This window comes from Orcinus orca, chromosome 9 (assembly GCF_937001465.1).
Source record: "Orcinus orca chromosome 9, mOrcOrc1.1, whole genome shotgun sequence".
Taxonomy (NCBI): domain Eukaryota; kingdom Metazoa; phylum Chordata; class Mammalia; order Artiodactyla; family Delphinidae; genus Orcinus; species Orcinus orca.
In genome coordinates this window covers 73391-195286 of record NC_064567.1, presented here as the reverse complement: position 1 = coordinate 195286, position 121896 = coordinate 73391, and the positions used below count along the sequence as shown (strand labels likewise).

The following is a 121896-nucleotide window of genomic DNA, read 5'->3' as shown; positions in this document are numbered from 1 at the left end:
TGATTTCTGGGGCGAGTTCTCCCCGCTGAGCAGGTTTCAGGCCGCGGCATCCTGCCCCGACCACTGGGGTGGGAGGAGAGGAGCGCGGCGGGTGACTCAGCCGTCAACACTGGAAACAGCGTTCACGCAGCACCGCTGTTAACCTAAGTGCGTTGCCCTTGATGATCTGGCTCCTTTGTCTGCAAGCTGGAGCCGCGTCCCAGTCTTTCATGCACTTACTCTTGAAGGCGAACGTCAGATTTGTTTTGTCCAGCCTGCAGGAGTGGCGCCCCTCTGGCCTTTTGTTTGGAATTACGCCGTTAGATTTATTAGGTTCTGGTTGATGTCTTTTAAAATATAGAGCCTGCCGAACTGGGAATGTTCCACCTCTTTTTAAATGATGCTCAGTTAAAGTGCATCTTTTTTACCAGCTTGTCCAGGGCCAGAGAGACCAAGGCAGATGGGGCGCCTGTAGATGAACTGAGACGACGCCCCAGAACCCCATGGACGCAGAAGCAGAGGCGGTGATCAAGCCCGGCCCCCAGGGCAAGTCCTCAGGGTTTTGTTCCCCCCCGCTCCAGCCAGGCCGCCCCTACTCTGGCCCTTCAAAGCCTTCAGGTGCCTCATCTACTCACCACTGTGTGCAGACAGGCAGTGCCGGGTGTGCTGTGACTTTGACAGATTTATAAGGAACTGGCTTAAGAGTCCCCCGGATCTTTATTCCCTGGAAAGATCTAATAGGGCCAGTGTCTAGGAATTCTGTGACTGAGTTAAGGTTTTCTACTTCCAAGCAGAGAGAAAGCTAGCAGGTCAACGTCTAGGGATCCTTTGGACGTTGCCCTTCACTGGAAATAGAAGGAGCAGGAGACCCTTGGCCCGTTTGTTTCTCTGTGTCCCAAAGTATCTGCCTCCTGGGTTTACAAGTCCTGATGACAAGGGCAGAGAGGGGTGACTTCTAACTTGGGCCAGATCCCTACACACTTCTGTAGGCGGCATGCGGCCTTGGCCACCGCCAGCAAATCAACAGGGAGCAAGTTAATAGGGGCCTGCTTTCTGCAGTGACGCCTCAGTTCGGAGGGTGCAGAGGTGACCAAGACATCACTTGTCCCAGGAGACTTAGAGTCCAGCGGAAAACGGGACTAGAGTGTTCATGACGGCGAGAGCCCCCGAAGGGGGTGAAGGCCCTGGAAGGTGCTGGTGGGCACAGTGTGAGCCGAGCTGCACTTCAGGAAGGTCACCCTGCGGCTGGTTTGGGGAAGAATATGGGGGGAGAAGGTTCACGGAGAGACCAGCTAAGAAGCTGCTGGTTAACACCCACAAAATGAGGCTGTAAACGAGGGGATGGGGTAGGGTAGGTGGTGGCTGGAGCCGACGAGACGCCCTGATGACCTGGCTGTGAGGACGGGGTGATTCCAGGGCTTCTGCGTGAAAGTGTAAGGGGACAAACCGATTTGGGAGGAAGACACTAATCTGTTCTTCTCATGAAGTAGAAGCTTAGGTCACTGATTTTCCTAATTTTCTTTTTTTTCTGTCTGTATTTCAAGTTATAAAATTTCCGCCAAGGATTGCTTTAGTTCAGTCCTACAAATTTTGATACATTGTATTTTTGTTATCATTCAGTTCAAAATATTTTATAATTTCCCTTGTGATTTCTTCTCAGATCTATTTAGACATGTGTTGTTTAACTTTTCATACTGGATATTTTCTAGTTAACTTTTATTATCAACTTCTAGCTTAATTTCGTACAGAGAACCTGCTCTGTATGGTTTTATTTCTGTGAAGTTTGTCTAGACTTTCATGTGGTCTATTTGGTGAGCATTCCATGTGCACTAGAAAAATACACAATCTGCAGTTGTTGGCTGACGTGTTCTATATATGTTCCATATGTATATGTTCTGTATATATGTTCTACATATGTAGATATGTTCTATGTGTGTTCTTTACATGTGTTCTCTATGTGTTTTGTGTGTTATATATGTTCTCTCTATGTATATGTTCTATATATGTTGATTAGGCCAAGTTGGGTGATATTTTTGGTTAATGTTTTGTTCACACTTTCTGTATCAATGACTTTTTGGCAGGCTTGTTCTATCAGTCACAGAGAAGTGTGTTTAAATCTCCAGTTATGGTGATAGATGCGTCTATTTCTTCTGTTAGTTCTGTCCATTGCCTCATGTGTCTGAAGCTCTGTCCCCAGGTGCTGGCACACTTAGGACTATTATGTCTTCCTGATGAATCGACCCTTCATCACCGTGAAGGGGAAGAAGATGTGGGTGTACAGGGGATGATGTCGGATGTGCAAGTGGAAATTTGAGTTTGGATCTCAGGAAGAGACACCGAGCCATAAGGGAAGACACACCCGTCTCTGCTTTATAAGTGACCCCACCTGTGCGAGATGAGCTGGCCGTTTCCTTTCCCCAGTTTGTTTGATCGAAACATGGCTGTTGTAAACTTTATCCCTAAATACCCTTGCTAGGTGAGTAACTGGACCATGCAATTTGTGTCGCACTATTAATGGTTTGCTTGATCGAGTTAATTACTGCAGGGGTGCACGGTCGTGGGAACTGCAGCTGACCATCCCTGAGGGCTACCTCTGATGGCCTCTCAGATTATGCAGCTGTTTCCTTCCCAGGATTCTGGCCTCTTTGAAGAGCACCCAGCGGTGAGGCTTCCCACCTGTGCCTTCCATCTCAGTCTCCTCGCTGTGGTCCAGTCGCAACATCTAATCACTCTGGAATGACTGAATGTTTCTGTTGTTTCTCTTTGACATTGATATCATAAATAACATCGTGATGACTATTCTTGCACATAAATCGTGTGCACAACTGAATACTTAAATTGGAAAAATTCCTAGAAATGGAATTACTGGGCCAAATGAAATGAACATTTTAAAGTTAGAATATCTTTAAGGTTTATAGAGTAAATATGGAATAATAACATGCTATATGATATGAGTTGTATTATGATAATACTATGGTATAATAAAGCCACTAAATATAAAGTTTGTAATGTCACACCACATAATACAGCTGTAACCTCTGAACAGTGCCATTTTTATAGGCAATTACGGCATCCACCTTTTTATTTTACTTATGGGGAGTGTAACCTTTTCCTCATCCTTTCTGTCTTTTATAATTTTGACCATTGATTATCTGTTTCTGTTAGTCGGTTTTCTAAGTGTTGATACTTTTCTTACTTAGAAGCTCCTTGTGGGGAGATGGAGTTTCTGCCACAAGAAGAAGTCGGGACTGGCTGACACTTATTTAGCTCTTACTGGCATCAGGCTGGTTCTAGGGCATCTGCAGTGGACACAGTCTGTCCCCACAGAGGTCATGAGGCTGGGAGTGGGCTCGGGGCCCAGCCTGCCAGTCCCCCACACCCAGGCTGCAGCTCGGAGGGAGCCTCATCAGCACACAAGCACAGCGGTCCTCGTCCCGTGTGGGAGGAGCCAGAGCGCGCCCCTCACGTGCCTGTCAGGAAGTGCTCCCTACGTTGGCCCCTTGCTGGTCAGCTGGAGGGAGGTGGGCCTGGGGGAGGTCCCCGGATGACGGAGGGAGTGGGCTTGGGCACCCGTCCTATCCCGGCTCCTCTGAGAGCCAAGGGGCAGAACGGGGCTGCCGGGGGGCAAATGCCGTCCCCGCCATGATGGCCTGGACCCCTGCACCATCCGGAGGGGGCGTAGAGGGGGCCGAGGCTTGGGTGAGTCCCAGCCCATCGGGAACTTTGCTCAGATGACGTCACAGTCAAACGCCACTGGGACACCTTTCACTCTTCTGGTATATTTTGCAAACAAGCGTCCTTTCAACTTGCTCTTAAACATTATTTAGAAAACATTCTCGGAGATGCTTCCCCAGCCCCGGGTGGGCAGACGGAGACATGAGGTCACCTGCCCTCCCGCTCCTGGGGGGCGCCTGCCGCAGGGTCACCCTGCGCTTCCGAGGGATAAAGGTGCCCCCTGACCCGGGACTGAGCAGGTGCCGTGGGGAACGTCCTCCTTTCCTGGTCACCCTCTTGACGGCCCACCACGGTGCCTTCAGGATCAGTGGGGGGGCACGTGACACCTCCCAGCAGCCCTCTCGCTGACCCAGGTTCAGTTACCAGGCAGCCTCGAGTGTCGCCGGCAGGACAGGCCGGGCTTAGTCTAGCCCTCGCTGGTCTGGTGGGCAAGTTGCCCACTGGTCTCCACGGGGGCCTCATCAGTGTGGGGACAGGGCCGGGGGGCGTAAGCAGGGATGGGAGGGCCCTGGAAGCAGGCGGGGCAGGTGGAGGCGCTGGGGCATTTAGGGGAACCTGCCCCGCGTCCTCTCCTCCCCCGCTCCTGTTCTGCAGGGAAGATGGCTGAAGCCCAGGTTATTCAAGAAATTTGCCCGAAGCCACAGAGGAGGGTGACATCCTGCGTCCTGAGCCCTGGCATTTCTGGAGCAGCTGGGACATTGTAGAGGCAGGTTGGCAGAGGCCACTCACATCATCTGATTTCAGGTCTGCCCGAAGGTGACCCCGCACAGACTCTGAAGAAGCTCAAGGGCCCCTCACTTGTCTTTCTCATTCCCTGCTGAGTTTTCACCCTGGGCGGGGCCTGGGGACCAGAGCAAGGGGCTGGGCACACCGGGGGGCTGGTGCTTTATGGATATCCCACCTGACACAGAGCCTAGGCAGCTTGCAGTGACCGGCATGCCGCGGCCCGCGGGCTGCTGAGGGCGGGGCTGCCCTGGGCCAGCTCGGCCCGTTTACCCCGTGGCCTCAGCCAAAGACGCTCCCTCCTGGGCTGTGGCCTCCCTCTGCCGTTGCAAGGCTGTCGTCAGGCCGGCGAGGCTGGGAGCCAAGGTCCGGGGGCGGCATGGGGCCACGTGGGGTGGGGGTCGGTGGCATCACCGACAGTCTGCTTTGACCCCTGCTCCAAGCGCTGCAAGGGCACGGGCCAGCAGGTGAATGCCAGGAGAGGTGGCCCCAGGATGCGCTTTCCAACTGCCCGGCTGGTGGTCACAGAGTGGACACCCAGTCATGGTTCTTGAGCACGAGCCTGGCTCCGGCCTCACAGATTTTCTCAGCAGTGGCCAGTTGGGCACAGGGTGTGGGGCTGCTGAGCCCTCACAGCCTTGCGTTCGGGCCACAGCTGTCCCCACCCGCCACCTCTCCTGTGGGCTTGAAGCCCCTCACTGCCTCTGCCCTGCACTCTGACCCTTCTTTCCCCTCCTGAGCTCTCGGCGTTGTTGTCCGCAAAGCCCTGCATGGTCTCACGGCCAGATGGACGGCCAGATGGACAAATGGAGGGATGGAGAAGGAGACACAATGCAGACCTGCTGCGGTCGAGGACCGTGAGCCACAGCGACGTCCACGGAGGTAATTTAAGTAACTTGGGTCCCTCTCTACTTTCTTTCTTTTTTTTTTTTTTTTGCTGTATGTGGGCCTCTCACTGTTGTGGCCTCTCCCGTTGTGGAGCACAGGCTCCGGACATGCAGGTTCAGTGGCCATGGCTCATGGGCCCAGTCGCTCCGCGGCATGTGGGATCTTCCCGGACCGGGGCACGAACCCGCATCCCCTGCATCGGCAGGTGGACTCTCAGCCACTGCGCCACCAGGGAAGCCCCCTCTCTACCTTCTGTACCAGTGGGCGCCTGGTGCCTTCGGTAACTCCCGAGCTCCCTTTCCCTGCACCCCTGTTCTGCGCACGGACGTGCTATCTGCAGCGCTGCTCTGTTAAGTTGCCCATCGCCCCCCCAAGAGTAAACACTCTCCGCCCCCCTCCTCTTCCTTCAGCTTCTCCATCCCCCAGCCTTAAGCCTGTCTGACAAGGAGGGACTCTCTTCGGTTGTGGGTGGGGAGGGAAGACAGCCAAAACCCTTTCCAAAGGCCCCGGGGAGGCGGCCGGGGCTGCTTCCGGAAACACCTAGTCCAGCATTCATGAGTGTTTCATGCGCGCACAGAGACTGGGACTAAACTTACAGAGCTGGGGCTCCTACAGAGCCCAGAACAGATGGTACGTGGGTTTTCACAGCAGGCTGAGAGGTCTGGGAGAACACATGTGCCCATGCATGTGAAAGTCTGCAGTGATGAGTCACCTTATGACGGGTTTTAGTATATTGTGTGCCTTTAAATCTGAATGAATTGTAATTATTTTTGTGATGACTTGAAAATCACAAATTTTGCATATTCTAGATTCATGATTATAATGATTAAAACCAGGAAAGCTTGTGTTTTTCAGGTGTATTGAGTTCACTTGCTGCTTCTTATACTTTGCTATCTATAGCATTCAGCATATAAGGATTTGTAAAGTCCTAAATCTCCAAAAGAGAAATTGGTGCTACTTGGCCTCATTATTTTGTAATTATATTCCAATAGTTTATTTCCCCCTGTTGGTCCTTCAGTGTCAGGGGTTGAATATAATGAATATAAGTAGCTTTAACCAAGATCCCAGTGACAGCTCTGGGGTCATTGTTGGCGCTGAGGCCTGCTATCCAGGGCTCAGTCCGGGACGCCCCTGGGCAGGGGGAGGTGGGACTGCTGTCACGAGTGGGGGCCCCCACCGCCTGTGCCTGCTCCACTTTCCTCATTAAACCTTTAGAGAAGATAATGGAAGTGACAGGCCCTTTTCTCTCCATCTTGCAAAGAACACTCTTCAGTATAAACGATGCCCTAAATCCTTTGTGACGTCCCCAAGCTAAGCAGGTCCCCAACCTCTTACAGGGCCCGGTGGTCGGCGATGCAAACAGGTGACGATGACACACCGCCCACGACCTCTGCGGAGTCCTGTCCCCATTTCCACGAATAAGGAAGTTAATCTGTAAACTTTCAGCAGGACCTGCATCCAGGTGGGGCAGCTGACTGGAGAAGCAGGGGCCTGGCTACCTGACGTCTACGTCCGTGGGTCAGGCTGAGGCTCAGAACTAAAGAGAAAGCTCTCTGTAAAGAAGAGACGCTCGCTGTCTCCAAGACTAAAGACAGCAGATTGGGGCGAAGAGAGATGGGAACCCCAGTGATGCTGGTGTCTACCGCAGCTTGGTGAGAGCGGCGCTGAGGCCACCTCTTCCAGGGCCGTACCCGCCCAGAGCCAAAAGCGCAGGCCCGGAACCCATTCCCACTTCCGGGACGTTGTTCTGTGGCGATGCTCCAGCACATGCAGAAGCGCTCAAACATTCATCAACGGGGGTGTGGAATAAACCAAGCGCGTCCGTGCCATGGAACATCACGCAGCTGTTACAAGTAAAGCACATCTGTGTGCAGACAGGCAAGACCCACACAGCCCGTCTTAACTAAAAAAGCAGAAACTTCTACACAATATGACCTACTTTCCACGAAGAAAAAGAAGAAAGCGCGGGAGGGAGGGAGGGAGAGGTTTGCGTAGACGTAGAGGAAACTATTGGGAACAAGACGATTCACTCTGGATGTTTACTTCTAAAGCAGTAAGAGCCAGATGGAGGGCGAAATTCAGAGCTTTTTCACCTTCTGGGTAATATCTGCCTATAATATCTGAGGTTTGGTAACTCCTCTGTATAATTTCTCTAACCTGAAAACCTGATAAAAAGCACCATTGAAAAAACACCATTCTTGCTAAGAAAGGAAGGTGCTTGTTGCCCGTCCCGACATCACCTATTCACTTCCCTTCCTTGCGAATGCAACGTATTCCTACCTTAAGCAAATTCTCATGAAGCTCTTTCCACCAGTGGACAGCTGACAATGTACCATCACCTGGCACCTGGGGCTCTCAGAAACTCACAGGAGGCTGGTCCGTCTGCTCATTTCTAAGTCAGCTTTTGGAGAACTTGACCTTTAGCAGTGTGCGGTATTCCTCTTGGCATGAAGCAGTTTGGTTGAACATGGAGCTTACTAGAAATAGATTTTATCTGTCTGTAGCACAAATGCAGTTAGGGGTTAGCTCCCAGAAGGCACACACACATACGTGCACATATGCAGGCACGCATGTGCTCAGCCCTGGCCCTAGTTAGCAGGTTCTCAGGTTCTGTGGAGCTGTGGGGTGGGTGTGTTGGGAGCCGCAGGTGCCCCCCCCACCCTTGCAGGGCTGCCGGGCGCCCCGCGCATCACCCCCACCGCTGACCGGATGCTGCAAGGAGCACGTCCAGGCAGGCGGCGTAAGTGCCCTGGGGAAGGTGGCTGCTTGCAAAAGCCGCAAGCTGCCACGTGCCCCGCTTCCCACCCCGCACGCCATCCAGGCTCCGCTTTAGACACGGGAAGATCTCCTCCGAATGTCCTCAGTTTGAGATCCTGGGGCCTCAGCATTTGCTGGCCAGGGCCACCCAGCGAACAGACACGAAATGGGCTTTACTCAAGCGTCACACATGGCGGCTTGAGGACATTCCACACGCGTTTACAACATTTTATTTGGTCACCCCCTCCTCTGCTAACAGTGATATTCACTCTCCCCTCTGCTGTCAGTCAGGCCAGGCCTCCCCGTTCCAGGCCCGCGGCCTTGGCTCCCGGCAGCTGACGGACGTCCAGGTGCACATCTGACTCCCACGCTCCACCAACGGCCCCGGGCACCCTGGGAGCTGGCTCTTCAGTTGGTCGTGCAGATCTGGTCGCAGCAAATCGTCTGAGCTGGGGAGCCGGGTTGCCGGGGGCTCCGGGTGGACGCTGCCACTCTTTGACCAGGCTCCTCTCACAGGGGGCTTGGGTGCACACCCCAGAGGGACGCTGCAGGGCGACGGCCTCGCGGCGCCCCCCACCCCCGCCCCCGGACGTCCAGCCACCACCCCCGCCCAGCCTGGCCCTGCCTGCCAGGCCCCGCCCCCTGGAGCCAGTCATCCCGCTGGCTGGCACTTGCGCTCAGGTCTGTGATGCCTCAGAACGAAGACTCTGTGGCCTCATTGTTAAAGGGGACCAGTATCATAAAGGGGTTGGAGAACCGAGTGCAGCGGCACAGAAAGAAGAGCCTGGATGGCGGTGTGAGCATGACTGTGACAGGCGGGGCCCACCTGGGCTTGCGGGAGGGTTCCACGGAAGCCCTCAGCGGGCGCCTGTGTGTCCTGCACACAAGGGGCTGCCCTGTGGGACCTGGGGGCTGAGGCCGGCGATGTAGGTCATGCAGAGGAAGGGTGACCACGTCACTCAGGGCCAGCATCCCAGCCCAGGCCTGTGCCCCCTGAGAACAGGCACTGAGATCAGAAAATCCCCCTTTTTCTTCCACAGTCGCTGGACCCAAGTCCTGGGCTACTGCCACCTTGATCTTTCCTGGTCTCTTTGAAAATGGGTCTGTCTGCACGGCCAAACAACATAAAGCACAAAACTACCGAAATGCTGGAGTGTAACAATCGTTAGGTTTAAACCCCGGGCGGTTACAAGGTAAGCCGGTTCCACGGGGGGGGATACGCCAAGCCCGCTCCAGTGGGTCCGAGCCGATTCACCCCAGGCACCCCTGGCTGGGGGCTCGGGCTGCGGTGTGGAGGCACCTCTAGATGACCGAGGTCTCTGTCTGCAGGAAGGACAGGGCGCGGGAGCCGCGGGGGTCCTGCAGGGTGCCCTCCGAGCCGTTCCTCGAGCCGGACAAGCTGTGCACCCTGCAGTCCCGGCCGGAGGGCCGGCTGGGGCACAGAGTCGGCCGCCACATCCTCCCCAGCTCGCTCTGCACCTGGGGCGGGGGCGAGAGCAGGCGGGGCTCAGGCGGTGGGCAAGCTGGAACCGAGACCCCAGCTTCCCCCTAGGGTGAATGCCCGTGGATGAACGCTTCCCCTTCGGCCCTTTTCTGGGTGTGGAGGGTGTGATATCCATGGGCGCGGGGCGGGGACAGACGGGCCTGGGAATGAAGAAGCGGAGAAGGATGCGGGACCAGACGAGGGACCAAGAGAAAGGAGGTCAGACTACGGAGCCCAAGGCTTCAATCCAGAGGCAGCGGCCGCTACACCGAGAGCCCGAGAGGGCTAATTCGCCTTTTCAGAAAAGACCTCCTGTGGAAGCCGGGACCCCAGCGCTTTGCCCTACAGTCCTGGTTCTGCTCCCTGGCTCCCGGGGGGCGGGGGTGTCAGGGGGGTCCGGAAAGAACGAGGGGAGGGAGGTGCAGGAGTCGCTCAGACGACACGGGACAGGGAGGCACGGAGCACGCAGCAGACGCCGGCTCGGCCGGGGGAGCGGAGAGGGCTGGACACAGCCGGGGTGGGGCCCGGACGGGGGACCTGGGACGCCCCGGCGCAGGGGGCGGGGCCGGCTGGGAGCCAGGCGTCCCCTGCCCGCCTCCCCGCCGCCCGCGGTCCAGAGCCGGGGTTCTGGGCGCGGAGGGGTCTCCAGGCTGACCCTCCCCTATCTGAGGACTCTGCGCGGAGGTGCTGCTTAGGGATGGGAAACGTTTACAGAGCAGAGCCGGCGCTTTTCCTCGGCCTGGAGTTTCCTGCTGCTCCCGCCGCCGATGCTCGCTGGCGCTCCCGCTTGGCAGCCCCGAAAGAAGCGAGGAAAGCGATGGAGGGAGGGGACCCTGAGGACCGCGCGGGGCGACAAGGAAGACGCGCGAGGCGCCGAGCGAGCCGCTGGAGACGCAGCCGCGGCCCAGGTGAGGCGAGGTTATATGCGGGGCGCGGCAGAGGCAAAGCGGCGGGCGGCCGCCGGGGGTGTGGGCTGGCTGGGGGGCGGGGCTGTCCGGGGGGCGCGGCCGCCTGGGGGCGGGGCTGTCCGCGGCGGGGCTGTCCGGGCGCTCGCCTGCGGACAGGCTCTGGGACGCTGCGGGTCGGCGGGGGCGGTCGAGGTGTGCGGGAAGACGGAGCCGAGCGCCGCGGGCGCCGGGCAACGGCACTGACCCCACAGCAGGGCGGGCCCTCCCCAGGGGTTTCAGGGGCGTTTCAGGGACTCCCTCACAAGCCGAGAACCTGTGCTTCCCGAGGAGGTCAAAGGACTTACTTCACTGTTCAGAAAGCAGTAGAGGACCGCCACCACCAGGCCCTGCGAGCAAGCGAGAAGGGCGGTGGGTCAGAGCTCACTCACACCCTCCCCTCCCCGGGACGCCCAGCCCCTTGCCACGCACCTGGAAGGATCCGATGCACAGTTCGAAGAGTATCTGGTACTTGGAGGAGATGCCGACGGGAAACACGGCGAACAGCATGTAGTGGGCTCCAAAGAGAGGGATGAGCAGCAGGGTGGACTTGGTGAGCCTCCTGCACCACAGGGCGCCCGAGCTGCCGCGGCGGCCCGACGGCCGCCTGCTGGCCAGCCCGGGCCCAGCTTTGACCCCACGCCACCCCGTAGGGACTGAGTGTGCAAACGCGATGATGGCCACCACTTTGCCTCGTAAAGCAGCAAAGCTCTTCCAAGAAATCCTGACGAGTTTGCCAAGGATGACATTGCTCTGAGCGGGTCGGACGGCCCCGTGTGCCACTGGCTTTAATAGCCGAGACCATCCCCAGCCTTTGGAGGATGGGGGCAAGTTTTACTTTCAGATCAAAAGCAGGGGTGGCACCCTGAGCACAAGCGTGACAGAAAGTGTTCCCGCAGACGGCTGTTTATGGGTCCTGGCAGGCGACCCTGCTCTGGATCGCACAGAGTCCGAGGAATCAGGGAACCGGGACCAGATCTAATTTCTCTGCCTATCAAAGAGCTCTTACCCTCCCTAATCAAAGAGCAGATTTTCTTCTCACTGCATTTGTGTTGAAAATAAAATACCTGACCTCAATCCTCCCCCACCCCCCGCCTTCGAAGCCCCTCCCGCTCCCCGAGCAGGTACAGGACACATTCTTTAAGTCAGGGCTTCTCAGCCCTACCTGCACCAGAACCACCTGGAGGTCGTGTTAAAACGCAGACCTGAGAATTCTATCAGGTGCCCAGAGATGCCGAGGCTGCTGTCGGGACCCCACTTTGAGGACCACTTCTATAAGCCACTTCTGACATGAGAATCATCTGGGGGCTTTTCAACCTCTTCAAGTCCAGGCTGCCCCTCATCCAGTTAAATCAGGTCTCTGCAGGTGGCCCAGCACCTTCCCAGGTGACTCAACCTGGCCACATTTGGTGTAGCAAGCCCAGCACGTTCTAAGGGTCAGGAGCTTTGGGACCACCGCGGGGCTGGTCAGGAGTGCAGGGGCCTGGGCCCCCAGGTGGTACGTGTGCATGTCCAGGCCCCTGGGTGACCCCAGAACCAGCAGCCGCTCCAACAACCCGCCTCATCCTGGCAACTCTGAGCGGTGGGAACCGAGGCGGGAGGCACCTCCGTGCTCCTCCGCGTCTCCTCTGCTTGGTGGACCCCAGCCCACACTCGGAAAAAAGTCACCCTTTGCTTTACATATTTTTGAGGCACTGTGGCACTTACAACAAGATTTCCTCTGTACTGGGCAATCTGCACAAACTCTGAATCCCAGCCGCTCTGCACCAGATGTGAGCACGCCCTGGGCCTTGGTGGGCAGGGAAGGCCTCACTGACCACCCAGCTGTCACCATGTGCAGTTTTGAACCTTTGACTTTGCAACACCCACGGTGCACTTGCTGCCTTCACTACCTCGGGTCTCTGCCAGCCCAGTGAGTGAAGGCTGGGATTCTGCAGGGAGCTGCCCTTTATTTAAATGTTAGAGAGAACCTGCCTGGATTCTCACTATTGATCCATCTGGAATTTGCTGTTGTGCTAGTTTCTAGAAAAGGGATTTAGAAGCTGGACCCCTGGGGCCCTGTGCCTGGACATCTGCCACTACTGTTATGAGACAGATACACAGAAAAGATGTGCTCTGCCTTTTTGTTATCCTGGAAAAAGAACAGATTCTATCATGCCCACTTTATTTTGTTTCCAAAGTAAAAGCATCCATCTCTAAGATCCGCTTAGGAACGCTCCCAAAGAGCCCAGAGGAAAGGTCAGCGTGGCCCTGAACAAGACGTGCAGAAACTGGAAGTTCAGTTGGAAGGGCAGCCTGAGCTGCAGGCATGGGGCGAGTCCAGGAACCAGCCCGGCTTCTCACCTGAGCAGTAAAGATGCTACTTGGAAGGTTCGGCTGAAACCACTTTATCCTTTGTGGTCTGACGTGGAATCCTATCTCTAGGCCTGACCTCTGATGTGGGCTGGGCAGAGACTGTCACACCTCAGGGCACAGTTATATGTATATGTTTACCAAACTCTATCGCAACACTTTGCTGGTGCCAGCCACTAAATGTCTTTTGAATATTAACTCTATCAGTCCTTATAACCTTGTGACAAGTATTATTATTATTTCCACTTCACAGGTGAGGAAACCGAGGCAGAGCAGTGCAGTTACCTCCCCCAGGCCTCCAGCTGGTACATAACCCAGCACTGGGCTGCTGACCACAGGGGATGCCACCTGTCTCCCCAGGTCCACCCTGCTGTCTAAAGGAGGGGAGGGAAGGAGACAGCTGAGGGGGGGCCCACCCTGCAGGGGCAGTCAGGTAACCCACCCAGGGTCACGCAGCTTCTGCAGCTGCAATTCCAACCCCAATCTGCCTGTATCCAAGGCTCCTATCAGCTGGACCAACCATTCCACACTAAACTGGCTTTATTTTATACTCGAGTTGTGGGCTTTATCTTTTCTTTATAAATTCTTGATAGAAATTCATATGACCGTCAAGTTCCTTTACGGAGTTCTCAGACCCTTATTAATCAGCTGGATGATGGGGAGTGATTTACTTAACTTCTCTTCCCCACGAGGGAGATGATGACAGCCATGTTCATGTTGTCATCCAGGCAACAAACATCACTTGAGTTATTATTAAGTACAGGGCGCAACATGAGGTGTCCCCTGGACCCTGTGGTCTGATGGGCAAGAAAGAACTAAATATAAAATACAAACAACGTGTGGCCAAGGAGAGAAAAGTCAGATTACAAAACAGGAGAGCGGGCAGAACACTTCAATAAGCTGCTCTCTAGAGGACATCCACGCTGGAATGAAGGAGAGGAACACGGCTTGAAAAATTGCCATGGCAACGCTGGCCTTTGGACAAGACAGTCCATCTCCGGGGGTCCCTGTAAAGTGGCCAAGAGCACACTCCTGCGACTAAAGGAGAAAAGCTGGGGTCATCTGCAGGGTCTCGCACCCCAGTTTTGCTGCTCTCCACACATATACTCAGTTTCCAGGCTGCCTGAGGTTGGTGAGGGTGGCTCAGAGCTGGAGCTAAACAAATACTCACTTGTACTGTGACTGGTCATTGCCGCCGACATCTGGGGATGTCAACTTCTGCAGTAAAATTCGTATAATACTAACAAAAAGGATGAAATTGACCTGCACGAAAAAGAGACGACACGTTTGTGTGTGAAGTCCCCCTGCAAGGGAGGTGGTGTGGCCGGGATGTGTGTGCCTCTGCTGTTTCAGAAGCACCAGGGCCCTGGCCCCTAGTTCTGCTCTTCCCTGCCCCACCCCCTGAGTCAGAGCCAGACAGTGTCTCTCTGCTGCATCACATACGTTCCGACCCCAGGGCACGGCAGCTGAGTTGAGAAAATTAATTTTGAGACGTGAAATCCGCAGGTGGAAATCCAGTTCTGCTCTAAGGCTGCACACCTGGGGGACCTGACTCTGACCCCCACCCCACCCCGAGGTTCCCCTGGAGGACTGTCTCTTTCTCGCCCTCCGCTTCACTGAGAATTCGTCCTGAAGGTGGGCCAAGCCCACCATGCAAGAGCTCAGCCTCAGGGTACTTGTCTCAGAAGACCTAGTAGAACGGGCCCTTTATAGTTACTACCAGACAGTGGGCTCGCTCTCTGCCCAAGTGTGCAACCCGGCAGGCAACTCACGTTTCAATACAGAAATGACTTACTATAATAGAAATTAAAATTGGTGTTCGTATAACCCACCAGGGAACACTGTGGTCATTGGTATCCCAGCAACTGTTGAAAAGAGAGAAGGAAAATCACGTTACCACCAATTCCATCTACAAACCAAGCACAGGAGGATAAGCACGCTGCAGACTCACCCTTTCCCCGGGGGCTTGAACACTTTCCCCGGGGGCTTGCGAAACAAAGCGCCCCGACCGTGAGCCCTCTCACTCACGCGGCTCCTTAGGGGGACCCTCCTGACTGCCACGCGCTCTCTCCAGCAGGAAGCTGGGGTGGGCGGCTTGTAAAATGCCTCCAGCTCACTCCGTCACCCACACCCCTTCCCAGCAGGGGCAGAGACCCACCCTTGTCCTGGGTCCTAGCTGGTTGACAGCAGGATGTGGAGTCCTTGGAACCCAGCGTACGCTGCCTAGACCCACGGCCCTGGCTGCCCCTGCAGGTGCCTGTGGCGTGTGAGTGAGCCAGGCTGAGGCCAGGAGAACCGCCCAAAGTTCCAGGGACAGAAGCACACCAAATCAACTGGGACTATGTGAGCCCCCAGCTTTGGGTGGTTTGTTACTGGCGGTGGACAACTGGTAGACCCTGGGTCCTGCATGAGGCACAGTGCCGGTGGTGGGAGCTCTTGGTGCTTGGGTCTGGGCCACGGTCTGGCTCACTGTGCACACGAAGCAGAAGTGCTCTGGGCCCTGGTCCAACCGTGCTGCCTCGGAGAGCTGCGCCCCAGCTGGCCTCTCAACCCGGCCTCCTCGCTGGGCTGGCTGCTCCGTCTCTGCCTGGTTGACCCCAACCTCAGCTCCGCTGCCAGGCCCAGCTCAGCCCCACCTGTCCCTGGGCTCTTCTCCAAGCACTCCAACCCGTGTTCCTCCCCGTGCAGTTCAACGTCCTCCCCATCCGTGTCCAAAGGCTGCCTTTGACCAGATACGAAGCTTCTCTCTGGTTTCCCAAGACCAGTGATGCCAGGACCTCAGTGCTGCTTGACCTCTCTTTACAGGCATGGCACTCACCCCGTGTCTTCTAGTGAAAGCCTGGCCGCAGTCCACGCACCTGTGCAGACGGTGGGGATGCCTGCAGAAAGACACCTGGTGACCACAACCCCATGCTGGTTACTTGCACCAGCCCAGCAGGGGCACACGTGGGAGCTTTCATTAGCCTGATGGTCAGGGACAAGGGCCTTCCGATGAAAAGATCAAGTGGAAGCTCTTCATAAATACATACAGGCTTATGCTCATGCCTTACTAAGCAGTGAAGATAACTGAGTATGTGTCTGAAGGCTTCACAGTCCTGAAACACATCTCTGTGTTTCTGGGTGTCGGTGTCAACGTGCTGGGGAGGCTGTGTTCAGACTTGGCAAAGACCTGCAGGGGAGTCCCTCGCTGTGAAGGTGGGGGTCCCGCAGCTGACGCACAGCCCTGCTGATGGGCACGTTAGTGGGACCTCGTGATGGATGGCCTCCCTGCTTCTCCTCCTCCCAGGCCCCTTCCTTCTGACTTGCCCACCATCAGGGTTTGCCCCAGCAATGAGAGTCAGAGCAGTTTTAAATCAGGTCCTGGCTCCCAGAAATACTAAGCTGTTGGCTCTAGAAAAGCTCTTCCTACAGGGGCGGCACAGCATTTTTCTGAGCTGAAAGCACCTGCATTTATAGGTCAGAGAGGACAGCAATCAGGAACCTGGGGGGTTTGGGGGTGGCAGTGGGCTGTCGGGGGGAGTCCTTACCCCATCCAATCAGGAGATAGGCCACAAAGCGCCGGCTGGGGGAGAAGATGGCCACCAGGAGGGTGTGGAGGTACAGCCCCTCCACCAGGAGCCAGTAGAAGTTGGCCATGATGCAGTACTGGAAGAAGACCAGGCTCAGCTTGCAGCCCACCTGGATGCCACAGACAGAGTGAGAGAGCACACTGCGTTTGGATGAGGACTTTCGGGGCGGGCAGCCGGCTCCAGGTCCCAACGCGAGCCCGTGCTGCACGAGGCACGTGGCCACCCAACACAGAGGTGCCGCCTGGAGGTGTGTGCCTGTTCAGGTGAGGCCCTGGAACTCGCTGGAGGGTAGCATGGGGCCCAGGCAGATGCACACAGTGTCCCTGAGGGTGACATGTAACTTTGAGAGTGACCATGTGGGGCCTGGCACGCTTGGCTGACCTCCCTCTCCTTCCTCCTGACCCCCCTCCTCCCTGCATCCCCCTCTCCTCCTGCATCACCCTCTCCTCCCTGCATCCTCCTCTCTTCCCTGAATCCTCATCCACCCTGCATCCCCCTCTCCTCCTGCATCCCCCTCTCCTCCCTGCATCCTCCTCTCTTCCCTGCATCCCCCTCCTCCCTGCATCCCCGTCTCCTCCCTGCATCCTCATCCACCCTGCATCCCCCTCTCCTCCCTGCATCCTCCTCTCTTCCCTGCACCCCCCCTCCTCCCTGCAGCCCCATCTCCTCCCTACATCCCCGTCTCCTCCCTGCATCCTCATCCACCCTGCATCCCCCTCTCCTCCTGCATCCCCTCTCCTCCCTGCATCCCCGTCTCCTCCCTGCATCCTCCTCTCCCCCCTGCATCCTCATCCACCCTGCCTTCTCCTCTCCTCCCTGCATCCCCTCTCCACCCTGCATCCCCCTCCTCCCTGCATCCTCCTCTCCTCCTGCATCCCCCTCTCCTCCTGCATCCTCCTCTCCTCCCTGCATCCCCCTCTCCTCCCTGCATCCCCCCTCCTCCCTGCATCCTCCTCTCCTCCCTGCATCCCCCTCTCCTCCTGCATCCTCCTCTCCTCCCTGCATCCCCCTCCTCCCTGCATCCCCCTCTCCTCCTGCATCCTCCTCTCCTCCCTGCATCCCCCTCTCCTCCCTGCATCCCCTCTCCTCCCTGCATCCCCTCTCCTCCCTGCATCCTCCTCTCCTCCCTGCATTCCCCTCTCCTCCTGCATCCTCCTCTCCTCCTGCATCCTCCTCTCCTCCCTGCATCCCCCTCCTCCCTGCATCCCCCTCTCCTCCTGCATCCCCCTCTCCTCCCTGCATCCCCCTCTCCTCGCTGCATCCTTACCCTCCACTCACTTCCACTTTTTCTCCTCTGTTCTTCCTCACTGTGCACTCTTAACAAGAGATGGAAAAATAAAGGAATAAACAAGAGAAACCCACCAAATAAATTATTTCCCCAGGAGTTTTGAAAGGGAAAAATTATGTATTACATAAAGTAAATGCATTTTTAATCTCTCAGACCTTCATATAAGTAAACATATCAGGTATTTCCACGTCATGAGCAAACATGAAATTGAGGCTTTCAATCACTAAGCTTATATAAGTGAGCTGAAAACAAGAACAGTACTTTCACTTCTATCCTTCTTCTGTATCTTTGCAGCCGCCTCCCCTAATATGTGTATGTGGCTGATGGGTGGATGTACTTCCATATATGTGGACACACTCATACACGTGTATGGGGTGGACAGAGTTGCAGGCAATGCACGGCAGCCTCTCAGCTGGCTCCCCGGGGTCATGAGGCGCTTGGACTCACAGCGGCTCCATCCTCTCCAGGACGCTCCAGCCCCTGACCTCGCACCAGGTCTCTCTTGCCTAAGTGGAGTGTGGTTCCGTCTCTTTCTAAGGCGGTTACGGTTTACTGATGCTGAGGGCGGGGAGGGGGTCTGCATGTGGAGGCGGCCCACTGGACATTGGGGCTGGGCCGCCGTAAGTGGAAAGACGCACGTGACAACACTGCTGTGGAGACAGGAGAAGCGACCCAAGACCTCGTTGGGACAGTGACAGAGGCGCGTGCTGGGTGTCAAGGAGGGAAGAGCTCCACACCCACGGGTGGAGGGAACCTGTGGTGAGCCCTGCTGGCCGGCGCAGAGGGCACGTCCTGCACACGCAGCATCCGTAGCACCCGTGGCATCTCTGCCTTTGGAAAGCTGTCTAGCACTATCTGTCGCAATGTAAACACATGTGCCCTTTGGTCCCTCCAGTCTCTCTCCAGACCCACCTGACCGAGGTGAGAGCACTGGTGCACGAAGATACACGTACACTGACGCTTGTGGGGACAGAAGATACAAAAACAGGGTGTCGTGCAGATTACGTCACACCTGCACAGTAGATTCAAAGCAGACCCTGAGACACCGCTAGACTCAGAGGATTTCCAGGATATCCTGTTGGAGGATTTTCTCTAGACTGGAGCACGGTTTCCACAGGTTTAGATCAAACCCAGACCAACAAGTGCAGAGAACGAGGCACCCACACATGTGCGGGCTGGCCTAGGTGGGGACGGAGGCAGGGGTTCTGTCTCCTGGTCCACGTTTTGATCCAATAAAGACACTGGCTTCTTTGAGGCCCAACTCCTTGAAAAGGACGAGAAAACAGCACCTACCACGAGAGTTGTCAAAGGCAAAATCAGGTGTCACACCTGGAGATACGTGTCCTCTCAGGCTCTACGGGGCCAGACGGCATTTCCCTAGAGTGCTGGGAAGACTTACAGCATCTGCAGGTGCTGGCTAAGAGCAAGTCAACAGGATATTTTGTTTAAACATGTGAAGATGGCAGCTGCAGGGCTGGGGATATGGGCCTTGGTGCCTCTGTGGGTCTCATGCCTGGAGCCCTCAGTGCACAGTGAGTGGCAGAGGCGATGGCGTGGTGATGTCCACGTGTGCAGTTTCACTCGTCCTGTGTCCACAGCTGCTCCACACTTGAGGACATGGGCTCCCCCAGCACCATGCAAAGCCCCTTCCTTTGGAGCCGTCTTTCCAGGGACGGAGCCAAACTCGTGATGGGACAGAGTCTGAAGGGTGTGTGTGTGCCTGGGTCTGTGCGCCTGTGTCTGTGTGAGCGTACGCATGCCTGTGCGTTTCTGCGTGCCTGTGCACCTCTGTGTGCATGTGTTCTGCGTGTGTGTGCACTTGTGCACCTGTGTGTGTTGACGGGCTCTTCTCACTTCCCCTTCTCCTGCCCCCTCTGCCATTCTGGCCCGGGCTGTGGGCCTACATGGCAGCTCAGTGGGCCCAGGACCCTCTGCAATGTGCAGACCCCCAGCCCAGCCTTCAGCCCTTGTTTCTGGCTCTCCGCCTCCCCCCGACCCACCCGGGACAGCAAGCAGCTGGTCAGCATTCAGCTTTGGGCCGGGTGCATCCCTGTTCAGATGCGTCAGCCTCACTGCAGAGCCCAGGGCCTCCGAGCTTACCCCTAGGCAGGTGGGACTCAGGGCAGGGACACCCAGGTCCCCGTTGGTGCCCGTCCCCCAGCCAGATCCTCCGTCTATACAGCAGGAGAAAGTTGAGAGCACCGCTCCAGGTCAAGGGCCTGCTGTCTGTGGGTCCGTCAGGGTCACTACGTCCTTTAATGAAGAGCTAAGTACGGAGGGCTGCTTCGAGCAGAGCTTTGAGACACAGAGACAGGACCGAAGGCTCCTCAGCGGGAGGACAGCCAGGCACCCCTGCTCCAGGCCTGCGGGTGCACCCCCAGCTGTGCAGCGGAGGCTCGATCTAGGGACGAGAGCCCAGGGGCCGCACTTCCACCTGCGGCTGGGACTTGCCAGGTGGAGGATCTTGTTGCTAATTTCTGTATTATATTCAGTCCACATGCCTCCTGGTCAAGATTATCCCAGGAATATATTGATATTTATTGCACCTGCAGACCTAAGAAGCAGCTGAAGTTCTTCCGTGTGATAAAGGCTTTACTATGTTAAAACGACATTGACTCAAATCTGCTCAGTCCAGAGCAACGGTGCCAGCACATGAATCCATCCGCTTGGGAGGCGGGTGGAGAACAGCATTCCGGCTAGTGTGGAAGAGCTGTGACCAGGACTAGGGTGCCGTGTAGAACCCAGGTGGAGGGTGCGACTGGGTGTCGGAAGACTGGGTAGAAGGACTTGATCTCAGAGGAGCTCAATATAAACGCACTAAACTCAACTATGCCTTAAAGGCCCCCTAATGTCCACCACAAGCCAAGCCTGCACTGCAGAAACTAACAGTTAAGGTGATTCATCCTCTTGCAAAAAGCTGGGCCCGCGGGTCACGGGCGCGCACTGCGCTCCCAGCAGGTGCTGCGGAGACGCACTCACCGCGCAGGTGATTTCCACCCAGCAGTCAGGGGAAGCATCTACTGCTCAGAATCCCGGACATGTGCGGAGAAAACGGCGTCGTGCGTGCCCACCCGTGCCTGGAACATCCGGCTCGAGCTGCCGCTGGTGCTTCGGGGCAGCGGCCTCTTGGGAGGCCGGCTCTGCCTGGGGTCAGCACTCTGGCCGTGACCTCCCACCGGGCAGTGCCCACGTGCCCACCTTGTGTCTCTGGCCACCGTGGGCCTGCTCCGAGCTCAGGCCCGCTCCTGCGCCCTGACGGGGACCACCGGCTCTGGGACTTCTTCCCGATGCCAAGTGGGGATGGAGTAAAGGGATGGGCGGTGGGGAGGGAGGTCGGTGGGGCTGGAGTTCACACAGGCACCTGCCCCCCATGAGAGGACCCCGCCCACAGGGACAGCCTTACCCAGGAGGACGGCTGGTCGGGGCAGTGCAGAGTCCCTGAGCTGGAGTACAGAACGTCGTCCTTGACCAACACCGAGATGGCCCGCAGGATGAAGGAGAGGAACAGGTTCAGGTGGATGTAGTTCCTGGTGCAATGCAGCTTCCTGCGGAGGGGGGAGGCGGTGGTGGGAGGGGAGAGGGGAGTAGAATGGCGGGGAGAGGGTGATGGGGGAGAGGGGGAGGCATGGATGGGGACAGAAGGGAATTGGAGGGGAATTGGAGGGGGATGGGAAGGGGGAGGAAATAGATAATCAAACACTGATTTGGGGCACACTTTCATAGCTGCCTGTGTGGCTTTAATCTTAAGGCTTCTTTTTTATGGAAGTTAATCATTTATTTAACTATTCCTTATTGTATATTTAAGATGTTTACAGCTTTGCATTATGATAAATATTTTTGTGCATAAACCTTTCCCCTTATTTCTGACTTAGCGCCTTAGATCAGAGTCCTAGAAACAGGAGTTCAGCATAAAAGTATAAAGCAAAGCCGTGCTCAGTCGAGCCTGCAGTGGCATGCCCCCACTTCACAGATGTGCAGACCACCCATCTTTGCAGCAAATTTCCGGCAAGACCCACATCAAAGGACCTGTCTCTGAACTTAACTTTATGTGATATTTTGCTTCTCTAAAAAATGCTCAGAACATTTTGTTTATAGTTATTTTACAACACTTAAATTCTGCTTTGGAGAAGACTTAATTGGATACTTGCTTTAACTCTGACTTTTAATTGTCTGGAGTCTTTAAGAAACAAGCTGTCCCACACAGATGCACTTCCAACATTGTTAAACATTAACTCTTTAGGGTTAAGTAAAGTTTACAATTTTTGAAGAACATTAAAAAATGTATACTAAAATAGACTTCCACCTGTGGCTACGAAGGGAAGCTTATCTGACTTCCCTCCCACTAGGGGGTCAATGTGATTTAAAAAATTATCTACTTGGAGAGCAGCGGAAGCAGCTAGGACTCGAAGGACAGGGTGCTGGTGAGGAGGGAGGCACTGAGGCTCTTTGGGCACCCACCTCCTCTTGTCTCCTGGGCTGTTGGTTAACCTATGTCTCAGGGCACAGCAGCCAATTAGAGAACAGGGGCCCAGAGCTTATAACATCGTCACTGGACGGAATGGACAACAAAGGAAGTTAAGGGCTTTCAAGTTAACAGACTCCAGGAGCAATGATTCTGGAGAAAAGGAAAACACAGAGAGCCCAAAATTCAGCACGCAGTTACCTACTGAGGTTTTCCTTTCCTTTTTCCATTTCCTAAGGTGTTCATGTGTTGGATGAGTAGAAAGATTCCCAGGGCTTCATCTGAAACCCCTAAAAGGCTATGACGTAGGAATAATGACAAAACAGCCTTCACAGAGCCTGAAATACAGCCTCAAGTCAACTCAATCCCTGCCTGGCTCAGGCTGGTCTGCCCATGTTGCTAGAAAAATTAAATCCTCTCTGTAGTAAGAGATCATCTAAAGTCTCTACAAGTTAATTATATGTAATTTCAATAAATTAATAAGTATGCTATAAACAGTACCAAGTGATCAAATACAGTTAAAAAGGAAAAAACAAAAATAAACAGAGAACAGAAGGAGATCCAGACGCTGGCATTTTAAGACATGGACTGTAAAATTACTCTGATTAATACAGCCAAGAAAATTGGTGAAGATATGGAGAACCTTATTAGAGGATGGAATTAATTGTAAAAATCAAATGGAAAATTGAAAACTTAAAAAATAACCCTGAAATTAAGAATTAAATAGCGAATTAATTAAATTAAATTAATTAAAAAATTAAATAAGAATTAAATGGGTCTAACATTAGAGTAGACACTGTAAATCAGAGTATTATAAGTTGGAAAATAGATCAGTAGAATATGTCTAGACGAAAATAGAGAGAAACAAAATAATGTAAAATATAAAGAAATAGGAAATATATGGGAAATGATGAAAATGTTAAACATACTTGAAAATGGAGCTTCAGAAGGAGAGGAGAGAGGATAAAGTAGAAGCAATATTTGAAGAGATACTAGCCAAGAATTTTTGAAATTGATAAATAACAGATTAAAGAAATTCCACTAACTCCAAGAAGGAGGATTACAAAGAAAACCACACTAAAGCCCATGATAGTATAACTGCTAAAAATCAAAGACAAAGAAAAAAGTCTTCAAAGCACCCAGAGAAAGACTCATCCTTCAGTGGAATAATGGTGAGACTGGCAGCTGACTTTTTCAAAAGAACTAATGATGCACATCTTTAATGTGAGGAAAGAAAACAACTGCCCACAAAAAATGCAATACTATCAAGAACACCCTCAGACATGAAGGCAGGGCTTCCCTGGTGGTGCAGTGGTCGGGAGTCCGCCTGCCGACGCAGGGGACGCGGGTTCGTGCCCTGGTCTGGGAAGATCCCACATGCCGCGGAGCGGCTGGGCCCGTGAGCCATGGCCGCTGAGCCTGCGCGTCTGGAGCCTGTGCTCCGCGACGGGAGAGGCCACAGCAGTGAGAGGCCCATGTACCGCAAAAAAAAAAAATAAAATAAAAAAAAAGGCAAAATTAAGATGATCTCAGGCAATCAAAAATCATGGGAATTCACTCCTGGGAGGCCTGTGCTGAAGGAAACACTAAAAGGAGATCTTCAGGCAGGAGGAAAATGATCCTGGATGGAAACATGAAAATTGAAGGAGGAATGAAGAGCACCAGGACAGACAGACAGGCAACTGTAAATAAACACTGACTTCCAGACAACAACCGTAATCATGCCTTGTGGTACTTATAAAATGCTGTGAAGTCTTGAGTTGACTGGGAAGCAGTAAAAATAGTAACTGGAGGTTAACACCTATGAGACAAGGATGCATGTTGTTAATATGGGGTGAAAACCAGAAGAATAATAGAATATATAACTAACAATCTGAAAGGGGAAAATTGGAATAATAAAAATACTTGACAGTTTAAAAAGAAACACGAAGTGAGTGCAGGAGCAATGAAGCAGCTGAGACAATTGAAAGCAAAGAGATAGAAGATGGATTGAAACTCCAAGTTGTCAGCAACTAGTCTAAATGTGAGTGTAAAATACTGTATGTAAAAATAAAAATAGACTGGAAATAAAAAGCAAATCTCAATTAAATGGAGCTTGTAAAAAAAATAAATGGAGCTTGTAAAACACTCAAATTAAATATAAAACAGGGAAGTTCAAAGTAAAAGCACAGAAAATATATCTTGCAAATATCAAATAAAAGAAAGCTACTATAACTACATTAATATAAGAGTAGATTTTTTTAAAATCAAGGGACATTACTAAACATGGACAGTTTAATAGGAAAATAAAACATTAAATGGGTATGCCCCTAATAACATAACCTTAAAATATATAAAGCAAACAGTGAAAGAAATAAAAGAAGAAATAGACAAGTCCACAATTATAGTTGGAAATTTAAATACATGTCTGTCAGTAACTGATAGAACAAGTAGTTAAAACAAACAGTAAAATTTAGAATATTTAAATAACATGATCGTCAAAATTATGTAAATGACATATGTAGCATACAAACCAATAACTGTGGAAATTATATTGTCTTCAAATGAAAATGAAACTTTTACTAAAATAGACCACATTCTGAGTCATAAATCAAGTCTCAACAAATTGTAGAGGATTTAATTCATGTGGTTTGCTCTCTGATTACCATGAATTAAGCCAGATTACCATGAATTAAGCCACAATCCAACTTGTTACTAATTTTCTATTCAGCTTAGAAATTAATCTATAGTTTCCTGTAGCCTATGAGTTAAAAAATAATTTAAAAAAAGAGTTTAGAAAAATTAGAACTCAATGATAATGGAAAACACATATTTAAATGTAAAAGATGGAACTAAAGCAGGCCTGAGAGGGAAATGCGTAGGTATAAATAAACGCATTTTAAACAAAGGAAGGCTGAACATACACCTAACTTAAGAAGCTAGAAAAAGCTACCACATAGAAGCCAGAGAACGCAGAAGGAAGGAAACAGTAAAGATAAGCGCACAAGTCAGCAAATTAATGAATCAGCATACAGGGGAGAAAATTAAAGTCCAAAGTTGGTTCTTGGAAAACACTGATAAAACTGATAAAGCTTTATACAGTAAGATTCATCAAGATACAAAGAAGGAAAATAAAAATGACCAATACCAGGAACGAGAAAGGAGATATAAGTATAGCTTTTACATACGTGAAAAATATAATAAGAGATATAGAAATGTAGGTGAAATGAATAGATTCCTTGAAAAATACAACTTATAACTAACATAGGAGAAATAGAGAATCTGAATTGTCATATGTCTGTTTTAAAAACTTGAACCTTAAAAGAAAACCTTCCCACATGACAACTCTCCACCCAGATGGCTTCACTGGTGAATTCCACAAACGCTAAGGAAGAAATAGCACCTTATCTAACCCACGCCATTCCACAGGATAGGAAAGGGGGGCACTTTATTATTCACCTATGGACCAGCACAACTGTCATATCAAAGCCTATCTTACGAGAAAGGAAAATTATATCAAATTCATGACTGTAGACACAAAAATCCTCAACAAGACACTCGTAAACTAAACTCAGTTATATAGTAAAAGGATAATATATCACAACCAACTAGGGTTAATTTTAGGAACGAAAGGTAGATTTAATATCAGAAAATCTACCTATGTATTTTTTCACATTAAATGAACAAATGATAAAAACCATCCGCTCATCTCAATATACGCAGAAAAATCATCATAAATTCAGCATCCATTTGTGATTAAAAACTCAGAAAACTGGGAATTGAAAGGAATGCTCTTAATCTGGTAAAGAGTATCTTCAAAGTATCTGCAGCAAACGTCACGCTTACAAGTGAAATATTGAGAGCTTTCACTCTGAGCTCAAAAATAAGAAAAGGTGGTCCTCTATCATCACTTCTATTCATACTGTGCTTCACAAAAACTTGAGTTGCATATAAGAAGAACCCAGATGAGTTTACAGAATAATTATAAAATTCATAAATAAGTTTGGCAAGTCTGCTGAAGCAAGATCAATGTATCAATGTCAATTCCTTTTCTAAACGTTATGTGCACACAAATATATACAACAGCATAAACAAATACCTCAGCATGACTATCAAAAGACATCCATGGTGTTTACTCAGAGAACCACAGAATATTATTGAAAGAAATTAAGAAGGCCCAAACCAATGGAAGCATCTACTGTAATCACTGGTTGGATGATTAAAAACTGTAAAGATGTCCAGTCTATCAAGCTGATCTACAGATTCAATGCAATCCAAAATGAAATCCCAGGAGAGTTTTTTTAATGGCTACTGACAAGCTGATTAAAACAATTCACATGTAAGTGCAGATGACCAACCTCTTCCTAGTGAGAAAGAAGAGCTGACAGATTTACACTGCTGGAAGTCAGGGCTTAGTATAAAGGCACAGCAATGACAGCAATGTAAAAACGGCACGTGATAGATAAAGAGGGAAATAGGACAGAGCAGGGCATCCGGTCCCTTGATACACAGTCACAAAGATGCCTTTGCAACGCACTGGCACAGGTGGGCTTTCCAGGTAATGGTCCTGGAGAAACTGAATACAGAGAAAGCGAATGAACCTTAACCCCTACCTCACACCATACACAAGAATAAATCACCAGTGGATCATAAACCTGTACATGAGAAGTTAAAATAATAAAAATTTCTAGATGATAACAAAGAAGAACATGCCAGAGATATTTTAAACAGGCTCAGGAAGCTCTGACTATAAAGACAGATGGTCAATAGGCTTCATTAAAATGAAGAACTTTCGCTGATCAAAAGACTCATTAGGGGGGTGTAAAGTCGAACCACAGTGCTAGAGATAAAATCTGTGATACCCATATCTGACGAAAGGCTGCTCTCACAGGACTCCTAAAAATTAACTTAAAAAAAGACAGACAGCTGCATAGAAAAATGAGCAAACACTTGAAATGGTCCTGCAGGAAAAAAAGTTTCCAAACACATTATATCATTATTCACCAGGGAAATGCACATTAAAAACACAATTCTATATTACTATAGACAATGGGGGGGGGTGGAGTGGAAGGAGTCTCCGCAAGGCAGGTGGGCACGTGCAGTACCTGGAGAGACTACACCTGTGCATGGCCTACGACAGGAGAGACATATGAACGTAAAGTAAACATGAATATAAATATAAGTGTGCACACACACACGCACATCTGAAGAACTGTGTACGCGCGTGCAGGAGAGAACTCACAAGAATGTCCACAGCAGCCCTGCTTGTGGTCGCCCCAAACCGAGAGGCACCCACGTCTCCGTGGACACTGAACAAAGAAATGAGTTGTGTTATCTTCACACAGCAATAAAAAAGAACAGGATAACTGCACGCAACAATTCGGAAGAACCTCCCTGCAAAACGCTGAACTGGGGAGACTGGGGCGTTCCTTCTGTAAGATCCTAAAATAGGCAAAAGCAGTGCGTGGTGTCAGAACTCTGAATAGCGGTCACCTTCTGGGAAGTGGGTGGTGACGGACACACAGCGGCCTGGAGATCGGCTCCTGGTGCTAACCGTGCTGGACGGCGACCTGGGCGCTGTGCTCCCTGGGGACAAGCATCACGCTGCATGTGGAGCCCTGCCCACGTCCCTGCATGCACACTTCACTCAGAAAAGTCTATTTCTGTGTATTCAGCGTGACCCCAGACCTCGGTAATGACGACATTAAATACGACACAGGAGCAGTTCTGAAGCTCAGTGACCCTGCGCTGTGGTCCGACGGCTGCAGGCTCGACGCTGCCTCGGCCTCGTGTGCTCCTCGTGCTGGGAGCTCTCATCTCTCCAAACCCTTTTCTTTCTTTTCTTCTTTTCTCCACTCCTCTTCCCTTTCCCTCTCCCCATGTCTCTCCACTGAGCGGGGCTGGGGTTTGTTGCTGTCCCCCAGGTGAGCACAGCCCCCCCAGGTCAGCAAGCTGTCCAAACGAGTCACGTTGCCGGGTCTCTCAGCGATGCTTCACCACACATTTAAAGTTTCACTTCCAGGTACTGATCTAACGGATGACGGATGTAACTGAAAGTGTGTCTCCAGATGAGCCAGGCTGGAATCCGCCCCCTGATGGTGGCATGAATGGACTCCCGAAGGCGAACGGGGTGAAGGTGGTGGTGGATCGGGGCCCTGCGCTCACCCGCTCAGCAGCCTGGGACACATGGCACCTCCGAGGCCTCCTCCTCTAACTGGTAAAGCTGGGACGTGAGAGCACTTACCTGGTGGAGGTGTCGTAAGGACCCAATTAACAAGCCCCTATGAAATGCATGGCACAGTGTGTTAGCAATTACTGCTGCTATTCCTGGGCCTGTGAGGACCGGGGCTGCCTCGTCAGTGCCTGGACCACAGGCCACACTCGAGGATGCCAGCAACAGTGACCGCCCATGACTCCCACACAGAACCAGGCCCCGCGTTTGATACCCAAGTCTGCATGCCCTTTGGGAAAGAAAGAGATGAAGAAATGAGATGTTCCATTTCTCCACTGTAAAGTAAGAACCTAAGTGTCCATGACAAATGAATGGATAAAGGTGTGGCACATATATACAATGGAATATTACTCAACCATAAAAAGAAACGAAATTGAGTTGTTTGTAGTGAGGTGGATGGACCTAGAGTCTGTCATACAGAGTGAAGTAAGTCAGAAAAAGACAAATACCGTATGCTGACACACATATATGGAATCTAAAAAAAAAAAAAAAGCTTCTGATGAAACTAGGGGCAGGACAGGAATAAAGACACAGACCTAGAGAATGGACTTGAGGATGCGGGGAGGGGTAAGGGTAAGCTGGGATGAAGTGAGAGAGTGGCATGGACATATATACACTACCAAATGTAAAATAGATAGCTAGTGGGAAGCAGCTGCATAGCACAGGAAGACCAGCTTGGTGATTTGTGACCACCTAGATGGGTGTAGAGAGGGTGGGAGGGAGACGCAAGAGGGAGGAGATATGGGGATATATGTATACGTATAGCTGATTCACTTTGTTTTACAGCAGAAACTAACACAACATTGTAAAGCAATTATACTCCAATTAAGATGTTAAAAAAAAAAGAACATGGTTGCTTGATGCTTTCGTAGCTTATGGACTATATTTTGGAGAATAAATGTTCGATGACTGCAAAGAATTCCGTTTCCTGGGTGTAATCACCATGACAATGGAGCGTGTTATTTTTATAACATGGATTTTAGAATTAACTCAGTCTCTCAGCTCTCCAGGGAGGTGGCATCAGCAGATGGAAGTGGGAAGGGTGCCTGAGTTGAAGGCAGAGCCTGGGACTGTACTCCATCCCTGGGCTCTGGGCACTTTTTCCTGGGATCATTGCACACTGAACCAGCAGAATGACAGCCAATGCAGACACATCCTTTTTCTAACTAAGAAGTGTCACCTGCAGCTGAAGAATGATGTCCATGTAAAGAAGACTGTGATATGCATAAAAGCATTGGAGACTCTCTTAATGGATCATGACCGTATTTGCAATAATTCCAGAATGCTATTGCTGGCTAGTTGTTAAATACATCATGAAGTGCAAACCTGAGGGAAATTGCTGTCAAGAATATGGATTGCTCAACATGGGAGCTCTTTAAAAACAAACTGAAAATTTTCTAATTCAAGTTACCCTGTGCTGGCTTACCTCCCTAAATGTTTCCTTTCTTTTTTATATTTAACAATTTCAAGATTTAAAAATGTACAATAAAATGCAGAAGATAGCAGAACAAATATTAATATAATACCAGTGTTTTTTTAAGAACTTTTTTTATCATATAAAATATTATAGGTCTTCCCCACACTTTTCAAAGTGCAGTTCTGGGTTAAAGGCATTGCCTCATTCTTTCTGAGAATTATCAACTACCTCACACAGCCGAGATGCCTGAAACTAGAGGAGCACCACTTAACGTCTGCTGAGATCTCCGCTACCTGCTCCATCACCTCCACTCACTCAGTTTTCTTCCAAGTATGGACCTCCTAATGTTCTAAAAACACTCCATTTGTTATATCACTGATTTTATATGAAGACCGGCTAACATTTGAACTATACTTTAGCAAAGGGAAATAAGATATGTGGTGTGTGGGAGGAAAATAAAAGCGGAGTTGGTGTTGCCAAGAGAACCTCCAGATGGAGCCAGACGCCGCGAGGAAGTGAGGCCACCACGTCTCAGCCAGACGGGATCTGAGCTCTGACCACTCACTGTCCTGACGAGGCGTCCAGAAGGTCTGCACAGTGTTCCAGAAACTCAGGTACATATCAGACCCCACCCCCTGAGCACCTTGTGGTAGCCTGTCCCTTAAGGACAACATTTCCTTCTGCATCAGAGCCAATCCTAGCTCTTGCCAGACAACTTCAACAACCTGCGGCTCTTGCCTTTACAAGCCCCGACTCCTTCTCTTCCCTGGAACCCTCTCAGCTTCACCTGAGTCTGTGTTTCTCGAATTGCAATTCCTGAGACCCCAAATAATGCTCTCTGTTCTCTACAGATTATTATTATTATTATTATTTTTTTTGTTGTGTGTGTGTGTGTGGTACGCGGACCTCCCACTGCTGTGGCCTCTCCCGCTGTGGAGCACAGGCTCCGGACGCACAGGCTCAGCGGCCATGGCTCACGGGCCCAGCCGCTCCGCAGCATGTGGGATCTTCCCGGACCGGGGCACGAACCCGTGTCCCCTGCATCAGCAGGCGGACTCTCAACCACTTGCGCCACCAGGGAAGCCCTACAGATTATTTTTTGACAGGTGATCAAAACCCTGTTAAAATAAGCTGGATATCACCCATTTTACTTAAGGCTAGTGATGCTTAAGACACAGATTTAATCCTAAAAACTAGAACCTTTTCCCAGATAGAAGCGTCGACCTCCATCCTTGAACCCTGACCACCAGCCACACAACGTCTGTCATTAACTCCCAGAGACCTAGCACAGACCTAGGAGGGTCCAGGAGCAGGGGAAAAACAGGCGCCGTTCAGAGAGCACCTCCCACATGCCATGTAGGCTCCATCAGCCTCCATGTAGACGCACAGAGAGGTTAAGCAATTTGTCCAAGGTCACACAGCTGCTAAGAGACTGACCCAGGATTTGAACCTGTCCTCATGCTCCTGAACAAATGACAGTGTCTCTTAACACAGCACCCACTGTGAGGCCCAGATGTGGGTGCTTCTGAGTGGGAGGGGAAGGCCAGGGTGCCTCTGTATTTTCAAAGCATTTGCATATTGCTGTTTAGTAAATAACAGTTGAGCTGCATTCTTTTTTTTTTTTTTTTTTTTTTTTGCGGTACGCGGTCCTCTCACTGTTGCGGCCTCTCCCATTGCGGAGCACAGGCTTCAGACGCACAGGCTCAGCGGCCATGGCTCACGGGCCCAGCCGCTCCGCGGCATGTGGGATCTTCCCGGACCGGGGCACGAACCTGTGTCCCCTGCATCGGCAGGCAGACTCCCAACCACCGCGCCACCAGGGAAGCCCCTGAACTGCATTCTTATCCATGGTCAGTACTGTCTCCTCATATGAGCAATGCAGAGTATTTAAATACAAATGTCAACATTAGCATCATATTTCATGCTGGCATTTTCCCAGGGAGTTTGGTTGGCTTGGCACAGAGGAGGGCTTGGAGCTAGTGGTTTCTGCCCTCCTCTGATGGGCCGAGACGGCTTAAATGGATGATTTCCTGTCTCACGTTTCTGGCAGGATTGCGTATTTCTGCCACTTACCTGAAGAGGCAAAGAATTATGCTTCCGGTTGTAAGGGAAATCAGAGAGACACTGTAGCCCAGGGTGTAAATGGCCTTCACCAGAATATAAAACGTGATCTGAAAGACAGGAAAGTGCATCTGTAAGCTACTGGTGGCTGGCATTGGACAACGGGCTGGGTTCCTGATCTCACCGTGCGTTCCCTTCAGGTCGGGCTATGGGCTGCTGATGCTGGAACACACGAGGCAGCCTTGTCTTGGAGTTCCACCTCCATCCTGAGCCCAAAATGGCACCCTAAACACCAACCTGTTCCCCTATAATTCATTGTGAACAACCTGGGATGGTTTCCATAAAGCAAACCTGCATGGAGGGAGCCGCCTGGGGAAGCAAAGGAAGCAAGGACGTGGGGACCACATTCGGAGGAGGCCTCGAGGCGCCGCCCCGAAGCAGCAGGTTGGACGCTCTCAGCCTTCCGGGTGGGAGAGAGGAAAACCACTGAGCCCGTCTTAACCTCCAGGAGCGAGCAGCCCGCTGAGGTGGGCGCTGGCCCAGCCCTGCGGTCTTCCCCGAGGCCACCCTGCCAGCTCCCGCTAGAACCAAGCGGGTCTGGACCAGGAAGACACCGCCCTACGTAGGGGCTGCCGCCTGCCTCCCGCAGGGTGCGTTCTTCCTCCCCCAGTGAATTCCTGGTGTGATCTGGGTCTTAAGGCAGCGAAGACGGCGGAGCTAAGTGTGAAGAAACAGCAAATCCTGCCTCGAGCGACCCCGTCTGAGGCCTCGCAGGTCGGCGTGTGGGATTTGTCGCTTCGTGGCTTCCAGCCTGCGGGGGAGAAAGCAGAGGGAGAGCTGGGCTTCCGAACCGTCCTTGGAAACCCTGATTTCAGGTTCTGTCCCTCTCCTGTTCGCCTCCTGACGCAGGATTACAGGCAGGACTGGGGTGTTCGGGGCAGCTGCCACCGCGTCACCTGTGGCAACAGTTCAGGTTAAACAGTTGGAAAATGAAATATTTCAAACCCACTGAAAGCACAGAAAACAACGTGATGACCGCACACGCACCTGCTGACAGACGCCAGAACTTAACCGGCCATTGAGTAAAACTGCGGGGGGCCCACTGCCGACCCCGAGGCTTGACCCCGCCCCCCGTGAGCCTTCACACTTTCACGCGTGTGTCTGCGCTGCTTGCTGTCCTGTGCCGCTTCCCCCTGTTCTTAGCTGCCCGCCCTTTAGTATTGCTTTACATTGTCTTTGCTGGGTTTCCCCATGTTTACCTTTTTGTCTTACATTTTTCTTGATTCTCAGTTCTTCCTTCCGGTTTCTTCTTTCCCCTGAAGCACACTCCCTACGCACGTTTAGTGGGGGTCTGCTGGTTGTGGACCCATCGGGTTTTGTTTCTCTTTCAATTCTGAGCAGCAGCTCAGCGAGTGGGTTCTGGGTGCGGACGAGGCCCCCACTTGGGAGGCGGCTGCGTCCGCGCAGTCTGTCTTTAAGGTTCTCCGCAATTTGGTGTGTTCCAGTTTCATCACAGTGGCCTGGCTGTGCATTTTCTTTTATTCACGGTGCTTGCGGTGGTCGGGGTCTCCGTTTCTCCTGCTGAGACTGTGATCCGATTGACGCTGGGCCACCACCCGGATGCCCAGAAACTGCTCTATTTCCCGCCCCCTCGTCCCTCTGCTGCATCCGGGCAGTTTCTACCTTCCCTGTTCCAGAATTCTCTTTTCATCTGTATCTGATGTGCTGTTTGATATACCTACTTGATTTTCATTTTTTAAAATTAAGGTTGATTTACAATGTTGTGTTAGTTTCAGGTGTACAGCAAAGTGATTCAGTTATATATGTGTGTGTGTGTGTACACACACACACACACACACACACACGTATATTTTCTTTTTCAGATTCTTTCCCATTATAGGTTATTATAAGATATGGAATATAGTTCCCTGTGCTACACAGTAGGATCTTGTTTATCTATTTTACATATAGCAGTGTGCATATCTTAGTCCCAAACTCCTAATTTATCCCTCCCCCACTTTGCCCTTTGGTAACCATAAGTTTGTTTCCTATGTCTGCGAGTCTGTTTCTGTTTTGTAAATAAGTTCATCTGTATCATATTTTATATTCCACATATAAGTGATATCATACGATATTTGTCTTTCTCTGTCTGACTTACTTCACTTAGTATGAGAATCTCTAGGTCCATCCATGTTGCTGCAAATGGCATTATTTCATTCTTTTTATGGCTGAGTAATATTCCATTGTATATATGGACCACATCTTCTTTATCCATTCATCTGTCGATGGACATTTAGGTTGCTTCCATGTCCTGGCTATTGTAAACAGTGCTGCTATGAACATAGGGGTGCATGTATCTTTTCAAATTATAGTTTTCTTTGGATATATGCCCAGTAGTGGGATTGCTGGGTCGTATGGTAGTTCTATTTTTAGTTTTTTAAGGAACCTCCATACTGTTCTCCAGAGTGGCTGTATCAATTTACATTCCCACCAACAGCGTAGGAGGGCTCCCTTTTCTCCACACTTTCTCTAGCATTTATTATTTGTAGATTTTTTTTAATGATGACCATTCTGACCAGTGTGAGGTGATACCTCATTGTAGGTTTGATTTGCATTTCTTTGATAATTAGCAATGTTGAGCATATTTTCATATGCCTATTGGCCATCTGTACGTCTTCTTTGGAGAAATGTCTATTTAGGTCTTCTGCCCGTTTTTTTTTTTAATTAATTAATTAATTAATTTTTGGCTGTGTTGGGTCTTCGTCGCTGCGCGCGGGCTTCCTCTGGCTGCGGTGCGCGCGGGCTTCCTCTGGCTGCGGTGCGCGGGCTCCTCACTGCGGTGGCTTCTCTTGTTGCACGGCACAGGCTCTAGGTGTGTGGGCTTCAGCAGTTGTGGCTTGCAAGCTCAGCAGTTATGGCTCATGAGCTCTAGAGCACAGGCTCAGTAGTTGTGGTGCACGGGCTTAGTTGCTCCACGGCATGTGGGATCTTCCTGGACCAGAGCTTGAACTCGTGTCCCCTGCACTGGCAGGCAGATTCTCAACCACTGCGCCACTAGGGAAGCCCTAACAAAACATTTTAAATGCACTTATTTGTATTCTTTGCCAGATGAATCCATTGTCTCCAGTTTCGAGGATGTAATTTCACTGTTCGTCATCTGCTGACTGGTTCTTTGTGTAGTTTGTACATTTAGGTGTGAGCTCATCTTTGGGGTTGATCTATGGGAATTTGGGAGGCCTGGGCAAGGATTTTCTTCCAGAAGAACCCATGTTTGCATCTGCCAGGCTCCCCAATGCTACCAGTTCAGGAACGCTCTACCTGGATGTCTCAGCTCAGAGTTTCCATACTGGGCAGCATAACAAGAAAACCCAACTTGGAGGAAGGCACACCTGTCGCGACAGATTCTCGGGAAAGCCTGGTAGATGGGAAGGAAGACACCTCAGCAGGGGAGCTGGCAAAGCAAACAAGTTAATCATGACGAGGAAAAGCCTGAGCCCATCAGCAGTGAACCAGGTGCAACTAAAATAATAAGAGAGCATTTTTGTTTGTTTTATAAAATTGGTGATAACTGAAAAAATATGAAACTGCTGGTGAAGGTATTAGCTAAATAGGCATCACATCTGTTCCTAGTGGAAACATGCACTGGCACATTTTTTGGAAAGCCGTTTGACAGTATAATTAAAAAGATGAAAAATATCCTTGTCTTACTTCACATCCTTTAACCAGGAATTTGAGATTTGTGCACAGGTTTGTTTATTGATTAAAATAACAAGATATTAGACAAAACCTAATTTGTGAACAATTGAGTAAATTCAGCATATTCATAAAATAGAATATCACACTGCCCTTAAAAATCTTGTTTTCGAAGGATACTGACTGATTTAAGAAAATGTTCATGATATATTTTATAAAACAAAACAAGCAGAGTGTACATTAAGTACAATGGTAATTTTGAAGTAAATACATAAAAACGGGGAAGAGACAGGGGTGGTGTACTGCTCATGTGTTCCTCTTGGAAGGTCCCCCCTTTCCTGTTCACACTAGTGCATGTATGATCAGAGGGGCAGAAACGGGAACCAGTTACGCACGCACCACACGAGAACAGTCCGCTGTTCACGGGTTTGTAACAGGGCCTTCAGTCTTCAGTTCCTAGTAAAATTACTATCAAGTCCCTAAGGGAGAAAATACCTATTTTCTTTACCACCTGTAACATCCATAATCTGCACCACAAACTTCACAAAACAGAACTAAAGGCGCAAGTCCTTGGGGGAAACGCAGTGAGTCCAGGGCTCACTCTCCCCTCGTAACTTCTTTGAGATTAGAATGTGCTGCTCCCTGTCAGGGTGGGGGACTTATTTAAATGTTCCATTGTGATAATTTTTTGATACACAAAAGATTTATTCCAAATGTCTGGCGAATTTAATATTCATTTTTGACACTATCAGGATAATAGGATGACATCCTCCCAACACTCATTCTTATGAGCTTTATGAGTTTATAGAAGTCTTAGGACTGGACATCTATAAGGGCTTGTTTTCCTTAAGCCAACAAAAGGTGATCAAAGAACACGTAGGACACTCTGCAGTTTTTAACTCTTTTCTTTGTAAGTATTTTGGGCATCCCCTATGCTTGAGGTCCATGAAAAGGACCCTGCCATCTCCTTTCTTATCCTGAATAAACATTCACTTTTATATTTAAGGTCGTATTCTTTTTCTTACAGAAAGTCCTCATACTGTTTAAGCGTGAGGCCCACAGGACGATTCCTGGGCTTGTGGCCTCACTCAGTGTGGAGAGCAGAGGACAACCTGGGTGGGGGGCGCTTGCCCCCGAAGATGATTAAATGACAGGTGTCCACGAACACCGGTCCGCAATGGTGGGCCTGAGAATGTCGCCAGTGGGACGCCCGAGGGGCAGCCGGGGGACACATTTCCAGGGCTTCGGCATGAGCCCCCCACCGACACCGGATGCACACGTACCAGGATTCCTGTCACCGCAAGGTTTTACCAGGGAAGATGTCCTCAAACAGTCACACGTTACAATCGCAAGTTTGAGACTGGATTTTACTTGTAAAAAAGGAGTTGAACATGTGTCGCCATCATCACGTGATCCGGCAGCGAGGAGAACAGGTCAGGAACGCTCCCCTTTCTCCACGCTTCTGAGGGGCCTGCGGTGGGCAAACACAGGACCCGCCACTCTGAGCCTTCCGTGGGGGTCCTGCCTGGGAGGAGATGGCAGCCCTTCCCCACTGGCTGTCACCCAGGGCGGCTTCCTAGTCCCCAGCAAGTGTGTGGGACCGGGTGACGTGCAAGTCGTCTTCCAGCTCTAACTTTCCATAATCATACATGGCCCTGGAGCTACACGCATAGCCCTCCTCAAGGAACACTGCGGGCCGGCCAGTGTTTCCAAACACTGAGACATAACTAGGCGACTGAAGCCTCCGCTTGCCTGGGCCAGGCCTGGTTTGTGTCTGCTGTCCCGGAGTGACTATTAATAGCGCCCCTTTTTCTCTTCAGAGGCCGGGTTTGGCTGACCTTTTATGCGATGACCCTATTTATAACTCAGTAGTGGGCCACACAGTCAATTTCCTAGGCAACAACCAATATTTAAAGAAGGTAGCACAGAAAATGTGGCTTTGTGAAATGTTTGTGTTGGGTCACGGTGTGAAATGCATTTCTAACTGTGGATTTTAATTAAAAAAAGTTGAAAGCCCCTTGGCTAGACCAGAGGTTCCTGATTCAGGAAACTTTCTGATTAGAACCTTGCCCGGCCCGACGCCTCACTCTTCGGCTGACGTGAAACACCCTGACGTGTTCTCTTCTGAACCTGCTGATGCCACGTGCATCACTGTCTGGGAAACAGTGGCTCCTCCCAGACCTTTTAGTAACGATTAACCTTCGCACGAAGGGCCGAGGGAATGCGAGTGAAACCACCATGGCTACCCAGCATCTGTCTAAGGACGGGTCCCCCTGGAACAGAAGGCACAGCCCCTGTCTCCGGGGTATGTAGGTCTTGTTGGGTAAATAAGACCAACACAGACCCCGAAAAATGCTGACCCGCGTCTCTTACTCTGAACTCAGAGCGAGTGGCTGAGGCATGAGCAGGGGCACCTAGTAGCTGAAGGGCAGCACGGATGGGCGGGTGGCCCGGAGGAGACGTGCCAAGTGCTGGGGACCCAGGCGACGTCGCTGGCCGGTGCGGCAGGGTCGTCTGGGCTCCCCGTGGAGACATTAGTCACAGGTTGCTCACTCTGCTTCTCCCCAGCTCCCTGGCTTCCCAGGGCAGCACCTCAGCTCTGATTCCTCAGCCAGGTCTTTGGGCTCCTCTGAGAGGGCGCTGCAGGGGCCCACACACGCCATGTCCTGTGTGGCAGCAGGCAGAGGGCCGAGCGGGCAGCGTCTGCTTCACTCAGCAGAGCGCGCCGAGTGGAGTGGCCAGTCCGGGGCCTTTTCTCGTGGCGGCTTTGGAGCAGGGCTGCGGAAGGACCTCGGAGCCCCTGGACCAGCAGCCTTCGCCAGGGCCAAGGGACAGCCTCTGTCTCAGGTGCAAGGAGGTGCCTGTTCTCACCTGAAAAATGGAAGGCTGAGGCTTCTTTGTTTTAAAGCAGATGTTTTAGAGACCATCAGAAATGACAGCCTGTTTTCATGGGAATGTGGTCCAAAGCGCACGCAGTCATCAAAGCTACTCCCCAGACTCAGGCACCATCTCAGATTCAGGACGAGTGAGGCTCACTGTCACATTTGCAACAATGTTATGAGTTGAATTTTTCTGCCTGAAAGTCGTTGGCAAATATCTTTTAAGACCCACTTATTCTGCTTAGGAGACTGTAATGATAGCCTAGTAGTGCTGGGTGCTTTGCAATTTACAAAATATAACACAAAAGTTAATTCATTCACTCCTCCCAACAGCCTGTGAAGCAGCAGATGGAGTATTTTTGCCACGTTCCCCTTATACAGATGGGGGACCTGAGTCTGGGGGTGACAGGTCAGTTTAAGAACACGAGGCCACCAAGGTGCAGGGCTGAGAGCCCACCCGCACCCTAGCGTCCCCTCCCTCGGAGGCCGCCCTCCCTGGGGAACGTTACTTTCTTCCTTTAAGAGGAATCGGTCGGTTCTGCATGTAAGGAGCGTGGACGTCACCACTGCATCCTAACAATGAGTAGAACTCTGAAAGGACTGGAACATCAACCATCTCCTTGGGTCCACGAGGGAAGGGAGGACACAGGACAAACAGCTGCCCCAGGACAGTGGGGGGACAGGTGGCAGCAGGAGCTGGGGGTTCCCAGAGCAGAGTCATGAGACTGACTGTTAAGCTGCAGGAATGAAGACACTGGTGTGGCTGAAAGGACAGACAAGCACGTCAACGAACAGAATAGGGCAAAGAAACAGACTCATGTAAATAGTCACTGGTCTCTGACAAAGAAGCAAAGGGAATACAATGGGGCAAAGACAGCCTTTTCAACACATGTTGCTGGACCAACTGGATCCACATGCAAAAAATGAACCTAGACACAGACCTTACACGTTCACAAAAATTAACTCAAAATGGGTCATAGACCTAAATGTAAAGCGCAAAACTATGAAACTCCTAGAAGATAACATAGGAGAAAACCTAGATGACCTTGAGTTGATGATGCTTTTTAAAATACGGCACTGAAGGCACCACCATTCATGAAAGAAATCATTGATAAGGTGGACTTCAATAAAGTTAAAAAATTCTGCCCTGTGAAAGAAATGCAGAGGATGAGAAGACAAGCCACAGACTGGGAGAAAATATCTGCAAAAGGTACATCTGATAAGGATTGTTATTCAAAACATACAAAGAGGGATTCCCTGGTGGCGCAGTGGTTGGGAGTCCGCCTGCCGATGCAGGGGACACGGGTTCGTGCCCCGGTCCGGGAAGATCCACATGCCGCGGAGCGGCTGGGCCCGTGAGCCATGGCCGCTGAGCCTGCGCATCCGGAGCCTGTGCTCCGCAGCGGGAGAGGCCACAACAGTGAGAGGCCCGCGTACCGCAAAAAAAACACTAAAAACCCAAAAACATACAAAGAACTCTTAACACTCAACAGTAAGAAAACAAACAACCCAATTTAAAATGGGCCAAAAACGTTAACAGGCACCTCGCCACAGAACAGACCGGATGGCAAACAGGCAAACGAAAAGGTGCTCCACACCAAAGCACAGCCCGCGGTATCATCAGGCTGGTCTAACGCAACCAAGAGTAAAATCCACAGCGAATGGGCGTGAGGACTCTGGGGCTTGTGGTGTAAGTGCTATTCACTGATGAGGCTGTGGATTAGTTTCCCTCAACCATCAAAGGATGATGAAAACCAGCGCATTACCTCATGGGCTTGTCGGGGGATTAAACGAGATAATCCCAGTAAAGAGCTTGTAAACACTCTTAGTAAATGCCCCTAAGTGACTCATGTGACTGGGTTTGATTTTACAATAAAAACCATTTTTATGACGAAAGAGGTCTTCAAGGTTATTAAGCCCAACGACCCGAGTCCTCCTGAGTCAAGCCTCCTTTGTACACAGTCTGCTTCGCAGAGGACCTGGGGTCCCCCACCCCTACGCTCGGCGTGGTTCCCGCCGCCCGCGCGGCCCTGACCAGCGCTGCGGTGGAGGGTGAGGGGACGGGTGGACGCAAGGACAGGCGGACGGGCAGGGCTCCTGCTGACGGCGGCGCCCCCTTCAGTCTGTGGGCGGTCAGAGGCACTGCAGGAACCCAAAGGGGAGACGCAAGCACGCTGGCTTTGCGCTGGGGCCTCCTCCAGTCTCGCTGCAGCCCTCAGGGCCGTCTGAGGAAGCGGACCGACCCCAGGGGGGCGCTGGGCTCTCAGGTCAGAGGGCGCTGGACAGCACTGCCCCGGGCGGAAGCGACCAGGCACCCGGCACAGCCAGTCTGGGTGACACACAGGTGACATTGCTCTCCTTGTCCCCGAGATCACCTCTCTCCTGAGGACGAGCGGAGATGTCGGGAAGGTGTCTGATGCTTCGTGGAGGGGCAGGAGGGGGGGCGTCCGGATGCTCATCGTGACTGACGTCCACCTGCCACAGGGCTGATTTCCCATGGAAGCTGCACTGCTGTGTAGCTGGGAGCAGGGCACCTGGCAGCTCTGGCCGTGGGCCCGGCGGTGACATCTCAGAGGAGGTGGCGCTGGGGATGCGGGGCTGGAGCTGTCGGCACAGTCGCCAGGGCTGCGTGACCGGCTGGCAAAGAGCCCCTCTTATCAGTCGCTACGGGGAGCACTCCTTTGCTGGTGTGAACGTGTTAGAGGAAAATGGATTTTCTTTTAAAAATCCAAATACGACGTTTCTGAGGCAAAGAAACCTCCAGATATTCTGGAGCAGTTTCTCCCACTGAGACCTACTTACAGCAGAGTTTATGATAAAGAAAAGGCGACGACAGAGGGACTGGGAGACTTTGTTTTGCTACCAAGCGTCCTCACCTTTGGCAGATAACCCGCATCTGATTCTAGAAACATCAGACAAACCCCTCCGAGAGCCTGTGACGTCTGTGAGGTCGAGGCCGATGTTCTCCAAACACGACACATGAAAGAGCAAGGCTGAGGGGTGGGAAGAGGCTGGGTCACGTGCGCCAGTGCCGCCTGTGCTGGCAGACATGCCCTGAGAACCGTCCTGGGACCCAGACGGCGGGTTAGATGACAGCTGTGTAAAACTCGAAACCTCCCAGGTCTGGTACCGGTGCTGAGGCTACGTCACAGCACACGCCCCTTTAGGAAGGACGGCCTCGCCGTTCACGAGCTGAGGAGGTGCATGTGTGCAGCTCGGGCGCCATGTCCGCGTTCACGCCCGCCGCGCACCCGCGCACTGATCGCGGAGGCCGCAGGGCGCCCCGGCCAGTCGGCTCCCCTGCACCAACCCGGCTACTACATCGCTTCAAAACAGGTTTCAGGAAACGCACGACAGAGGGAAGTTTCCTCGCTGTCCTGTCAGGGTCCCTGGTGGGAAGCAAATGTCACTGAGAAATGATTTGTCAAACAGCATAAATTTAAGTGATTTGGGGGGGGACCTAAAATTTGATTTTATTTGAACACAAGAGTTAAGTATTTGCTGATTTTTGAGAAAGTAGAAAATATAGGCAAACTGTTAAAGGGAACCTGCAGTAACGGGGCCACTGTTTGTCCTTCATCAGCACATTTCCTGGCTTGCGGCCTCTCCAGGCCCATGTCCAGCCGCTCGAATTCCCCAAATCACACCCATGTGACAGGTAGTGTCAACTTGACAATTGGTGGGTGAACCTTTCCAAAACTCTGTCTTCTTTTTTTCTAGGTCTTTAACAGAGATTGCGAGTACCCAGTAAAGCAAATATTGCTAATTGCCATATCTTCTTCAATTATCTCTTAGGACCACAAACTTTTAGTCCTGAACTTGTACATCACATGGAGAAACTGACCGGATCGCCCAGTGAATGTCCTGGTTGCCCCCAACCTGCCCCAGAAACGGTGCCTTCCCTCCCGTCCCCACCTTGAGCGCCTGGCTGGGACGGCCGGTGCGCCCAGCTTCGCCTACTGCCAGCTGCCTGGGCCCCAAATGTCTGTTTCCCCCAGGCAAGGCTGTCACGTACAAGCCCAATGAAGAGGGGGTCATCAGGGAGATCGGACCCTCCCTCAGAGACCTGTTCCTGGCTGAGACCGGCCCGGTGCCCCCAGTGCTGTGCCGGGGCCCCAGCCCCGAGTCCTGCCTGATGCCCCAGGGCTGTGGACACGGCTGGCCCCCTTGGCTGTCTTACAGAAACGGCCTGGTGTCCGCAGTGGGGTGGGCTCCTGGCTTGGCCCCTCACCCCTGCAAGGCTGGGGCTGCCTGCCTCGCAGGCACCCTGCGTCTCCTTCCCCGAAGGCGGGTTGTTTCTCTGTACTTCCCTGGACACCTGCATTGCTTCCTACGCGCTCCTGAGCTGCTTCTCCATTATTCGACCCTAATTTCTGTGCCCTCCTCTCCTTTCTTGTAGGAGAACCTCCCGGAGCCAGGCACCTACCCCGCTTCTGCTGATGTCCTGGCTAACCTCCTCTCCCTCGCCCTGGTTCTCCTTTGGCCTTGGAAAGACTCACTCCTCTATCGGGCAAGTGTTAAGCATCACGCTTACAGGTTCAGGTGAAACTGGCCAGTAATCTCGTCTGTCTCGCGAATCTTCTGATCACGCTTCTGCCGGCGGTCACATCTCTGCCTGGACCGTCAGCGCGCGGCGTGGTATGTGGTGCTGGTTATGGCTGCCGCCCAGTCCCACTGGCACCGCTTCCCCCGTCCTGAACCCCCAGGTCCTGCCCTGCCTGCCTCGCTGCCGCTGACCAAACCCGCCCCTGTCTTCAGTCACTGTGGGGAGCGCTCCTTTGTTGGTGCGGACGGGTCTGAGGAAAATGGATTTTCGCCATCGTTCGATGAGTGGTCCACGTGGGAGTGTAGCCCTCACGTGCCCCTGAAAGCCACGGCGAAGCTCCTTCCCGCCCTTTGATGCAGAATGAAGCGAAGCCACCGCCCTTGGTGCTTGTTCGGAAGCGGAACGCAATCGGCCACCGTAACGGAAGCGAGTGTGAGGCCCTCCTGCACCTCCAGGTGCTCCAGTCCTGGCCTCCACCTCCCACAGGCTGCTCAGCATGTCCCCGCCCGACCGTCCTCTGACATGGGTACGTCAGGGGTCCTGCAGGGCCTGGGAGTGAGAGCTCGAGGGCGCCTGACATGGAAGGACTGAGCACGCCAGGGATAGGGACCCTTGGGAGGTGACGTTAGCGGTCAGTGGCAAAGAGTTACTGCAATGGTCCGAAAGCTGAGAAGAGACTGCAAAACTATTTTTAGGAAAATATGGCAGAACGTGGAGGAAATGTGTTCACTCGGAGCACGGGAATATGGCCGAATGTGGAAGAGATGTGTGCACTCGGAGCATGGGAAGGCTGAAATGCCAAACAGTTCTCTTGGCTAAATTTAGCAGAAGTGCTCTTTATTTAAGAACGATAGTAGCAAATATATAATGCAGGAGACGTACGGACCGCTTTGCCTGGTGTGTCCACCCAGCACAGGGTGCCTGCCTGTCACTGACGCTGCTGTTCTTCGGCAGGGCGGCGCGGCAGCAGGGCGGGCGCAGAATCCTATGTGGTGACTGAGTCGCGGGTGGTGGCCATGGAGTGGGGACAGCCCTGGGGTCCTTCTGGATTCATCTGGGAGACCCCCAATAACGGAAAAGGAGGCCCCCCTGGGCCCACGAGGCTTGTCACGGGTGCTCATTTCTAGCACTTTTCATGTTTTGCCAACTCTCAGCATCCTGGGAGATCAGAGAGACGGGAACGCTGGGCAGCGGGTGGGACACTGAGGCAGGCAGGCTGGCCAGGGAGTGCTCTGACCAGAAGCCTCCAGACAGCCGTCGGTGGAGGAAGGAGGTCAGGATACCAGGGTCCACCCGACGGGCCGCAGTAGGAGCCACCGGGTCAGGAGAGTCCCCGGGTCTGGGGCATGATGGGTCAGGGGGCCTGGGGGGTCAGGTGACCAGGCAGACGGCACCAGGTGGAACGACCGCCCGCCTGAGGCTGAGACCTTGATGCCAGGAAAGCCTCTTCGGCTCGGGAGACCCGTAGACTCCCATGATAAGGGTGGGGGCAGCGAGAGGGGCTCGTGGTCTCTGGCTGGCCTGCTCTCCCTGCAGGCTTCAGCAAGCTGGGACAAGGCAAAAGGGGGAGAGGAGCTGCTGGTGTGGCCCCCATGGGTCTGGGGTTGGCAGGGGGTCCTGAAAGCCTCTTAATGGGATTAAACCCTTTATCCAAGGATTGAAAGAAAAAAGGCCTAAGACGAAGATGCACACACCTGAGGCAGGTTTTGTTGGGAGAGCGACACAGACTGGGGAGACATTGCTTTATGGAAAGCGGGATGTGGTGACCGGGCGCCCCGAGCCGAGCCTGGCTGGTGTCAGGGTTTCACTGCACCAGGACACGCAGGCCTGGGCCACCGCCACCCCCCCTCCATGATTCTGCGGGCTCCCATGGTCCAAACGAGGAGCAGCTTCGCAATCACAGCTCCCGCGTCGTCCAAGGGGTCCTCTGGGGTCTTCAAACTCTTTTTTCCTTCACGAGACTCCCATTCCCAACTGCTTTGTCTCTCAGTTCCCTCACTGTATGTGGCTTTTGTGGAAGCTGATTTTTTCCCTTGAATTTAATTAATTTTGAAATCAACAAAGGTTGCACACACAGCGCCCAGGGCAGAGTTTGGCTGCACGAGCACAGGAAATCCAATTAAAATCGTAAAACTGGGAAGAAAGAGAGTGGCTGATGAGATGAAGAGTGACGTGGAAGCAGGAGGCCCCGTGGATCGAGGGGCCGCTCCCTCCCTCCCCCCGGGGAAGACCGTCCCGGCCTCACTCTGGGCAGCTCAGCGAGCTGCGGTTTTCATCTTCCAAGCGGCTCCTTAAGCAACCGAGAATTCGAAGCGTGAGAGCAGTGGAAGCTGCAACCAGGAAGAAAATGATTCATGTTGGTCTTGTGCCATTGTTCTCCTCACCTTCGCACGTTAAAATATTTTGAGTTTCTAATCCATTGGCAGAGAATATGCATTCGTGATAACTGCAGAATCTCTGAAATGTTTAATTGAGAAGAAAAATAGCTCTTGGCACTGGACAGAAAAGCATTAGGAGATCACAGGTGCTCTGTCCTCGTGGGCTCTGAGCTGACATGGTTCCCACGACGATGTCCTTTACAACCACCTTGGGCTCTCTGTAACCCAAGGACAGAGTCGGAACGTTACGGTTCCGGGAAATGTTTACTTGCGGAACAAGTACAGGCTCTGAATAAATGCTGCTGGCGAGGCCTCAGGACGCTGTGTTCTTCGCCCTGACGTGTGTCCCGAGGCCTCGGAGTTACGAACGCTGGGCTGGCTGCCGAGGTAGAAGGGAGACGTGGGTGATGGAAGGCGGCTGCTGGGGCCCCACCCCACCCACTCCTACAGAAGTCTGGACACTCTCCAGCTGCTGTCCCCGTCCTGCAGGGCCACCTGGGAGGCAGGTGGGACGTGACAGGGTCCCGGCCACCGTGGGGCTGTCATCACCCCTGGTCAGAGTTCAGGGTCTTCAGAACAGGGCCTGGGACGCTTTTCTCTACGGAAACAGCCCTGAAACTGGGGTTAAATTCTACACGAGTTAAGGTCTTATTCTTAGACACCAATAGGACGGCTTCCTGGTTTGGACACATTAAAGTAGCTGAACAGCAGTTTGCTACGAGTCTGGAACCTGAGCTCCCCTCACTGTCCAATGAAAACGTGCTTGGACCCTGATTCCACGAGTGGCCTCTGACCTGGCTGTGCACCCGGCCACCGGCAAGCACGTGGGCAGTGGCATTTACGCCCATCCTCCAGGGAGCGGGGTGGGGGCGGGGAACGGCTGACGGCGGAAGAGGCTAAACGCTGCCCAAGCCTCGGGCCCAGCGTTGGGGGGCTTCACCATTTGTGCTGCTGTCATGGGGGCCCCGCGAGACCTGCCTCTTGGCCACGCCCATGGGGAAAGGCTGGGCCTTCTCTGTGGGATCCTGTAGAACAAAAGGGGTTCGTGCAGAATGCCCCAGGGGCACAAGTCCACGGGCGGGGCGGGGGGGACAATGGCTGGGAAGGGTCAGCACAGCCCTGGCCTGGCTGCCCGCCCAGGTGTGTCCCAGGCCCATTGCTGTTGCTTCCACCTGTGTAGGGAGAGCGGGGGGCCCGGGAGCGGCCCCTGAGGAGGGGGTCAAAGAGGCTGGCTCTCGTCAGAATGGCGGGGCCCTTGGCCACATCACATCATTTCTCTAAACCTCAGTTTCTCCATCTGTAAAGTGGGTTGTCACCCAGACTAAATGAGATGAGGGGTGGGCAAATGCGGGGGCATCGGTCAACAAGCACAAACCTGCAGTGATAAGATGAATAGGTTCTGTGTCTCACCAAAAGCAAACGGAGGGGCTTCCCTGGTAGCATAGTGGTTAAGGATCCGCCTGCCAATGCAGGGGACACGGGTTCAAGCCCTGGTCCTGGAAGATCCCACATGCTGCGGAGCAACTAAGCCTGTGTGCCACAACTACTGAAGACCTCGCACATAGAGCCCATGCTCCGCAACAAGAGAAACCACCGCCATGAGGAGCCCGCGCGCCGCAGTGAAGAGTAGCCCCCGTTTGCCGCAGCTAGCAAAAGCCCGCGCGCAGCAACAAAGACCCAACGCAGCCAAAAATAAATAAATAAAATATATATATATAAAAAAGCAAAGGGAATCTGTGAGGCGATGGACTGGGGAATCATCTCATATTGTATACATGTGAGAACATCACATCGTGTACGTTAAATATATACCACGTCCATCAGTAAGAAGCACATGATGCAGGGCTCAGAGCTGTACCACCATGATTACCCTCGCTGACCACTGGTGACAGGTCACTTGTCATCAAGTTAGAGGGATACCAGCTAAAATACAATGAACTTCCTTTCCTAGGGTTTACTAATTTGGTAGGAAAAGAACCGGCTTTAAATTGTAACTCTTAGTGAGGAGAGCAAAGGAAGCCCCTCTGTTACCCAGGAGAAGTGATGGGACAGCCACACCCCTAAGGGCCTCACTTGGGGGCAGGACCCAGGGGCAGCGGAGGTGAGGTGGCATGGGCGGGGGGCAGGAGATGGGCCTCGGCGGCACAGACACGGTCTGCCCGCACCGTGTGGGCTCAGGCGTTGGGGGCAGGCACTCCCCAGGGCCTCACACCCGTCGTCAGGGAGCACGTCTGAAACAGCCTGGCTCCCGGCTCCCAAGGCCCTTACCCATCCACATGGGGTCACAGGGCGAGCGATGGGCTTCAAGGGGAGACACTGACCTGGCTTCCCAGTGGCAAACAAAACAGACCCCACCACGGGGCACGGCCGGGTGCGGGTGCCCACCGCTTAAAGGACCGCGTTCCCGGAGAAAGGCTCTCCTCACACTATGCCTGCCCAACGCCGAGTCTCCACCACGGCCCGAGAGAGGCAGCAGCGGCCAGCCGAGCCTGGGCAACCCAACCAGCAACGCGGGCTCTAAGTCTGCAGAGCTGCTCCAAGTGTGGTTCCATCCCCGCTGCCGGCTCAGGGCTAAGAGAACAACCGCGTGGCTTCTCGACAGCCACGGGTGGCAACACCCTAAAGGGAACAAGGAAACCCTCATGGCAGAAGGGACACTGGCTAAGCTCAGTTCGGCAGGCAGAGCCACTCTCGGTGTCACCTTCCAGATATACCACAGCAGGTGGAGAAAACCAGCCTTTCCCAGCTCCAAGACTACGGCACCAGCACATAATTCCAAAGGCTGGGTGGCTGAACTGAAACCAGGGACCTCACTGGCGGGATTTGGCCAGAAGTGAAAGAACACCTGAGTTAGCCTTGGAGCAGCAAATGGTCGCAGTTTACCAGGCACCTCGGAAAAACGACCAGAAAGGGAGGCCCGCGCAGCCCTTACCTTGCTCTCATCTTCGGGGTCATTGTAGCCGCACGCGTCCATGAAATCCGGGAACGTCTCTGACCACCCGTCCCTGGTGCAGTTCTTGCTTATGTTTCCTGGAAGGTAAAGGCTAGGTGTCTGATCTGCATGTCAGGACTGGCCTGGTGGCCAGGGCCCCCGCCTGCACCTACGCTGGCTTGAGAGGCTCCCTCTCCCTCGGGGCCGGCTAGGGGCCCGGGCCTGAACCCGGGGCAGCTGCTCAGGGTGCGTCCCCCTCTTTGGCATCCTCGCCCACGAAGCCTGGGCAGTGGCCCCTGCATCCCCGGGGCCTCGGCGGCTGGAGGGAGCGGATTCGGCGCCAAAGCACGGGCGCGGTGTCCGGGGCAATTATGATGGGACAGAGGTGCCGGTGTGTTCTACTCACTACGGAGCGGGGTGCAAGCGAACAGGCTGTTCCGTCCACTGAGAGGCATCGTGGGCAGACCCTGGCCGTTCTGCCCTGCTCTGCCCTGCGCTTTCCTGCTCCCCTGGGCCAGTCCTCACCTCGCGGCCCCGAGGCACAGTGACCAGAGCAGCCAGGGCAGGCACCACTGGCCGCTGTGGCTGCAGGAAAGGCCGTGGACGTCAGGTTCACGTGGCATGAAATAGACAGCTTTGACTTTACAGCCCCACTGTTTGCTCCTAGGAACCTAACGTGCACGTCAGACTCAGCAATGCAGGGTCCCCTGCACAGGACAGGCGTCTTTAGCAGATGACACACAGGGTGGTGAGGGAAAGGGGATGGACCTGCTGGGTGGGCTTCGGGAGCTCGGACCCAGGCTGGCGCGGCGACTTTGGCCCTGCTGTCTCTGCTTCCTGCTGGGACCACAGGCCCAGGGCTTTCAGAATAGCAAACGTTTCCTCACACCATCTCTTTTTATTTGCACACTTGGTGGCATCACAGTTCCCATTTTATAGATGGAAAAGTGAGGCTCTGAGGGTCAGTAACAACTGAGTTTTGTGCTTAAAAATCCCTCATTTCTTCTACCCCAGGGCAGCGCAGTGGTTCACCTGCTCTGACTGATGAATCAGGTGGGACCAAGAGTGCGGTGCGTCCGCCCTGGGGAGGAGAGAAGCGTAAGCCACTCTGCTCCCTGTGGGGAGAGAGGCCGGGGGAGTCCAGACCCCAACCCGCTGGAGAGGAAGTGGGTTGGGTCGGTTTCAGCAAAGCCCCTGGAAAAGAGCACCTGGGCTCTCCCGGCCCAGCCTCACTCCAACACCGCCATCCCCTGGGTCCTCCGATTCCAGACCCGAAACCTCCTGCTCCAGCTCCCGGGGGGCCTGCGGGCAGCTCGGGCACAGGGACTGCAGTGCAGTGGGCCAGACAGAGACCTGAAAGGGGCAAGGTTGCTGAGGTCTGGCTCCCCTGCCCCACGTTACAGAAGGGAGACCGAGCCCCACAGAAGGGAATGACCTGCCCGTCAGAGTCGGGAACAAGAAAGGACAAGAACAACAGTGGTGTCGGCAGCGTAGGGCTCACCGGCTCCTCCCAGCTCTTCCGTATTTAATTCACGCAATCCTGACAGCTACATGAGGAGGCCCTTTGATGATCCCATTTTACAGGTGAGAAACCTGAGGCTTAAAGAAGCTGGGTCACCCGCCCAAAGCTACCAGATTACAAGCGAGGCGCCCGTTTCAGACCTGGGCAGTCAGCTCCTCACCTGCACGGCACACCTGCTACCTACCTGCTCCTGGGACCTGTACCCTAAGCTCTGTGGAAGGGCAAGGAGTGCTGAGCTAGCCATTCCTCACTTATAATATGGCAAACACTAAGGAGGACATTTAGATAAACCTCATCCTACGAAGTCGAGATTCGCCCACAGGGTTGTCATCTTCCTGGCTTCACACTCCTCAGTGAAACCTTGGGCAAAAGTGGAAGGTGGGCTTCCAGGAAATGCCTGAGATGGTAAAGAGAGGGGCTGGGGAGGTGATGGAGGGGTCAGGGAGGTGAGATGAGAGAGGGGCAGGGAGGTGAGGGACGGGTCACGGATGTGAGAGAGGCATCGGGGGAGAGAGATGGACAAAGGGGTGAGAGCGGGGCCAGGGAGCTCAGGAGAAGGGTGTGGGAGGTGAGGGAGAGGGGGCGGGGGGTGAGGGCAGGGAAGTGAGGGGAAGCTCAGGGAGAGGTGAGGGGAGGTGAGAGAGGGACCTGAGAACAAAAGTGGGGCACAGCTTAGGACTCAGAAGTCTGGTCAGCTGTTGTGAGGACCCCGCAATCTCCATGCCTCTCCCCACCGTGGCCCCGATTTAGCTGCAGTGTAGGGGCCTCCGCACAGCCCCACCCCAGCTCCCTAAAGCTGATTGCACACTCCTGTCCTCAGTCCTTAAGTGCATGCTTGAGTGTGACTGTCCTGAAAAGGCCACAGTCACACGTCTGGTCCTGAGCACGGCCACCTGGGCTCAGACCCTGTCAGGAGGGTCCTGGCTTGGGCCGAGGCGGGAGTGATGGGCAGGCTCCAGGTTGCGGCCGGTCCACCGGATGTGCTCCCATTGCGGGCCGTTTCAGGCTCTGAGTCAGGGGCGGGCCAGGGCCCTCGCAGCCCTCTGGGGACTGGCCAGGTGGCTTCTGGAGAAGACGGGGAGCAGAACTCAGAACTGGGCTGCCTGGCCGAGGGCACGGGCTCCTGGCTGTGTCGTTGTTGGACGCAGAGCATAGGCGCCTTCTCCCCAGCTGAGAGAACACTAATACTTAACGGCATCCATGATGCCCTAAGGTTCCAGTTCGTCAGAATAAACCTCCGAGTCCTGGAACCTGGCCCTCCGTCACCTGATGGTTTGATACTGTCCCTTGCCAAGACCTGCTCTCGGAACTGTGCCCAGTCCCCCAGCTCTCCCCTCCCACAGAAGTAGAGTCTCCCACCCGCCTGTTCACATCCCCTTTCCTAGCCCGGCTCAGGGGGACCTCACGTGGGCCCCAGGGCTCACCCGCATGGGGCCAGCAGACCAACGTGCTGGTTGCCATGACAACACACACTGATGTGTAGAGACACCCCCCAATTTCCCACTTACAACTTTTTATAAAAAACGGGTCTATTTCTCGAACATCTGGGTTTCCTGGGCCTGTGTGCAGAGCAAGCCCTGGAAGGAGGGGGCGGCCCATCTCGGTCAGCACCTTCTGAGGCTGGAAGCTCCGCGACTGCAGGTGTTCAGGTGACAGGGGGCCGGGTCAAGGGTGGGGCTGAGAACCCAGAGAGTCGGTCCAGGAAAGGAGAGGATTCCCGTGAAGCAGAAAGTGCGTTCCCGGCTGAGAAGGGACACCCTGGAGGACGCTCTCTGGGGGTTACGGGTGCCCAAGTGCGGCAGGTGTTTCTATTCTCTCCCTGCCTGGTGCCGCGGCCCCTCGTCTGCGCTGGGCACCTGTGTGTCTGGCTCCTGCCCAGGGTCTCCTGTCCGCCCCGCCGTGTGTGCTGTAGGGTGGACGACCTGGCAGGAAGCCTTCTGTGCTCCCAGTCTCTAAGGCCAGCTCAGCACAGCTGCTCCCTGACTCACTGGGCCAAAGAAACTGACGCCCTGCTTCTTGTGCCTCCATGGAGAAGCCGGCCCCTCGTATGCCCCCCCCCGCCCCCCGCACAGCTCAGAAACAACACAGACGACAGTACCTGGTTTGCTATAAATGTTGCTGAACAGTTTTGGACAGGGCACCGTGACAGTCTCGCCGACGTCCGCGGGGAGCCAGCACGTGATGTTGTCCCAGACGCCGCTGCAGGCTGGAGGGGAGACGGGGGTGAGCAGGGCCCTCTGCCCAGCACAAGGGCAGCACCCTCAGGCCACGTGTGGGGTGCCCAGGGTGGTGGGACCGGATCTGCTCAGAAGCTTTTCAAATAGAAAGCCTGTTAATTAGGTAATTATCTTGCAAATTATTTTTCTGTGAAACTCGCACCACGATATTATTGAGAATATACTTGGCATGGGTTCATTGCAATCAGCTTTGGAGGAATAAGCAGATCTGCGGTAGAATGTTTCTGAGGAACCCAGCATGCACTGCACACTTTCGAATTGTAGTAGAATCATTACTTTTTCCTGCTGAAGTGCTTCCCGCCCACCCCCCATGTGATAAAATGGGCAACACTGAGTATTGTGTAAGTCTTGGAGGTTAGAGTCCCCTAGATGCACATATACTTGTGCGTTTATGGATTCTGACTTCAAGGACAATTTGCAAATTTAAATATTTGAAAAGATTTAGTTGATTTCAGCAGTCAAGACGACATATTAGCGGTGAAATCTTAGGCTACCTTCGTGGAGTTATCAAAACTTAATTTGCATTATGTTATAGCTTAAAACACTTTTCAGATCTCTTATTCGGTTTAATAACCACCCCACGACAGTAATTCATACCAACACTGTATTAATCATCTCACTGACAAAGAGCACTGAGGTTTGAATGGTCCAGGGGCCTCTCAACATTAAACAGACAGTAAGTGAATCCACGTTTGAACCCAGGAAATTTTTATCACAAGTCCAAGGTGTTTCTACTGTATTTTGTGACCTCTAAACTTGTATACTTCATTTAAACTTCAGTATTGGAGGAGCAGGGTGCTATCCTCAATTAAAACAAAGAAAGAAACAACAGTCTGCTCTCTGACACGCCACCCACACCTGGACGATAACTGCGCAAACACATCAATGGAGTTATGCATTTTTGGTTTGACCACGGGAATGTTTTACTTCTAAGAACAGAGGTAATGAAAAGTTGGCTACAAACCAAGTTTTGCAAAAAAAAAAGATGAAAATAGGGACTTCCCTGGTGGTCCAGTGGTTAAGACTCCGCACTTCCACTGCAGGGGGATTGGGTTCGTTTCCTGGTTGGGGAACTAAGATACTGCATGCCGCGCGGTGCGGCTAAAAACACAAACAAAGAAACCATGAAAATACTTTCTAAAGGCTTTTTAAAATAAAATGAAAATACATTCATTCTAAAAACTGAATTACCTACCGAAGATTGAGTACATAAATTCATACTATATTAACATTCTTACATATTTAAAGAAAACGTTGCTTTTTGAAAAACTACTTAGGACACATCATCAAGGACAAAGACATCACTAGAAACACACCTCCGGCCGGTGGGCAGTGCAGCCTGCAGACCTGGGAGTGTATGGATGAGCAGGGTGGTAAGGAGGGATGTGCCTACGCGATGAGGGCAAGAGACAGACAACTGGGGACATACGAGCTTCTCGCTCCATTTCCCAAGTCTCATGAAAATGGCAGTTGAGAAATTTGAAATGGCAGTTCCTAGAGATGTCATAAAACTGAAGACAGACAGCATGTATGTGTGTTAAAGATTCAGGTGCAGCAAAGGGGGCGGCAGCCCAGCCCGCAGGAGGTGAGCAATGGGGGTGCCCTTAAAGGGCACAGGGGGCCTACGTTTGGGAGAATCACATCGAGTTTGAATTCTGAACTCTGAGAACTCCAAACTTTCCTGCCCTGCTGGGTGTTTCTGGAAGCTCTGTTGGAGGAGCACCAGGGAGCCCCGGACCAACCAGGCCACCTGGCACGGGACGGAGGGCACAGGAGTGGCTCCGAGAACAGCACTTGGTGACCACCCTGTGTACTAGATCATCGCGAGAGTGTCTTGCCATTGTTCTGGTACAAAGTTTGATGCTAATTATTGATAGAGAGGTGGAAAACTAACTTATAGTTCCAGGAATAACATAGAGCTACACCGGAAAGGAGCCTGGGACTGTTACAGGGTCAACTGTGGTCATAATAACGTAAACCACAACCGTGAAGGGACTCGGCGGGCGGGGCGGGGGTGGGGGCGCAGCTTGGAGAAAGGGGAGAGAGCTGCCAGGCAGGGGCGACTCCCAGCAGAGTTCAGCTGGACCCAGGACAAACTGGGGAGAGGAGGCTTGTTTGAAAAGTGCTGAATAGTCCAGACTGCATGAGAAAAAGTGGCGTGGGTGAGGCAAGCAGGATCTGCGTGAGAATTTATTTTTGTTACACTATCGTAGCAACCTAGATATTTGAGATGGTGATAATAAAATCAAGGTTCAGTCTGAAAAGAGGAAAATTTTGTTCACATCAATAGACTGAAAAGTTACTTGACGAAATTCAGCAGCCATTGCTAATTTTTAAAAGCTCTAAATAGAATAACGAAATACTGAGACTGCCTTAACGTAGCAAAGACCATTTGTTAAAAGAAGTAGCTATTATTAGAAACGGTTAAGCACAGTGTACAACCCAAACCAGGACCCTACTGGGCACTTGCTGTCACCATCATGCTTCAACGATACATTAGCGCTTTAGCTAAAACAATAGATAAAATGAACTGAACAGATTCGCTAAAATAAAGAAGAGAAAAAACCCTAGAACTGCACTTTGCAACGTGGTTACCACATGTGGCCGTTTAAGCCTAAATCGACTGAAATTAAATGCAATTGAAAATTCAGCTCCTCAGCTGCAGTGGCCACGCTTCTAATGCTCAGTAGCCACATGTGGCTGGTGGCTCTCATCTCACAGCTCAGACACACATTTCCATCATCCCAGGACAGCGTCACCCTCGAGCTGTAGCTAAAACGAGCAAAAAATAAAACTAAAAAGCCACTCTTACAAACTATCAAGAAACAAAGCAAAGAGAGAAAATAACAAACCCATCATTACTGTACATAAACTATTGCTGGGGGTAAATTAGCCCAAACAGATGCAACTTTCGTCAGGTCATGGTTTTTCAGCTAAAAATGGCCGTATAAATTACCTGAAATATTTTATGAATAAATTATAAACAAGAATGAGAATTTTTTGGTAAAAATTTATTTATCACTTATCACACAAATCTTCTCCGTCTTTCAAAACCCAAAACAAGGAGGAGGAGGTCTCTTATCCAAAGTGGGGGTCAGTGGCTTTGGGAACTGAAAAGCACGGTAGGTGCTTAATACCTTAAGTATCTTCCATTGATTGAAACCCAAAGTGTGTTTCTATCACTTCAACACAGAACACACAGCCAAAGCCTTTCCTTTGCGTGTGGGCTTATTGACTGGGCTCCTCTTTGCTTTTCTTGTGTAAATCATACTCTGACCTGTCCTCAGTGATTTCCAACTTCAGAGCACTGGAAGTGGGCTGACTTAGGCTCCCGCAAAGCTAGGTTTCCAGACTCAATCCTAGCCGTCATGCTCACCTCCAACCCTACGGCTGCTTAGCAACTCAATTTTTCAGTTTTTCCAAAGCACACAAATTGATTTTCCCAGAAACAAGTGCTTTTTTTTGTACTCCTCAGCTTCCATACTGTTTAATTTAGCACCTGGGTGAGTAACAGACTCGGGAGGCACTGACACGTTGTACACTTGGCAAAGTGTCCCAGAAGCTGCAGAGAGGAGGTGGCGGAGGAGCCCCGACCAGGGCCTGACCGAGGTGCCTCCGTGAACCAACCGCCAGGCTTCGCAGGAACGAGCGCACAGGAGCCCAGCGTAAACCGGCGGGGGTGGCTTCCTAAGTTCCTCCTGGGAAGGCAGCTTAGTCCCCTGAAAGGAACATTCTAGATCAAGAGGTCCAGAAAAACTTGTCTTACGCACGGTGCAGCCTCCAGAAATTTCTTAAACTTCACGGCAACTTGAACGGAACATACTCGGGACATGGATGAGTTGTGCTCAGGAAAGGCTGCTATTAGAACACGTGCCTGTGTTCTGGAACTCAGAGGAGACAGCTGCAGTTCACCTGGCCCGAAGCAGTCTTTTTTTTTTTTTTTTTTTTTCCGGTACGCGGGCCTCTCACTGTTGTGGCCCCTCCCATTGCGGAGCACAGGCTCCGGACGCGCAGGCTCAGCGGCCATGGCTCACGGGTCCAGCCGCTCCGCGGCATGTGGGATCTTCCCGGACCGGGGCACGAACCCGTGTCCCCTGCACCGGCAGGCGAACTCCCAACCACTGCACCACCAGGGAAGCCCCTGAAGCAGTCTTATGAAGGGGGAGGAACCGACCACCATGGAAAAGAAACTTGTACCCGAAAAACCAACTCTCTCTCCAAAATATCCCCGGCAAGTCATACTCTCACAGATGATGGTACACGTGTTGTTTTGAGTCCCAAGTTTATTTTCTCATTATTTCAATGATATAAACAGCAATTCGTTTTCAAGAAAATCAGGTGAGTCACTACTTAGGTGTTACACTTCGTCTAGGGCAGAGCTTTTACAAACACTATGTTTCCTGCTCATGGGTTCGCAGAGCAAGGTTGGGGCCAGAACCCGTCTCGCTGTCACTGCCCTCTCCCTGGAAGACCACTGTCCCCACTGGCCCTCTGTGACCTCCTGGGACCTGGGGAGATGTGCTCCTACCACTCCAGTCTTCCACGTTCAAGGTGCTTTATGATGAAAGCCCTGGACACAGAGCCAGAGGCATGAACCGAGTCCAGGTGCGCAAGCAGACTAAGACGGCTCTGAGCAGTCGTCCAGCGAATGCAGGGCTAATGTCTCAGGCGAGGCTGTGACCACGACTGACGTGGTCTCCCGCCCTCTCTGGGTGAGGCTCCTGGGGCATCCCCAGCAGTGGCTGTGCTCCGATCTGTCCACATTTTTACCAAGAGAGAAATCCAGTCCCCTACCAGCACCGACGCACAGAGAGAGACAGCACAGCAGTGGGACAGCGGAGGTACCCAGGCAGGCTTGACTCTCGACGGTGGCCACAGTGTGATGGAGGTGCTTCCCACCGCGACCAGGAGCTCCAGGGAGAGGTCTCCGCTCCTGCGGCCCGGCCTGTGAGGAGAGGGTGGGCGGACCAGCACCTGGGCATCCAGTGGCGGGAGGCCTCATCCCCTGGGTCACCTTGCTCAAGACGGAGCGCAGGGGAGGTGCCACAGGAGCAGGCGTGGGCAAAGGAAAAGGAGAAAGAAAACTGTTTCTGGCACTAACGTATGAGGCCAGGCGACAGCTAACATTACCAATAACACCTTCCATTCAAAAGTTTAGTTTAAATTTGAAGTCATAAGTGGCAAAGCTTCTTCCAGAATCAGAAGCTGCAGGGAAGCCCAGGAAGTGCTCTTGGGCTCCGAGGCCAGAGCCGTGCTGGTCACTGGATCCCCAGCCCGCAGACAGCAGGTGCTGACCTGGTCTACCCGTCCTCCTCTGGGATGGGCTGGTGGGACCTCATCACCGGGCGGGTAAACACCCCTCAAGCCGGAGCTCCTGGGGTGGGGGTCTCACAGTTCCACTTCCTCTGCCCCTGGTGATGAAGCCGGAGCCCCAGGGAAGCCCAGTCCAGTCCCGTCAGAGGACTTTCAACTGCTGGTTGTGGTGGACACAGCACTGGACACCGTTTACTTGTTTCCAGGCGCTTCTGTGCATCAGCCACGCCTGTGTCGGTGAACAGGTGAGAACAGGCGCAGCGAGATGGGAATAAGGGCCCGTCACCTCCTTTCCTGTCTCCTGGCTCCGACCGCGGTGGGCAGGCGGCCGAGCGCGGGTGTCAGTGTGAAGACGACACAAGGGGAGACGGCGAGGGACACTGAAGAGTGGCTGCTGCTTGACGGCAGGAAGAGCCACGCAGAGGCCTCAGCTTGGGGTCAGCTCAGCTCGACTGGCCTCCCCCGCCGTGATGAGCACACCCTCCAGGCCAAGTCCCTTCATTACAGAGATCTTCATTTGCTTTTTGTCGTTTTAACCTTTGCTCGAGAGAAAGCAGAGAAACGGCGCTTCTTGCTCCCCGGTCACTCCTTGTACAGAATCTGCCGTGGCCAGAACGACACGGTCTCCAAGGCTCACCTGACAGGCAGCACCTCGTGTGCCCCGTGGACGACCCCGTCAGAGGGCAGGTCAGTGCCCCTCAGCCCAGGCTGGTGATGGGGCAGCCAAGCGGCAGTGGAGGGTGTGCCCGGGTCCTTCCTACACGCCCCCGGGGCCCGCTGTTAGTATCCACACCCAGGGTTCTGGTTTGATTCCCCCGGACAGCACTTCTCAGTTTTTAAGATTCTTGGAGGTTCCAGCGTGTACCCAGGGCTGAGACCCACAGTCCTGGGGTGCAGGCGCTGGACGGGACCTCAAGGATTACAAGTGCGGGTGCTGACGGGGCCCCAGAGCAGCAGCCCCTGGCGACTTGTTAGAAAGTTCCCGTGCCCCACCCCAGGCCATTGCGCCAGAGACCCAGGCTGACCCCTGTCCCTGTGGTGGTGCTGAACCGCTCAGGGGCTCATGGCAGCCACGCCCTACCTGGCACGGGAAGGAGGGCGGGCTCGGAGCCCACAGCTTGCCAGGCCACAGCCCCAACCTCGCCAAGCCTGGCTTCCTCCCGTGCAGGGCGGGTGAGTGCTGGTGAGCCAACCGGGCGGCTCATCAGTGGCCTGCTTGGCACAGGGAGGCCTGTCTGGCCGGCGGGGTGACTCCCGGTCTCACGCCGCCGCCGAAGGGCCGGGCGTCCTTGGACGCTCCACCCGACGGCCCCCAGCACTTCCACAGACCCAGAAGGCAGTGCTGATGACCAGTGCATCCCGCGAGCCCACTGAGGAAAGCACTGCTCTCGGGACGGGCAGTGACAGCAGCAGTGGGGCTGGGTCCCGCCCTCATGAGCTCATTTCATCCCCCAAACTCACAGGCCCGGGGTGTCCCCAAGTCTCATCGCACAGACGAGTAAACGAGGCATTGAATGGAGCTTGGCTGAGCTGCCGGAGGCTCCCCAGCCCTGCCCACAGCGCCACTGTGCTGTGGGTCGGGCTGGGTGGGGCACAGACACACAGCGGGGGCCCAGCCCAGCCAGGCCGCTTTCGCCCTTGGCCGTCCCTGGCAGCACTGAGCCCGGCCTGGGGGTGGGCAGCATGGAACGTCGCCGACCCACCTGCACCTCCTGGGTGGAGTGTGGCCCCAAGGGGCCCCTGACCCTGGAGCCCCTGGTGAGGGCTGCTCTCCCTGCTGTGGGGTCCGAGGGTGCACTGCTGGGCCGAGGACGCAGAGGCCACGCGCCGGCTGGGCGGTGCCTCGGGGGCAGGGGCTGTTGTCAGGGCAGCTCTTGTTTCCTGTGCTTCCGTCTGCGCTGATTCAGGCCACACTAACTGCTGGGCATCTCTGAACAGGAAGAAAGCACTTTAAGAAGCAATGTCACGTTTCCTCACTCCATCTGTCATCCTCCTTGTGAGCCCCTTAAGTAAGTGCTGGGGCTCTGCCTGGTGAACAAGGACTTCGGGGCAGAGGGCCAGCTGGGGGTCATTCAAAAGACCACAGAGGGGCTTCCCTGGCAGCTCAGTGGTTAAGAATCCGCCTGCCAATGCAGGGGACATGGGTTCGAGCCCTCGTCTGGGAAGATCCCACATGCCACAGAGCAACTAAGCCCGTGCGCCACAACTACTGAGCCTGCGCGCCTAGAGCCTGCGCACCGCAACGAAGGGTAGCCCCCACTCACCGCAACTAGAGAAAGCCCGTGCACAGCAACAAAGACCCAACGCAGCCAAAAATAAAAAATTAAATAAAAAAATTTAAAAAAAAAAAGGACCGCAGAACTTCAGAGTTGGGAAGGACCTTTTGGCTCTCGGCGAACACGCTGCTTCACAGCGGGGGTCCACACCTAAAGAGGCTCAATGACCCCCCAAGGTCTTGAGACCCATTACATGCACATCAGAGCCTTCGCCACATCCTGTTACACCAGCCTCTGTCCACTAAGAACTTCTCAGTACCTAAGGGAACAATACGAACCCCTCACTGAGACACCCTTAAAATTCGACAGACTCTTCCAGGCGTGCGATCTTAAATTACGAAAGCAGCACACGCCCTGGACCGTGCAATCACACAGCATGTCAGTCCAGGCACGAGGCGGTGTGGCCCGTGCTGCGAGCCCGTGTGCAGCCTGCAGCGGCGGTGAACCCGCTCATGTTTATGGACTACCTGGAGAGACGTCTGTGCTGCAGGTGGAGCTGGGCCCTTCCCACTGGCTCAGGGCACAGTCTCTGTCCTGCAGGAAACTCAGGTTAGGCGCCTCGTGTTTCTGATCTCTCTGGTCTAAGGCACAGCCTGGTCTACTTAGTTAACATGCCTTCTCCACCTGACTTATTTCAGGCTAGTGGGAGTGGAGGGCAGACTGGGGTTCGGATCTGCTGGTGGTGGTTTTCGGGGCTCCAGGGGGCTTGGAGGCACTCAGGGGTCTTGGCACAGGTGCTCGTGGTGGAAGCCAGCACCTCCTCTCCCATGGACCAGGGGCCGCCTCCCCCCAGCTGTGGCCCCTGACCCCTCTTGGCCCTTGCCCTGGTGGCTGTCCTCCTGAGTAGAGGACAACTAGAGACCCAGTGGACCTCTCTGCCCAGCTGCACCAAGACGGCTGCCAGCCACCTCTCATCCCTGTGTCCCCCAGCAACATGAAAGTCCTTTCACCGGTGGGGGACCTCCCTCCCCTCCACAGGAGAGCAGACATCACAGAGCATTCCAAGGACTCTCCCCAAAGAAACCCTCTCCCCAAACAGTCCTGCCCCCGCCCCCTTTGCCTTCCATGCTGAGAGTGTTGGGGAAACACCCCCTCCTAGCGGCCTCCTCCTGGCCCCTCATGGGCGTCTGGCTCCTGCCCCTACAGGGCCCGATGACATCCTATACACCTGCCCATACACCACATACACAGAGACGTCACGTACGTTCTTCTCACAAACACAGGATATCCTATATGCTGGAGTATTCCTTGCTTTCTCACTTAACAATATACATGTCATATTTTTCATGTCATTTGTGATGTGTGCCATCTTTTTTAATGGCTACATGTTCCAACACCCACTTTACTTGTGCTGTGAATAGCAGTGATGAAATAATTGTCTGATCAGAATTCTAGTTATTAAGTACTTAATAGATGCCCCCGAGGTGCTTGGACTTTTCCCCCACTCTTTCAGAAGGGACTGTAGTTCTTCCCCAAATGATGAGGAACAGCTCTTCTTTCAAGAGAACGCTAATTAATACATGTAAAGAATGGTTAGAATTTTAAAAGCTGACATTTTGGACCTTAAATACCGGCTGACCGAGCGTGAATCATCCACAGGGCACGAAAGCCAGGAGGTGGGAAAGCCTGGGAAAGCCCAGCAGCCCCACAGACCACCTGCCAACTGCAAAGGGAAAGAAGAATTTCATTTTCAAGATCCTGGAGTCACTTTCAAGCGGTGACCAAACAGCATAATGGGATGTTGAGGGCCATAACGGGCACCAGAATGCTGACATTCAGGCAGCCGCCTGCCTCTCCTCCCGTGAGGGGACCATGCTGATCCAGGAGATTTCCATGGATCCTCTGAGCGCTAAAACTCTGCTTTAACAGTTCTAAAGAGAGGAATTCAAAAGGCCACAGAGGTGGCCCGGGGCGGCCCCGACCCTCTCACTTCTCCCAGGGCCGCGAGAGCAGCGCGGCCACGAGCAGCCATCCCCTTGGGGCTCCGGTCACTGTCAAATTTGTCCTATGCCCCACGGCCAAAATGGGGCTGTGTGCAACTTCTACTCTCAGCCCTGGTCCTGCGTTTGGATCCTTCAAAGGGCAGCTGCAGTCACGACCGGCAGAAATCTCGCCATATCCTCACCATCACCTTGCTTTGACTTTCTGCTGAGACCACCCCTCCAAATACTCCCATTCCTGGACACTCAAGTCCCTGTTCCCCAGTGGTCTGAGCTGGCCATACAGCACAAGAAGGGGGTCTGTTTCCTGACCTCAGGGTTGGCAGGGTCGAGATGTGGACGTTATCCCCGCAGCGGCAGCACAGGGAGCCCCGCTGTTCCACCTGCTGCATCCTGGCGTCTCAGCGCTCACCGCGGAAGCAGACATGATGCTGAGCGGGTCCAGACCCCCAGCCCTGTGGATGGTGACGTGATTGCTGCGAACCCTGCCCTGAGCGGGTCCAGACCCCCAGCCCTGCGGACGGTGACGCGATCGCTGCGAACCCTGCCCTGGACCTGGAAGCTCTGCAACACTGGCCCACATCCCCATCAGCCCCGCCCTCAGCTTTGGATTTGCTCTTTGGGCACCTTTGATGCTTCCTGTTCAGGGGTCCAATTACAAATATCCTGTTTCTCTGCGTCCTACAGAGTCCAGCTAATCTCTCCACTAACAGTGATGATCAAACTCCACCAAATGGAGGAGTCTCTCTTTCTGTTGCTCTAAGGATGCATATCTACATCATTTATTCCTAAAATACATGTGGTGAGATAAGGAGAGCTACATCCATGCTGGGTACCGAGCCAAACGCCTTTCTAGTAATGCTGCAGTCAGGCATGATGACAGTACTTGCTAGTGGCAGAAGAGAGTGGAAAGGAGCCTTTTGAGGGGAAACGCCCCGAGTGACAACCCACCAGAACTAATCACAGCCTATGTCTGGTCTGCGCGCTTCTCAGAGACAGTCAGTGCAGGTGAAATCCGGCCACATGCTGGGAGGGGAGCTGCTGCAATCAGGACTCAAAAGCAACTTACAGAACAAGCTCAGGGCGTTTGATAACAAACCCCTGCCCGTGCAGACAGAGATGGAACAATTCATCTTCCAAACAGCAGACTGTCCTTTCCTCATGACTCGGCACAGTGTTTGGACCAGCTGCAGCCATGCTCTCTTAAAACTTGCAGTGACGAGCATTCGTCTCTCCAACAAATGTTCCCCGAGCGCCCACTGGTCTGAGGCTGCCCGAGGTACCTGATGGAGGCCCTGGGCCAGGAGGGCCTCACCAGGTCTTCCTGCAGCAGGAACACTGCAAGTTCACAAGCCGACCAGGGCACCAAGGCGGGCTGGCTCTTCAACATCCCCCTGCTTGTAACTGAGTCCACACAGCAGGTCAAGCCTTCGGGTGTGGACCGAGGCCCAGGGCCATGCTGCTCCCTAGGCCCCCTGCATGAGAGCCTGGATTTTACACAGGGGCAAACCCAGGTGCCACGACAGAGCTCCGACTCCAAGTGCCTTAGAGGGCTGCGAGGAGTATTTTACCGGGAACTCATCCTTCAGACAACTCCTGGACACCCCAATATCCTAACTAGGGTGCTACAATGATCCCACCCTTGGTGGGCTAGAGGCGACCTATGAACCAAGGCCTGGGAAAGACCATCTGGGGGGGCAGTGCCACCAGATGGCACCTCGATCAAATCACTTTGGAGCTTTGAATGTGGAAGTAGCGAAGTTTAACTTCAGTTCAGACGGATTCCATTAGTTGGAGTCGTATTTTGGGACTTGAACTAACGTTAAACCAAGACTCAAAACCCAGAACTAACCAAAGCTGTTAACTGAACAAAAGAGTTTTTCAAAGGAACATCCGGAGATCCAGTTTGAACCTGTCTAAAGAATACGCTGAATCCAGTAAACCCCAAACATCAAAATGTCCTCCAAACTGGGTGAACCTAGTGCCTGCGGTCGGCGTCCCGGCCAGCACGGCTGCCCGAGGACTGACTGCAGATCCCTCCGAGACGGGCCCAGCACCTTCACGCCTCTCTTCCGACATCCGTACAACGGGGGCCCTCGGGAGTCCCGGTGAGGTCCTGCTACAGGGTCAGTTTAGGAAAACTGCTGGGGAGGTAAATTTGTGCAGATGCTGTGCCTTTCACCGTCGAGATGTCTGCTGGTGTCTTTTGTACACGTTCTCAACAACCTTCCCTCCAATGTCTGTGACCACCTGGGGCATTGCTGGTGGTGTCACATGAGCTCCCAGGCTAGCAGAGCCGAGCGGCGTCCGCGAGGGGACGTCTGGACTCAGCTGACAGGCTGGGACTGGATGCGTGGGGAGTCCTGCCATGTTATTCCCAGGGTAATCTTGCGTGGATTTATGAGCAGGACTTGGGCGATGTCTTGGGATCGAGCCGGGACATCCATCTACCAGCGCCAAGACAGATCGTCCTCATACAGTACAGCAGCCGCACAGCTGCGCGTGCCCCCCAGGGCAGGACGCCTGGCTGTGGCGTCTACAGCTCCTGGCCGAGACCGGCCTCGTGCGGGACCATCCTCCCAGGCTGTGTGCGAGGGCTGGGGGCCAGGGGCCCCTGGCACGTCCACAGCTCAGTGCCCTGGGTCCCATCCTGCTGGCCCCTCCAGCCCCGTCCACCCCGGGAGCTGTGCCGGGCGCTCAGTCCCCTCTCTCCCCCTCCTTCTGGGCCGAGCCCCTCAGGTCCGCCCTTGGCCACTCCCCCTGCCTCCAGGACCTGCTGTCCCAGATGGTCCCACTGGTGAGCAGGCTCCAGCCTCCCTCCCAGCCCTTCCTTCTGCCTCTGCTTAGGCTCCCCAGAAGCAGCCGCTGCTCACCACAGCCCCGAAGGCGCCCTCCCCGGGCCCCAGCTCCTCCTGTGTGCTTTCCTTTCTCCTGCGCTCCTGGGGCGGCTGCCCCCACCACCATGTGGCCGCGGCACCTTCTCAGCCACCCTCTCCCTGCGGCCTGGCCTCTGCTCCGCCAGCCTCCCGTCCTCTGCCGTGGAGCATGCCTGCGTCACCTCCACCTTTGAAGCAGGCTTTGGAGAGGAAGGCCTTCATCTAAAGCATGCCTCTCTTTCTGAGATGCCAAGTATGGCTTTGTGAAAAGAGTGCTTGCCTTAGGGTCCAGGGAGCTGGGCTCTGCCACCAGCTTGGATGAGAGACTGGAAAGTCCACTCCCATTTCCTCACCTTGATGGGCTGACGACCACCTTCCAGCATCAAGATTGGGACCCCCCAACGCCTGCTCTGTGGACATCTCCCGTCCTTGTCCTGAGAGTGGACACTCGCAGCCTTCCCTCCGTCCTGGGCACCGGGAAGGTCCGTATGCCTGCTCCTGGGTCAACAGACGCCGGACAGGAGGGTCCCTGGCAGATGCCTTGGTGCCAAGAGGCTGAGGAACCAAGATGGGCCCCTACCCTGGAGTACAAGGGGGTGCGCTCATCATCATGAGGAGGGCCACACCCAGTGCAGAGGCCAAGGAGGCGGCTGGGGCTGCATGGTGGTGATCAGCTGCAGGTGGGACAGGGCTGCTCCAGGGCCGAGCACAGGGCACCATGGAAGCCGAGACCACCGTCCCCGAACACACAGCAAGTTTATATAGTCAATTACCAAAGTACCGATCACCAATTAGCTTATGGTCAAAAAGCTTCCATTCTTCTTGGTAGTTTCCCCACTCACCTTTTTTCTGCCGTAATCTCCGAGTAAAGATAAAATAAGCCCTTAGCCATTTTTCTGTCACTGTCAGTTTCTCGTTCAGAGTAGACTGACGTTATTCCATGTTCAGATTCTCCGATTTCCCCCCAGAAACCCTTCAGTCCTTTGACGCGAAGCCCCGTTATCCCTGCTCCCCGCCCTGTGCGTTGCCATCGGGGGCCTGATTTGGAGTTCCCAGAGGGGATGACGTGTCCTGCCCAATTTCTCATCACCCTTCTAGCCTGGTATCTGCTCAATAAGAACATGCTGGAAAAATCAGTGAACGACAGAGCCAGCCAAGGCTCCAGCAATGACAGTCCACTCCATGATCCAAGGCGACCCCCCAAGAACAGGCCCAGCTACGAGGGCTCAGAGACAACCACTGGAATGGATGCTTGACCCAGAAAACTCTACAAAAACTCGCTAGTGAATGGGTGCCCGGGAAGGGCTGCGACTGGCCCAAGCGACCAAAACATGCACAACTGAAGCCCCGGGAACCTGGGGGGGCGCGTGGCTGACACGTGTAACTCTGCCCCCATCGTGGCAGCACCGGCCATGCGCCCATGAGCCAGCGCCAGACGGCGGGGGCTGCAGCAGGGACAGCGGCTTCACTGGCCGCTTGTGACTGAAGTGCAGTGTGCCGAGGAGCCTCCTGCAGGCTCTCCCACCCCAGAAAGGGACCCTGCGCTTTCACATCACAGGATGCGAGACGGTGGACCGCAGGAAACCACTCAACAGCCTGAACCTGCACTGCAGGCTCCTCTGGAGGGGGGGCCGCAGCCTCAGAACCAGCCCCACCGGCGGGAAGAGTGACGGGACCTTTTCAGGACGCGGCCTGCGTGACACTAAGTGGGGGCATGGAAGGCGGAGAGGTGCTCGCGGGGGAGGCGGCTGCGAGCAGCTGGCTGAGCTGTGTCTTGGGGTCACCAGCACCTTAGAAAGATGCGCGGGAGAAGTAGCTTGGTCCCCAACAGCAGCAATGCCGAGTGGCACAAAGCTCCTTCCTGTGACCCAGCAGAGCACGGGTTACAGCCTCCTCACCTGTGGCTTCCAGGTGTGCTGATGCTCTACCTGCTAGTAATTGACTTCTCACGCATGATTCCTTTCATGAGTTTAAGCATAAAAGTTTAACTCAGAGTAGAATTTTTTTCAGCGAGATTTGTTTCCTATAAAAAGTAAAGTTAAAGCCATTACTTTCAGAAAATCAAACCAATACGTAATTATTTTTTAAATATCCAAGGCTGGTAGCTGACCTTATTGAGTTTAGAAGTTAGAAGAAATTGCATACAAAAAGACCCACCCTAAGGAAAAAAACAGATCAGGCTGTTTGCCTTATCAGCTCAAAGAGCTATTTGGACGAGAACAAGAACGTACTACATCAGAGAGAAAACTGAAAGGGAATGATGGGCCTCACATCACGCTGACCTCAGAAAGGCAGCAGGCGCCCTCTGACCCACATGGATGTAAGGAGGTAAGATGGAGGGAAGTCTGCTCACAAGTCCCACTCGCAGGTCAGCTAAGGACCAGGAACAGACGCTCGTCAGGGAGAGGGGCAACCACCACCTGCCCTTGGGCCAGAGGCAGCGCTGCCTCGGTGCGGGGCCGGGGCGGGGGGTCAGAGAAGAGTTGCAGACAAGGGTCACTCCGCCACGGGACTTTCTGAAGAGAACACGCTCATGAAGCTGCCTAGTTTCCTCTGTGACAAAGAGATGCAGGAAGGAAAGACGAGATGAAAAGTGGGATGTAATTAATTATATTCTGTGTGACACAACCATCACAGAAATAAGCAAGTCTCTTAAAATGATGTTATTTAGTCATATGAGAAGGACGTTCTGATTTCATGCATAGTGGCTTGAAGTCAACCCTCAATTGCTGGTGAAATATTTTACTGTCATGAAGAAATGCAGTCACTAGAGTATTGCTTGTAAGCTACCTAAAAGTCCAGGAGCCTGGGACAGACTAAGGAAATCTGTTAGAATACTACATAGCTCTTAAAAGGAAAGTATAAACCAATTCAGAACGGTTGCCAAATACATTGCTAAAGTTAAAAAAAAAAAAAAAGAAAAACAAAGTACAGACCAGAGCTGGCTTCCATCTGCACAGTGAAATGGGGAGGGATACACGTGCACTGTGCACACGTGAATTCTAAGAGGGAGGGACACACATGCTGTGTATGTATGGCATTTTTTCTATGTGCATATATCACAATTTTTAATATGAAGTTTTTCATTAATTTGTTCAGCAAAAGCTTATTTGACACCTTTTTAAACGCCAAGTGCTGTGCAGGATCTTGTGGCTGCAAGGACAGTGGACAACGTCGTAGAGGGACCAACAGCACAGAGTGGGGAGTTATGGCCCAGAGGCCACAGCACGCCCTGGAGAAGAGAAGCAGGACGTCCACGCCTCCTGAGAGTCGCCCTCCTGGAGCTGGGAGCTGGAGCTGGAGCTGGAGCTGGAGCACGCCCACTGCATGGGCGTGTCTTGGGAAAAGGCACTGGCAGCTTTGCTCCGGACTCTTTTTGAGGACGTCTGTAGAGCAACAGCCTTGGCAGACAGAGAGTGCGGCCCTCAGGCTGACCTCAATAACCAAGAATGCATCTTTCTCTGGAGCGGAGTTTGGGCAGGACACCAGCAGCCTCCTTGTGACACTGGGGTCTCCCAAGTTCAGGCTCCTCAGCCAGGACAAACACGCACCGTGGGCCTCTCCACACAGGTCCTGAGGGGCCTGGGGAAAAGGGAACCCACAGGAGTGGGAACGTGGCGCCCACACTGCCCGTGCTGCCAGGAGCAGGTTCCCTCTGATGCTGCTGTCTGACAGGGCCCGTGCCTTCTGCAGGCATCCGGGAAACCGTGGCAGGGTGACTTGTTAGCCTGAAGGGGGCAGTATCCATGCCCGCCACAGCTCCTTGACAAGTGGATCAAAGTTAGTCCAGTATTCTTTGTTTGAGAAACGTCAGAGAAAAGTAAGTTCTTTCGTCTAGCACCTCCCGCGGCCCCGGTCTTGAGCTAATGTTCACTGTCATACCCACCTCAGCCACGGCCCAGGACCGTGGGTCCTTCAGGACCTGGCCCAGACTGTGGAGCTGTCAAGAAACATGGGTACCTCCTTATCCTTCCGAAATATAGGTCACATTCCACCACCACCACCACCGCCCCCCCTCCCCGCCCCGATCTGGGCAAAAATGATGTGAAGTCACAGGAAAGTTCCCATGTGAGCCACGCACAGGCAGGAACACCGGGCAGAGCTGGAGAGCTGAGTCACTGCTTACCACCGCGGTCAGCACCCCCGTGCGGGGAAAGAGCTGCCTTGAGCTATATTCTCAGGCATCCGTGGCCTGACTGCCTCATTGGCAGGATTAAGTTAGTCTTAGCTATGAATCAGTATTAGCTCACAAAGCTCTAAATACCTCCTAAGCTTTTCTTTTTTACAAAGTGAATCCCTTAAAGGGGTTTAGAATTAAAATTGGTTTTGTCTAGATTTATGTGTTGGTTTGTTTGAATTTGGATTCAACATGTAATAAAAAGAATTCCTTGTTAGACTTATACAAATTATCCCAGTAGAACTGAAAACTCGTTTTCTTGCGTCTTTGGTGCTCTTTCACACCCATTGCTTGTAGCTCCTACAGACCCTCAATATCTCATCTCACTTTCAATTTCGTGAAGCAGGTGCACACTGTTGGCCCTGGAATCGCCCGCACCCCATCCAGCTGCAAGGCCTTCACTCAGCTCCCAGCTCGCTTCATCTATAGTATCTTCGTTCTGGTAACTCAGTACTATTTATATCCTTGGTATTCGAGCCATGCAGATCTCAAAGAGCAACAAGAAAAACGGGAATTTAGAACACGAGTTGCCTTTCTACAGAAAGCCGAGGGCACCAGGCCGGCTACCGTGGCGTCACCTCCTTCCCGAGGGCGGCTGCCATCCGCGAGCTCTTGCCACGGGTCAAAGGTGAAAGGGCTCAGGGGCAGGTATTTTTGCTGTCGAGCTATTATTAAAATAAGAGCCTTCAATATAAGAAAATGTCCAAGGACTGATACTTGTCATTGCAAAGAGTGAATGACACCTTTCCCTATGGCTCCAAACAGGGGAGATGTTTTATGGCCTTTACCTAAGACGTTCTTTCTGCTCAAGCTGATGCCAAGATCTTCACAGGCTGTGCCGTCCACTGTCCAGCACGTCTGTGTGGGTCACACACAGGTCACCCTGAGGAACGCTGAACCAGGCAGCAGAGCCTGCGAGGGAGCCCTGTTGAGTGTTTTAAACGTCCCGGCCCATCTTTGCACCACGAGGGGCTCCCCAACTGGGGCCCGCCTGGCCCAGCTGCCACACAGAGAGCAACCTGGCAGCTCAGGCAGCAACCACACAGGAGGTCTGCCTGCTCCTGAAGAACTTTTTAAAAAGCACTCGTTGCAAACTTTAAGAACTGGAGCATTTTACCTAGAATTTGCATTTCTGACGTCCTGTGAAAATAGGAAGCTGGGCAATTCGGCGCTTGCATTTCTCCAGAGCAAGAAGTAGGTGGTGAGGGACATTCCCCACATCCCCGCGGCCAAACGCCACCCTGCCCGGCCACACGCCACGGCTCACACTCGGGCACTGCTGGCCAGGGAACAGGGACAGACCCGAGCCCTTGGAAGGAGCAGAACTAAAAGGACACTGTTTTGAGCTAATTAAGGCCACACTCCATCTACCGGAGCCAACCAGAGATGAAGAGTCTTTTTATTAAAGAAACCTGATCAAGGACCACACACCCTACTGCACAATGGACAGAACTAGCCTCCTTGGACTCGCCCCGTTCCCCCAGGTGCCACGTCTGTCAAGGTGAGTTGTGGACACAAACGTGCAGGTGCTGCACCCGATGCCCGCTCAACCCTGACCCAGCGCGAGGGCGTCTCCTCCAAGGGAAAGTCACGGCCAAACTCCATTCCTTAAAAGTTACGTGTTCCCTGCCGCCTGCTGTGCCAGTTTTGTCGTGTTAACAAAATGTTCTTGGTGAGTATGGGAAGTGAAGAGTGACAAGAAAGAAACACTAAGATGGTACTTCGGGAGATTTCCCCCAAAACAGCAGTTATGAGAGGGGCGAGGGGAGGGGAGCAGTTCCCAGGTGAACGTGAGGGACAGGTGGGCTGTGGGCAGAGGATTTATCAAGTCATCAACTGACTACAATTCAGTATGCCTTCCATTGTCAGTGGGAAAGTTCTCCTCCCTTCCTGCTCCAAGAGTGTCTGCATGTGTCCGGAGCCTGTGGCCGAGGGCCCGGCAGCGTGTCCGGTGACAGCTGTAGGAACTGGAGGTACTCAGCCCCGGGAAGAGGAAGCAGAGCTGTGAGCCCGCTCAGTGCCCGCAGATGCCCCACGTGAAGAAGGGGTTCTGTTCACGGCTGCCCCGAATTCATGCCGGTGCGTGGACACCGCTTATGGGCAGCCTCAGAGCCCAACAACTAGACTGCCCGATAATGGCGTGAGGGGGCAGAGGCCCCTCCCTCGGGAGTCTCCCAACAGCGGCCAAGGGTCACCCACTGCGGATGTGGCAGACAGTGCCCCCCCCATTCAGGAGGCCTCGTGGACAGTGTGCTGTGCTGACTGGACCTGGTCCCTGCCACCGACTAGGTGCTCCCAAGGGTTTCAGCCTGTCTCCTCTCGGCATTTAGCTCCCCTAAGTCTCTTAAATTTCTCTGAGGGAACAGACCTCAGTGGCCATGACAACTGTCTTGTCCTGAGACCCTGGTTGGCAAGACCTGGCCTCATGGATCCTAGCAGCTGGCTAGTGGTCACACGTGGCCTTGTACAGCGTAGATCCTCAGGCCACGTTTGAGCCACCTTGCTTGCCTTCCTCTGGACAGAGTTCGAGCAGACCTTTTGGAACACATGGCTCTCGGGATCTCGTGTACACTGCAGAATCACAGGTCTTGAAGGCTGGAAGGAACCCTACAGCCAGAGTCTTCATTTTTCAGCCGAGGGAGTGGAGGCTCCAGGGGCACAGGAAGGGGCACACCAGAGCTGCTGGTCACCTATGAATACCTGAAATGTGTGGTCCGAATTGTGATGCACCGTGAGTGCAAAATGCACACTGAGTTTCCAAGACTTAATGTACAAAAAAGTAAAATTTGGGCTTCCCTGGTGGCGCAGTGGTTGAGAGTCCGCCTGCCGAGGCAGGGGACACGGGTTCGTGCCCCGGTCCGGGAGGATCCCACATGCCGTGGAGCAGCTGGGCCCGTAAGCCATGGCCGCTGGGCCTGCGCGTCCGGAGCCTGTGCTCCGCAATGGGAGAGGCCACAACAGTGAGAGGCCCGCGTACCGCAAAAAAAAAAAAAAAAAAAAAAAAAAGGAAAATTTCTCATCAATGTTTTATATTGATTACAAGTTAAAATGATCATGATTCAGATATATTTGGATAAATAAAATATATTTTAAAAATTAAAATCACGTTTCTTTTCACTTATTTTAACGTGGCTACTAGAAAGTTCAAGATCACCCGTGAGGCTTGCACCCTGCTTCTACTGGGCAGCACAGGTCTGAACACGCCCATGTCTGTGACTCCCATCTGAGGCCTCCGCAGGACACCAGACTTTGAACACATGGCTGTACTTTGATTTTAATTTTTTTTTTCTTGAGGAGAACAAATGATGACACAGAACAGAGAAAAAGAAAACGGAAGGACAAGAGGTTTTTGCTATTGTTTGTGATCTGGATGTTATCCCAGAGCCTTCAAAGTTTACAGATACGAGATGGTGCCCAGGGTGAGTGCACGTTGTCCTGGCATTGCTTCTGGGACGTAGAGAAGTAAAGTCAGCAAGCTCACTGTACTCATAACCCGTCTGTCCTTCAGGAAAGCAAAAGTCTCATTTTCCTGTTTGATTTCTGATAAATTCCCACCATTCTTAACTGGATCAAAATCATCTGTGATGTAACTTAAGAATTTTAAATGCAAGAAATCGCATGAATACTCATTCCATGGAAAATGGAGTTGCTTTTGCAAAGTGTAACAACGCCCATTAAATTACTTCAGTAACTGCTGCTACTATCTCAGACCACGGAAACTATCACTGTTAAGGGTGAGGCTTTCTTTTAAAAGGTTTGTGTGAATGATCCCCCCGCCCCAAACACACCCCGCTGCCCACTACTCACAATGCTATGAGTTTTGCCAGCAGTTCATTAAACGACAGTGGAAGCAGACTTTTTTTTAAAACACACAGGTGACCTTAAACGCCAGTTCTCGGAGTGAGGTGCAAGCGACTTGCACGTCAGCTCGTGCACACCATCCGGGCACAGTCCACTTGCCAGGGGCCTGCCTTACCTTTGAATGTTTCTGTTTGGGCCCTTAGAATCTCTGCACATCTTGTTTCTTCCTCCTGTATTTCCAGATGAAATCGGCATTCCGGGTGAATGCTGTTCACCTGCTCAAGGTTAAAAGAAACAGAAATAACTGAAAATTCCACTATAATGGGGAAGTCAAGTAAAATTTCTACATAAAAGCCCTCAAAACTTCACAGTTCTAAACTGCTTCCAAACTAACACTCATTTAAAAGCAATCACGTTCATATTTTGGCATGGTTATTTGAAAAAAAGCTTCACTGTTTACTTTGTAAAGGAATTAGTAAACAAATATAAAACCTGATAGAATTTTTTTTCTGGGCAGGAAAACAAACTTACTCACGTAATACATTTTATGTCGTTAGTACTAATTTGGTGGCAATAGAGCTCTTTAATCCAATAATCTTTCAATATTCGAGTCCTCCACTTCATAGCCCTTGATTTAATCAAAGTAAATACATGTTTACTCCTAAGCCCATTCTCAATGACTGCACACAACCCCAGACGCCAGCGTGCTTCATCTAAGGCCAGGCTCTGCGTTCCCTGGAAAGCCCTAATAGGATAACTTTATTTTTAGAGGCTGCAGGTCACATTCAAAACTGAACTTTAGAATTTGGTGTGAAGGAGCTTTTCAAAAAGATAAGGGGTGAGTAGGCAGAGGCCTGGGTGAGAGTCACAGCACTGAGGTTTCCACTGAGCAAGACGTGGGGGACTTCCCGTCAGGCTCCATCGCGGGAACTAAAGATGTGACACAAACGGTGAACAACATTGTCCATCAACGTGCGCAAAAGACAAAGCCACATACTGTTTCAGTCTTGGAAGATAATATTCTCTGGTCTCTATTTTCACAAAGGTCCAACTTTCTCTTTTTTTTTTTGGCCACCTCCCACTGCCCACAAATACGCTGTAGGCTGGAGCTGTGCCCCCCTGCTCTCATGTAAGAACAAACTTTTTACTAAAGAAAACCATACTCTTGCGTATATTATGGCCATCTATGTTTAATTATCCTACTATTGAAATAAGTCAACAGAATTCTAACCAGGAATAACATTTCCTAACAAAATTAAGAGAAGAAACTTAATGCTGAATACTTTTGCCACATTTACCCTCATTTTTAAAAAGACCTGAAGCTTGGGTCCCCCTCACCTCCCCCACCCCGGCTCATCACTGGGCAGCCACCACTGTACAAACTCCTGGTTTCAGGCTGTATTTTTCACACCTGAACAAGTCAACAGCTTAAATTTCAGAATTAGGGAAATTATTTTGCCTTAGAAAGAAAAATGGATTTCTGTTAAGGTATTAAAAGACACCATGATATCTGACATTCTTGGAATATCCACAGCAATGACTTATTTGGGGACATCCTAGACGTTAAAGCAGCATTAACCGTAATAATTCCTGGTACTTTTAACCAGCTCTTTCAAAGCACTAAAATTAGTAGGGAGGTTCTTATCCTCACAGCATCCCTCTGAGGGAGGAAAGACTTGGTCTGCCTTCACACTAGACAAGGGAGTTTGGCAACCCTGAGGGGTGGGCTAGGTTCATGCCCTCCTGGAACCCAAAATATCCTCAGCAATGACAACTTTCTCTAAATAGCTCCATCCTTGGCTCCACAACCTTAAGGGGGATATGAGTCAATACAGACAGTGATCTGGCCGCGATAGAAAATGCGAATGTGTACACACGCCAACACTGACTCCAGTCTGTCAGAGAGGGAAGCAAGAAATAGGGTTCACAGTTTTTGTGGTTTTTTTCCAAGGGTCTTCAAATAAAAGGAAGAATTGCTGAGAATCAAATAATCTACAAATACACTCATTTAACAAATTTCTATTCAGCATATCGTTTCTTCCGGTGCTCTTAAATAATGATTAAACAAATCAACTTTCTGTAGCTACATCGCGTCTCCCTGACACACACTGAAGCAAAACAAAAAGCAGCAACAGTACTAGGAGACGGAAGGGGAAGTAGTTAAAGACAAAGCTAACTGCAATTTCCCTCGGAAACGTGAGGCCTGCGGAGGTGACCAAGCCCTACCCACCACCCGACTCGGGCGTCCCTGGGCCCGAGAACCGTCCTCGCCGGCCACAGCCTCCGGGAGGACGCGGCCGGACCCGCTCCGCTGGGAAGGGCGTCGAGCAAGAAACTGGATCTTATTCCCAGCGAACCCGGGACGGTGGAGGGGACAGAGCAAACGCATCCTCCCAGCCCGTCTCCAACCCGGCCGGCCGGGGAGCTCGCTTCTTCGCGCTCGGCGGGGACGGTCCAGAGCGTCCCCGGCGGCCCTGCTCCCTCCCGCGAGCCCGGCGGGCGGGTGGGGACCCCGAGACCAGCCCCGCTCCCCGCGCCCCCAGCCCAGCCCGCGGCCGGTCTCGGGAGCGCAGCGCAGCCGGGCGCGGGGGCGCTCCCTCCGGGGAGGGCGGCGCGCAGGGCAGGGCGGGCGGGGGCTGGGGTCGCACTCACTGGGGCGAGCAGCCAGCCGCAGCAGGTCAGCAGCGCGGGCGGCAGCAGCGCGGGCGCCCTCATCCCGGCTCCGCGGCACGGACCTGGGCCGGGCAGCCCGTGCGCAGCGACGCGGCTCCCGCCTCCCGAGGTCCTTGCGCGGCGCCCGGCGGCTGCCGACAAGTCCCCTGCCCGGGTTGTGCCCCGAGGCTGCCGCTCCGCCCCCGCGGTACCCCGTCCCCGCCCCGCGCTCCCCGCGCCCCCCGCCCCCGAGCTCCCTTCCGTCCCGGCGCCGGGTATCCGCCCCACGTCCCGCCCCGCTCCCTTACCGCCCCCTCCGTCGGTATCCCCTCCCCGCGCCCCTGGCCCCTCCCTCGTAACCCCCGTGCTGGGCTCGCTCCTCCCGACAGTTCAGCAGCGGGTGAGGGGTGCGCACAGGTGGGCGTGCTGGGCCAGCACACCTCGGAGGAAGAGGTGGACGGGAGAGCGACTCGGGAGGGACCCACTTTGGGGTCAGAGACCGGCCCTTACTTGTGTCCTTGTTAAACAACCTAAAGACCCCCAAGAAGGTGGCAGGAAGAGCATGTGGGCTGCCTTGGAAGCCACTGGAGTTGGTTGGGGCAACCGAAAACTTAGAAAAAGACGCGTGGAGTGCATCTTGGTGGGGGCAGACTTGGCGCGGTGGCTGGTCTTCAGTCCTGCCCGTGTCTCCCCCTGCTGCAGAGGTGGGCCATGGGTGGCGCCGGCTGCAGGGGCCTTGGACCCGGCCTCATCCCACACCTGCCTCGGAACCTCCGGAAGGATAGTGTGGCGTAAAAGCCAGTAGTTATCCAGCACAAGGAGAAGCGCTGGAAATGAAAAATAAAACAGGAAATTTTGTTGTGGTTTTAACTTTTTATTTGAAAATAATTTCAAACTAACAGAAAAGTAAGACTAGGACAAAGGACATCTTTTCACCCTTTATTTAGATTCAGCTATTGAAGTTTTACCTCACTGGCTTTGTCATTTGTATTCTCTCTGACCACACTCATGCCCCAATAGATCCATCAATAACTGTGTCTGTCTGTCATCTCTCTATCCATCAGCCATTAATCCTCTATCTATCACCTATCATCTGTCTTTCTGTCTGGTGGGGAACAGTAGCAGAGACAGGATTTGGACTCGGGCTGAGATCTGGACTCTGGGTATGCAGCTCGGGATCTGGAAGCTTATTGACTCTGGATCCAATTTGACAAATATTTCTTTTACTCACTATTTGAAGCTGGACAAGCAATGAACTTTGAGCCAAGTGCCTGTGTAAATGAGAGTGGCGATACCTGCTCCTCACCTCGAGGGTCAGGTTGCAGTGAGAATCTAGATTCTTTATGTGTGTGTAAATACTGTGCTCTAGTCCAGCAGATGGGGGTGTGTGATTGCGAGAAAAAGTGTGGTAAGAACGAGATACAGGCAAATGGGTGGGGAGGAGGGAAGGGGGTAGGGAGGAGGAGGGGTGAAGGGGGAGGAGGAGGAGGGAGAGGAGGAGGAGGGGAAGGGAGAGGAGAGGGGAAGGGGGAGGGGAGGAGGGGGAGGGGAGGGGAGGGGGAGGGGGAGGAGGAAGGGGAGGGGAGGGGAGGAGGAAGGGGAGGGGAGGGGAGGAGAAGTCCATTTTTCCTGGGAGGAGCTTGGTGGAGTGAATGTCTAAATGGGACTGAAAAATGGTTAAGAGTGAGAGATCAGAATGGAGGGAGACAGCATCTCAATCAGATGGAGCACCTGGACAGAAGCCCAAGGGACAAGGATTGTGCTGGGCGCATCAGAGTAAGAAAGATGGTCAACTCCGGCGGCCTGGGGCCCTGAAAGACAATCTTCACTCAGTGGAAAGCAAAATCTGGATTGTATGAGAGTAGAAACTTTTAAACGCTGAGAATGCACAGCACAAGGTTCTTTATAGTCTGACTGTTCTTTCCTTGTTCGGAATGGATGTTAGGATGGGTGGTACTTATATTTGTCAATTAAAGGTTACTCTGTTTCTTTTGGGTAAATGGCCATTCTTCCAAGAATTTTTCCACTTCCCCTTGCAGGGAGTGTGGTCTGTGTGTACCCAGGGCTTCTGGGAGAAGGGCTCCTCTGTGGGTGCCTGATGTGGTGGGACTGGTGGTCTTGTCTCTGGACCTCTGTCACTGGCCCCCTAAGGTGTGGCAGCCCCCTGGCTGTGCTGTGCTGATGTCTGCGGAAGCGTGGGTCCCTGCCCCCTCTCTGGTCCCAAGGACCCCACTTCTGTCTCCTGCTTCTGCGGCCTCTTCTGACCTGGACCACGCGGCCCTGGACACCAGCACCTGCCTGCCTGTGTTCTGAGGCCCCAGGTGGGGCGGACCCTGTGAGGCACTTGTCAGTTGCCCTCCTCACCCTCCTGCCTGGACACCCTCGCCCCTCTCCGCTCCCATACCTGCGGCTTCCCCGGGTTTCCAGGCTGAGCTTTGAGGGGAGAGAACCAAATCTCTGATGGTGGAAGCTGACCCCACATGTCAGAAGCCTGGAAACCTATGGATTCAGTGAGAGAAGCCTTGGGCCTTCGTGATCAGGAGAGTGAAATCGCTTCAGAAATAAATGCCTTGCTGGTACTTTATACTTTGTCCAAAAGAGGACGGAAGCCTCACATGACTCTCTGAGGTTCGCCAGGTCCCTCTGCTCTGTCTGGATGAGTAATTCTGGGACCACGTCAGCTTGGAGGGAGGGGACATGCCCACAGCCCCCAGGTACATCTTTAACTTGTACCTATGAAGAAGCACAGCATTTGCCTGTGTCCCTCTTTTCGTGTCTTTTGAAAGCTGGGAGACCAGACTTCAATGAAAAATTTACTTCTTCCTCCCCCTAAAAAAGACAGGGGAGTTGGAGCTTTAAGTCCTTTGCCCACTCACAGCTGTGATTGGGGGGATGTGCAGGCGGTCGGGGGAGCACTCTTCTGAGCTTGGACTCTGGCCTTGTGCCTCGTGGGTTCCTGGAAGAAAACTTAGAGCGTGTCTTCTTTGGCTGTGTCCTGGGTCCTATAGGCACAGGGCATCCTGGCCCCTCGGTGGCCCCAGCACTCGCACTACAGTGTGGCACTGAGCTGGTGTCCCACGCGTGCTTGTCACATAGACTGAATTAGATCCCCAGGCCATGGAGCAGAATTCCTAATACGTGCTTGGCCTCCTTCTCAGGATGATTATGAAGATAAAATCAAATACCAGCCATGGAAAGGCTTCACAAACATTTTTTAAAGTATACAGATGTGAAGCGCTGCCTTGGGGATGGGCCCCTCTTGGCCCACTGCTGCTCTGTGCCCACCTCGGCACTCACAGGCTAAGCCTGGGCTCTGGCCTCAGGACAGGTCAGCAACCCGCTTGACCTGCTCATCTGCCCTGTGTGGTTTCCAGCCCCTTCTGTTTTCAACTCTAACCGACCTGTCCAGTGAGACGGATTCATTAGGGCAAAGCTCCCTTACAGCTGCATCCCTGCAAGATCCCAGTGGTCCTGGGCCCTTTTCTAGTGACAGTCTTTCTTCCAGACATGAAAAAGCCCAGTACTAGGGATGGCAAAGCTCTTGACTTCCTTAAAGGTGAAAGGTCTCTCGCCACAACCCAGTCCTGCCGCAGGCCCTGAAACTGCGGTTAGGAGCTGTGGACAGCAGTGTGAGCGTGAGGTGGGGCATCTCTCCTCTGCCCCCTCCACTGCCGCAGGCTGGGCGTCCTCCAGGGTCAAAGGGAGGGTGGGAGGCGTCAGAACGCCCTACTTACTGGTACAGCTGGGGCTGCTTTTGTGAGTTCCTCAGGCCTCTCCTGACCCAGCGTCCTGCAGCCCCTCAATGCAGAGGGAGGACGCCTCTTAGGATGCCTGCTGCCCCCAGAGGTTTCCCTTCCGTCGGGATCAGCCTCCCTCCCCAGACAGTCCTCTCAGGAGAAGACTTTCAGATGGTCCCCGGTGCCGGCATCTGGCTAATGAGAAGAAAAGCATATCCTTTGCTTTGCCAAATGAGAAGCGGGCTGCGGCAGCTGGGCAGCCCGCCAGCTGTGGCCTCTCCTTCTGACTCCCAGGCCAGAGTCAGAGCCATCCCTTCCGCCCGCAGAGGACTCAGGCCGAGCTCCCCAAATGGATCTTGAGGCCCCTCCACTTGGTTTGAGGGTGGGAAAGTACGCCCAGCACCTTTATGGAGAAGGGAGATGCTGAGCCCAGTGGACGCTTGCTGTTGAGAATCCCCCCTGCCAGAGCCTTCTCTAACCAGCCTGGAGGTGGGTCCCGAATGGAGCTCACAGACCCTCGGGCTCACGCCCCTGGCAATATGCTGTTGACGGTCTAGCCCCTCAACTTGGATGTGGGGGACTTGATCATAACTGTGTTGGCCTTTGGGCTTGAACACTGACATAACTGGCTGAGCTGTCCCGACGTCTGTTACATTAACTCTCAGGCCCGCGGCCCGGAGGCCTTCAGAGACATCTGGAGAGAGACCTGTCCTCAGGGGTTCCCAAGAGGAAAGGAAGCAAGGTCGTGGTGTATGAGACGCATCTGGCAAGTTGTGGTTTTGTAAACAGACTTTATTTTTTAGAGCATTACATGTTCACAGTAAAACTGAGTGGGAAGTACCGAGTTCCCATATCCCTCACCCTTCCACACACATTTTCCCTTTATTAACATCTTGCTCTACCATGGCACGTTGTTAAAACTGATGAGCCAATGTTATTATTAACTAAAGTCTGCGGTTACCGTCGCCATGTTTGCCTTTTCCACAATGGCATGAAGCTGGACTCAGCGTGTCGCCTTTTCCCATTGGCTACTTACACTTAATAAAATACAATTAAGTTTTCTCCATGTCTTTTGGAGGCTTCACAGCTCATTTATTTTTAGCACTGAATAATATTCTAGTATCTGGATGGACCACAGTCTATTTATCCACTCCCCTACTGAAGGACGTCTGGGTTTCTTCCAATTGGGAATAAAGCTGCTAAGATAAACAGCAAAGTCCTACAGTACAGCACAGGGAACTATAGTAAATATCGTGTGATAAACTATCAATATAATGGAAAAGAATATGAAAAAGAATGTACATATGTATGTATAACTGAATCCCTGTGCTGTACGCCAGAAACAAACACAACATTGTAGATTAACTATACTGCAAAAAAAAAAAAAAAAAAAAGATAAAGCTGCTAAAAACATTTGTGACCATGTTTTTACGTGGACAAAAGTTTTCAATTCATTTGGGTGGGTAAAACCTAAGGGGGGTAACCGCTGGATCGTATGGTAAGAGTACGTTTAGTTGGTTTTTTTTCGGTACGCGGGCCTCTCACGTAGCGGAGCACAGGCTCCGGACGCGCAGGCTCAGCGGCCATGGCTCACGGGCCCAGCCGCTCCGCGGCATGTGGGATCTTCGCGGACCGGGGCGCGAACCCGTGTCCCCTGCGTTGGCAGGCGGACTCTCAACCACTGCGCCACCAGGGAAGCCCCAAAGAGTACGTTTAGTTTTGTAAGGACCTGCCAAACTCTTCAAAAGTGGCTGCACCGCTTTGCGTTCCCACCAGCAGTGGATGAGAGTTCCGGCTGCCCCACATCCTCGCCCGCAGTTGGTGTTGTCAGTGCTCTGGATTTTGGACATTCTAATGTTTGTATAGTGGTGTCTCATTCTTTTAATTTGCATTTCCCTGATGACATATGAGGTGGAACATTTTTTCATATGCTTATTTACTATCTGTCTATCTAATTTGGTGAAATGTTTATTCAGATCTTTTATTGATTTCTAAAAATTGTGTCATTTGTTTTCTTATTGCTGAGTTTTAAGAATTTTTTGTACGTTTTGGATTCTAGTCTTTTATCAGATAAGTGGTTTGCAAATATTGTCTTCTAGTCTGTGGCTTATCTTCTCATTTTCTTAACAGTGTCTTTCTCAGAGCAGAAGTTTTTAATTTTAATAAAGTTCCACTTACCAATTTTTTCTTTCCTGAATTGTGCTTTTGGTGTTACATCTAAAAAGTCATCACCAAACCCAAGGTCACCAAGATTTTCTCCTATGTTATCTCCTAGGAGTTTATAGTTTTGCATTTTACATTTAGGTCTATGATCCATTTTGAGTTAATTTTTGTGAAAGGTATAAGATTTGTGTCCAGAATCACTTTTTTGCACGTGGATGTCCAGTTGTTTCAGCAACATTTGCTGAAAAGACCAACATGAATTGCTTTTGCTCCTCTGTCAAAGATCAGCTGACTGTGTTTGTGAGGGTCTATTTCTGGGTTCTCTATTCTGTTCCACTGATCTATTTGATAATTATTTGTCAATATCATCTGGTCTTGATTACTGTAGCTTTATCGTAAGTTGTGAAGTCTGGTGGCATTAGTCCTCTGATTTGGTTCTTCTCTTTCAGTATTGTGTTGGCTATTCTGGGTCTTTTGCTTCTCCATATACATGTTAGAATCGGTTTGTCCATATCCACAAAATAATTTGCTGGGATTTAAATTGGGATTGCAGTGAATCTACAGATCAAGTGGGGAAGAACTGACATTTTGACAATATTGAGTCTTTCTACCCAGGGACATAGGATATCACTCCATTTGTTGATATTTAGTTCTCCTTTGGTTTCATTCATCCGAATTCAGTAGTTTTCCTTATATATAATCTTGTACATATTTTGTTTGATTTACAGATTTATATCTAAGTAGTTCAAGATTTTTTGTGCTAATGTTACTGGTATTTTGTGTTTTTAATTTCAAGTCTCAATTGTTTGTTACTGGTATATAAGAAAGCAATTGACTTCTATATACTAAGCTTCTTTCCTGTAACTTTGCTGTAATCACTTATTGGTTTCAAGTGATCTTTTCTTCTTGTTGGTTCTTTGGGATTTCTACATAGACAATGATGTCACTTGTGAAAAAGACAGTTTTATTTCCTCATTCCTAATCTGTATACCTTTTCTTATCTTGTTGCATTAGCTAGGACTTCCAGTATGATATTAAATAAGAGTGGTGAGAGGGGACATCCTTACCTTTTTTCTGATCTTAGCAAGAAAGCACCTAGTTTCTGACCATTAAGTATAATATTAGCTGTAGGTTTTTATTTTTTTCCTAGATATTCTTTATTAAATTGAGGAAGATCTCCTCAATTCCTACTTTGTTAAGAGTTTTCATCATGAATGGGAGTTGGGTTTGTTAAATGCTTTTTCGGCATCTACTTTATGTGAGAATATAATTTTTCTACTTTGGCCTGTTGATGTGAAAGGTTATATTAATTGCTTTTCAAATGTTGAACCAGCTTTGCATACCTGGAATAAATCTCATTTGTTTGTGGTGCATAATTCTTTTTATACACTGTTGAATTTGATTTGCTAATATTTTGTTGAATATTTTTGCATTTGTGTTCATGAGCGATATTAGTCTGTAATTCTCTTTACTTACGATGTCTTTGTCTAGTTTTGTTATTAGGGTAATGATGGCCTCATAGAATGAGTTAGCAATATTTCCTCTACTTCTATTTTCTGGAAGAGATTGTAGAATATTTGTATACTGTCTTCCTTAAATGATAGGTAGAATTTACCAATCAATCCATTTGGACCTGGTGCTTTTGTATTGGAAGGGTGTTAATTATTGATTCAATTTCTTTAATAGTTATAGACCTATTCAGATTATCCATTTCTGTCTCTTTTTTTTTTTTTTTTTTTTTTTTTTTTGCGATACGTGGGCCTCTCACTGTTGTGACCTCTCCCGTTGTGGAGCACAGGCTCTGGATGCACAGGCTCAGCGGCCATGGCTCATGGGCCCAGCCGCTCCGCGGCATGTGGGATCTTCCCGGACCGGGGCAAGAACCCGTGTCTCCTGCATCGGCAGGCGAACTCTCAACCGCTGTGCCACCAGGGAAGCCCTATCCATTTCTCTTTATATGAGTTTTGGTAGACTGTGTCTTTCAAGAAACTGGTTAATCTCATCTAAGTTATCAAACTTGTGGGCACAGAGTTGTTCATAATATTTGTTACCCTTTTAATGTCCATGGAATCAATAATGATAGCCCCTCTTTCATTTCTGATATTAGTAATTTGTGTCTTCTCTCCTTAGTTAACTCACAGAGTTAACTTGCCTAGAAGTTTATCAATTTTATTGATCTTTGCAAAAAAAAGCATTGGGGTTTCATTGATTTTTTTCCTATCAATTTCCTGTATTCCATTTCTTTGATTTTTGTTCTAAATTTTATATTTATTTTCTTGTGCTTATTTTGGGTTTAATTTGCACTTCTTTTTCCAGTTTCCTAAAGTGCAGGCTTAGATGACCGGTTTTAGAGCTTTCTTCTTTTCTAATGTATGCATTCAATGCTGTAAATTTCCCTCTAAGCACTGTTTTCTCTGTATCTTGAAAACTTCATTAGTTGGATTTTATGTTCATTTAGGTCAAAATATTTTTAAATTTCTCACAAAACTTCTGTTAGATCCACATGTTATTTAGAAGTATGTTGTTTAATCTCTCCAGATTTGGGGGTTTTCCAACTATCTTTTTGTTACTGATTTCTAGTTTAATTTCACTGTGGTCTGGGAGCACACATTGTATGATTTCTATGATTTTAAATTTGTTAAAGTGTGTTTTATGGCCCAGAATGTGATCTATCTTGGTGAATGTTCCAGGTAACCTGGAGAAGAATGTGTATTCTGCTGTTGTTGAATGGCATATTCTATAAATGTCAATTAGATCCAGTTGATGGATGGTGTTGTTCAGTTCAACTATGTCTCTACTGATTACCTGCCTGCTTGATCTGCCAACCACTCACTGAGGAGTATTGAAGTCCAACAGAAATAGCAGATTCAGCTACTTCGCCTTGCAGTTCTATCAGTTTTTGCCTGATGTATTTTGGTGGTTTGTTGCTATGCACATACACATTCAGGATTGTTATATATTCTTTCAGAATTTACCCTTTAATGATTATGTAATGCCCCTCTTTATTCTTGATAATTTTCCATGCTCTGAAGTCTGCTTTGTCTGAAATTAAAATAACTACTCAAACTTTCTTTTGATTAGTGTTAGCAAGATGTATCTTTCTCCTTTCTTTTCCTTTTAATCTAGCTGTATCTTTATGTATTTATTTATTTTAAATTTATTTATTTATTTATTTTTGGCTGCGTTGGGTCTTCATTGCTGCACATGGGCTTTCTCTGGTTGCGGCAAGCAGGGGCTGCTCTTTGTTGCGGTGCGCAGGCTTCTCACTGCAGTGGCTTCTCTTGTTGCGGAGCATGGGATCTAGGCGCGCGGGCTTCAGTCGTTGTGGCTCACGGACTCTACAGCGCAGGCTCAGTAGTTGTGGCGCACAGGCTTAGCTGCTCTGAGGTCTACCCGGGGGGTCTACCCGGACGAGAGCTTGAACCCATCATTGGCAGGCGGATTCTTAAGCATTGTGCCATCAGGGAGTTTCTTGTACACAACCTATAGTTGGGCCTTGTTTTTTTTTTTTTTTTTTTTTTTAAACATCTTTATTGGAGTATAATTGCTTTACAATGGTATGTTAGTTTCAGCTTCACAACAAAATGAATCAGTTATATATACACATATATTCCCATATCTCTTCCCGCTTGCGTCTCCCTCCCTCCCACCCTCCCTATCCCACCGCTCCAGGCGGTCACAAAGCACCGAGCTGATCTCCCTGTGCTATGCGGCTGCTTCCCACTAGCTAACTGCCCTACGTTTGGTAGTGTATACATGTCCATGCCTCTTTATCGCTTTGTCACAGCTTACCCTTCCCCCTCCCCATATCCTCAAGTCCATTCTCTAGTAGGTCTGTGTCTTTATTCCTGTCTTACCCCTAGGTTCTTCATGACATTTTTTTTTCTTAAATTCCATATATATGTGTTAGCATACGGTATTTGTCTCTCTCTTTCTGACTTACTTCACTCTGTATGACAGACTCTAGGTCCATCCACCTCATTACAAATAGCTGGGCCTTGTTTTTTAATCAACTCTGACAATCTCTGCCTTTTAATTGGTGTATATTAAGATCATTGATATTTAAAGTGGTTATTGATATAGTTGGATTAATCTACCATTTTTGTTACTGTTTTCTATTCCTTGCCTTTTTGGGGTGTTTTTGTTTGTTTTTGTTTTTTGGTCTTCCACGCTCTTCTTCTCTGGTTTTATTTTAGCATTTTATGTGGTTTCATTTTATCCTCTCTTAGCATGTCAATTATACATTTTTAAAATTACTTTTTAGTGATAGCCCTCAGTATATAATGCACATTTACAACTATTCAAGTCCACTTTCAAATAATGCTACATTATGAAAGAGGACACATCCCTGCATGGGTGTAACCACAAGACGGTCAAAACACAGGGAAAGAAAACTCACTGAAGTCAAGAGCTTTGGGTTTGCATCCCAGATGGGGACTGGCATTACTGTGTGGCCCTTCTCTCTCAGGCCGGGGAGTCTCCATCTGTAAGATAAGAAAGTTGGCCAAGACAACCTCTCAAGCCCTACTCTGGTTCTAACACTTTGAAATTTTAACAAGTCTTTTGGGGGAAACTGTTAAAGTATAGAAGTGTCCTTCTGAGTAAGTTTTATCTCACAAAGTTATATATATATATAAAAACCCAACAGTAAACCAAAAATAACACAAGTACCTTATAACGAAGTATCCCACATAAATCCTTCTGTCCTTTATAATTTGTCATTCAATTTACTCATCCATCAGCTATAACAAAATACACTGTTTCTTTTACTGTTTTGAGCAAATTGTTACTTGTTAGATCAATTAGAAATAAAAATAACTAAAAGATTTTATTTTACCTTCAGTTGTTCCTTCTTTAACACTATTCTTTTCTTTATGGAGATTCAGATTTCTAACCTATAATCTGTCTTTTTTCTGAAGAATTTATTTTAACATTTCTTGCAAGGCAGGACTGTTTCCAACAAACTCCCTCAATTTTGCTTATCTGAGAAAGTCTTTATTTCTCCTTTACTTTTGAAAGTTATTGCTGGAAACAGAATTCTAGATTGATGGGGTTTTTTTTTCTTTCAAAACTTTAAATATTTCCCTCTACTTTCTTTTTGCTTGCATGGTTTCTTCTTGTAATTGAAGTATAGTTAAAATATCATATTAGTTTCAGGTGTACAATATAGTGATTCAATATTTTTATAAATTATACTTCATTTAAAGTTATTACAAAATAATTGCTATATTTTCCTGTGCTGTACAATATATCTTTGTTGCTTATCATAATTTATACCTAGTAGTTTGTGTCTCCTAATCCCCTATTTTCCCCTCCCCACTTCCCTTTCCCCACTGGTAACCACTAGTTTGTTCTCTATCTCTGTGAGTCTGTTTCTGTTTTTTTTAATTCATTTGCTTTACTTTTTTAGGTTCCACATATAAGTGATATTATATGATATTTGTCTTTCTCTGTCTGACATATTTCACTAAGCATAATACCCTCCAGGTCCATCAACGTTGTTATAAATGGCAGAATTTCATTTTTTTTTATAACTGAGTAATAGTCCATTGCATATATATACCACATCTTCTTTATCCATTCATCTGTTGATGGGCACTTAGGTTGCTTTCATATCTTGGCTATTGTAAATAATGCTACTATGAAGATTGGGGTGCTTGTATCTTTTCGAATTAGTGTTTTCATTTTCTTTGGATATATGCCCAGGAGGAGAATTGCTGGATCACACAATAGTTCTATTTTTAGTTTTTTAAGGGACCTCCATACTGTTCCCCATAATGGCTGCACCAGTTTACATTCCCACCAGCAGTGTAGGAGGGTTCCCTTTTCTCCACACCCTCTCCAGCATTTATTACTTGTAGACTTTTTGATGATGGCCATTCTGACTGGTGTGAGGTGGTACCTCGTTTTAGTTTTGACTTGCATTTCTCTAATAATTATCCAATCAGCCACCCTATCTCTTTTGATTTGTGCATTTAGTCCATTGACATTGTCAACTACAAACTGGCATTTTCCATTGGCATTTGCCACCTTCATCTACAAGGATTAAATCGTGTGCTGCTGCAGCTGCTGACTTTCAACACCCCCTGAAAGGAGTTCAGCGTGGAGAGCTGAAATGAGGCCCTCTGTGCTTGGGAAAAACTGGCAGAACAGGTCTTCAGATAGTTAGATATTTTCAGGAGCCAATTTTATGAGCCCAGTTCTTGTATCTCCTCATATCTAGAAAAGCACTAAAATCCTTCATGGTGATGCCTGGTCCTCGTGACTAGCAGTAACCTGCACGAGACTAACAGAAATCTTCTGTAAAAAATATGTGCTTGATTGCATGTATTCCCCCTTCACCACAATCACGTATATACTGACCTTCCCCCTGCCTCTTTGGAGCGGTTTCTCAGAGCTATCTGGGATCCTGTCTTCTGGGCTGCAGTCCTCATTTTGCCCCAAATAATACTTAACTCGCACCTCTCACGTTGTGCATTTTTTTTAAGTTGACAACCTTTAAAGTAATTATTTCTAGGTATATGCTTATTACCATTTTGTTAGTTGTTTTTGTTTTTCCCTTTTCTTCTTTTTTTGTTTTTATTCTTGTGGTTTGGTGGTGAAGTGGTATGCTTGTGTTCCTTTCTCTCTTGTTTTTGTGTATCTATTATAGGTTTTTGATTTGTGGTTACCATGGGGTTCATATATCCTGACCTATAACTATTTGTTTTAAACAGGTCATCCTTTAAGTTCAAACACATTCTGAAATTCTATATATTTTACTCCCTTCCCCCACACTTTGTGTTTTTGATGTCATTTTATACATCTTCATGTTTATCCCTTTACAGTTTATAGTTACTATTATTATTTTTTAATTTATTTGGCTTAGTTGTGGCACGTGGTATCTTCATTGCTGCGTGCAGGATTTTGTTGCAGCATGTGAACTCTTAGTTGCGGCATGTGAACTTTTAGTTGCGGCATGCATGTGGGATCTAGTTCCCTGACCAGGGGTCGAACCTAGGCCCCCTGCATTGGGAGCATGGAGCCTTAGCCACTGGACCACCAGGGAAGTCCCTGTAGTTATTCTTGATTTTACATTTTTTTGTCTTTTGATCTTCAGACTAACTTATTTAAGTGGTTGATTCTCAGCCCTTACTATATACTTGCCTTTACTGTGGGATTTTTCCTTTCCTGTAGACACTTCTTCCTATAGCCTTTTCTTTTCTACGTAGAGAAGACTCTTCAACATTTCTCTCAGGATAGCTTTGGTATTGATGAAATCTTTTAGATTTTTTATTGTCTGAAAAGTTCTTTATCTCTCCTTCCTTTCTAAATGATAATCATGCTGGGTGGAGTATCCTAGGTTGCAGATTTTTCCCTTTCAGCACTTTAAGCATATCATGCCACTCCCCTCTGGCCTGCAAAGTTTCTGCAGAAAAATCAGCTGATAGCCTTATGGGGGTTCCCTTTTATATCTCTTTGTTTTTCTCTTGCTGCCTTTAGAATTCTCTCTTTAACTTTTGCCATTTTAATTATGATATGTCTTGGTGTGGGTCTGTTTTGGTTCATCTTGTTTGGGACCCTCTGTGCTTCCTGTACCTGGATATTTGTTTCCTCCTTCCAGCTTGGGAAGCTTCCAGCCATAATTTCACTAGATAAATTTTTGACCTCCTTCTTTCTTCTCCTTCTGGGACCCCTATAATGTGAACTTTGGTATGTTTGATACTATCCCAATGATCCCTTAAACTTTTAATTTTTTAAAACTTGTTTTTCTTTCTGCTGTTCTGATTGTGGGATTTTCATTATTCTCTCTTCCAGATCACTTATATGGTCTTCTGTATCACCCAATCTGCTGTTCATTCCTTCTAGTGTGTTTTTCATTTCAGTTATTGTATTCCTCACTTCTGATTGGTTCTTTTTAATATTGTGTTAGCTAAAAAGTTCGTTTGGGTTTTAACATCTTATGGAAAAGCTCGAACAAACATTTTGGCCAACCCAATATTTTCTAGTTCCTGTTAAAATTCTCACTGTGTTTATCTAGTCTTTTCCCTAATTCAGTTAACATTCTTCTTACTAATGCTTTGAATTCTTTATCTAGTAAATTGTTTATTTCTGTTTCATTTGTTGTTTCTTCAGAGTTTTTTTCTTGTCCTTTCAGTTGAGGCAAATTCCTCTCTCTTCTCATTTTGCTTATCTTTCTCTCTCTATGAAATGAGGTGAAACAGTTTCCTCTGGCAGTCTTGAAGGGTGTCCTTATGTGGGAGCATCCCTATAGAGTCTGCGTGTGCCCAGTGGCTTCGGTGGGAGAGCTGGATTTGATGTGAACACGTCCTGTCTTCCCTCAGGGAGTGCTGGCAGCTGTCCCCTTGGTGGGAGGTGGGGCTGGAGAGGAGGGGCTAGGGCTGGGGCCAGCTGTGAGGCAGCGTTCTCCCTCTGCTCAGGGGCTTCGCCACTCTATCAGGGCTATAGGGTCAGGTTCCAGGTTGCTGGCATAGGAGCCCTGAGGTTCAGGTCTGAGCTGGCTCAGTTTCCTTTAAACGTATGCTCTTCCCCCTCCCAGCACTGGCACCAGAGGGGAGCCCAGGGAGGGCAGTGCTGGAGCCAGAGGGTCTGCTGTGGGTTTTCCGCGAGAGTCTGGGCATGGGCTGTGGCGGTCTGCCCACCGATCTGGTCTGCTTCTGGTCACTGCCTGTGCCAACACCAGCAATGGCTGTGCCCTTCCTGCCCAGACGCTGCATAGGGTTTGAGCTTCCTCTGCATCTTTCAGCCAGGCTTCTTCCTTGGTCACGGCGGCCCTTGCTGTGTGGAACTGCCACGTGAGGCAAGCGGTGCTGGAGTGTTTGCTGGGCTCGGGCTGGGGCACGCGCCTGGGCAGTCAGCTAGCCACTGTTTCAACCCACCCTCTCTGCCCATCCCCCGGCCCCAGCTTCAGGAGCCAGCACTCATATGTCCCCCCCCCCACAAGCTCCTCACAAGAGTCCAGGCTTCCCACAGCCCTCCCGTTTGTCCCACTGGTCTTCCAACCAGCCAAGGGGGCTGTCTTTCCTTAGTCGGACCCCAGGACTGAGGTGCTCAATACGTGGCTTGATCTGCTCATGCCCCAGGGAGGGTCTCTGCCTGAGTGATTGCCCTTCCCTCTGAGCCTCTCTAGGGGCCTAGGTCCTGGCCTGATCGCTTCTCTTCCCTCCCTACCTGATTCCATGAGGATCTTTCTTGCAGCCTTGGTTGTACGGTTTCCAGTTAGTTTTCACGGAGAATTGTTCCACACATAGATGCATTTTTGGTGTGTTTGTAGGGGGAGGCGAGTTCCGTGTCCTCCTACTCTGCCATCTTGATTTGAGTCCACAATGGAAGCTTTTTCCCTTGCATGGTTTCTGAAGATGTGTCAGGTGTAATTCTTGTCTTTGCTGCTCTATATGTAAGAGAGTTTTTGCCTGTGGCTTCTTTCAAGATTTTTTCTTTGTCTCTGATTTTCTGCAATCGAATGTGATAAGTCTGTGTGCAGACGTTCTTGGTACACACTCTGCTTGCTGTTCTTGAGCTTCCTGGATCTTTGGTGTCCATCATTAGTTTTGAAAAATTCTCAGTCCTAACTGCTTCAAATATTTCCTGTTCATTTCTCTCTTTCCTCTTCTTCCTCTTCTGCTCTTCCCGTCATGTGCGTGTTACACATTCTGTAATTGCCCCACAGTCCTTGGAGCTTCTGTTCCATCTCTTTCATTCTTTTTCTTCATTGCATTTCAGCTGGGGACATTGTTATGGACATTTCTTCAAGCTCACTGATTCCTTCTCAGCCATGTCCAGACTACTGATGAGCCCATCAAAGACATTCATTTCTGTTAATGGTGTTTAATTCTCCAGACTTTCCTTTTGAGTCTTTCACAGAATTTCCGCGCTCTGCTCGCATTACCTGTGTGTTCTTGCATGTTGTCCTCTTCTCTCTTAGAGTCCTTAGCATATTAATCACAGTTGTCTTAATTTCCACGTTTGATAATTCCAGTGATGCTCGCTTTGCCTCTTCAAACTTTGAGTTTTGTCTTACAGTTTGTCCTGTAATTTTTTGGTTAAAAGTTGGACATGATGTACTTGGTTAAAAAACTAAGGTAGGGCTTCCCTGGTGGCGCAGTGGTTGGGAGTCCGCCTGCCGATGCAGGGGACACGGGTTCGTGCCCCGGTCCGGGAGGATCCCACATGCCGCGGAGCAGCTGGGCCCGTGAGCCATGGCTGCTGAGCCTGCGCGTCTGCTCCGCAACAGCAGAGGCCACAACAGTGAGAGTTCCAAGCACCGCAAAAAACCCCAAAAAAACAAAAAAACAACTAAGGTAAACTGGTCTTTGGTGTTAGTTTTTAGGATCATCTGGCTAGGAGTTGGGCTATGTTTACTGTTTGCTATAGCTGTAGGTATTGGAGGCTAAAGTTTCCTCTTGTGCCCTTGGTTTTCTCCTCCTCTGTTGTCTCTGGTTTTCCTTAGAGATCTCGTTTTTTAAAAAGGTCTGAGGTGTGCAGGTCTTTCAGTGTATTTCCCCGCTGTTGTACAGGGGTCCTACTGATGAGGCAGAGGTGAGGTGTGGGGAGGGGGCTTACAGGCCTGTGAGAGGCCTCAGTCTTTACAGAAGCCCACGTCCCTGGACTGAACTTCACAAGTGTTTCTCAGTTTTCTTCTTCCCCTTAAGCAGGCTGGGGCGGCCAGAGGGGGCTGGAGTTGAGTATTTAGGTCAGGCTCTGGTTAACCAGCTCCCCCAGAGGCAGGCCTTGTTAGGAACAGGTAGCTCTGGAGTACTGAAAAATGATTCCTTCTTTCCACCTGCTGCTGGAAGCATGAAGGGATTTTCACTGTGAGCACCTGGTCCACTCCTGAAGGTAAAAGTCACAAAAGTGTGAGGCCCCCCTGGCACCGGGCCCCCCCTGGAGTTTTTAACTCTCAACTTTGTCCACAGTGAACCTTCATCAATTAATAAATTACAGATTAGGTTTTCCCACCCCAGCCCTGGTTCCCACGAAGGTGTCTGCACCTGAGCTTTTGTCTGGTTAGCTGTGGTTCTCTGTACCAGCAGGTCTGTCTCTCGTCTGGGGGGGCCAGTGGTTTGCCCTCTGACCTCAATTTTCTGATGTGTCTAAGATGATGTCCAGGTTGTTCAGCTCTTTCTTGCTATGCAGGCAGGAGCAATGGCTTCCAAGCTCCCCACACCCCGAATTAGAAACTGGAAGCCTATGGAAGCCAGAGGTGGGTGGAACACAACACGATATTTTCATAAATGTACTGGATTACCTTTCAAAGTGCTTTGCAGAGTATAAATCAGATGGACTCCAACATTTACTCAACATTTGGTTAAGTTCAGAGAAAACGGATCAACTGATTAACCAATCAGCAGATTAAGTGACAAAGCGATGAGATATTCTGTACTTTTTTAAGACCAGGAAAGCCTTGGTAGTTGTAGCTTTAACGTTTTACATGGCAGGCTGACTTTCCAGAGCTGATGAATTAAAGAAAAAAGCTGAAGATTAAGAGCCTGGAGAGCGTAGGGACCTCGACTGAACGGTGCCCTTTGCATCCGCTCCACCGACTCCGTTCGGTCAAATCCTCAGGACTTAGCGCAGACTGTGCATCGCTCCCAGCGGGAGGGAAGGGGGAGAGCAGAGCAAAGCTTCCAATGCACCTCCTAAGACGCAGGCTCTGCAGTCTGGACGTGTGCTTGTCACCTCTTGCTCTAAATGACCCCGAACGGTGCCGTGACTGCCCCGCAGCTGCCTGCTCGCGCCCGAGCTGCCTAGGCTGGTCAGCCGTCAGAGGGGCCCCGGGGGCTCCGAGGGCCTCTGCTGCCTGCCGGTCACTGCCACACGAGGCAGCTGCTTCCACGTTAAGCTGTCATCTCCTCAGCTCTTCTTTCACGAGCCTCTCCGTGGCGGTTAGCGTCTCCGGAGCCTGAGTCACACATATTTCTGTAAAGGGACCGGCGAGGGCTCAGGGCCGCTTCTACCCAGGACGCTGGGTCGGGGCGGGGCAGCCTTTCCGAAGCTGACGTCCTGACAGGCAGAACTTGCCCTGCGCGACTACCGTCCTCCCCGCACCCTCTTCCTCAGCCCCAGCTCTAGGGTCCACCTGGGAGGCAGATTCGCTTTCGCTGGCCGCCAGGATGACGAACTGTGAGGGAGGGGGCGCAGGCCTCAGACCACTGGCTGTCTCGGGTGGAGCCGTCCCCGCCAGGCTGTGTGCAGCAAGGGCGGGGCTTGTGAGCCTCAGCGCAGTGAGGCCGGGGCACAGCACCCTGACATGCAGCAAACAGTTCCTCACCGTAAAGACCTACCCTCCAAAACCGTCAACAAAGCCACTGGAGAGGCACAGCCTTCGACGGAAACTCATCATCGGCTTAGAAAGCTAAGATCTAGTGACGTGGGGACCTTACCCGAGGCCACCGTGAGAGGTGCTGATGGTGTGACCCGGGGGAGGCACCGCGCAGGTGGTCGGGGCCGTGACAGGAGAGCGCGTGAGACCGGAGTCCCTGCAGAGCTCGAAGGACAGCCCTGATGATGAGCTCCTTGCAGGGATGGGGCGGAGGGCAGGGGGAGGTCTGCAGACACAGGCGCTGCTGAACACCCGCCAAACCCACTTTCAAAATGCACAGTGACCACGCACGACACCTCCCAGCCCAGCACCCTTCTACACTGCCCACCTACACGCCTTTCAGCACCACAAGCTGAGCCCATGCCTGCCCCTCCCGCTGCCCCAGCACCACCGTTACCAGTGCCCCTTGCATTCTCAGACCTGTCCTGGTTTGCACTTATTCCAGTCACCGTACCTTTAAGGCCACAGGTGATCTGGCCCCTCCCTACCCTCACCCCCTTCTCCACTGCTCGCCTAACAGCTGCTCCTTCTGACTGGGCCATCTGAGGTCCCACCGAGCCCCAGGTGAGCACCTCGCCTTCCTCCCTTCTCAGCTCCAGGGTCCCTGCTACAGGAGAGGCTGCCCCGACCCCCAGGCTTGGCAAGTAATCTTGTTTTTCCTTGCTGAGGGAAAAATGGAGACCCTCCACCCATCTAAGCAGAGTTTAGTGCCAGGCCAGGCCGGGGTCCTCACCCAACAGAGCGGGGAGCTGGGCACGAAGGGGCCCAGGGGAGTGTCCCCTGTGCCAGCTTTCCCTCACCAGGCTGGGTGGGACCTGCAGAGGCATAGCCGGCAGCTCTTGCGAGGAGAAGCTGTGGTCTACGCCAGGCCCCGGCCTTGGGGCACAGGTGACAGATGTTAGAGCACCCATGTCTAACATGAATTGGTAACTCAGACCCTTCCTCTCTGAGAGGAGAAGCCTGGGCAGCGAGCACCCTGCCGCAGGGCCCTGGGGGGTGGGGAGGGGGGATGCTCATCACTCCATCCACGTCCATGGCGGAGCCTTGGCTTGTCACGTGTCTGCTCTGTGCAAGAGCGGGGTCCTTCCCTTAGAGCTGGCTGGCGGGGAGACAGGTGGGGGTACCCAGAGGGCACCGACGGGGTGACAGGTCCAGAGAGGAGGGCCAGAAGGAGAAAAGGGAGAGATGGGGAGGGCAGAGATGAGGGACTGGGCAGTGAAGGGCCGGGGGCGGCGGAGCGTGGGGCTGGGACCGGGGAGCAGATCTGGAGGACCCGGGGGCCACACCGTGGGGTAGGATTTGCTGAGCCCCATGGGCAAAGGGCTGGAAGGTTTTGAGAAGGGCCCCATCTGGTGTTTCTTTCACAGGGGCAGCTCTGACCACGGCGTGGACAGACCGCACACGCGCAGGATCTGAGAGATGGTGCTGCCTTTCGAATGACTTGTTTCTGTCTTTTTTTAGGGAGAAGAGAAGAACATGAGTAAGTTTAAAGGAAGACGAAATAAAGAAATGTTTTTAACAGCATATTCAGCAGAAATGAGACTCTGGGGAGTAAACTGGCAAATGGGACTAAATTTAAAAGTTTGCTTCTAAAGTGAAGAGTGGAGGATAATTAATGACTCAAGGCCCCTTTGGATGGTTACCAATGTTCTCCCAGGAGCATCTGAAGCACCACGTGAAAGTGCAGGATGTTCTTGTCTAATGATTCTCCATCCCTGACTCCTTTTACACACAAAACCAGAAGTATTAATAAAAATATCGGAAAGTTTGGTCCTACTTCCTTTCATTAAAATATTGCTGTATATTTGCTGTTGTTTAGTCTTTTTTCCTATTCTCTAATTCCTGTTATGAGGTCCTTTCCATAATTCCAGATGCACTTTGGCAAAGGGAGGGGAGAGGGTCCTGCGAGTCATGCGCTGAACACAGAATATTTTCTCAGTCACTGTCCACAGCTACATAAGGCTTTCCCGAGACCTCGTACTGCTAGTGGCTACTTAGAGCTTCCCTCTCACTAAGGACAAAGCTGCCCAATCCCTAAGTAAGCTGTGGTAGCTGAGAGAAAAGGGCCTTGGAATCCAGGAATTTTGTCTCGGTCCTGCCACGTGACCATGGTATCATCATTTTACCTCTTGGACATAAGCCTTCCCACTTGTACAGTGAGCTGGTAGACAGGCTCATAGGTTATTCTGAATACCTCCAACACTCTGGAAGCGAGCTAAACCGATACTTAAAATTAGATTCAGCTGCATTTTCTTATTTATTTAAAGTCTTTAATGGAACAGAATGCGGCTTTTTACCTTCTTTGCTTTCAAAGCTGGAAAAAATTTCCTTTACTATAATTTATTTTATTATGCATCTTTAAAAGACAAAAGCTCAGGGCTGTTTTCACACCTGGAAGCAGAGAAAGCAGCCTGTTATCAAAGCAGGGTCTTACCCTCACTGTGCGATGTGACCTACAACCTGCAATCTGGTGTCAGCCCTTCACCTGAGAGAAAAAGTATGGCGGTGGCCAGTCACTTCCCCGGGGATACTGCCAGGCGCCAGCAAGGCTTTTGTGCGGCAGGAATATACAAGTTTCCAGAATGAACTAAATGGTGCACGTGGCCGTACTTTAACAACACCATTTCCCTCTTTACTTTTAAAAATTGAGGCATAAATCACACACAGCTACGGGCACAACGCACAAGTGTCCAGCTGACGAGTTTTGTGTATGTAAACAGCTGGGGAACCAGATCAAGGGCATTTCCAGAACCCAGGGGCTCCGCTGTCCCCCTCCCATCACTGTCCCATCTCACCGCCCCATATAGCTGTGCAGAAGCTGCAAGGCAGCAAGGAGAACACTGCTAGGACCTGGTCTGACTGACCGTCCAGCAGAGATGGTGGCTGGAGTCTGTCCCACTCATTTTGACAGTTAATCACACGCCAATCTGCGCAGCTGTCTGATTGCTTTAGGTCCGCCCCTCTCAGCCGGGTTGAAAAGTCATCAGGGGTGGGCCGTGACCCACATTTCTGCTAACCCCTACGGTGAGGGTCAGGCCTTAAATATGCAGTATTCGCTGCATATCTGTGCAACTTTCTACCCCCAGCCCATCTTCGGAGGAGCATGCCGTTTAGAAAACCTGAATGTCCAACTGGTTAGCAACCAGCCCAGTGCATGCAAGGCAGCGCTCGACCTTTGAGGAGAAACAACCCTGAGAACTGGAGACTTATCACGGGCCTCGGAGGGTTTACCGTCTGCTGGGAGACAGGAAGAGCTGTGCGGTCCTTGTGCTTTGTTCCGGTAAACTCAACCAGCCCGTCCCAGAGAACTCAGATGATTATACATGAAGTAAACACTGAGCTTTAACTCAAATGCCTTTATGAGTCAACAACCAAGTTGGACGTGATGTGACTGCAGAAAACGAAGCTGCGTTAAACCCACAAGCAACCCACGCTTCTCCTGAGAATGGGCCTTGTTGTAACTGAGGGCACTTTAGCTGATTGCTTTAAGGTGTTCATCCCTCAGAGGTTCACAGCCTGCTTTGTTTCTTTCTGCAGTGCGCTCTCTCTGCAGCTTGTAAAGTACGAGAACGCTGGGAACCGGAAGAGGAGACCGAGAGGCACGGTGCGGGCAGGACGGTTCATCGCCCGCCTCCGCCTGCGTGGAAGACCGCGGAAGGCGATTTCCGCACTGCGTGTGGGCGGCTGTAACCGGCTTGCGTGCGACCGGCGGACGTGGTGATGTCGTCACCGGGTAAGCTTCCCCGCGGGTTCCGCAGCAGCTGGTGTTTTCTCGGCACCACCAGGGTGTTGATAGCCCTGGTGTGCAGCCCGGGCCGGCGGAGGGCGGCCTGCTGCAGGGCTGCCTGCCTCACCCGCGGGCGGGGATGCTTAGCGGCCTCGCAGCCCCCCAGGCCGCCTCCTAGGCCGTGGCTGTCTGTGACCCGCTGGTCGAACCTTCTTGGAAGGCCACGCACGTTGCAAGGATTTGGGGGCCAAGCCCGGAGGGCAGGACGGCGCTGGATGACCAGCCTCTGTCAGGGCAGGAAGAAGGGAGAGGCCTCGGGCGCCCAGGGCTGGCGTTCCGTCCGGCTCCGGCTTCTGGGAGATGCTGGAGCCGGGCGGGGGCGGCCCCTCCCGAGGGAGGGCTCCGTCCTTGGTCCCGCCCGAGAGGCCGTCAGCTAGTATTTACTGTGAGGCGCTTCCGGTGACTGTCTTAGGAAACGCCCTCAGCCCCACCTCAGTGGCCCCGTTTCAGTGACAAGGAAACAAAAGGGAGGTAGGCGAGCCCGATGTGGAGGCCCAGCGTCTGATTTTCGGGCCGTAACTAACGTCTGCCTCATGCTTCCTCCTCCTGAGGCCCCTCGTTTCTGGGGTTCAGAAAGGAGGACCTGGCGATTTAACTTGGCACCAGCTGAGCCTCTGCCCTCCACGGACCGGAGTGAAGCCCGGCCCGGGATGGGAGCCGCATCAGGCCTGCGCAGCCAGCAGGCGGACTGGGGCGGAGGGACCCCGCGCTGCCCAGCGGGCCGCCGACCTCGCCTCGTCCTCGAGCAGAGAGGGTTCCCCGGCTCCACGCTCGGGCCCTTGCTTGTTCGTTGAGGAAGAAAACCTCAGTTATCCAGAAACGGTCATTATCGTTTAGAAGCCGCATGACTTGCGCAGCTGGAGACAAGGCCCAGGCCAGCCACTGATGCAGATACTGTAGACCCGTTTTCTTTCTTTGTTTTTTAGGTGGAAAAGGAATATATATATATATATACATATATATATATATGTATATATATAGAGAGAGAGTTATTTTTTTTTGTTTTTTTTGTTTTTTTGTTTTTTTGCGGTACGCGGGCCTCTCACTGTTGTGGCCTCTCCCGTTGCGGAGCACAGGCTCCGGACGCGCAGGCTCAGCGGCCATGGCTCACGGGCCCAGCCGCTCCGCGGCATGTGGGATCTTCCCAGACCGGGGCACGAACCCGTGTCCCCTGCAATGGCAGGCAGACTCTCAACCACTGCGCCACCAGGGAAGCCCTATATATATAGTTTTAATTATTGATTTCGCTGCCAAAGTGTATAGTCACCCAGAAGGCTTGTAGCAAGCCCTTAATTTCTGGACAGGGAATCAGAGTAAGTTAGGACAAATTAAAGAGATTGAAGAATCCATGAGAAACAGGCCCATGTGACCTTTATTAATGAAATTTCACTGCTCTCATTCTCTTCCCTTTGAATAAGAAAATGTTTCTTTTAATTTCCCATTTCCTTACAGTTCCGTTTATGAAACGCTCTTTTGAAAATGCAATTCTAATGCCATCTTCTTAGAATTTAATTCCTAGGAAAATAGAAAACTAAAGCGCCATGTCTCGAGCTGGAGACCAAGGCTGGGGACTCGCGAGGTCGGTGTGGTGATGGTGGAGGGACGGGGGTTGGGGAGCCCTGCTGGCTCTTCCTTGAGTGTTTCCCCAAAGCCACATGGCTCAGTGCCGAGAGCTGGCCTCTTCCCTCTTCTCCTGACTTCTCCACTACGCTACGCATTTTTGTTACCTTCTCACTCTGACCCTCTGCTCAGTCCAAGTAAAAGTAGTGAACTCCCACCCGGCACAACTTCTCTGGAGCCATTTCCCATGCTGGCATTCCTTCCTCTCTGTTCCTTCCTTAGTAATACTCAGAATCACCCTGTAGTGACCAAGCCCACCTGGCCCCGTCGCTTCTGCTCTCGTCTGCCCTCCCTCGGCCCCCCAGGCAGTTACAGCCCAGCAAAGTGACGCACCTCCGGCAGGTCTGGATGAGCTTGGGAAAGCTCCACACAAGAAGAAATAATTTCACAGTAAATTTAATAACCAATGAAATTGTAACTTATTTTTGAAGTGAAAGTTCATGAAATATTTTGCTGTTTAAATTTATTTTATTCACTGTATTTTTATATAGTCTTCCAATTTGTCCTTAAAAATAAACTCTGAATTTTTCACTTTTTAAAAGCTGGGTCACCATGGTTTCCACCTGGTTCTCCTGGGACACTCAGTGGGGGAGCCAGCGTGGGAGGCTGTGTGAGGAGTTACCCGTGTGGATGAGGGTCTCTGCTCCGTGCCCAGCTGTGCTCCCAGAAGTGAGCTCCCTGCCCCCCCGGGTGTCCGGCCCCAGGGCTCTTGGACAACTGCGGCCTCTGCTGACATTGGGCCACAACTACGTGCAAGGCCCCAAGTGAAAACGGCACAGCCACGTTCTTGCCAAATTCCTGGCTCCCCAGATTTGTGTAAAAGCAAAATAAAGTGCTTGTTTGAAGGCTCTAAGTTGTGAAGTGATTTGTTCTGCAGAAGTAGCCGAAACAGGTCCTAGTGATGTCGAACATCTTGCAGCTGCAAAAGGAACTTGACAGATGATCCCTTTCCTCACCTGATCCTCAGGGAGGGGTCCTGCTTGGGCCTCAAACACAAGGCCTCCAGGTGAGCGGGGACCACAAACCCAGCACCTTCCTTGAAGGCTTCCGGTCAGCCTCTGATTCAGACGCAGCCCCAGGGATGTTATCCTTAGACCTCAAGCTAGTAGTCCTTAAAAGAGAAGACTCGCCGGCTCGTAATTAGAGCCATTGGTTACCAGGGTGTCATTTACCAAGCCCTTCACTGCACACGTGCACGGCTGTTCCTAAGGAAGGAGGCTCGAGCCTCTGTCTTCACTTTGCTGGAGGAGCTGACAGAGCCCACAGCTGCCTGACCGGAGGCCCCTCTCAGCTTCCACGATGTCCACTCCTGAGGTTTACGTCACTGAAGATGAGACGGGAAGAGCGCAGAAGACACGATGTCGCTGAGCCCCAGGCAGAGATCTTAGTGCCTTTTCTGGGATGAAATCAGTGGTTGTGTGTTTGCTCCCTGCTGCATCGGGTGCTCAGAAGAGCACGTAGGTGGGCAGCACCCCTCCCCACCAGGGTGTGTTTTGGTTACTTATTGCTCTGTAACAAGCTATTGCAAAACTTAGGGGGTTAAAACACCCGTTTTCTTTTGCACGTGACTCCGGGTCAGGAGTGCAGGAAGGACGGGGCTGCTGTCTGACCCTCTTGGCTGAGGCCGGAGGAGCCACTCCTCACGCGGCTTCTCACTCGTGTGTCCGCCTCCCTGTCTCTCCACGTGGCCTCTCCTACCTGGGCCTCTCCCAGCCCCTGAGCAGCAGGGGAGGTGGCGTCAGGGCTCCGTTGCTTGTGACCTGGTGGGTGGTGCCCGGAGGAGTGGGTGCCACCTGGTGACGCGTGGGGCAGGGAAGAGCTGCCAGGGTTAGAGACATGGCCCTTCCGCAGCCCTGCCTCCAGGCCCCGCAGCCTCACGTTGGCCAGGAACCCGCTCTTCTTCTGACTCGGCTTCACCATGGAGATCAGCCGTGTCATGCCTGTCATCTGTCTCAAAGGTCACCACGGGAACAAATCAAACCATGACGGGGCTGCATTTGGACAGCACCGTGCTATGGAAATGGGAGTCGAGGCTGTTTTCTGAGAAGACAGAAGGGACGGGAGGGGAGCGGGGGGCACCTGGATGCCCAGCTCGTGTCTGTAGGTGAAGTGCCACGAACTGTGAACTTTCAACAAGGCAGAACCTGTGCCTGCATGTCCACGTGACCCACCGCAGTCACGCAGATGACAGGACCAAGGACTCTACAGCTGTAGGACCAGGCTGAGCCCCGTATGTGTCATTTTCATGCGAACTCTCGTGGGTGGGACTCAGTGGCTCAGCATCTGTGATCATTTAGGCACAGGACAGCTCATTGTCAGCTTATCACCCTAAGAATTTTCAGTAAAGGAAAACCAGAAAGGGAAGGAAACCAGACACAAGAGTCTAGAAAGGGTGAGCCCAACGATACCAGGTTTGAGAACAGAAGATCCTAACTATGGTGATAGAGGTCAGAATCATGAGTGGCGAGGGTGTCAGAAAGGTTCTATATGTTGATCTGGGGGTTGGATACATGGGGTTGTATGTGTGTGTAAAATTCATTGACTTATGTACTTACAATTTGCTCATTTTATGTGCTTTTTTCCAGAAATTTGAAACAACAATTTTTTTTTTTTTGTGGTATGTGGGCCTCTCACTGTTGCGGCCTCTCCCGTTGCGGAGCACAGGCTCCGGACGTGCAGGCTCAGCGGCCATGGCTCACGGGCCCAGCCGCTCCGTGGCATGTGGAATCTTCCCGGACTGGGGCACAAACCTGTGTCCCCTACATCGGCAGGCGGACTCTCAACCACTGCGCCACCAGGGAAGCCCCTGAAGCAGCAATTTTTATCGTCACAGGGAAGTGGCTTCATTGCCCAGATCATGGCGTCCACTCAAGTCCACTTGGAGAAGGACTGAGGACTCTAACATTTAACTTTTTGCATACTTTTCAGCCAGTTAGTTGGATTTTAAGAATATTTTAATGTTTTTATACATTCACATGGCTTTGAGAGACAGTGAAAATACTACAAAAGCCAATCAAAAACAGTTCTTGAAGCAAATAGCAGGCACTGTTTCTTAACAATGCCCTTCTTCAGTAGGAAATTATAGCTTTTTCTCTATGTCACAAATGACTCTGCAGCTAACTCTGAGCAAGTGGTTTATTTGGGAGGTGGCCCCCAAGTCACTGGTGGGGCCGTGGGGAGGAGAAGGTCATTAATAAGCGGAGTATCACTGTGGATGACTGGGAGAGGCCCCAGGGTCGTCCCATCCAAGGGGCACCAATGCCAAGGCCTTTCTCCTCCAGTTCTCACGTGCCACTGGGGCTCCCCCTGCCCCAGGTCCCAGGTGGAGGCTTGGGGTTGCCTGAGGTGGACATGTCCTGGAGATGGGGATGCTGAGGTCGTGAGAGCATTTCCAATGCACCCTGTGCTCAGACATCAGAATTGCTTCTAAGTTACAGCTGAAAATAAAAATAAACTCCCTTTGGGACTTCCCTGGCGGTCCAGTGGTGCGGACTTCACCTTCCAATGCAGGGGGTGCGGGTTCGATCCCTAGTCGGGGAGCTAAGATCCCACATGCCTCGCGGCCAAAAAACCCAAACATAAAACAGAAGATGTATTGTAACAGATTCAATAAAGACTTTAAAAATGGCCCACATGAAACCAAACCGAAACAAAGAAACCGAAACAAAGAACCTCTGTTTACCTTTGTCACGTTTTCTTAAGTCACAAATTTGTGGTTTAAAACTAAAGTGAAGTGGAGATAATTACTCAGGTATTTCAGGCAATATCTCCCTACTCCTGATATAAAAAATTAAGAGATTTTGGTGCAAATGAAGTCCTTTCCTGAATGTCTCATTTACGGGGTGTGTGGGGGGTGTAGGGCGCGTCTGCCGCTTCTCTCACGGTCTTCCTTCCACACAGAGTCCCCAGTGCTTCGCACAGCAAGGTGAAGCCGTTAGGACTCTGCGAAGACCTCCAAAGCTCAAGTTTTATTTATTTCCAGGAGAGAGCAACACTTCAAAAAATTTTTCTATTTACTCTTAACAGCCAGAATTCAGTTCAGTCCACAAAAACCTGCTGTGTGTAGATCACAGCCCTCATCGCAGGAGGTCTGGCAGGGAGCTGGACCAACGGCAAAAGACCAGGAAATACAAGCGACTGCTCTGAAGTTTACATCTTTCAGGCCAATTTCCAGAAGATGTTTGGGTGGCTGGAAACCGTAGAGATGCAGTTGTTGGCCCTGGGAGATTTACCGTTGCCTATTTCAGAACTGATATTGTCACATTCTGGAATAAACTGAGGGAACATATAAAGCTCCATGCCCTTTACTAAATGCAACCAGGGGTCTGATGCTAAGCCTGGCACTTAGGTTCACTCTTCTAGCGGTGGAGATGGATCTGCACATTGGCAAGTACTCCTTCACCTTGCCTTTCCTATGGCATTGGATGTAACTTGGGATGTCACTGAGAGTCATTTATAAAGATTACCCCCGGGAGACAATAATCCATGGAGATGGTGTTAGGGAAAATCATCGTGTTTGCTTTGCTTTGGCAGTGGAGTGGAGCATAGCTTTTGACCCAGAACGTAACCTGAGTTTATCCCAATGCTATCACTGTGTGCAAGGCAGTAGAGGTACTGGGCTGCAAAATGAAGATAATAATAATATCACTGACATAGGTTGCTGTGAAGACTAAATAAGATGAAACATAAATAAGAACGGTGCCAGGCACAGAGTAAGGACCTGGCAGGAGTTGGCAGTTGCTCGTGGTGGTCTTGCTTCTGTTAACGGCCCTGGTCTATCTCCCCACCTGCGTCCTCCCCACCTGCCCGGGGGCTCCCATATGGACTGACCAGCCTGGGTCTTCCTCACATTGAGCCTTTTCCCAAACGTTCCTCAACTGGGCAAGCGTCAATCCAACAAAGTATTAAACACCAAGCTGTTAACGGTGGTCCCAACGGCAGCCACTCAGGTGACCTGCTTTTGGCTTTTCATACCAGCTTCCAAGGCTTCAACCCGAAGGAGTGAGTTTTAAAAAATTAAAGCTGAAGGAAGAAAGCAAGTGGAGCTGGGAGAGGCTAGACTTGCTAATGTGCTAAGCTGTAAAATTTCACTTTAATCTTGGAAAGCCTCTCTTACCAACCAGCCCTCCCAAGTCCGACACAGTCTCTGCTGGAGAGCAGACGTCTCCACTTTCAAGCCTGTTGGCCCAGTTGCTGCTGGAGGGATGCTGGGTCCTCAAGCTCCTCCTCTATCAGAGAGAGGGACTGCAGCTGGAACTGGCCCCCACGCCTGGGGGATCGTCAGCAAATCATTTCACCTCTCTGGGCCTCATTAATACAACAAGGGGCCTGGGCCCTGCTAGTTTCCATCTTCCCTGAAAAGCAGTACGTTACTGGGTGCCTCATCTAAGCCAGAAACTCCTACACACCAAGCCAGAGAAAGTGCTTCTGAACTTCCTGTGGGTAGACTGACCTGCCTGACCAGGATTTATGATTTTATTTTCCAGACAGAAGAAATTCTAGCTTCTTAAAGTTTGCAGATTTTTCATCCAGGAATGCAGGAGACTCCTGATTTATTCGAGTCAATTGTGGGCACAGTTTTGAGCAGGTCATCGTGACTTCTGGCTCTGTTGCCTTTCCTCTCCGAGCTGTCTGGGACTCCTGTGCACACTGAGCTGCCTGGGGGCCTTGGGTTGTCCCAGAGGGAAGCCCACCCTGCCCTGCATGTTTCCTCTTGCCTCTTGGGGGCCCTGTCAAAAACTCTCATTTGCTTAGGAAATTGAGACTAGCTTACTAAAGCTCTGCAAAAGCACTCGTTGCTGAGGTACAAGCGTCTATGGTGACTTAATATCATGATTTCTGATTGAGCCTCAACTGGCATTGGCCACGATGATTTAAAACTTCTCTGCCTGCTTCTTACCATGTTAATGTAGAGACATCTGAGCCACGACCAGGCCGATTCCTCCTGTCCCCCAGGCTCTGCGTTGCAGAGGCTTCATCCTGGGCAGGTTCAGCTGAGCACATGGGCTCCCTCTCCTCCAGCTCCCGGGCTGGGGCTGTGGTTTCATCCTAGGAAGGACGAGCTGCCGCCATTTCTCATTCTCCCCCTGCACCACGTGGCCGAAGCAGGTGCAGCCGAAGGGACCAGTCTCTCCTCTCCTCAGTTCCCATCTGTAGGAGGGAAGCTCTTCCCCAGCAGCTGAGTCCCATGATCTGCACCCCAGCCCACTCGAGGGCAGAGACTCCATGCTGGGAGGGCAACCAAGCCAGAAGATCAGGGCTGCCCCCTCTCCCCTCCTGGCACCCACTTGTAGAGCAGGGGTGTCACTCCAGGAGAAGAGGGCCCCCTCCCCACACCACTCTGCGGCAGTGGTGCAGAAGGAAGGCAGGACATAACCTGGAGGAGCCCTGCAGCCTGCGCGATGGCCTGACTTCACCGGGAGCCCCTCGCCCAAGCGCCTTGTCAACAATTATAGACATCTTGGTAGAGAGAAACTAAGAAGAGGGCTGGTAGCTCCACGCTGTAAGCAAAGTGGCAGAGCAGCCAGAAGTTTCGTGGAGACAACCAGGGACAGCAAGGGCTCTGCTGGGCTCACATCAATTCTGGGCATCAATGAGGCTGTGCACACCTCAAGAACAGCAGACTTGAAAACACTTCCCAGCCACACACAGACCATCAACACATGGCAAAGTCACACAGGCACAAGGGACTTGTGACCAAAACTTTGCAAACAGTAAGCTGTTCTGACCCAGTGGTAACTCCTAGGGAGCCAGGCCTGTAAGTAATAGTGAGTCAACCCTGGCAGCAGAAAGACTGTATTCAAGCCTCATGCAGTGTCTCTCAGGAGAGGTCAGAAAGGGAAAGCACAAGCTACCGCTGTCTGGATGAATAGGAGGTAAAGAAGGTAAACTTTCTGAGCTGTGTTAGCTGCTTCCAAGCCCCACACACATAGCATGTTAAAGGGTGAAAAATCTCCCTAAGGGGGCTTAAACACGGCCTTTGACAAAAAAAGTGACTTGTGCTGACCCAGAGGTGAAACTTAGGTAGCCAGACTAGAAGAAATAAAAATAAATGGGGGGAAAATCTGGTTGGAGATATTAGAGGTTGCACCTGATATCAGCGGGCCAAACTGGTGGGGAGATAGACTTCAGAGAACTGGGTCAGCCAAGGCACTAAACAAATAAACAACCAAGCAAACAACAACACCAGGGAGGGAAAATCAGTATCCAGAGTTGCTACAATGTATTATCTGAAATATCCTGTTTTTAACCAAAAATTCTGAGATATGCAAAGAAACAAGAAAGTGTGATCCATAAACAGGGAGAAAAGCAGGCAAGAGAGACTGCCTTTGAAGGGTCCCACATGGACTTCAACGCAGCGATAATAAAGGTGTTCAAAGAACTAAATGCCTAAAGAACTCAAGGCGAGTCGGAGGACAGTGTCTCATTAAACAGAGGATATGAATATTAATAAAGAGAGAAATTATTGAAAAGAATAAAGTAAAAATTCTGGAGATGAAAATGACAATAAGCAAAATCAGACCTTCACTAGAGAGGCTCAACAGTAGATCTGAGCTGGCAGAAGAAAGAATCAGCACACTTGAAGAAAGATCATCACACACTGCAGAACAGAGGGGGGAAACTGAAGACAAATTCGAGGCTCCATTAGGTGCACAACATATGTGCAAAGGAGGTAATTGAGGAGAAGAGAAAGAAAATGAAAAACTATTCAAAGAAACGATAACTGGTAACCTCCCAAACATGAGGAAAACTATTAATCTACCCATCAAAAAAATTAAAGGAAAAGAAAGAAGCGTAAAAGCCAAGAAATCCACAAATAGATACATCATGGCTGAAATGTTGACAGCTGAAGACAGCCACAAGCTTGAAAGCAGCAAGAGAAAGCCGACTCATCCCCAAACATTCAGATTAGCAGCTGACTTCTCATCCGAAACAGTTGAGGCCAGAGGAGGCAAAATGGCATATTCAAAGTGTGGAAACTAAAAAACGTCCAGCAAAACTACCTTTCAAAATAAAGTCAGGACAAGGACCTTGTTGGATAAAGAAAAACTGAGGGACTTTTTTGCTAGAAGACCTGCCTGCAAGAAGTAAGTTCTTCAGGCTGAAAACAAGGGACACAAAACAGTAATTCAAATCCATGCACACATGAAAGGGACACCAGAAAAGATCATTATGTAGTCAATTACAAAGTACAGCAACAGTGCACATTTCTTCTCCATTTTTCTTTTGACTGATTAAAAATAATTGCATAAAACAATATGTATATAATAAATTTGGGGGCCAATAACATACTGAAATGTAATATATTGGCCAATAACTGTACAATGGACTGGGAGGGAACAAAGTGCATTGGAGTAAGGAAATGACACCAGACTAATTCAAATCCACAGAAATAACTTAAGAAAACCAAAAAGAATTAATTAAAAAGGTTAATATGACAGATGCTACAAATGCATACTTATGCTCCTTTCCTTAGCTTTGATAAAAGACATAAGATTATATAAAGCAATAATTAATAAAATGTATCATTGGACTTGGAACATATATAACAGTAATATCACAAAAAGGGGAGGGAAAGGAGCTAAATAGGAAGAAAGTTTCTATGCATCATTGGAATAAATTAGTATAAATCTGAAGTAGATTTCGATGAGTTAAGATGTATTCTGTAAGCCCTAGAGCAAACACTAAGACGATAACACAAAAATTATATTTAAAAATAATAAAAAGAATTTAAATGTTACACTATATTCTCTAAATGCAAAGAAGGCAGTGAGGGAGGAATACTTGAACAAAAAATATGAAACATATAAAAACAAAAAACAAAATGGCATATGTCAGTTCAACAATATTATGATAGCATTCAAACTGAATTGATTAAATAATCCAGTTCAAAGGCAAAATTTGTCAGATTAGATTAAAAAACAAACAAACAAGATCCAATTATGTACTGTCCAAAAGAACACACATTAGATTGAAAAATACAAACAAATTGCGAGTAAAAGAATGGGAAAAAACATACCAGGCAAAGAGCAAACATAAAAGAGCTGGAGTAGCTACACTAATATTAGATGAAATAAACTTTAAAACAAACAAAACTAGTTACTAGAGATTAAAAAGGGATGTTGCATAATGATTAAAGTGTCAACCAGCCAGGAAGATATTATAACATATATGCACCTAGCAACATGTCTCCAAACATACATGAAACAAAAACTGTTAGAATTAAAGGGAGAAATAGACAATTCAAGGATAATAGTTGGAAACTTCAGAATTCCACATTAAATACTAGATAGAATTCCTGGGCAGAAGATCAACAAGGAAACAGAAGACTTGAACAACAATATAAATCAATGGGTCCTAGTAGCATCTTTAAGACGCTCCACCTTACCTCGGCAGAATACACATTCTTCTCAAGAGAACATGGAACATTCTCCAGGATAGACCATATGCTCAGCCACAAACCAAGCCTAAATAGATTTAAAAGTATTGAATTATACAAAGTATCTTTGCCAACCACAACGGAATCAAATTAGAAATCATTAACAGAAGGAAATTTGGGAAACACACAAATGTGTGGAAATGAAACAGCACACTTCTAAATAACCAATGGATCAAGAAAGAAGTCAAAGGGTTAATTCGGAAATACTTTGAGATTAATGGAAATGAAAACACAAGATACCAAAATTTATGAGATGCCGCTAAAATGCTTCTTAGAAGGAAGTTTATAGCTCTAAATGTCTATATTAAAAAAGAAGAAGGATCTTAGATCAATAACCTTGACTTTCACCATTAGGCACTGGGAAAATAAGAGAAAATAAACCCAAAGGAAGCAGAAGGAAAGAAATGACAGAGATTAAGGCAGTACCAGGTGAAATGGAAAATAGGACAACAATAGAAACAGCAGTGACACCAAAAAGTCAGTTCTTTGAAAATATCAATATGACAAGCCTTTAGCTAGACTGACCAGGGGAATAAGAAAGATGACTCCAGTTACTGAAACCAAGAATGAAAGAGGGGACATCACTACTGACCTCATGAAATGAAAGGCGGTACAAGGAAGTACCAAGAGCAGCTGATAACTCGGGTGAAATGAACAGGTTCCTGGAAAGGCAGAAAGCCTCAGAGCTGACTACAGGGGGTTCCAGGAAACTGGTGAAGCAGGAGCAGCAGGAGGCTGTCCCCCACCTAGACCACAGCTGAACTGGCAGAATCTGTCTGATGTAACTCTCTTGGGCCTATTGAAGGCTTGAACAGTTTTCTCTTTTTCACTTTTTGGGAGCCAGACATTAAGACTAGGACATTCAAAAACAATTGCATATACAGGGTAAGTTAGAAAGTGACCACACATGCCTGGGAAAGGTGCAGGCTCAGAAGAGACCTGAGAGTATCTTACGTTTACACCTCAGGCTGATCTTTGGCACTGAGACAGCCTATAACAACCAAAGCAAACCAAACAAAAGCAATATACAAAAACAGTAACAAAAAAGCAAACCTTAGGGAAGGGGAAAACAATCTGATTTCCAGAGTTACAAGATTATTAGATTCAAATTAATTTTCAACAAAATAATCACAAGACATACAAAGAAACAAGAAAGTATGGTTCATTCAAAGGGAAAAAAATTCAACAGAAACCATCCCTGAATGTACTGTACCTTTACCTGATGGCAGATACACCAGAAAAAGACTTTAAAACAACTGCCTTAAAGGTGCTCAAAGAACTAAAAGAAGATGTGAAGAAAGTCAAGAAAAGAATGTGTGAGGAAAACGGTACTGGAAGTTCTAGCCACAGCAATTATACAAGGGGAAAAAAAAAAAAAGAAGGCATCCAAACTGGAAAGGAAGAAATAAATTATCTCTGTTTGCAGATGATATAATGTTATATGTGGAAAATCCTAAAAGATTTTCTTTTACTTTTTCTGGGAAAGAAGAAGTAAAACTGTCACTGTTTGCAGATGACATGATACGATACATAGATAATCCTAAAGATGCCACCAGAAAACTACTAGAGCTAATCAATGAATTTGGTAAAGTTGCAGGGTACAAAATTAATGCACGGAACTATCTTGCATTCCTATACACTAACAACAAAAGATCAGAAAGAGAAATTAAGGAAACAATGCCATTCACCATTGCAACAAAACCAATAAAATACCTAGGAATAAACCTACCTAAGGTGGTAAAAGACCTGTACTCAGAAAACTATAAGACGCTGATGAAAGAAATCAAAGATGACACAAATAGATGGAGAGATATACCATGTTCTTGATTGGAAGAATCAATATTGTGAAAATGGCTATACTACCCAAAGCAATCTATAGATTCAATGCAATCCCTGTCAAATTATCAATGGCGTTTTTTATAGAACTAGAACAAAAAATCTTAAAATTTGTATGGAGACACAAAAGACCCTGAATAGGCAAAGCAATCTTGAGTGAAAAAACGGAGCTGAAGGAATGAGACTCCCTGACTTCAGACTATACTACAGTCTAAGCTTACAGACTAAGCTACAGTCATCAAGACAATATGGTACTGGCACAAAAACAGAAATATAGGTCAATGGAACAGGATAGAAAGCCCAGAGATAAACCAACGCACCTATGGTCAACTAATCTGTGACAAAGGAGGCAAGGGTATACAATGGAGAAAAGACAGTCTCTTCAATAAGTGGTGCTGGGAAAACTGGACAGCTACATGTAAAAGAATGAAATTAGAACATTCGCTAACACCATATACAAAGATAAACTCAAAATGGATTAAAGACCTAAATGTAAGACCGGACACTATAAAACTCTTAGTGGAAAACATAGGCAGAACACTCTTTGACATAAATCACAGCAAGATCTTTTTTGACCCACCTCCTAGAGTAATGGAAATAAAACCAAATATAACCAAATGGGACCTAATGAAACGTAAAAGCTTTTGCACAGCAAAGGAAACTATAAACAAGACAAAAAGACAGCCCTCAGAGTGGGAGAAAATATTTGCAAACAAATCAATGGACAAAGGATTAATCTCCAAAATATATAAACAGCTCATGCAGCTCAATATAAAAAAAAACACAAACCCAGTCAAAAAATGGGCAGAAGACCTAAATAGACATTTCTCCAAAGAAAACATACAGATGGGCAAGAGGCACATGAAAAGTTGCTCAACATCACTAATTATTAGAGAAATGCAAATCAAAACTACAGTGAGGTACCACCTCACACCGGATAGAATGGGCATCATCAGAGAATCTACAAACAACAAATGCTGGAGAGGGTGTGGAGAAAAGGGAATGCTCTTGTTCTGTTGGTGGGAATGTAAGTTGGTACAGCCACTATGGAGAACAGTATGGAGGTTCCTTAAAAAACTAAAAATAGAATTACCATATGACCCAGCAATCCCACTACTGGGCATATACCCAGAGAAAACCATAATTCAAAAACACACATGCACCCCAATGTTCATTGCAGCACTATTTACAATAAGCCAGGTCATGGAAGCAATGTAACTGCCCATCGACAGATGAATGGATAAGGAAGGTGTGGTACATATATACAATGGAATATTACTCAGCCATAAAAAGGAACAAAACTGGGTCATTTGTAGAGACATGGATGGACCTAGAGACTGTCATACAGAGTGAAGTAAATCAGAAAGAAAAAAACAAATATCGTATATTAACACATATATTTGTGGAATCTAGAAAAATGGTACAGATGAACCGGTGTGCAAGACAGAAATAGAGACACAGATGTAGAGAACAAACGTATGGACAGCAACGGGGGAAAGTGGCCAGGGTGGTGGTGGTGGTGGGATGAATTGGGAGATTGGGATCGACATGTATACACTAATATATATAAAACAGATAACTGATAAGAACCTGCTATATAAAAAAAAAAAGAAAAAAGAAATGAATTATCTCTGTTCACAGATGATATGATGTTATATGTAGAAAATCCTAAAGATTCCACCAAAAAAACCCATGTTCGAATTAATGAACTCGACAAAGTAGCAGGACACAAAGTCAACATACAAAAATCAGTTACATTTCTATACAGTAACCATGAACAATCTGAAAAGGAAATTACAAAATAATCCATTTACAATAGCATCAAAAAGAATAAAATACTTAGGAATTAATCAAGGAGGTGAAAGACTTATATAGTGAAAACTACAAAACATGCAGAGAGAATTAAAGAAGCCATAAATGCATGGATTATCATAATAAAATACTTTACATTTTTTCTTTGAAGCCTGGTGTGTAATTTGCACGTACAGCACATCTGCATTTTCAAGTGCCCAGCAGCTGCACCTGGCCAGGAGCAGTCACCTCGGAGCACCGAGTTTCTGCCCTGAGAGCCCCGCACACCCAGGACACCTGTGCTCAAGAGTCTGGTGTGTTCGGTGCCTCCTCTGTCCCCCTGCCTGCCATCATTTCTTACCCTGATGCTACTTTCACTTGATGAGTTTGTTGTTGATGCTGTTTTTAAATCTTTTTTTTTGTCTAATCATGAAAATAATAAACGTTCATTGTAGAAAACTTGGTAGACTCAAAGAAAATTAAAACTGTCTACATTTCTATCTTTCAGGGATCGTATCTGCAATGTTTTGATATACATTTTCCTAAGTCTTTTCATAGATTTGTTTACTTTTTATTTATTCAATCTGCATATAATTGTTAGGTGCTTATTATATGAGATGCACAGTAAAGAGCCCAGAGCATTTAAAACTCAAAGTGGCCCACCATCTGCCACTCCAGCTTCCTTGGACAACAGGTGACTTCTGGTCCTTGTGAGCACGAGGTGCACCCCCCAACAAGACCTTGAGATCATTCCATTAACATAAATAAACCTGATTTCACAGGTGGAGAGTGAAAAACCCTTTGCTGAGCTTTGTGTCTGCACTGCCCCACAGGGCACCATCTTCACCTCCCCCGGCCCCTCCCACCATCCAGTCCCAACACCTCAGGTCTCTCTACATTTCTCTCATTTTTCATGCAGAGCGTGAAAGACCTCTGCCCTTGTCTCCGTCTCTACACTTGAGAACTCTGTGGCATCAGGGCTCTACCTATTCAACTAGAACTGATAAGTCAGAACTTGGGAAAGAACTTTAACTTGTCTGGCACAGAGTAGATTGAATAATGTAAGTTGTGGTCGTTAGGCTATGTGTCATTAACCAAAAAGCTATTTTAATAAGTGATATTGGGGTTTGGGAGGACCAATAGGTTCCCCCCAATATTGAAACATCTCGGCATTCTATGGAGCTTGTAAAATAGGAAATACTGCAGGAATAATGGGCCCCAAAGGCACAGTTTGTATTTAAGTAACTCTTCTTTCCCACCAATCTGGCATAAAATTTCAGTTGCTTTTCTTTAAGGCACTCGTCTTGGAATCGCCAAACAAGTGCATGTTCACTTGCAGATAAGGAAACAGTGATTTTATAAAATTAATAATGATGATAATAAGGTCTTGTTTCTTAACTAAAGAAATTGTCATATTAAGATATTGTACAAAATCTCACTTTTATAGGATAGAGTTAAAAATTTAGATTTGAGAACATAAAAAAAAAAAAAGCTAAAACTATGTGTTGCTCCTGAGTTTACTCTGAAAAAATTTAAAGCCAGAGAAGGGTAGAAATTCCTGTTGAGTTGAAAAAAATAACATTTAAAGTTTTAAATTTCATTGCGGTAAGAATACTTAGCATGAGACTTACCCTCTTAAGAAAATTTTAAGTGCACAAGACGTTATTGTTGACTATATGTGCGATTATTTAAATATAGATTTTATTTGTTTATTTTCGGCTGCGTTGGGTCTTCGTTGCTGGGCGTGGGCTTTCTCTAGTTGTGGCGAGCAGGGGCTACTCTTCCTTGCGGTGCGCGGGTTTCTCATTGCGGTGGCTTCTTCTGTTGCGGAGCACGGGCTCTAGGTGTGCAGGCTTCAATAGTTGTGGCTCGTGGGCTCTAGAGCGCAGGCTCAGTAGTTGTGGCACACGGGTTTAGCTGCTCTGCGGCATGTGGGATCTTCCCGGACCAGGGCTTGAACCCGTGTCCCCTGCATTGGCAGGTGGATTCTTAACCACTGCGCCACCAGAGAATCCCCCATACAATGTTGTATAGCAAACAGAATGCATTTTTGCTGAAAGGAAAACTGTACAGCTGAATCAGAAAATAGAGACAATGTTAACATAAATTTAACGAAGCAAGTGGTCCCAATATAATATTTTGTTTTGTTAATCAGGACCTCTTGTTTTCCAGTTGTTAAAATGAAACGACCCATGAAGTCTGCCTCAGGAGTAGCACTGGATGGCTCAGAGACCCGCAGCAGAAACCCACTGTCGCACATGCATAGCGGCTGAAGGCTCCACTCCGAGGTGAGGCCACCTAAGGAATCGCTAGGCAATGAACTCTATCTTTAGAACAGACATACTCTGATCACCAATGAATTTTCACTTGAATAAAAATAGAATTTCATTTAGATGGAAATGTAGAAAAAAAGGAGAATCCTATTTCTATTTAAGCCATATGCGCTGAAATAAAATGAGAACAGACGGCCTGACAAATTTATGTTATAGGAAAATTGAATGAAATGCAAGGGCTGTTCAGCCAACTAGATTCAGAAGGAGACTAACCTGGGTTGTAGTTTAGATCCTGATGTCCTTTCAGTATTGCCTCCACTGTATCTTCCAGCCACATCCCCTTCTTTGTCGACTTTCTGTGGTAGAGGGTGTCCAAGCTGCCATCCCCTAAAAAGGGACACATAGAGCAAGTATTGATTTGCTTTTTTAAAAAATTTATTTTATTTATGTTTTTCGCTGCATCGGGTCTTAGTTGCGGCATGCGGGATCTTTGTTGAGACATGCAGGATCCTTCGTTGTGGTGCGCGGGCTTCTCTCTAGTTGAAGCTCGTGAACTCAGCGGTTGTGGCGCATGGGCTTTGTTGCTCCGTGGCATATGGGATCTTAGTTCCCTGACCAGGGATCAAACCTACGTCCCCTGCATTGGAAGGCAGATTCTTTACCACTGGACCAGGGAAGTCCCTGATTTGGTTTTGAAATAGGAGGATTTTCATAAAGTTCTCACTGACTTTTGAATTTTTCCAGGCAAACCAGATTAATATATGAATTGCTATTTACCTATGCTAACCCGTCCCATCTCATGAGCAATGGTAAACTTGAAAGAGGTCACAGATACCAAACTTGAAAGAACAGCCATTTTTACAGTTCTTTCCATTTTCCAAGTTTCCCCATTTTTACAATTCTCAAAAGGGCTGTAAACTCCCAGGATTTACAGTTGGCTGATGAGCGAGTCTCTCAGAGGCCCGTGGAGGATGGGGGGTGTGCAGAGCTCGTTCGGGAATCTTGACTTTTCCATAACCTCCCCTGCCTACTGGCATCATTTTCATTTTATTCTTCTCTCTTGAGGCTTCAGCGTTTCTTTCTCTCTTAGCTCTTTACCTCAGGCTGTTAATGTTCTCAAATAATTTACATCCCAGGGGGAATAAATAAGACATTAGACAAGTGTAAAACATTCTCAAATGTGCTCTCAGCCTAGCTGCCTTCAAGCTCTTTCTCCTCGGCTTCTTAACGGAGCCTCTAAAGAGGAACCAAAGTGTCTCGTCTCCTCCTCAGCACACGTGCTTCCTCGCCCACTGATGTCAACAAGCCCCAAACACTGTGTAATGAACTACCTTACTATTTTGAGGTCAGCTCCTTACATAACTCACTTTTTGTTTTTTTTGCGGTACGCGGGCCTCTCACTGCTGTGGCCTCTCCCGTCGCGGAGCACAAGCTCCGGACGCGCAGGCTCAGCGGCCATGGCTCACGGGCCCAGCCGCTCCGCGGCATGTGGGATCCTCCCGGACCGGGGCACGAACCCGTGTCCCCTGCATCGGCAGGCGGACTCCCAACCACTGCGCCACCAGGGAAGCCCCCAAATTGCTTTTTTATGATCATAAACTTTCCGTTCTCTGGACCTTTCCTCCTATTAGCTCCGCTTTCTCCCTCCTGCAATGCCCAGGTACTGAGGTATCTTGGAGTGTGAGTTTAGGTGTTACCAGCAGCCGACAGTGACTTTGGGGGAACCAGGGGCTCAGAGCCCTCATTTCTTTGTTGTGGAGTCACTCTGCACCTGTTTCCTAGCAAGTCTGCTGCTTTTTAGGGCTTCTACTATGTACCTGGGGCAGGTATGCACACAATGAGGGCATTAGCTAAGGTATATTTAGAAAATAATCCCCAGGACCTTCTCCAAATACATGTACTAGTAATGCACATTCTGAAATTATACTGTTATCGATTATTATAAATTTGTTCCTTTTGAACTTTAAAATATTTTGTGTTTAAAAATTCAAATTTCAAATCCATGAACTCCAAGAAAGAATAATACCTTAAGCCATTTATCAGCTTCCATATTAATAAGTTTGATTGAAAGGTAGCTGGGAGGCCGAGGAGTGGGAGATGGGCCTGAGGAAGGCAGAAGCAGCCCAGAGAAATTCCCTGCGTTTCGGTGTTAATTAAGGGTAGCCCTTCATGGGACCCTCCTGCACTGTTGGTGGGAACATAAACTGGTGCAGCCACTGTGGAGATCAGTATGGAGGTTCCTTAAAAAACTAAAAACAGAGCTACCATGTGATCCAGCAATCCCACTCCTGGCCATATATCCAGATAAAAACTTCGTTCAAAATTATACACGCACCCCGATGTTCATTGCAATAGGTAAGACATGGAAGCAACCTAAAAGTCCATCGACAGATGAATGGGTAAAGAAGATGTGGTACATGTATACAATGGAATACTACTCAGCCATAAAAAATGAAATAATGCCATTTGGAGCAACATGGATGGACCTGGAGATTATCATACTAAGTGAAGTAAGTCAGACAGAAAAAGACAAATATCATGTGATATCACTTATATGCAGAATCTTAAAAAAAGTGATACAAATGAACTTATCTACAAAACCAAAACAGACTCACAGACTTAGAGAATGAACTTATGGCTACCAGTGGGGAAGGGTGGAGGGGAGGGATAGACTGGGAGTTTGGGATTGACATGTACACACAGTGCTATATTTAAGATAGATAACCAAAAAACAAAAATAAATAAATAAATAACTGGAAGAGCCAAGAAAAAAAGAAAGGTAACCCTTCATTGTAAGAGTTCAGGAGAATCAGGTGGTAGAACCGTAATCATAACATAGCCGTGCCACCTTCCATTACTATTTACAGCCTGCAGGTGGCCCCACAGCACATGTCACTTCATCCTAGATATTCTCGGGCGCCTCCCGAGCTGTCACATGGTTCTCCTGTATAATATTCACCAGGAGCACCTTACTGTTGTGTATTGATCTCACTAATCACTGTAATCTCAGTACTGTGCCTGGAAAATAACGCAGTAGTCGACCAACAATAGACGCAAGACAAATGGCACAACAGTATATCCCAGTTGTTCAAAACAGACAGTCAAGCCTCCAGTCAGTCATTCTGACTTGTCCCTCTTACATTTATCGCCATTATATTCCCTGCCCTTCACCTCAGTTGCCACCACGATGGAACCAGGCACCGTCATGTCTTCACGGAGCCAGGGCATCACTGTTTCCCAAGGACAATGATAAGAGCCTGTCATCTTGCTACTACTCCTGCCCAGTTCTAAATCCACCCTCCAGCTGGAGCCCACAAAACTCAGACAGCACTGTTAGCTGCCTAAGGCCTTTCAGTGGTTTCCCTTTACTCAGAGTAATAAGCTGATGGTTGCAGCCTGTGAGGCCGTGTATGTCCTCTTCAGCCTCCTCTTCTGCCACTTTCCCTTTGCCCACTGAGCTCAAGCCACACTGGCCTTCTCTCCTTTCCTTGAGAATTCCCAGCTCTTTCCTTGCTTTATTCATGCTCTTTCCTCTGCCCAGGGACTGCCCGCCGCCAGAAGGTCACCTCCCTCGCACATTAGTCACTCTTCTCCTGAACATCCTCCCTAATAGGGCCCCAGTTCATTACCCACTCTCACTGTGTTCTGTTGGTTTCACTGAGATATTTTTCATGTTTTTAATTATATGTATCTTACAATTATTATATGCCATATAATAATTATATATATGCAATTATATATTTAATTATTTAAGTATATATTTAATTTAATTATATATTTCACATTATAAATTGTATATAAGTCTAAAATAATGTATATGACTATGTGCATATGTAATGACACATGCACACAATTACGGAATGTGATCAGTGTCTGTTTGTTTCTTTACACTGCTGTCTTCACCAGTAGACTGTGAGTTGCGTGTGTGGAGACCATGTCTGTTTTGTTCTGTAGTGTATCTACATGGTTTACATCAGTGCACAGTAGGTGTTCAATGAACAGTTGTTGAATGGGTTGTTTAGTGAATGGATGGAGGGGGGATGCGACGTTGTCTGTGGCAGGCAGCCTTCTTCTGCACAGGCTGCACCTCAGTTGTTGTAAACTCTGATAGTTAGAAAATCCTTCCTCACTCCAGGATTCTGGGGATGGGATTCTTCCACATGACGGTCCTTCACATTTGTAGTCATAGCTGTCCTCTGAGTCCCAGCTATCCTGCCGGTAAATGCAAACAGAATGTAGGACTTAACACATGGGGTTTCCTGCTTCTAATCAAGGTGGGAGTGGGATTAAGTTACTGATAGTATTTGGATCAAATTACCTCATGCTGACTTTTCAAGATTAGGAAATGTGCACATTGAAGTGATTCTGTAGGACTTTATGCAACACTCTTGCATGTGGTGAGATTTTTAACCTTAGGAGGCATTTGTCTTAACTATACTTGGTCTTCTGTTCTTTCATATACATTTCAGAATTGACTCACTGAAGACCACCAAAGAAACCCTCTTGGGATTTTGATTGGTATTGAATTAAATTTATAATGAATTTTTATGGAAAATGTTAATAATATTGCCTTCCTACCCATGAACATGGTGCATTTTCTATTAAGGTCTTTTTAATGAATCTTAATTAAATTATATCACTTTCTCCATAAGAATTTTGCACATAATTTGTTAGATTTTTTTTCTCGAGAGCTCATATTTTTATTAGGATTATATATGTAGTTCTTTGTAATTACATTTTAACTGCTGCTGGTGTTTAGAAAGACAGTAAATTATATGAAATGTCAAGTTTAAACCTGGGGTCTTTTTGAAAATCTGTATTGGGGTTCCAGCCTTTCTCTGAAAGACCTCCTCTACATGCCCCTCTACCTCTTAAGTAAGCACTAAAAATACCTCTTGGAATCAAAGTTCAACAGTTAATGGTGGGTACATGTTTTGGCCTTAAAACAATGCATCTAATTTATGACTGTGGCTATCGAATCTGAGAAAATAGTACAAATGTGGAAATAGTAAAAATGTCTGTTACTGCACATGTTTTCAAAGGTTGTCTTCTGGGAATACAGCAGGGCCCTTGGGAAATAGCACAGGGAAAACCTCTAACGCTTTTCAGTGCCCGTCTCAGTTCCAAGTCACTTAAGGCCAGTGGAGATCACAGCAACATCTTATTTATTGATGTAAGTGCAGCATATTTAGAAAACACAGAAAAGACAATGAAGAAAACAATCTTCAGTAATTGTACACTCCATGGAGAACCACCAATAACTTATATGCATTTTTATCAGTTATCACTTGCTGTTTGAAACAGCAGTCATTCACTTCCCTTAGCATGTTATTGACTGAAAGTCAATAGATCTGGGCTGTTTAGTTGGTTCCAAGTTACAGGTGGGTCCGGGTCTGCTCTACCTGTCTCTTACCCCACCCATCAGCTGGCTGGGTCAGCAGAGACATGGGAGGATGAGCCCCATGTCAAGCTTCTGGTAAGATCACCTCTGCTGCAGTCCTCCTGGCCAGTGCAAGGCACGGGCCAAGCCTAACATCAATGTGGAGACAGTACACCTGCCTCTAATGAAAGGAACTGCAGAGTCCCATGGCAGAGAGCTTGCGCACCGAGGGAGGCAGCGGTGTGAGGCCAGGAGTTCAGTCTGTCATCGTGTGTTTATGATTCGTATTCCAACAACAGGATGCTATCGCACCTACTGTTAGGTTGAACACTTACAGTATCATCATTTGAGTGTTTTACTGATGTACAGGAGCAGGAACATGGATAGATTTTAAAATTCCACTTGGTAGAGTGATGAACCTGTGTACTTGCATGTGGGTAGGGCTGATTTTGCCAGACCTACAGTGACTCCCTCAGCCTCGTGGAGGCTCCATGAACGATTTTAGTTGCTGTTTGTAGAGTGAGAATAACCATCTACTTGCCTGAGTACTGATGGCAGATGTAAGATTTCTTACTAAGTGCATTTTCTGAGATGGTATCTGAAATTCCATCCCTTCTAGCCTCATTCTGTTGGGTCTTAAAAATTTCTAGATATTCATATCAAAATAGAAGTAGTATACTCAGGGCAAATCTTTAAGCCCTAAGCTACCAACACCCTAGTGACAAGACGTGGCTTATGAGGAGCTGATGGCAGCCCTGCTGGAAGGTTGGGCTTCCTCACTCTGTCTCGTGCTGGGTGGACTTGTCTTGTTTCAGCTTGAACGAGCACACATTTCTCCAGAGAGATGCTATCTGTTGTGTGTACAAATCAATAGACCAATACCAGGAATTGGGGGTTTAAAAAATAATTGTGGATTCTTGGGCTTCCTTGGTGGCGCAGTGGTTGAGAATCCACCTGCCAATGCAGGGAACACTGTTCGAGACCTAGTCTGGGAAGATCCCACATGACGTGGAGCAACTAAGGCTGTGCACCACAACTAATGAGCCTGTGCTCTACAGCCTGCGAGCCACAACTGCTGAGCCTGCCTGCCACAACTACTGAGCCTGCGCTCCTAGGGCCCATGCTCTGCAACAAGAGAAGCCACCGCCATGAGAAGCTCGTGCACCGCAACGAAGAGTAGCCCCCGCTCGCCACAACTAGAGAAAGTCCGTGCGCAGCAACAAAGACCCAATGCAGCCAAACATAAAAAAATAAAAAATAAATTAATTAAAAAAAATAATTGTGGATTCTTAATTGGAACAAGTGCTAAAAAGTGGCAAGGTCACTTGGCTGGGAAATTCTCACTGCAGAGAAGTTGAAGGATCCATCTTGCCCAAGGGTTGGTCTGGGTTGAACCATCATGTCGTCTGTCCCATGACTTCTCCACTCTCGGATGATGATAAAAGAAGCAGGATGATTTGAAATATTGGCAGCACTGTTGAGGTATCACCCACACTAACAAGATAATACCATCTGAAAACTATTGCAGAGGGAAAAGAAGTCAGGTGATTTCCTGGTGGCTGTGTCCAAGTTCACTGGGACAACTGAGTCTTTCCAGATGTTAAGTGATTAATAAATAAAACAAGCCTGACAGAGTCCAGACTGTGACTGAGGAACTGGTAATTTGGCAGAGAATCTAGTCTCACATTATCACTTATGGATGTGATTTTTAAATAATCTTGGAAAACACTTATGAGTTAAGCAACTCTTTATTCCCTTGAAAATTTTGTACTATTCTTAGCTGCCAGTAAGTGTATATGTGAGAGGGGGAAGGAGCTTGGGGTATAAGTGGAGTGGACAGGAAGCAGCAGATCTGAGCCGCAGCGGCACTGACAGCAAGTTCAACAGGGAAAAGGAGAGAGTCTCTTTCTCCTTGTTTTAAGCCCCATACAAATCTATATCACACTCTCTTTAAAATTATCTTTTTAATCGATTGTATCTCCCACTAAATTGTAAACTTCATTTGTTTTGGTCAGCATTGTATTCTCAGAGCCTGGCACAGTTCCTGGAATATAGTGGCATTTCTTGGGTGTGGAAGTGGACACAAAGCCCGGGCAGAAGGGTCTGGTGTGGACAGGCAGAGAGAAGCGGGGAGACAGGGTCCTTCACGGCTTCTCAGGTTCCCTTTCACTTGGGTCTTTCCTAAAGAGGCACAGGGCTGGGGCAAATAACTATGGATATCCTGTAAAAATAAGCAAGGAGACGGCCTCTGTCTGAGGAGATGGGAGCGGAGGTCTGGGAAGGTGAGAGCTGACCGCAGCAACCCCCCTAGACAGTGTGCTGCCGCTCTTCCTCTGCCCCCCAGGCCCACGGACGCCTCAGCTCACTGTCCTATCCCAAGTAATGAGCCCTGTGACCTCTTATCTGCCCACAGGGTAGTCATGCTTTCACCCCCCAGATCACCCCAAGCCACCCAGA

General features: G+C 50.1%; 1 protein-coding gene and 1 long non-coding RNA gene across 13 annotated transcripts; one reads left to right on the top strand and one right to left on the bottom strand.

The window, feature by feature from the left end:
* The first annotated feature begins 2039 nt into the window (after positions 1–2039).
* On the top strand, positions 2040–21124 carry LOC117197196 (uncharacterized). 7 transcript variants are annotated; one of them, XR_007479408.1, is made up of 5 exons: positions 2040–5319; positions 6663–8878; positions 9123–10473; positions 10728–16693; positions 18013–21124. It is a non-coding gene; the product is annotated as an uncharacterized LOC117197196 (long non-coding RNA). The 7 variants fall into 7 exon arrangements; XR_004477729.2 differs by having other exon boundaries at positions 6663–9275; positions 9412–10473; XR_007479411.1 differs by having other exon boundaries at positions 6663–10473; positions 10830–16693.
* VIPR2 (vasoactive intestinal peptide receptor 2) lies at positions 9229–75289 on the bottom strand. 6 transcript variants are annotated; one of them, XM_004281237.4, is made up of 13 exons: positions 75092–75287; positions 72615–72714; positions 51918–52025; positions 48298–48395; positions 31882–31979; positions 21122–21263; positions 16389–16539; positions 15680–15740; positions 14657–14726; positions 14033–14124; positions 10942–11071; positions 10818–10859; positions 9229–9561 (listed from the first exon to the last, which is right to left on the bottom strand). In XM_004281237.4, the coding sequence occupies exons 1-13, from the start codon at positions 75152–75154 to the stop codon at positions 9385–9387; spliced, it is 1332 nt and encodes a 443-aa protein (XP_004281285.1). In that variant the 5' UTR covers positions 75155–75287; the 3' UTR covers positions 9229–9384. The 6 variants fall into 6 exon arrangements, with proteins under 6 accessions (XP_004281285.1, XP_033264248.1, XP_049571140.1 ...); XM_033408357.2 differs by lacking the exon at positions 75092–75287 and adding an exon at positions 49330–49378 and having other exon boundaries at positions 72615–72623; XM_033408354.2 differs by having other exon boundaries at positions 9357–9726; positions 75092–75289.
* Positions 75290–121896: the final 46607 nt, after the last annotated feature.

Coding starts and splice junctions, on each gene's coding strand:
- VIPR2 (XM_004281237.4), bottom strand. CDS start 75,154: ATGAGGGCGCCCGCGCTGCTGCCGCCCGCGCTGCTGACCTGCTGCGGC. Junction 72,715..75,091: donor GCGGCTGGCTGCTCGCCCCA/GTGAGTGCGACC, acceptor AACCTTGAGCAG/GTGAACAGCATTCACCCGGA. Junction 10,860..10,941: donor TGTGCATCGGATCCTTCCAG/GTGCGTGGCAAG, acceptor GCTTGCTCGCAG/GGCCTGGTGGTGGCGGTCCT.